This window comes from Oncorhynchus masou, chromosome 1 (assembly GCF_036934945.1).
Source record: "Oncorhynchus masou masou isolate Uvic2021 chromosome 1, UVic_Omas_1.1, whole genome shotgun sequence".
Taxonomy (NCBI): Eukaryota; Metazoa; Chordata; class Actinopteri; order Salmoniformes; family Salmonidae; genus Oncorhynchus; species Oncorhynchus masou.
In genome coordinates, this window is record NC_088212.1 from 19,735,440 (window position 1) to 19,879,618 (window position 144,179).

Here is a 144,179-nt window from a genome sequence, read left to right on the forward strand (position 1 = left end):
TTTTGCCATAAGTAGCCTTCTGTCTTATGTAACCATACCAAAAATACCAAAAATACTAATTTGAGTGTCCTGGAATTACCTAGTCTATGAGACCAGGCTGATACTTGAGTAAATGAGGGATACAAAGTGTGTTACCTGTATGTAACCATTCTGCCGGGCATCTACTGTGTGTAAGGCAAGCCCGTCCCCGCCACGCCCCCGTGGAGATGCGTCCTCCTACGACCGTGGAGTTCAGATGTACTAGATCCCCATGTAATAGTGACTGCTTCAATGATAATCATTGCTCGTTAATTTTACGCCTGCAAAGTTTGGTTAATGATGGCTGGATGTTGTATGTCGGCCGAGGAGAAGGATAATCACAGAATCAATCAGGAGATTGACAGGCAGCTGAGACAGGACAAGAAAGACTCGGGCAGTGAACTCAAACTGCTGCTATTAGGTGAGAGCTGTCACATCTGTCAAGAAGTGCACACTGCTTAGTGCATAGCCTAGGGTCCTAGGCTACTTAGGTAAAGCCTGGACCACACGTGTAAAATCAGGTGAAGAAGGGAGCAGCAGGCTATCAGAGACGTAGACGTACCAATTTAAAGTTAGAATAATAGTAATATATTTAGTAAAATGTCAATACTGTGCAGACATGGGAGCGCATTAGTTTTAATATTATTTTACTTTCATTTGGTGTGTCGTCATAGCGGTCTCTGATTATGCTCAGATTAGCTCAGGTGCAACAAATTTGCGCCTTTTTTTCAATGTTGAATTGAAAGAAATTAATGGCCTCACTTTCAATGTCGACAAAAACTAACTAATACTAACTATCTGGGAAGCTTTTAATTACGAGATTCTGGTGGCTTGCGTTGGGCCTTGGCGACAACGAAGTGTTTGTAGTCGCAGGTAACTGGTGTACCAGAGTTATGCTCTCATGCAAAGCCATGCAAATACAGCCGCGAATCTCATATCAGTTTTGCCTGATCAACTCTCCTCGAAAGTGTGCTCTAAACTCAAACACAAAAGGCTAGCATGAAAAAAGAAAGCTTGCAATGCACATGCCCATGATAACTCGTATTAAAATGTCAAACACTGGATATTTTATGTTTCTACCCCCATAACGGGATTCCTACGTCTTCACCAGGTAAACACAAAACACGTTATAATGCCATATATTATCGTTAAGAATACATCCGAATTGATCATGTTTATAACGTGAATATCTTTGTTTGCCATATAGTCAACGAGCATAGTTATGCTTTAAGTGAATACCTTGTTCTGTGCTCTCCTGTCCTGTGTGTGCGTGAGAGGCAGCGAAGTGTGTGAGCCACTACAGTTGAAGTCGGAAATTTGCATACACCTTAGCCAAATATATTTAGTCAGTTAACAATTCCTGACATTTAGTCCTAGTAAAAATTCCCTGTCATAAGTGAGTTAGGATCACCACTTTATTTTAAGAATGTGAAATGTCAGAATAATAGAGAATTATTTATTTCAGCTTCTGCCCACACATTGTCTATAGGATTGAGGTCAGGGCTTTGTGGTGGTCACTCAAATACCTTGACTTTGTTGTCCTTAAGCCATTTGGCCACAACTTTGGAAGCCTGCTTGGGGTCATTGTTCATTTGGAAGACCCATTTGCGACCAAGCTTTAACTTCCTGACAGATGTCTTGAGATGTAGCTTCAATATTTCCACATAATTTTCTTTCCTCATGAGCCATCTATTTTGTGAAGTGCACCAGTCCCTCCTGCAGCAAAGCACCGCTACAACGTGATGCTGCCACCCCCGTACTTCACGGTTGGGATCGTGTTCTTCAGCTTGCAAGCCTCCCCCTTTTTCTCCAAACATAACAATGGTCATTATGGCCAAACAGTCCTATTTTGTTTCATCAGACCAGAGGACATTTCTCCAAAAAGTATGATCTTTATCCCCATGTACAGTTGCAAACCGTAGTCTGGCTTTTTTTATAGCGGTTCTGGAGCAGTGGCTTCTTCCTTGCTGAGCGGCCTTTCAGGTTGTCTATATAGGACTCTGTGGATATAGATACTTTTGTACCCGTTTCCTCCAGCATCTTCACAAGGTCCTTTGCTGTTGTTCTGGGATTGAGTTGCACTTTCCGCACCAAAGTACATTCATCTCTAGGAGACAGAATGCATCTCCTTCCTGAGCGGTATGACGGCTGTGTGGTCTCATGGTGTTTATACTTGCGTAATATTGTTTGTACGGATAAACGTGGTACCTTAAGGCATTTGTAAATTGCTCCCAAGGATGAACCAGACTTGTAGAGGTCTACAATTTCTTTTCTGAGGTCTTGGTAGATTTCTTTTAATTTTCCCATGATGTCAAGAGACACTGAGTTTGAAGGTAGGCCTTGAAATACATCCACAGGTACAAATCTAATTGACTGATGATGTCAATTAGCCTATCAGAAGCTTCTAAAGCCATGACATCATTTTCTGGAATTTTCCAAGCTGTTTAAAGGCACAGTCAACTTCGTGTATGTAAACTTCTGACCCACTGGAATTGTGATACAGTGAATTATAAGTGAAATAATCTGTCTGTAAACAATTGTTGGAAAAATGACTTGTGTCATGAACAAAGTAGATGTCCTAACCGACTTGCCAAAACCATAGTTTGTTAACAAAACATTTGTGGAGTGGTTGAAAAACGAGTTTTAATGACTCCAACCTAAGTGTATGTAAATTTCCGATTTGAACTGTACATGTCCCTAAAGGTATCATTAGACCCGTGACTGGCCACAGTAAAACTCGTGGGAGACATTCAGCACATGATGAAAAGGGTTTCTGGTCCAGATCTACATATGATCACCATGTGTATTGTAACACTTTCATATTGCACAGTCAAGGGGCTTTTCTACAGTAACAGAATTAAGCTTTGACTCAGTTCTTTCACTTTGAAATGTATGCCAAACAAAAAACATTGATTTCAAAGTGTAACAAACCATTCAACTCTATGCACAAGGACAATGTTTTACAATTTCCACTGAAAAATGTACAAAAACTAATTTATTGGAAGAACTGCGCAGATGCAAACTTTCGTAACGAAATCACGGTAAAATCTCCCTCATGTTTTTATACGACCACCTTTTCCAATACCTGCTCCGAATTAAGGGTAAAAGATGTCTGCAGAAAGAATGGGGTGTCAGCTATGACATGTCACCTTGTACAGTGAAGTAGAGTATAGTTCAGCACAATACACTACATTCTATTCACTGTACTACTGTATCATATTGGACTGTACTCTTCTGTGCTCTCCTTACGGTACAATACTGTGGTGTACTTGTACTTTACTGTGTCCTACTCACTGTACTATCTAAACTTGATTGGTTCAGATTTAGTCCTGTCCAGTCTGTCACCATTTTTCAACCCTTGTATCGGTCAGCCTGTTGTGTGTGTTCCCAAACAAGAACCAGTTGTGCTCTGTGGCGACAACAGACACACCGGTCTGATGTTGGTGGGATTTTGAGGATGATGGAGGCAACAGAGGAAAGAGCCTCAGATCCATAAAGTCCCTTCCACCAGAAGGCTGATGAGATACGATGGCACGACTGCCATATTGCATCTCCATCCCAAAGCCCTTGCTTGGAAGTGTACTTCGCCAGACTGTCAAGAACCTTGCCTTCATCCAGGCCAAGGTGGCGAGACACGGTAGTGATGACACCACATGCCTTGTTGATCTCTGCACCAGACAGGGTGCTCTTGCCAGCATACTCTGGGTCCAACATGTATGCTGCGGCGTGTAAGGGCTTCAAGCAGAAGTCTTCACGCTTTTTGATGTATTTCAGAACTGCAGTTTCTTCTGCTTGGAGCAGCAGTGAAGTGGTCAGGGCAGTACGGATTTGTCTTACATTTGCAAGCAGAGTCTGAACATCAGACAGGATGGTATTGTCTCCCTCAATCAGTGCAACGGCTACTGCTATAGGTTTCAGGCTGCTTACCACTTTCTCCCAAAATATATCATCCAGGAGGATCCTCTTGATGGGGCTGTCCATATCGGCAGACTGTGATAAGGCCATTTCTTGGAGACTCCTTCCCCTCTAGGAGACTATCAAACATGATGACAACACCACCCCAACAGGTGTTGCTGGGAAGCTTCAATGTGGTGCTCTTATTCTTCTCACTTTGCTTGGTGAGGTAGATTGCTGCTATAACTTGATGACCCTTCACATACTTAACTATTTCCTTGGCTCTCTTGTGGAGTGTGTCCTTGAGGAGCAGATTCAATGCATGTACAGCACAGCCAATGATGTGAAGGTAGGACTCCTCCACTTTAGACCAAGCAGCCTTCATGTTCGCAGCATTGTCTGTCACCAGTGCAAATACCTTCTGTGGTCCAAGGTCATTGATGACTGCTTTCAGCTCATCTGCAATGTAGAGACCGGTGTGTCTGTTGTCCCTTGTGTCTGCTCTTGTAGAATACTGTTTGAGGGGTGGAGATGATGTAGTTAATTATTCCTTGCCCACTAACATTCGACCACCCATCAGAGATGTTTGCAATACAGTCTGCTTTCTCTATGATTTGCTTGACCTTCACCTGAACTCTGCATCCAGCAAATGAGTAGATAAAGCACGTCTGGTTGGAGGGGTGTATGCTGGGTGAAGAACATTAAGAAATCTCATCCAATACACATTGCCTGTGAGCATCAGAGGTGAACCAGTTGCATACACAGCTCGAGCAAGACATTCATCAGCATTTCTCTGACTACGTTCCTCCATTGAGTCAAACAAACTTTGGATTCCAGGAGGACAATGAGCTCTTGCTATCAATAAGGTGTCTGATTCATCATTTTCACCTTGAATAGAACTAGAGGGACTTTTGTCAGACGTTGCTTGTTGTGCTGAGGGAACTTTATGCACTTGGCCAGATGATTTTGCATCTTTGTTGCATTCTTCACATATGATTTGGCACAGTACTTGCAAATGTACACAACTTTTCCTTCTAGATTTGCTGCAGTGAAATGTCTCCACACATCAGATAGTGCCCGTGGCATTATCCTGTAAAGGTTAGAAAAAAATGTGTAAAAAAACAACATACAATTGCATATACAGATAAATAGTTAAGCAGCTAGATTAACTCCTTTGTAAGATACATTTTTAAAATGCAATGAATGGAAACAGGTGAATTAACACTCCTAAGTTAGCAGACTCAAGCAAGCTAAAACCCAAATGGTAGCAAAAACTAACTAGCAGAAATTGTTAACAAGTTAGAAATGATTTAAACACACTTTGCTGTAGGCTACTATTTACTAGTTAACAAGAAAATGATGTATGTCATATAAAATATATTCACCCCACCCAGTATTGTCATCAAAACATATCAGAAAGCATGTAGTCCTTGGCTCAGACAGTGTAGTAGTGTGGACTCAATAGCAACTCATTAGTGTGCAAGATCTTGAAAATCAGCTGTACATGTGATGGAAGAACACACTGGGTTGCAATTCCATTGAATTGTGACATATTTTGGTTAAACTATCCCCAAGACCTAGCATCGCCTTATGTGTATCCCACAAAAAAGGTTCACTGTTATAAGCTAACTTTTTTTGAGGAATTTAAGCACAATTCCTAAAACCTTGGAAAATGTCCGGAAATTTACCGTAACGTTTCCGACCCTTTGCAACCCTAGGTGTCCACATACTTTTGTATATATAGTATATCTTAAAGATGTGTGGGTTTCTGATAATGGAAATACAAGACACAGGTTAATATTTCTTAAACTTACAGAAGGTAAAGATTTTCTCCAAAACAAAATATATGTGTTGATATTAGTTGGCAGGGGTCTTTACGTGTATTTCTGGTATGATGTTTTCTAAGAGCCCTTTTCTATCTGTTTCATCTAGAAATCAAAACCTTTACTTTTTGGGGAAATTGTTGGAAAATGTGTCTGCCTTCACGTCCCAAAAATATAGTTGTAGCTGTCATTTGACACCAAATGTAATATTCTCCTATGAACTTGTTGGTGCTCGATGGAAATTCCCCAAGGTAAGTGACCACTGTTTTACGCCAACATCAGCTACAGCCTCCTCATGCTTCAGTGAGAGACTATACAGACTCTGTGGCAGGGCTTTGTGTAGGCTACTGTCCTCACACCTCCAAAGAGGAAGTGTAGGTGTGTGTGTCTGTTCCTGTGGTCAATGTGGCAGGCTGGGTGGTTATGGTAATGTCTAATGCCTACAGCAAAATACTCCTCTGAGTGGGAGAGAGGCCAGCTGGGCAGACAGTCAGAGAGACAGACAGACAGACAGAGAAACTGACTGGTGGTGGTAACCACATGGGTAATGGTATGGTAAATCAAATCAAATTGTATTGGTCACATACACATGTTTAGCAGATGTTATTGCGGGTGTAGTGAAATGCTTGTGTTTCTAGCTCCTACAGTGCAGTAATATCTAACAATTTCACATACCCCAACCAGAAGCCATGGATTACAGGCAACATTTCTACGTCACATAATGGCGCCGGAGAAGAAGGCAGATGTTTTATGTGTCCCCAACCAATTGTGTCTTTTTGTTTGTTTATTTGTGTGTGTTTTTTTTACATATTATGTTTACTTATTTTGTACATAATGTTGCCGCTACCCTTTCTTCTGACCGAAAATAACTTCTGGACATCAGGACTGCGATTACTCACCACGGACGGCCAGAATCTTTTTTTCCCTTTAACGAGTCTGACGAGCCCGACGCGAACAATATACTGCTTTCTCGGGAACAGGCCCAGATCCCCATGATTTGCGTGAAGAGGAGATGGATAAAAAGGGGCCAAAGTGCGGGCTGAGAATTTGTAGGTGATCTAATAAACCCCCACTTCCTTCCATTTTGCGAGCAAACGTGCAATCTTTAGAGAATAAAATAGATGACCTACGAGCAAGAATAAACTACCAACAGGACATTCAAAACTGTAATATCTTATTCTTCACCAAATCGTGGCTGAACAGCTGGCTGGTTATACACTGTACCGGCAGGATAGAACAGCAGCGTCTGGTAAGACAAAGGATGGGCGGGCTATGTATTTTTGTGAAAAACAGCTGGAGCATGACATCTAAGGAAGTCTCGAGCTATTGCTCGCCTGAGGTAGAGTATCTCATGATAAGCTGTAGACCACATTATCTACCTATAGAGTTTTCATCTGTATTTCTTTTTCGTAGCTGTTTACATACCACCACAGTCAGAGGCTGGCACTAAGACAGCATTGATAGTATAGCTGTATTCCGCCATAAGCAAACAAGAAAATGCTCACCCAGAGGCGGCTATCCAAGTAGCCAGGGAGTGTTCAGTGAAACTTAAATCCGTTTTACCAAATTTATATCAGCATGTTAAATGTGCAACCAGAGGAAAAAAATACTCTGGACCACCTTTACTCCACACACAGAGATGCATACAAAGCTCTCCCTCATCCTCCATTTGGCAAATCTGACCATAATTCTATGCTCCTGATTCCTGCTTACAAGCATAAATTAAAGCAGGAAACACAAGTAACGAGATCAATAAAATAGTGCTCAGATGAAGCAGATACTAAGGACTGTTTTTCTATCAGACTGGAGTATGTTCTGGGATTCTTCCGATGGCATTGAGGAGTACACCACATCAGTCATTGGCTTCATGAATAAGTGCATCGATGACGTGGTCCCCACAGCAAAGTCTCAATACAGGACTAAGATTGAATCATACTACACCGGCTCTGGCGCTCGTTGGATGTGGCAGGTCTTGCGAACCATTACAGACTACAAAGGGAAGCACAACCGAGAGATGACCATTGACACGAGCCTACCAGACGAGCTAAACTACTAAACTGCTCGTTTTGAGGCAAAAGGCCCATGAAACCTGCATGAGAGCATCAGCTGTTCCTGAAGACTGTGTGATCACGCTCTCCGCAGCCGATGTGAGTAAGGCCTTTAAACAGGTCCATTCACAAGGCCGCATCGCCAGACGGATTACTGACATTTTCAACCTCTCCCTGTCCAAGTCTGTAATACCAACATGTTTTAATGCCTGTGCCCAAGATCAGGCTTTGATAATGGAGTTGGAGCTGTGAGTGACTACGCAGTCATGGGTGAACAGGGAGTACAGGAGGGGGCTGAGCATGCATCCTTGTGGGGCCCCAGTGTTGAGGATCAGCGAAGTGGATGTGCTTTCCTACCTACACCACCTGGGGGCGGCCCGTCAGGAAGTCCAGGACCCAGTTGCACAGGGCAGTGTTCCGACCCAGGGCCTCGAGCTTGATGATGAGCTTGGAGGGTACTATGGTGTTGAATGCTGAGCTATAGTCAATGAACAGCATTCTTACACAGTTATTCCTCTTGTGAAGCCCATTTTTAAGGCATTTGTGATCATCATATGCATATCTGTATTCCCAGTCGTGAAATCTACAGATTAGGGCCTAATTAATTAATTTAAATTGACTGATTTCCTTATATGAACTGCAACTCAGTAAAATATTTGAAATGGTTGCATGTTGTGTTTATACTTTTTGGTCAGTGTGTGTGTGTGTGTGTGTGTGTGTGTGTGTGTGTGTGTGTGTGTGTATATATAAATAGGTAATTCATATTATCTTTCAGGTGTGAAGGTCCTAATGAATGGATTTAAGTTTGTATATTACAAAACATGTATAGAACTCATTGTATTTATTTGGAAAACTACATGCACATTCTAATCTCAATTGCAAATGGATGGATCAACCCATCTTCAGTAAAGCGTTTAAAACACAATATAAATGTTCTATTTATTTATATCTCTATGGCTTATTAGGTCATGAGGGTAAGTGCAAACTCCAGGTCCCTCTCTGACTGCTTTGGTCAGTTATACATGGTAACTCTCTCTTTGATTGGTCAACTTAATATTCACAAGTGCCTATGGCCTCTGATTGGTCATTGTCAGGCACAAGTCCTTGCCCATTATGTCTTCTGGGTGGATCTGTGTGGGGTGGTGGCTATTTGAGTACACACTTTCATGTTGTTTTCATTAGAATATTGACTGGCTAGTTTTTGAAAGTAAAATTCATTCAATATGTTTTATAGCCTATGTACATATGTCTGCAAATACAGTTTCCTTAGCAACAACTCATTTATTTGGTTTTAGTCTCTTGGAAAACCCCTAGAACTCAACACATACAGACACACTGTCCAATTAACTTGAAGAAGCATTTTTTTGAAGTCCACTTCCATTGTCTTCCAAGGGTAGCTGAAAATGAATGGCTGGAAGGAGGGTGTGTGTTTCAGTGAGGTGCATTGGGGTTTAAGTCTTCATAGCAGACTAAAGACAGAGGAGACCCAGCAACAGAGAAACTGTGTTCTGTACCTGTTGGGGTCTGGTGTTTGTTGGCAACAATTATCCATGCTGACATGTTTAAATCCTGAATGGCTCCAGGAATTGTGAATAAATGGTGGCCAGGAATGAGCCTGTCTGTCTTCCTCTCAGAAACAACGCAAAAAAGATTGCTGACCAACCTGGTCTCGGAGCATTTCGTATCATGTACGTAAATCCGAGACAGTCCATTTAGTTTGGTATGTTACTATATTACGTGTAGTATATGAGACCAGACTGAGCTGTCCCCCTCTTTAAACAGCACACTTCTTAGGAACAGCCTCACTCTTCATCTATTTTTCACCTCGCCTACCCCGGTGATATCCTCTGAACTAACAATCTGGTGGGTCATTTGATTTTTTGATTTATTTAACCTTTATTTAACTAGGCAAGTCAGTTAATAAATTCTTATTTACAATGACGGCCTACCCCGGCCAAACCCTCCCCTAACGACTCTGGGCCAATAGTGCGCCGCCCTATGCTGCCCTACCAAGCAAAAAGGCAGTAACTGCTCATAGCCTGGAACTGAGAAAAATGGCTTTTATTTACCTTGGTTTCACAGTAACTTTATGCAGTTACTGCTAACATGACCCCCATTTTCTCCAAAACACAATAAGAGGCAGGATACTTGTCCACATAATTAGCATGTATTTAATGTATAAAAAAATGCCATTAACTAATTTTCAACCAAATTAGCAGTTACTGCCTTTTTGCTTGGTAGGGCAGTATGGGACTCCCGATCATGGCCGGTTGTGATACAGCCCGGGACTGACAGCTCTAGCACTGAGATGCAGTGCCTTAGACCGCTGCGCCCCCGCAGGTGGGTCGTTCCACCTCAAAAAGCACAAGAAACAGGATTGACACACACCATCTCAAATTGTGTTGAAATCGTTTCTCTAGTTATAAACAAATTAGATTATCATTCCTGAAACATTATTTTGTTGAAATGTAATTTGATCTCTGAGAAATTTGGCAAATTAATTGCACCCAAATTGGCCATTTTAATTAATAGGATTCATATAATCTTCAATAAATATAGTACCCAACATCTGATTTAGACCATAATTCTTCCTAACAATGAGTAAGACGAGGAATCTAATAAAATGATCAAAAGCCACCTATGTACCCCCCACCCACCCCACTAGATGCTGCTGATGGTCTCTTGTGTTTATTAAAGGAATCACAATATTTCATTTGCAGCTTTGGGTAGAAAACCAATAGATTTTGCTCATGATAAAATAAATAGTGTGGTCACACAATTCAAGCCAGTACTCCATGAAAGCAATTCAGTTTGTCCACTTAGGCTTAATATGTGTCCAGGAAAAAGCTCCCGCTCAGCCCAGTCCAAGTTCTTCTCTGTCCTGGCACCCCAATGGTGTTACCAGCTTCCCCCTGAAGCTAGGACAGCAGAGTCCCTGCCCATCTTCCTAAAATATCTGAAACCCGGAGCCTCCCGGGTGGCGCAGTGGTTAAGGGTGCTGTACCGCAGCGCCAGCTGTGCTGCCAGCGACTCTGGGTTTGCACCCAGGCCCTGTCGTGACCGGCCGTGACGGGAAGTCCGTGGGGCAGCGCACAATTGGCCTAGCGTTGTCCGGGTTAGGGAGGGCTTTACCGGTAGGGATATCCTTGTCTCATCGCGCACCAGCGACTCCTGTGGCGGGCGCGCTAACTAAGGTTGCCAGGTGCACGGTGTTTCCTCCGACACATTTGGTGCGGCTGGCTTCCGGGTTGGATGCGTGCTGTGTTAAGAAGCAGCGCGGCTTGGTTGGGTTGTGTATCGGAGAACGCATGACTTTCAACCTTCGTCTCTCCCGAACCCGTACGGGAGTTGTAGCGATGAGACAAGATAGTAGCTACTAAACAATTGGATACCACGAAAATGTTTAAAAATTCTGAAACCCTTCATACAGTATCTTAAATAATACCCCACCCTCCATAAAAACCTTTTTGTGATCTAACTCACACTTTCTTTCCACGTTTGCTGATTGCTACTATTTTGAGTAAAAATGTACTTACTGTGATATGTGGTTGTCCCACTTAGCTGTAAATCGCTCTGGATAAGAACGTCTGCTAAATGACAAATGAAAAATATAAAAAATCCCAAACAAACACTGTACAGTGTTTTGTAATAGTATTGGGTTGGGTTTTAATGGTAAATGTCTCTAATCATGTTATTGAAAAACATGATCATCAAATACTTTATTATGGTTGTCACACCATTTTAGGCATAGCCTTATTTCTCCCAATTTTTGGGCTTGTAGGAAAATGAGAATTGCACCATAGAGCTGCCAGTTGTTGGACTATTCAAAGAGTTGGGTTGACATATTAGGTTTCTAAGAGAAGGACAAATGTAATTGCTTTCATGGAGGACTGGCTTGACAACACAATTTATTTTCATCATGAGCAAAAGCTATTGGTTTTGTACCCAAAGCTGCAAAGAAAATGTTGTGATCAATTTAATAAATGCAAGCGACCAGAAAAATGTATGAAAGGGTGTGGCAGTAGCAGGAACAGTGGCATCTAGTGGACAAAACCTAGTATTTCCACACTAATTTATGCTAAATAATGCTAACCACTTCAATTGCAAATTTTTCTAAACAGGGGAAAAAAACATGACCAAATTCACAGATAATACATTCCAAAGGATGAAGAAGCAAAACTCCAAACCGCAACTCCATACTACTTGTCAGACATAGAGAACTGATACTGGTTGTTGGGTGGGATGTGGGGGGTCCGTGGGTGGCTTTTAACTAATTTATTGGATTCCTCATGTCTTACTCAATGGAACGAAGACGTTTGGACCAAATCAGATGTTGGGTCCTATATTTGCTTATATTTGGCTCCCGAGTGGCGCAGTGGTCTAAGGCACTGCATCTCAGTGCTAGGGGTGTCACTACAGACCCCCTGGTTTGAATCCAGGCTGTATCACAACCAGCAGTGATTGGGAGTCCCATAGGACGGAGCACAATTGGCCCAGTGTCGTTCGGGTTTTGCCGGTGTCGGCAGTCATTGTAAATAAGAATTTGTTCTTAACTGACTTGTCTAGTTAAATAAAAATATATATATTCTGGTAGTCACTCCATTTCAGTAAAAAAAAAAAAAAATTGTGCCCATAACAGACAGGTTCTGTTATGGTGGTAGAGGTACATCTAGGTTCTGTTGAGGAACCTTGTCAAGGATCTCTCCAGGATCATTATCTAGAGCTCACATCACAATAGTTATTGTATCCATAGAGATGTTGTTCTTGGTCACTGACCAGGCCAAGAAATCTAAGGAGCTGGCAGGAGCAGCCGGGAAAGGAGATTGAGAATCGGTGTGTCTCTAAATGTGAATAGGGCTGTAATAGGTGATTATGGATTTTGGTTTGTTTGTCCAGATGCTATCCTTGTCTGATATAGTGCCTCACCCCTCTCCCCTTTGACCAGGTGCTGGAGAGAGTGGGAAGAGCACCTTCATTAAACAGATGAGAATCATCCATGGCGCCGGCTACTCAGAGGAGGACAAGCGAGGCTTCACTAAGCTGGTGTACCATAACATCTTTACTGCCATGCAGTCCATGATTCACGCCATGGAGACCCTCAACATCCCCTTCTTGGAGGCCCAGAATAAGGCAAGAATCCCAGCCACATCACACCTCAGGTCTGCTTCCGCACCGGCTGATCACAGAGCCAAGGACTTTTCCAAAAATAAACTCAATTTTAGTTTTAATTTGTGAAGAGTTTTAAAGCATTTTGCCTTGCGTGCCCTAATGAACACCCCAACCATCTTGTTGTTTGCTCCTTCCCTCCCAGGGCTATGCCAGCATGTTGAGTGAGGTGGAGGTGGACATGGTGAATGATCTGGAGAGAGGCCATGTGGACGCCATTAGGAGCCTGTGGCGGGACGGTGGAGTGCAGGAGTGTTATGCCCGTCGCAGGGAGTACCAGCTATCTGACGCCGCAAAATAGTGAGTAGACATAAGTCATAGGGCAGGAGTTGCTCTTAACCTCATAATGATCAGGAAAAAAACACAGGCCCTGGTTATGGGCTATAACTAGGGCCTGGAGTTTTCCTGGTCAGGTAACAAAGACCACATCTCTATTGACAAAAGTAATTACACTATAACGTAAGACTGCAAAGCCATTCAAAGAACCTTAATTAAAGATTACATCTGTGCTGCTGCAATTGTTTCCCCCTGCATGTCCTGGTAGAGAACTAAATCAATCTTCACACTGGAATGTACATTTGCTGCCAGCATGCTGTTATTAAATGGACAATGTTAAGACTCTAGCTGAGTCTTTCAGAGGACACTCTTTTGGGGGCATATACTGTACCAGTCTGAAGTTTTTAATTCATTGTTTGTAGTATTGTTGTTCTTTTTTTTTCTTTGGGTGATCACACAATTCCCATAAACATATTCTCTTTATGCTGTGTTGTTCAGTTATCTGAGTGACCTGGACCGGATCGCAAAGGCCTCCTACCTTCCCACTGAGCAGGACATCCTGAGGGTCCGAGTGCCGACTACGGGAATCATCGAGTACCACTTTGACATGGAAGAAGTAATCTTCAGGTGAGGGGAAACTTTGGTTCTGTTAATGATGCTCCTTCTCCAATCTCAACTGAGAACATGTTTTGAGGAAACATTACCAACAAGCAACGCTCCTAACATTGGCGTGATGTGACAGGATGGTGGATGTGGGGGGTCAGCGATCAGAGAGGAGGAAGTGGATCCACTGCTTTGAGAACATCACGTCCATCATCTTCTTGGCCGCGCTCAGTGAATACGACCAGGTGCTGGCTGAATGTGACCAGGTGAGCTCCCCGTCAGTCAGAGCACAGTGTTCAGGCACTGGACATATTTTACTGACACACCTGTGGGCCGCATCCATGAGCAAACATGCTGTTGTGTAAAATTGGTAAGTAAAAGTCAATTGTATCTCACACATTATGTGAGATTATAAACTGGGTGGTTTGAGTCTTGAGTTCTGATTGGCTGAAAAGCCATGGTATATCAGACCGAATACCACAGGAATGACAAAACATGTAGTTATACTGCTCTAATTACATTGGTAAACAGTTTAAAATAGCAATAAGGCTCCTCGGGGGTTTGTGATATACACCACGGCTGAGGGTATATTGGCCATATACCACGCCTCCTCCTTACTATACATGCATTGTCTGTCCCCTAGAACTGTATGGAGGAAAGCAAAGCACTCTTTAAGACCATTATCACATACCCCTGGTTCCAGCAATGTTCTGTCATCCTATTCCTTAACAAGACCGACATCCTAGAGGAGAAGATCACGCGCTCCCACCTTGTCAACTACTTCCCAGAATACACTGGTAAGCTCTAGTAGTGTTTGTGTGACCGCTATTCTTATCAGTATAGTAAGAGAACCCATTAGTTAACACATACGACCAACCAGGTATCAAACCCAGATGGCCACATGACTCAATGCCATGTTAGCCCACTGAGCTAAAGCCTAGGCATTCGTTGTGGGAGATAACACAGGTTCAGGTCTCAAGCAAGGCTACTCATCACAAGAGGGCAGTTCACCGAAAAACCTCCTCTACGCATGCACATGCCATAACTAAAGCTGTTGTTTCCAGGGCCGCAGAATGACCCTAAAGCAGCCAGGGAGTTCATCCTGAAGATGTACCAGGCGCAGAACCTAGACAGACAGACTGTTTACTCCCACTTCACCTGTGCCACTGATACAGAGAACATCCGCTTTGTCTTTGCTGCTATCAGAGAGACCATCATCAAAAATCACCTCAAGGACTTCGCCATTATTTAGAGGAGAGCCAAGGCTCCTGTGAGGTTAAGAGACATCTAGCCTGGTCCCAGATCTGTAGCATGTGCTCTAGACAACTCCTCTAATTGTCATTGACATGAGTTGGTTAAAGCACATACAGATCTAGGATCAGGCTAAGAGACTTGAGAGTATATGTATATGTATAAGGTTGGAAAGTTAGATTGATGCGGTAGAAGAAAATGCTTTGACTGCAAGATTTGTAGCATGGTTGGAACCGGTTCAGGGAACAGAACCCGAAAACCGGACAATAACATTTTAAGGAACAGAAACAGAACTGGGAATGAAAGTGATCAATACTGTTCCGGAACAGAACCGTTATTTGAAAAGCATGGGAATCAGTTAATAACGTTATTTTACGTTCCAGGCATTTTTGTTCTAGTCTCACAAAACATAACAATGCACCTATGCAAAGCCCTCACTCAGTCACTCAGAAACGTTTTCCAGTGTTTGCCTGCAAGCTGAGAATCTTTGCCAGTGTGGGTGCGTGCTTAGGCTACCTGCCCCTCCCCCATCAGAAGCATAGGATTCTGTACTGATGCCACAAACATGATTCAGAAGATGGGGAGAGAAATTTTTAATTAGCTAGAGAAGAATGGATTAACTTTTTATATGCTAGTTAAGGATGCTATGTGCATTGTTGTAACGTTTCACATAGGATTTATTAACTATAAAAAGTGTTTCATTCTGCACACTCAAGCTTGTTAGCTAGCTCAAAAGACATTCAAAGTTCCTCCATAGAAGCCGCTCCTCCTAGGTATAATTCTGTGGACCTAATTCAGATAATGCATGTCATAACAAGATGCCCAGTGCTTCAAACCTCCTCCTCAACACTCTCTCTTCCCAGAGACCCGCAGTTGCATCTTGGTCCATAGGCTACACTTATCTGTCAATCACGCATGTAAACAACTAGCTTGTCTGCTCTATCTGCACTGTTTGTTGAAATAATTTAATGAGACTTGTACATACAAACCTGTTGATTTCACAGATTTAAAAAAGGAACAGAAAGGAATGATATAAACCGTACTTTTTTGGGATTCGAACTGGTTCAGAACTTTATTTTGCTGTTTGGAACATTAGAATGGAACAAAAAAAAAAGTGTTGTTCCTGTCCAGAATGAAACGATTGGAAAATAATTTTGGTTCCAACATGATTTCTGTCCAGAGTGCTTTTGTTAGGTTGAGCATCTATACCATTTGGTAATAGTATCTGAATAAAAACCATCAGATCACTAAAGAGAGAATCTCCTGTACATATATTTTTGAAAGAAAGAAAAGTCTACTGACTGACGAGGATGCCAAAGTATTTTTTTAACGTAAAATATATTTTTCTTGTATCGTCTTTGTCATTCTTTTAAATGGATGACTTGAATTGATTTATCTTGTGTGGTTAGTATAGAGGAAGGAGTTAAGTATAGCACCTTTTGATTTACAAAAAAAAAAATAACTGTAAAACTATGATCTATCTACAGGTTTGGGGAGTAACTGATTACAATTGGACAGGTAACTACAAAAACTAACTAATCAGTTACGTTAGTTAACAGCTAAAATAATGTAATCAGATTAGATACTTTTGAAAAACTAAAAGACTACTTCTTGGATCACCTAAAAATTTAAGAGGTGCAAGATTAAGTTTGTTCCACCTGAGCGAGCCTGACCACAAGTAAGAGAACACTATGACACACCAAATGCATTTGATGGATACTTTTTGTCTTCTTCTAAGGCCTTTTAAGGGGACAATAATTAAAAAGTATCTGAAAGTAATCAGATTATGTTACTGAGTTTGGGTAGTCCATAATTTAAAAAACGGATTACAATTTTGGACAGGTAACTAATAACTGTAATGGATAAAATTTAAAAAGCAACCTACCTAACCCTATCTAACACTCCTCAGGGAGCACTAGTGTGATGAGAGTGCAAGTGGAATTGTGAATTCATTATTTGGCCAAGTCTTTTACTTGTTTAAATGTGAGAAAAGCAACACTTGGCTGAAAAAATGCAATTTGTTTTGGTTTTCATACAGATACTCTATTTATATATTATTTCAATACATCACCATATATCTAAACAGTGAAGCAAGAGTGCATGTTTTAGCCAAGTAATCTGTCCAAAGTGCCTTGCGAGAAGAATAACATAGGGACATTTACCTGAGACTTTAATTCATTTAGGAGCAAATCCTTCCACTTAAATAAAAATTTCAGCAGTGAGGATTCACCCCTAAGTGTATATTTATTCTAACAATAATAGATTTTTGGTCATGAAAGAATTCTGTTCATAAATTGTTGTGACTATTTTCTTATTCATTATGTGCATCTGTTATTTTCTACATTGTTTCTTTCAAAAATAAATTCAAGATACATTTGTTACGTTTCAATAAATTGTTACAGTAGTTAAATGTAGACTTTTATTGATTAATGTACTGCATTGTTGAGGGAGCTAGCACAAACATTTCATACCTGCCTTAAACTGTGCCAAATAAAATTTTATTTGATGTAAAATCTTTATTGGTGCATGTCAGTAAACAAAATGTCAGGCAGAACTGGGGGATAGACATATACAGTGCCGATAGATCTACACCACCTTGAACATTTTTGCACATTTTGTTGAGTTGAAGTGTGACAGATATAGATTTAATTGTAAAAAAAAAGTAATTGATCTACACACAATACCCCATAATGAAAAACCCCCACAAAAAACATGTTTTTATAAATGTTTGCAAATGTATTAAAAAGAAAAAACAGATACCGTATTTACATAACTATTCAGACCCTTTGCTATGAGACTCAAAATTGAGCTCCGGTGCATCCTGTTTCCATTGATCATCCTTGGGATGTTTCTACAACAAGCAAAGCTGTCATCAAGGCAAGGATTGGCTACTTTGAAGAATATGAAATATAAAATATATTTTGATTTGTTTAACAATTTAGTGTTTACTACATGATTCCGTATGTATTATTTCATAGTTTTGATGTCTTCACTATTATTCTACAATGTAGAAAATAGTAAAAAAAAGTTGTCCAAACTTTTGACTGGTGCTGTATATATATTTTAAAATCTCTCTGTCGTTAATGGCATTGCATACCTGCTGCATAAAAACATGAAAATTGCCAATGAGGAGACACAAGCCCACCCATAGATTTTAAAGGACCTGGCTGCGAATCCAGAGTTTCTGCCCCCACCCCTCTGGAAACCTATTTCTCAAAAGCTGCAGATCACATTCTGTGCATGTGTTATTTTACGCACACATGTTTTCTACGTAGCTGCTGCTCACACTCCACCTCCCTCACTTTACACACCGTCTTCTGAACCATGATGGAGCTGGATATTCCTGAACAGCTGAAACTAAAACCCTTCAGCGATTTGAACAAACATTCAAGGCCATTATGAAGGCTACAACCTTCTCCATCTGTTGTAATGGATAATGCAGTCACACAAGCAGGACGCAGTCCCTACACATTGAATTGGGGCAAAAACGGTCTATGTTTTGGTGATGTGGTTGCTGCCATATCGTTGCCACTAGCGCCAGCACCTTCCAAACTCGGTCCTCAGGACTACACAGCTGATTGAAAGCTTGATGATTAGTTGATTATTTGAATCAGCTGTGTAGTGTTAGGTCAAAAACCAAAACGTGCACAGAGTTTGGAAAACCCTGCACAGCAAACCCAGTTGCTGAAAAATTACTACTACTTTGACTGCCTGTCTGAGTCCTGCTTAGCCAATGTTTGCAATTCTGATTTTAAAAAATAACATTAAATCACCAATAAGACTGCGTGTCTTGCTTGTGCTTGATATGGCGCCGATAGACATGGCAGCTCGACAACCGTGCCATCTCCTCATTGGTTATACCCACGTGGGTGATTGAAAGACGAAATGTTTTTCCGGTTGTCATGGTAATACTATGAAAGTGTAGATGCCAATCACCATATAAGTTCAAAGATGAAAAAGCCTGGAAGGAGGAGAGATGACTAGAAACGATTCGGTTGGCCGTTTTACGTGTGAATTAATTGTCGGAGTAGAGGACCTTGTGCATTTCAGGTAAAATAACAACTCAATGTTTACATCCCAGGACAAATTAGCTAGCAACACAAAGCTAGCTAAATAGGACAAATTAGCTAGCAAGTGCAAGCTAACTAGCTAAATTGCCATACATGTTTAATGCTTTTCGACCTGTCCCCAAATTAATATAATTGGTTCAGAGTTTGTTTTGATATTTTAACCGGTGTCATGATTGCGTTTGGTGTAGGGGGACAAAATAAAATTATGCACGATAGCGCACGCACGCAGCCGGTTTGGGCTCTGTAAGGCCCTGCATCGCAGTGCTAGAGGCGTCACTACAGATTTGGGTTTGATCCCGGGCTGTGTCGCAGCCAACCGTGAGAACCATGAGGCGGCACACAATTGTCCAGGGAAGGGTCTGGCTGGCTGGGATGTCCTTGTCCCATCGCGCTCTAGAAACTCCTGTGGCGGGCCGGGTGCATGCACGCTGACATGGTTGCCACTTGGCGGTGTTTACGCCGACACATTGGTGCGGCTGGCTTCCGCGTTAAGCGAGCAGTGTGGCTTGGCAGGGTCGTGTTTCGGAGGACACATGGCTCTCGACCTTCCAACATGCACAGAAAAATTTACCAGCACTTGCACTTGACGACGCCCCCCCCCCCTCCCAGCTCTGACTCTACTGATAGCTACATTATTGAGGACAAATGTACTTTCTATGCCTGCGATGTGGTTGTCCCAGCTAGCTATCTTGAATGCACTAACTGTAAGTCGCTCTGGATAAGAGTGCCTGCTAAATGACTAACATGTTTCCAGTATATCCAACACTGCTGCCACTCCATTACGCACCCTCCCCTCAATTGCCTCAATTCGTTAGTGCATAGACTCTACAAGGTGTTAAAAGCATTCTGCAGGGATGCTGGCTCATGTTGAAACCAATGCTTGCCAAAGTTGTCTCAAATTGGCTGGATGTCATTTGGGTGGTGTACCACTCTTGATACACACAGGAAACTGTTGAGTGTAAAACACACAACAGCATTGCAGTTCTTGTCGTAAACGGGTGCGCTTGGCACCTACTACCATACCCTGCTCAAAGGCACTTAAATCTTTTGTCACGCCATTTCACCCTCTGAATGGCACACATACACAATCCATGTCTCAAGGCTTAAAAATCCTTCTTTAATCTGTCTCCTCCCCTTCATCTACACTGATTGAAGTGGATTTAACAAGTTACATCAATAAGGGATCATAAATTTCACCTGGATTCACCTGGTCAATCTATGTCATGGAAAGAGCAGGTGTTCTTAATGTTTTGTACACTCAGTATACACACCCACACACTCCACTGAAATTAATGTAGAGCAGATTAACATATAAAAAAATGCATGCAGAATTGTGTAGAAAAACAACAGTTAGTGATTTAGGAAGAGGTGGAATGGAATAGGGTGAGTCTTGGAACAGAATCATTAGCATCTTGGACTGGACTCCGCTAACAAGCTGATTTTACAAAAAGTTTAAATGCTTTTCCCCCTCCTATATCAACAGTAAAATAATTGTTTAACATAGACATATCAAGGCAGTTAAAAACAGTGCTCTGAGTCCCACAATGATTTGGCCACAATATCTTTACAAGCACGTCATTCAGTAACTGTCAAACAAATTGTAATGTGATGACAGAGCTCCGTTAGGAAAGTCCCTCAGGCACCTACTTCTTCAAAGAATATATAAAAAACAAACATGTATATTTAGGAAAGGGAGACATTTCTGGCACATAATTGTGTACAATCATAGCAGTGACATTGACACACATACAAACACATTGTTTTACAGACACACAGACTGCAACCTGACATGACTTGCCTTCTGATAGAGAAATGCACACAGAATGACCCTAAAGCAGCCAGGGAGTTCATCCTGAAGATGTACCAGGATCAGAACTTAGACAGACAGACTGTTTACTCCCACTTCACCTGTGCCAACGACACAGAGAACATCAGCGAGTAGTTTACTGCCTTCGAATACTCCCACCGCAGCCTCTTCTACAACCGCTGGCAGACCAAACTGGCTTCAGGAAGTGCAAAGAGATTTCTGCCACATGGCTGTCTACAACCGGAGCAGTGATAGTGTTAGCTAGTGCAGCCTGTATGTCTGCAAGATGTCCAGACAGTCCGTGTGTGTGTCTGTGTATGAGTGTCTGCGTGAATGAAAGAGCAAGTCTAACCTGGGGGTGAGTAGGTAGTATACTGACAGAGGCACACCCTACCCTTGCGCACACACACACACACACACTATCAGTCAACTTTGTACTTTAGCCATGTCTCAGTGCTGGTTGGTGGCCCTATTGGAGTGACCAGTCAGTACTTGTGTAGACTCTCCCTGGCGTCCTCCAGCTTGGTAAGAACCCACTGTAGATAAACAAAACCACACATTTCAATAATAAACCATAGAATTACAGTTTGGTGTCTTTTGCTGACAAATATTGTTTGGTGTGTGCAACGACAGCAAAAAATGGCAGCAGTTTATGTTATGCTAACCCACCTCGGCTATTTCTGGACTTTTGAAGTTTATAATCTTCCCAAACTCTTTGGCATGAAACACAGACTTTACTCTCTCCTGAAACACATACAGGAAAGTTTATTTTTATTTTTTAGATAACACATGATTTCTGAGAAATAGGGGGCCGTACTATGATATAATGTAGAGGAACAAACTGTTTGGATGCAAATGAGTGAAGGGGTATTCCATACGCAGGCGTTTCCAACTAGAGGGAGATACTCCTTTGCAAATGGGGAGCGGTTTATTCAGATGGTTATAATAAGCAGTTTGGTTAAGATGAGTTTCATTCACATAGTATCGGGTATTATTTTGTGTGTGTATCACTACAATGGGCAGATGAGGATACCTTTGCCTCTATCCGAAGCCTCCTCCCCTCCACGATCATGGGCTTCTTGGTGAACTCGTCAAACAGATACTGCCACTCACAGGTAAGCTGCCCAAATGTGCCTTTGGTCACGAAAAAGATTCCACTAGCAAGACAAGAGATAGATAGAGCCTCAGAACATTCACAGACAGCCATTACAGTCTACATTTAATACTACAAACTTCAGCCAGCCTCTTACCTTTTGGTGATCATCAAGAAATCTGACTCGTTTACTTTGGCGTGAGCAAAGTATCTGTACTTGGCGAACTGTCCATTCTCAATTTTCTAAAAGAGAGGAATTTGATTATCAGGTTATTTCGACACAATTCTAGAAAATAGGCACATGTCTTTATCAAATTGGACATTTAAACATATGATATGCTAAACTAAATGCTAAGTCTACTGCTGATATGATAAGATACATTTGGTACCCTTTTCACACTTCGATTAAAATGGCTTTGGGATGTTCACCATTCACATGGGCTCTGGCAGGAGATCTGATGAGTACTGTTACTGATCTACATACAGTGCCTTGCGAAAGTATTCGGCCCCCTTGAACTTTGCGACCTTTTGCCACATTTCAGGCTTCAAACAAAGATATAAAAAACTGTATTTTTTTGTGAAGAATCAACAACAAGTGGGACACAATCATGAAGTGGAACGACATTTATTGGATATTTCAAACTTTTTTAACAAATCAAAAACTGAAAAATTGGGCGTGCAAAATTATTCAGCCCCCTTAACTTAATACTTTGTAGCGCCACCTTTTGCTTCGATTACAGCTGTAAGTCGCTTGGGGTATGTCTCTATCAGTTTTCACATTGAGAGACTGAAATTGTTTCCCATTCCTCCTTGCAAAACAGCTCGAGCTCAGTGAGGTTGGATGGAGAGCATTTGTGAACAGCAGTTTTCAGTTCTTTCCACAGATTCTCGATTGGATTCAGATCTGGACTTTGACTTGGCCATTCTAACACCTGGATATGTTTATTTTTTAACCATTCCATTGTAGATTTTGCTTTATGTTTTGGATCATTGTCTTGTTGGAAGACAAATCTCCGTCCCAGTCTCAGGTCTTTTGCAGACTCCATCAGGTTTTCTTCCAGAATGGTCCTGTATTTGGCTCCATCCATCTTCCCATCAATTTTAACCATCTTCCCTGTCCCTGCTGAAGAAAAGCAGGCCCAAACCATGATGCTGCCACCACCATGTTTGACAGTGGGGATGATGTGTTCAGGGTGATGAGCTGTGTTGCTTTTACGCCAAACAACGTTTTGCATTGTTGCCAAAAAGTTCTATTTTGGTTTCATCTGACCAGAGCACCTTCTTCCACATGTTTGGTGTGTCTCCCAGGTGGCTTGTAGCAAACTTTAAATGACACTTTTTATGGATATCTTTAAGAAATGGCTTTCTTCTTGCCACTCTTCCATAAAGGCCAGATTTGTGCAATATACAACTGATTGTTGTCCTATGGACAGAGTCTCCCACCTCAGCTGTAGATCTCGGCAGTTCATCCAGAGTGATCATGGGCCTCTTGGCTGCATCTCTGATCAGTCTTCTCCTTGTATGAGCTGAATGTTTAGAGGGACGGCCAGGTCTTGGTAGATTTGCACTGATACTCCTTCCATTTCAATATTATCGCTTGCACAGTGCTCCTTGGGATGTTTAAAGCTTGGGAAATCTTTTTGTATCCAAATCCGGCTTTAAACTTCTTCACAACAGTATCTCGGACCTGCCTGGTGTGTTCCTTGTTCTTCATGATACTCTCTGCGCTTTTAACGGACCTCTGAGACTATCACAGTGCAGGTGCATTTATACAGAGACTTGATTACACACAGGTGGATTGTATTTATCATCATTAGTCATTTAGGTCAACATTGGATCATTCAGAGATCCTCACTGAACTTCTGGAGAGAGTTTGCTGCACTGAAAGTAAAGGGGCTGAATAATTTTGCACGCCCAATTTTTCAGTTTTTGATTTGTTATAAAAGTTTGAAATATCCAATAAATGTCATTCCACTTCATGATTGTGTCCCACTTGTTGTTGATTCTTCACAAAAAAATACAGTTTTATATCGTTATGTTTGAAGCCTGAAATGTGGCAAAAGGTCGCAAAGTTCAAGGGGGCCGAATACTTTCGCAAGGCACTGTACTTCCCCTACGGATCTGACAATGGCTTGCATGCAGGACACATCCTAGGCTCTGTTTGAATACTTGATGGATGCATCCTTCCTTTCTCCATTCCTTGAAGAAATCCCTGATCTGACATGGCTGGATTGGAGAAAATTGTGCTACAACAGTTGCTTACACACATAAATGTGTGTTAGATCAGTGATAACTTCAAGGGAAGAAGGAAGGAAGACGGGTGTATTTTTGAAGTATTCAAACAGGGCCATCATCTTTCCACTTGCCATGTGGACCATCTGTCATGTGACCATCTAAATACTCCCCTGTGGTACACTGATACTTCTTTATTGAGTCTAACGCATACCTGTTATAAACCGTTTAAACCTTTCATAGTTGCATGCTAATGAATGTTGATGAAGTGATAAGAAAAGGTTTGGATGAGAAGACGAGGAAATAGATGTTTTAAAAGGCACTTTATTCAGTAGGAAGAGCAGCAGTGATGGATATGAGTGAAAGACAGAGTGCATAACAATGACTCTGAAAGAGGGAGGGCCAAAATGCCATGACGGACGACTGCTGACTGACCATTACATCACTCCAGACCAATACAATATACAGTGGGCTCAAATTACTGCCACCCCTGACTGGGAATGCATAAACAATATAATTATAGAGAAACTCAAAATACCAACATATAACAAATACTGTACTTTATTAATGTTTCATTGGAAGACACCCAAATAATTTATTGATTTAATTAAAAACCAATGTCCTCCAAATCCAGGTTTCACAATTAATGGCATCCTTAAAGATGATTGGAAATAATATCTACCAAAATTAAACCAGGAATTACATTCCACTTAAGTTTATCTAAGTCTTAAGAAACTATATTGAGCCATTACATCACCTCCTGTTTCACTAGGGTATAAAAATGAGGTAACACGCATGCAATATCCCTTTGACATCCAACACCATGAAGAAAACAAAAGAACTGGCAGTTTAAAAGAGACAGATGGTTGTAAACCTTCATTAATCTGGTAATGGCTACAAGAAGATTCACAAAGGATTGAATATACTACTACTGAGCACTGTCAGGGCAATTATAATAAAATTCAAAAGATATGGAACAGTTGAAACCTCACAGGTAGAGGACGCAAATGCGTTTTGCCCCCCAGGATTGGGAGGAGGACGGTGAGAGAAGCAACAAAATCCCCAAGAATCACTGTGAAAGAATTGCAGGCCTTGGTAGTGTCTTGGGGTCACCAGGTTTCAAAAAGCACCATCACACGCCACCTCCACAGGCTCTTTGGAAGGTTTGCCAGAAGAAAGCCCTTTCTGACCCAAGACACAGACGCTTGGAGTTTGCCAAACGCCATTTAAATTATGACTGGAAGAAGGTGCTCTGGTCAGATGAGACCAAAGTTTAACGTTTTGGTCAGATACAGCATCAGCATATTTGGTGTCAAAACAGAGATGCATACAAGGAGAGGCACCTCATACACATGGTGAAATATGGTGGTGGGTCAGTCATGTTTTGGGTCTGTTTTAATTCCAGAGGTCCAGGGGCACTAGTTAAGCTTGATGGCATAATGAATTCCACCAAGTATCAGGCAATTTTGAGGGCAGTTGATAAACGCAAACCCAAGAATGTGAAGGATCTTGAAAGGATCTGCATAGAGGAATGGTCCAAAATCCCTCCAAATGTGTTCCTTAACCTTGTCAAACATTACAGAAAAAGACTCCATGCTGTTATCCTTACCAGAGGTAGTTGCACTAAGTACTAAATTAGGAGTGCCAATAATTATGGAACCTTGATTTTGGTTAAATTTATTGTGGTTGGTTCCATTGAAACAGTATTTCTCACATTGGTATTTTTGAGTTTCTCTATAATTATATGGTTTTAAGTATTGTTTGTGCATTGCCAGTCAGGGGTGCCAGTAATTTTAGTACCCACTGTATTTCATATTAACTTAAAATGAATATCATCTACTTTTCCCCAAATCCTGGCTCTACGACAGCATAACATTCATATATTTTTTTAATCAATTAAATTATTATGATTAAAGATTTCTGACTCCGCCCCCTTAGATGATAGGGCAGAAGGTTGGATGACAGATGAAGGGTAAAATAAATAAAATGATGCTTTTACATGACAAAATGCAAGGGGGTCCTGCCCTTACAATGCTGGGCACAGAGTTAACAAAAAATAAAGAACAGACGAGAATGACAAACAGCCTGGCAGCTGGTTATTCAGGAGGCCTAGTGTTAAAATGTCCTGCTGGAGCAGGCTACACCCCAGTGACCGACACAAACATACAGTACACATTAAAAGCTATGGAAGACCAAAGCGTTAACTAGGACTTAGCAATTACACTCTAGCGGTCATCATCATCATCATCACTGCCAGTCCTACTCCAATCAGTGAAGGCCACCCTTTTCTGTAGACATGACAAGAGAGCAGACCAAGCCAATGTCAGGGCAGACAGACAAGCCCATCGCTAATAATATCCAGCTCTACAAAAACATCTTGCTTCCATTGATGCAAATTATCACATAATTTCACCACTCAAAACATCAGTACAGCGCAGCTTCAAGAACAACTATGAAAGAACAAAGCATTACCTGTCACACCCTGATCTGTTTCACCTGTCTTTGTACTTGTCTCCACCCCCGCCAGGTGTCGTCCATCTTCTTCATTATCCCCAGTGTATTTATACCTGTGTTCTCTGTTTGTCTGTTGCCAGTTCGTCTTGTCAGATCTTACCAGCGTGTTTTCCTGTCTTCCTGCTTTCTCAAGTTCTGTTTCCTAGTCTCCCCGGTTCTGACCTTTCTGCCTGTCCTGACCCCAAGCCTGCCTGCTATTCTGTACCTTATTGACTCTGCCCTGTATTACAGACCTCTGCCTGCCTTTGACCTGTCTTTGCCTGCCCACTTGTTGGGTCCATATACATCAAAACAACACAACATTATTACAAAACAACACAACATTATTATCTCAATGCCTTAGCTCACGACATCTACAGTTCATGACGGTCCCATTCCATTCCAGCCCTGCAGGCGAAATTGAATTGATTGAATTGAAATCGACCCAAACTCTGGCCATCTACATTGCTGACATATGCCAGATGTTACAAAGCCAGGATAGGCATTTAACATACCAGGTAACCAAAATCACAAGTTATACCAATCTGATGCCTGTCGATGACGTGGAATGAAACAATTGGTTGATGCAATGCAACACCTGCGTATCTAGTCAGGCAGGAGGAACTCGACCTCTGCCATGCTTTGTTCTTACTGCAGGCCTTAATACTGAAATCAGTTTTGGAATACTAACTGTCCAAACAGCAAGTTACTTTTGAACAAATCAGACTGGCAGGAGTGGTGTAGGCTGACTGGCGGTGGTGGTGACTGGCGGTGTTGGTGTAGGCTGACTGGCGGTGTTGGTGTAGGCTGACTGGCGGTGTTGGTGTAGGCTGACTGGCGGTGGTGGTGTAGGCTGACTGGCGGTGTTGGTGTAGGCTGACTGGCGGTGGTGGTGTAGGCTGACTGGCGGTGGTGGTGTAGGCTGACTGGCGGTGGTGGTGGTGTAGGCTGACTGGCGGTGTTGGTGTAGGCTGACTGGCGGTGTTGGTGTAGGCTGACTGGCGGTGTTGGTGTAGGCTGACTGGCGGTGGTGGTGTAGGCTGACTGGCGGTGGTGGTGTAGGCTGACTGGCGGTGGTGGTGTAGGCTGACTGGCGGTGGTGGTGTAGGCTGACTGGCGGTGGTGGTGTGGCGGTGTTGGTGTAGGCTGACTGGCGGTGGTGGTGTAGGCTGACTGGCGGTGGTGGTGTAGGCTGACTGGCGCTGACTGGTGGTGGTGTAGGCTGACTGGCGGTGGTGGTGTAGGCTGTGGCAGGCTGACTGGCGGTGGTGGTGTAGGCTGACTGGCGGTGGTGGTGTAGGCTGACTGGCGGTGGTGGTGTAGGCTGACTGGCGGTGGTGGTGTAGGCTGACTGCAGGCTGACTGGCGGTGGTGGCTGACTGGCGGTGGTGGTGACTGGCGGTGGTGGTGTAGGCTGAGGCTGACTGGCGGTGGTGGTGGTGTAGGCTGACTGGCGGTGGTGGTGCAGGCTGACTGGCGGTGGTGGTGCAGGCTGACTGGCGGTGGTGGTGCAGGCTGACTGGCGGTGGTGGTGCAGGCTGACTGGCGGTGGTGGTGCCGGTGGTGGTGCAGGCTGACTGGCGGTGGTGGTGCAGGCTGACTGGCCTGGCGGTGGTGGTGCAGGCTGACTGGCGGTGGTGGTGCAGGCTGACTGGTGGTGGTGGTGCAGGCTGACTGGTGGTGGTGCTTGTGCTTCCTCTCACTCACACAAGTTTTTGTGTAGCAAGTTAATGTGCCAACATCGCCTGTCTTGGAAGTTTCCCAATTGCTTTGAATTTTCTAAAATTCAACCGTCAACAAGATAGCTAGCTATTTAGCTTGTTAGCGCACTCACTCATTTGTTTGTAAACAATTAACAAGCTAGTTAGCTACACCATGTTTTTGTCAAACTGTCAACAGAGTATCTAGCAAGCAACAAGATATGCCAAATAACAGTCAAAAAAACACTTGAGGGCAAAGAAATCTGAATGTTCAGTTCAGACAAGTCACATGGCCAGGAATCAGATTTGTATCAGATTTCAAACCACCTATGAATGTGGTTTGAATGTGATTGGAAAACATCTGATTCCATGTGCTTTTTGTTTGTTCAGACTGCAGGAAAAGATCGGATTAGAATAGGATATGCCAAAAAATAAGATTTGAGTCACTTCAAACTGCCAGTGAGAACAAGGCCTAACATCATTAAGGCTGGTTTTACACAGGTAGCCCATTCAGATCTTTTGCCAATTATTTCCATATCTGATATTTTCCCTAATATGTAAACTGCAACAAAAACACATGGAATATGATCTTCTGACTTCCGATTTATATCACTTCTTTATGTGGATCTCAATGCTGATATAATTCTGATGCTCCATATGTGACTCTCAAATCAGATATTTTTTTGCTCTGAGATGGGTTTTTTTTTGCACATGACCTACCAAAATTGAAAGGAACAGTGAAATGAAATGAGCATTGCATCTGTGCGCTGCTTCAGAGGCTACATCAGTGTGAATGCGCAAATCAGATATGGGTCACAACTTGCGTGTTGACAGATGGAAAAAAAGATTGGATATAAAAAATAAAAAAATGAATTGGGTTCTTCGGGTGTAAACACAGCCTATGTCGAACTCCACACACAGAGCTACAACAGCCATGCTCTATAGGAGAACTATAGACCAGGTGGGTTAACGCACATAAATCTGAGACTTAGGATGAAAGAGACAATGAAGATGAAAATCTATCTGGACTTTGAGATGCAATAAGGGGCTGAGAAGTGGAGTGAGAGAGGGAGAGAAAGGGGATGTTTTTATGCGAGGCCACACATTAACATGAACCCTGACACCTGACCTTGTGGCATTGTGTTCATTAGGACACGAATGGAAAAACAATTTGGAACATGAAGGAAGATTAGCGTCTCTTATTGGAGTTCACATAATGCCTCACAATTTTAGTTAGTGTTTTTCTATTTGGTGGCTAATATCAGAGAAGTCCTCTGTTTACAGAGGATATAAGGGTTAGTTTATGTTTTAAAGATAATTCCTGTTACCTGTAGCATCTGGCTGCCAACGCCTTCTCTCTCCTTATATGGTCGGATGACCCCGTCCTCGTGAATGAAGCGAGGCGGACGCAGACTCTCCACATCCTGGGACGTCTCAGCTGCCCTCTTGATGCCCTGGAAAGTGCTGCTGGCCATGTCGATGATACCTCCTGTGGGTCTGGCCACAGCCCCCACCAGCCCCTTCCCGACACCCTTAAAGAAGCCTGCCGCACCCTCCTTCTGAGCACCTCTAATGGGCATGGTGACGATCCCTGTGATCCCACTGACGAAGCCCTGAGATGGAGAATGGGAGTGTTACAGACAGGGAGAACAGGTCTAAGAGACTGTTTCTACTGCTCAGCTATACTGGTAAGACTCAGACAGCTGGATTGTGTTCTGTAGGCACCCGATGGGTGAAGACTGTTGAAATGGAGACTATCTGAACTTGGTCATTAGGAAACACCTAGGTTGTGTTTACACAGGCATACATTTTCTGATATTTTGCCCAATTATTGGCAACAGCTTTGGGGACATATCCGCAAAGCATATCAAGTTAGAAAATTGTTTGTAAGTTCTGAGAATGGGGCCATTTTAGTCCTACTCTTATAGTTAAAAATAAAAACTATTCATAAACCTTCTTTAAAAATATTTATACAATAATATGTCTCTTAGGCTGTGTTTACAAAGGCAGCACAATTCTAATATTTTGCCAAATTATTGGAAAAAGAGCTGATCTGATTGGTCAAAATAACATTTAGTGGAAAAAGATCAGAATTAGGCTACCTGTGTAAACGCAACCTTATCTTCAACTTCCCCTACAACGTAGTAGGTTATGTTGTACTACTGCACACATCCCGGTTCTGTTGTGCTGATGTTTCTGGGTTTGATTATCGAACACCAGTTAGGCCGTACTGGTGTTAGTGTTCTATAGTGGGTCAGACTCACAGAGACCAGTCCTTTGCCTCCACGAGTCAGGCCCTCTCTCAGGCCACTGGGCTGCTTGTTCATAGCCTCTCGTCTCTTCTGCTGGTATTCCTCATCCATCGTCATGGCAGCCACACCCTTCGCCATGGCGCCTGTTATCCTGGAGGCAGCGCCAGCAATGCCCCCTGGAGAAGGGAAGAGAAGAGAGGAGTTAGAAGACAAGGGAGAGAGAAGACAGGGGAGAGAGAAGACAGGGGAGAGAGAAGACAGGGGAGAGAGAAGACAGGGGGAGAGAAAGAGATACCAATTTGTAAGTCGCTCTGGATAAGAGCGTCTGCTAAATGACTTAAATGTAAATGTAAATGGAGAGAGAAGACAGGGGGAGAGAGAAGACAGGGGGGAGAGAAAGAGATACCCATAAGAGAAGGACAAAGAAGAGAGAGAGAGCACGAGAGAGAAATGTCAGGGGGTAAATATAGTTAAGTAAGTCTGAAGTGGAAGGATGGCAATGAGTGAATTAAGGAGAATCAAGGTGAGCAGAAAAGAGATGAATAAGAACAGCACTTACCCACTGCTCCTCCAACCAGTGCCTTCACCCCCAGTGCCATACCCTCCACAAACTCCTCTGGTCCCTGGATAGCTCCCTTGAGAACCCCAAAACAGAGTTACTCGGGTACATACCATCTATACAGATAACTACTGCACTTTGTCAAGTATTACACATTTATAGTGTTTGGCACTATAAGTTATTTAGTTTATGCGTAGTTTGACCTGACGTGGTTCATACTGGTTGCACTGGGGTCTTACCTGATAGGGCTCATAGAAGAAAGCCTCCACTCCCTCAGACAGACCTCGGATCAGCCCAAAGGGGTTTCCCAGCACATCCAAGCCCAATACCAGCACATACATTTGCTTTATCGCCTGAGACATGGATGGGTACATGGCTCAGTTGTCTTGTGTATCATAGTAATTACATTACTTGTTGGGGGGGGATCCTAACTAGAGGAACTAAAAGTTTTCACATAAACCATTAGTTGAAGTGAATGAGTGACTTGTTAGGATTTGGCCATTAGTTCCCAATTGGAGTAGAGTGTGTGTGAGATGTTACCTGCTTCGAATAGTGTCTGATGACCTCCCATTGTAGTTGCTGGCGAGTGCGAAACTGGAATGTCAGCTCGAAATAGGCCAATCTAGGGAAGTTACAGAAAATGACAGTGGGTCAGACGCTAGTGTAAATGTTTACAAAAAGGGGACATGGTAAAATAAAGCTTTGCCAAAAGCAAATAAATGGCATGAAGTGCTTTTGTAGAGTCTCTGTTTGGTGTGTGTGTGTGTGTGTGTATATATATATATATATATATATATATATATATATACAGTGGGGCAAAAAAGTATTTAGTCAGCCACCGATTGTGCAAGTTCTCCCACTTAAAAAGATGAGAGGCCTGTAATTTTTATAATAGGTACACTTCAACTATGACAGACAAAATGAGAAAAAAAATCCAGATGCCATCTATGTTGTGAAGTGCATCAGTCCCTCCTGCAGCAAAGCACCCCCGCAACATGATGCTGCCACCCCGTGCTTCACGGTTGGGATGGTGTTCTTCGGCTTGCAAGCCTCCACCTTTTTCCTCCAAACATAATGATGGTCATTATGGCCAAACGGTTCTATTTTTGTTTCATCAGACCAGAGGACATTTCTCCAAAAAGTACGATCATTGTCCCCGTATGCAGTTGCAAACTGTAGTCTGGCTTTTTTATGGCGGTTCTGGAGCAGTGGCTTTTTCCTTGCTGAGCGGCCTTTCAGGTTATGTCAATATAGGACTCATTTTACTGTGGATATAGATACTTTTGTACCGGTTTCCTCCAGTATCTTCTCAAGGTCTTTTGCTGTTGTTCTGGGATTGATTTGCACTTTTCGCACCAAAGTACGTTCATATCTAGGAGACAAAACGCGTTTCCTTCCTGAGCGGTATGATGGCTGCATGGTCCCATGGTGTTTATACTTGCGTACTATTGTTTGTAAAGATGAACGTGGTACCTTCAGGCGTTTGGAAATTGCTCCCAAGGATGAACCAGACTTGTGGAGGTCTACAATTTTATTTCTGAGGTCGTGGCTGATTTCTTTTGATTTTCCCATGGTGTCAAGCAAAGAGGCACTGAGTTTGAAGGTAGACCTTGAAATACATCCACAGGTACACCTCCAATTGAATCAAATGATGTCAATTTGCCAATCAGAAGCTTCTAAAGCCATGACATCATTTTCTGGAATTTTCCAAGCTGTTTTAAGACACAGTGAATTTAGTGTATGCAAATTTCTTACCCACTGGAATTGTGATATAGTGAATTATAAGTGAAATAATCTGTCTGTAAGCAATTGTTGGAAAAATTACTTGTGTCATGCACAAAGTAGATGTCCTAACCGACTTGCCAAAACTATAGTTTGTTAACAAGAAATTTGTTGAGTGGTTGAAAAACAAGTTTTAATTACTCCAACCTAAGGCTAGTTAAGTGTGCCACTTAGGTTGGAGTCATGAAAACGTGTTTTTCAACCACTCAACAAATTTCTTGTAAACTTCCGACTTCAACTGATATATATATATTAGTACCAGTTAAAAGTTTGGACACACCTACTCATTCAAGTTTTTCTTTATTTCTACTACTTTCTACATTGTAGAATAATAGATGAAGACATCAAAACTATGAATAACACATATGGAATCATGTAGTAACCAAAAAAGTGTTAAACAAATCAAAATATATTTGAGATTTTTCAAAGTAGCCCCCCTTGCCTTGATGACAGCTTTGCACACTCTTGGCATTTCATCAACCAGCTTCACCTGGAATGCTTTTCCAACAGTCTTGAAGCAGTTCGCACACAGCAGAATGCATTGGTAGCTATGCTGGTTAAGTGTGCCTTGAATTCTAAATAAATCACAGACAGTGTCAACAGCAAAGCATCCCCACACCATCACACCTCCTCCGTGCTTCACAGTGGGAACCACACATGCAGAGATCATCTGTTCACCTACTCTGTGTCTCACAAAGACAAGGCAGTTGGAACCAAAAATCTCACATTTTGTCTCATCAGACCAAAGGACAGATTTCCACCGGTCTAATGCCCATTGCATGTGTTTCTTGGCCCAAGCAAGTCTCTTCTTCTTATTGGTGTCCTTTAGTAGTGGTTTCTTTGCAGCAATTTGACCATGAAGGACTGATTCACACCGTCGCCTCTGAACAGTTGATGTTGAGATGTGTCTTCTACTTGAACTCTGTGAAGCATTTATTTGGGCTGTAATTTCTGAGGCTGGTACAGTAACTCAAATGAACTTATCATCTGCAGCAGAGGTAACTCTGGGTCTTCCATTCCTGTGGCGGTCCTCATGAGAGCCAGTTTCATCATAGCGCTGGATGGTTTTTGCAACTGCACTTGAAGAAACTTTCAAAGTTATTGAAATGTCTTAAAAGTAATGATGGACTGTGTTTTGTTTTGCTTATTTGAGCTGTTATATGGACTTGGTATTTTACCAAATAGGACTATCTTCTGTATACCACCCCTACCATGTCACAACACAACTGATTGGCTCAAATGCATTAAGAAGGAAAGAAATTCCACAAATTAACTTATAACAAGGCACACCTGTTAATTGAAATGCATTCCAGGTGACTACCTCATGAAGCTGGTTGAGAGAATGCCAAGTGTGCAAAGCTGTCATCAAGGCAAGGGTGGCTACTTTGAAGAATCTCAAATATATTTTGATTTGTTTAACACTTTTTTCGTTACTACATGATTCCATGTGTTATTTCGTAGTTTTGATGTCTTCACTATTATTCTACAATGTAGAAAATAGTACAAATATAGAAAAACCCTGGAATGAGTAGGTGTGTCCAAACTTTTGACTGGTACTGTATATGTATATGTATATGTATATGTGTGTGTGTGTGTGTGTGTGTGTGTGTGTGTGTGTGTGCGCGCGCGCCATTGTATGTGTCCATACTTGAAGACGATGTCCTGCACGTCAGTGAGGGTTGCTCCGATGCTTTTCAGCAGCAGATTGAGGGATTGGACAGGGATGACCTCAGTCTCCCTCTTCTCCTTATTACCATCCTCTCCTCCAGAACTCAAAGACAAACTCAGGTGCAACTATCAAACAAACACAAAACACACCTTGCTATAGCTACATCTTCCCATGATAGAGTCCCTTGCTATGGTGCATAACTGGCCAATAACAATTCATAACTAGATGGCCTACTGGTCAAGCCATGCTGTCTGGAAAATCTCCTGGCTCTAACGTAATATAGCATACAGGTAGTAAATGCACTGTAATGACACTGAAGCTCACCTTGATGGGAGAGATGTGGAAGTACTCATAGAGACTGATAGGGGACGTGTCAGCGGCTGAGATGTTGTTCAGCTCAGTCTTCAGATACTTAATGTCCTTCTCAAACAACTCCACCTGAACACCACCGAGGGAGAGGAGAGAGATATTGACGAGGAGCGGAAGTGAACCCAGGAACTCAAAAAGAACTTATTGCTTTTGTAAACAAAAGCTGTTTCGTCAAAATTCTAAAAACTTAGTCTAGTTGTTTTCATAGTATTTACAGGTAGGATGGGTCTTACGTCCAGGGACAAATCTATTTTAGAATATTAAAGTTGATAGATTTCCCAAAGAAGCATCGCAGTGGGCTGCATTGCCTGCATGGATAGTAATGTTAGCAGCAGGATGTGGGTACAAGGGTAAATTGTTTATCAAGTTAACTATATATTCTAGGTAATGTCAGCTAGGTACATATAAATAGGATAGGCAGACATCCAATATGTGTTATTTTAATGAAACAAACGTTAGCTTGATCTGCTAAAAACAATTTAAGCTACCATGAACTATGACAAATTATAGAAAAATGAAACAAATGTTATATTACTTGAGAATAATGACGCAAGTCCTAGTCTACTTTCTATGTTTTCTAACCTCCGATACAGAGACCTGCAAACTCTGCAGATGAAGGTCACAAAGAGAGTCTCAAGTCCTGGAGAGACTGAAGGGTATATCTCCAACGGGTTATATACATTGTAGTTTCTCTTGCTCCTAGAGATCTAGCTACTGGGTGTGCAGGTGTAGGTGTAACAATCCCTGTATATGGCTGACCTAAGATGCCCCTCTACAACAGCACTTCATACCCACAAAGCAGCATCCATTATCCTACCAAACCCATGATCTTGGTTAGGCGAGGATAACAGTACTTTAGGTCTCAGGGTGGGTGACAGCACCAGATGATGGCGTGGAGGTAGTGGTGTGGATCAGAAAACCAGTCAGTATCTGGTGAACCCCATTTGCCTGATGCAGCACGACATCTACTTTGCATAGAGTTGATCAGGCTGTTGATTTTGGCCTGTGGAATGTTGTCACACTCCTCTTAAATGGCTGTGCAAAGTTGCTGGATAATGGCGGGAACTGAAACAAGCTGCTGTACACATCAATCCAGAGCCTCCCAAACATGCTCAATGGGTGACATGTCTGGTGAGTATGCAGGCCATGGAAGAACTTGGACATTTTCAGCTTCCATGAATTGTGTACAGATTCTTGCGACATGGGGCAGTGCATTAGCACGATTAAACATTAGGTGATGTCGGCGGATGAATGGCACGACAATGTGCCTCAGGATCTCATCACAGTATCTCTGTGAATTCAAATTGCCATTGATAAAATGTACTTGTGTTTGTTGTCTGTAGCTGATGCCTGCCCATACCATAACCCCACCGCCACCATGGGGCACTCTGTTCATAACGTTGGCATCAGCAAATCGTTCGCCCACATGCCGCCATACATGCTGTCTGCCATCTGCCCAGTACAGTTGAAACAGGGATTCATCTGTGAAGAGCACACTTCTCCAGCGTGCCAGTGCCCATTGAAGGTGAGCATTTGCCCATTGAAGTCAGTTACAACGCTGAACTGCAGTCAGGTAAAGACCCTGGTGAGGACAACGAGCACGCAGATGAGCTTCCGCTAGACGGTTTGTGCAAAAATTCTTTGGTTGTGCAAACCCACAGTTTCATCAGCTGTCCGGGTGGCTGGTCTCAGACGATCCCGCAGGTGAAGAACCCAGATGTGGAGGTCCTGGGCTGGTGTAGTTACACGTTGGTCTGCATTTGTGAGGCTGGTTGGCCATACTGCCAAATTCTCTAAAAAGGACGTTGGAGGCAACTTAGGGTAGAGAAATTAACATTAAGTTCTCTGGCAACAGCTCTGGTGGACATCCCTACAGTTAGCATGCGAAATGCACGCTCCCTCAAATGCTGCTCCTTTACATTTTCAACCATCTCGGTAACGCGCCTTTCAACAGTTCTGGCAGACACAGGCATGGCTTTTATCTTTGAGATGATTGTGTCTTTGTTAGGCAATCCATCAAATAAAGCCTGCAAACTACTGAGGAAAATCTCCTTGATATATTCCCCATTAGTAAATGTTTTTCCATGTTTAGCAATGTACATCGCAACTTTGTAGCTCCCCTCTGTAGCTTGATTATTGACTGCATGTAGATTTGTAAACATAACTGCTTGCTTATCATACCTGGACACAGCCCTTTTGATTCCTTCAGCCTTTTCCGCCTCATCCTTCAAGTTTTTCTCCCATCTCGATTCTAAATGATGGCGTACACTTGATGTCCGACAAACAACAGTTTTACAACAGAGAGCTCAAAGAGCCCGGCCCTTCCATATTCCTTTGTCCAAGAGGGAATAAATGGGTGGACATCTGCCAAACTTTTCTTTGCTGATATAATTTTGCGCCCTGAACTTCTTTAAATAACAAGCTAGCTCTCATCTTCAGTGCGGCCTTGGTTTTGAATTTGTCAGGAGAGGCGAGGCAGGTCCTCTTGCACTGAACTAATAATATGAAACTCCTGCAAAATAATGAAAGCCCACTGGCTAATCAGGATTGACATACCTTGGGAACTACAACATTGCAGTGAATATCAATGCAATTCTGAAACCAGTGCATGCAATTTCAATCATTTTCTCCAGTTTATATAAAAATTTACTGACCAAAATAAGTGAGATAATAAATGTCAAGGCTTGGCTTAGCACACCAAGAATAAAAAAGACAAAAAATAAGAAAAAAATATATATACATTTTTTAAATTAGTATTTTTTTGGGTGGCTGGCTTGCCAAGCCTTAGCGTGCCAAGGCAAATACCCTCGCATGCCAAGGCTGGCATGCATGCCTTCGGTTGCCGACCCCTGATCTGTAGGCTCTTTGCACATGCTAGATCATTGGTTCCAAACTTCAGTCCTCGAGTATGTAGTGGGGATAATGTGTGGAGGTCAACTGAGGGGAAGGTCTTACCATCTGCTCTGATGTCATTACGCTGGCATTCTCCGGGGTGAACAGATCCAAGATGGCGTAGAGGAAACCCAGGTCCAACTTCAAGTCCATCTCCTGGATCAGCACCATGAAATACCTGATGAAGTCAGGGGGTGGAAGATATAGAGACAGGCGATGAGAAAGTTGTCAGAAATTAAGGTAAGGGAACAGAGAGAGAGAAGACACAGAAAGAACAGAAGAGAGTTAACAGAAGATAGAGAAGACACAGAGAGAGAGATGGAACAGAAAAGAGATGGAACAGAAGGAGAGAGATGGAAGATAGGTGGGAGAAAATGAACTATAGTGATGGACTCACTTGATGCGGGAGATATCTGAGTGTCCGGCTGCCCTGGTAACAATGCTGATGTCTGTCAGAGGTTTGGGTTCTAAAGGACAGTGTGGAGCAGAAACACCCATAGATATGTGTTTATCCAGAGTACTCCACTCTTAACAATGTGTATGGTTGCGTTCAAAATGGCCCCCTTTAGAGACCCACTTAGGGCCATGTAAGTGTGACTGCACAATACCAATGGACTTGGACAGTTTGGTACTGACCTGAGTCCATGGTGACAGACTTTGGTAGTTTTATTGGGTAGAAGACATAGGGAAAGATTGCTCCAGGCAGCTGATTCTGGATCTGTGGAAAAATAAAGGACTCAAACAATGGAACCAAAAAAAAGAAGGACAGCATGAAAGGAATGGCATTTAATTTAACTGAATTGTTGGCCAAATTACTAAATGGTCAATGTAAAAATCTATGGTATGATAGTCAGGTCGGGTGGGGACCCACCATACAGTTGGATAGAGTGCTCACTTTCCAACTCTCTGGAACCCACCTGTATGCGGTTGATCTGGACACGGTAGGCACTCTGGCGGGCCGATACGCTGTACTCCACCTTCACCCCCGGAAGGAAGTTCCTCCTGATTGGAGCATCACATGGCTTCATCATCCTCATGTCTTGCCTATTTGGCGTCAGAGACACCTGATAAAGGAGTTAGCCCACACACACACACACACACAGGTTATACTGGGGCTGTGCACAAATTGAGAACCACATTTACCTTTACAAATTGTATCATTTTCAAGGGGCAGAATATCAAGTGGATGGTACATGGTATTAGACACATGGATACTGTATAGTGGCATATCCATTTGCTGTCTGACCTGGAAGTTGCTCTCCAGGTCTAAGATGGAGTTGTCCACTGATCCACTCTCGGTGTACTCTCTGAAGTGGGTCTCCAGCAGCGCTGCATATTTAAAACTCAGGGGTTTCCAGCGAGACTTCTTCTTTGGCTTGAACTCCCACATCACGTCTGAACTACACACACAGGAAAGCACACTGAACATGCTGCTGTTCTGAAACTGGAACCACCTTTCCACTCACAGTACAATCAACTGTAGTACTATCATACCATAGTGAGTGAGTGTATATACTATGTGAGTGTGTGTATACCTGGTAATGCCAATGAAGGACACCTCCTGGTGGTTGCTGTTGTTGACCAGGGAGACACCCACGTCTTGCAGGGAGAGGATGATTTCCTGTTCAGCCAGCTCGGCCTTCTCACTCTCACACAGCAGCTTGTAGATCCGCCTGTCCTCGGTGAACAGCGCCACCCGCTGGAGGCCCTCGTAGAATGAGATGAGGTACAGCTTACCCTCCTCATTCACGTCCAACCGCAGGTCCTACACACGGATCAAGTGCACATCAGATGCAAAGAAAGCCTCAACAACTTTTTACACTATGCTTATACTACTGTACGTATTTTGTCTGTCTTGTAGAATTTTAAACTGGTTATCATCATGTTGCTTCCCTTGTAAAACTGCTCAAGCCATCAGACCAGTATAAAGGGGATAAAAATGCAGTAACACTTTCAAAGTTTCTGGTGGACTTCCCTAAATCCTTTACTAAGCCTTTTGAGGATCAGAGCCTGAATAATGATCCGATTAAAGTTGTGTGATTACTACACCTTATTAAGCAGCTCTGTTAAACACTAAGCTGTTTCATATCAGTTCATTTTTAGTGTGATATGTAATATGTATACGTATAGCCTACATATTAGTCTGAGGAGATAAAATGGTTGAGCCTCACGCCTGTGTGTCATATTGGTCTGATGTGCTGAATACAAAATGTGTATCACACGAATATGAAACACTGGTATAAATAAGAATGAACCATATTATCAATCAAACCGTGTGAGAATGTAACATATCAACACCGCTAGCGCAAATGGTGAATGGTGGTTAGGGTTGGGCAATCAACTTTTGTTCAATCATGATTCTGTACATATAAAATTGCCCGATAGACAATCGCCCCTTTAGAGGCCAGACATTGTTGTATTTAAAAAAATGGTATAATTAAAAAACAAACAGAACAAATCTGAATAGACCACTAGTGCAAGCTCGCATGCTACGGGAGGGACGAGAGGAATCGGTATTCATGACAACATATTTAGGGGTGCTGAATGGGCCAAATCCGATGTAACGAGAACAACTAATAATCCTACTTATCACTTATTATTATTATTATTACAAATATAAGATTATCACTTATCACAATGGTGCTTGTTTAGTATAGTTAGATCAAAGCTGAATCAATATCTCACAAGATCACAATGATTCATTAGTATTTTATAATACACCAAAAACACCTCCTTAGCAATTTATCTGAAGCTGAATAGTTTAAAAAATCCTCACCACAGCAAGCCACTAGGCCGGATATACAGTCTATTCGGAGTGTATTCAGACGCCTTAACTTTTTCCACATTTTGTTATGTTACAGCCTTATTCTAAAACGGAATGCATTTCAATTAACAGATGTGCCTTGTTAAAAGTATATTTGTGGAATATCTTTCCTTCTTAATGTGTTTGAGCCAATCAGTTGTGTTGTGACAAGGTAGGGGATAGATGGCCCTATTTGGTAAAAGACCAAGTACATCAACTGTTCAGAGGAGACTGCGTGAAATGTTTTATTTATTTTATTTCACCTTTATTTAACCAGGTAGGCTAGTTGAGAACAAGTTCTCATTTACAACTGCGACCTGACCAAGATAAAGCGTAGCAATTCGACACATACAACAACACAGAGTTACACATGGAATAAACAAAACAAAGTCAATAATACAGTAGAACAAAATAAAACAAAAAGTCTATATACAGTGAGTGCAAATGAGGTAAGTTAAGGAAATAAATAGGTCATGGTGGCGAAGTAATTACAATATAGCAATTAAACACTGGAATGGTAGATCGGCAGAAGATGAATGTGCAGGTAGAGATACTGGGGTGCAAAGGAGCAAAATAAATAAATAAATACCAGTATGGGGATGAGGTAGGTAGATAGATGGGCTGTTAACAGATAGGCTAAGTACAGGTGCAGTGATCTGTAAACTGCTCTGACAGCTGGTGCTTAAAGCTAGTGAGGGAGATGTGAGTCTCCAGCTTCAGAGATTTTTGCTCCAGTCATGGGCAGCAGAGAACTGGAAGGAAAGACGACCAAAGGAGGAATTGGCTTTGGGGGTGACCAGTGAGATATACCTGCTGGAGCGCGTGCTACGACTGGGTGCTGCTATGGTGACCAGTGAGCTGAGATAAGGCGGGGCTTTACCTAGCAGAGACTTGTAGATAACCTGTAGCCAGTGGGTTTGGCGACGAGTATGAAGTGAGGGCCATCTAACGAGAGTGTACAGGTCGCAATGGTGGGTAGTGTATGGTGCTTTGGTGACAAAACGGATAGCACTGTGATAGACTGCATCCAGTTTGTTGAGTAGAGTGTTGGAGGCTATTTTATAGATGACATCACCAAAGTCGAGGATCAGTAGAATGGTCAGTATTACGAGGGTATGTTTGGCAGCATGAGTGAAGGATGTTTTGTTGCGATATAGGAAGCCGATTCTAGATTTAATTTTGGATTGGAGATTCTTAATGTGAGTCTGGAAGGAGAGTTTACAGTCTAACCAGACACCCAGGTATAGTTGTCCACGTATTCTAAGTCAGAGCCGTCCAGAGTAGTGATGCTGGACGGGCGAGCAGATGCGGGCAGCGATTGATTGAAAAGCATGCATTTAGTTTTACTTGCGTTTAAGAGCAGTTGGAGGCCACGGAAGGAGAGTTGTATGGCATTGAAGCTCGTCTGGAGGTTAGTTAACACAGTGTCCAAGGAGGTGCCAGAAGTATACAGAATGGTGTCGTCTGAGTAGAGGTGGATCAGAGACTCACCAGCAACAAGAGCAAAATCATTGATGTATACAGAAAAGAGAGTCGGCCCGAGAATTGAACCCTGTGGCACACCCATAGAGACTGTCAGAGGTCCAGACAACAGGCCCTCCGATTTGACACACTGAACTCTATCAGAGAAGTAGTTGGTAAACCAGGCGAGGAAATCATTTGAGAAACCAAGGCTGTCGAGTCTGCCAATAAGAATGTTGTGATTGACAGAGTCGAAAGCCTTGGCCAGGTCGATGAATACGGCTGCACAGTAATGTCTCTTATCGATGGCGGTTATGATGTCGTTTAGAACCTTGAGCGTGGCTGAGGTGCACCCCATGACCAGCTCTGAAACCAGATTGCATAGCGGAGATGGGATGGCGTACCGCTGCAGAATGCTGTGGTAGCCATGCTGGTTAAGTGTGCCTTGAATACTAAATCAATCATAGACCGTGTCACCAGCAAAGCAGCCACACACCATCAGACCTCCTCCTTCATGCTTCATGGTGGGAACCACAAACGCAGAGATCATTCGTTCACCTTCTCTGCGTCTTACAGAGACATGGCGGTTGGAACCAAAAATCTCACATTTGGACTCATCAGACCAATGGACAGATTTCCACCGGCAAGTCTCTTCTTATTGGTGTCCTTTCGTCGTGGTTTCTTTGTAGCAAATCAACCATGCAGGCCTGATTTGACGCTTGTTTGCTAACCCGGCCTGCTAACTGCTAGCTTGCCCTGGTCTACTAGCTGCTAGCTTGTTTAGCTCCGGTCTACTAACTGTTAGCTTGTTAGCCTGCTAACTGTCTGAATCGCCGTGTCCCCAGCCAGCCCAACCACTCACTGGACCCATATGTTCACTTGGCTACGCATGCCTCTCTCTAATATCAATATGCCTTGTCCATTACTGTCCTGGTTAGTGATTACTGTCTTATTTCACTGTAGAGCCTCTAGCCCTGCTCAATATGCCTTAACCAACCGTATTGTTCCACCTCCTACATGTGCGATGACATCACCTGCTTTAAACATCTCAAGAGACTATATCTCTCTCTTCATTACTCAATGCCTAGGTTTACCTCCAATGTACTCACATCCTACCTTACCTTTGTCTGTACACTATGCCTTAAATCTATGCTATCGTGCCCAGAAACCTGCTCCTTTTACTCTCTGTTCTGAACGTGCTAGACGGCCAGTTCGTATAGGCTTTAGCCGTACCCTTATTCTACTTCTCCTCTGGTGATGTGGAGGTTAATCCAGGTCCTGCAGTGCCAAGCTCCACTCCCACCCCCCAGGTGGTCTCATTTGTTGACTTCTGTAAATGTAAAAGCCTTGGTTTCATGCATGTTAACATTAGAAGCCTACTCCCTAAGTTTGTTTTACTCACTGCTTTTGCACACTCTGCCAACCCAGATGTCTTAGCCGTGTCTGAATCCTGGCTTAGGAAAACCACCAAAAACCCTGAAATCTCCATTGCTAACTATAACATTTTCCGCCATGATAGAACTGCCAAAGGGGGCGGTGTTGCAATCTACTGTAAAGATAGAAAGTAATACAGAACTCTGCAGGCTAAGTCTGTACCCAAACAATTTGAGCTTCTACTTCTAAAAATTCACCTTTCCAGAAACAAGTCTCTCACTGTTGCCGCTTGCTATAGACCTCCCTCTGCCCCCAGCTGTGCCCTCGATACTATATGTGAACTGATTGCCCCCCCATCTATCTTCTGAGCTCGTGCTACTAGGTGACCTAAACTGGGACATGAATCATTTTGCACGCCCAATTTTTCAGTTTTTGATTTTTTTTAAAAGTTTGAAATATCCAATAAATGTCGTTCCACTTCATGATTGTGTTCCACATGTTGTTGATTCTTCACAAAAAAATACAGTTTTATATCTTTATGTTTGAAGCCTGAAATGTGGCAAAAGGTCGCAAAGTTCAAGGGGGCCGAATACTTTCGCAAGGCACTGTATATATATATATATTGGTTTTGAGACAATATGTGTGGGCAGACTATGCAATTGGAGGAACCATTTTATGCATATTCCATAATGATATTCAGTACAAACTTTGAGAAATTATGTTATGAGCTCGTTAACCTTAAAACAATTGTACTACACCACGCATTAAATTGTATGTCTAGACTTGACAGAAATAGTAGCAAAAGGTTGGGATTACATAGTGACAAAAGTTTGACTTCAGAATGTATTACTCAGCAGTGATGCTGTCGGTCTGAACGGAGCGCAAGACCTAAGCTACTATGCGTTGTAGGTAGGTTGCACATTGCTCGAATAATATGGAAATAGGCGTAGACCAACCATCAATTATTTTATTTTGCTCAGCTCTAAAGTTTTCTCTTGACTTCTCATTCGTTTCCATCTTGGTATTGTTTGACTTCTCATTCGTTTCCATTTGGGTATTGTTTGACTTCTCATTCGTTTCCATTTTGGTATGCTTTGACTTCTCATTCGTTTCCATTTGGGTATTGTTTGACTTCTCAGTCGTTTCCATTTTGGTATTGTTCACTCAATTTCACTTACTGTGGCCTGAAATATTTGTCATTCAAAATAAAACTGATTGAGAATAGCCAAGCTATAGACTACGACTTTCATTCCCATTTGAAAGCTGCAACTTCAGGACAAACACGTTATTATAATATTTGGGAACTACACTTCATAACTTGTCATTTATGATATTTCAGTTAGTTGGATTAGTCTAGGCTTTTGGCCATTTGGTTCACAATGGCAATGAGGCATTTTATTTCTGTCATGCATGCTTCATTTCATTCTTATACTAGCCTACAAGCTTTGCTCAAATTTAAGGTTCGTTCAAAACAACTCATTTTATGTTTTCTTATCTTGCTATTGTTTGTTCTATCAATCTCATTATTACCTTACCATGTATTTAGCTTATGCAAATACAATTAAAAACTTTCTGAGCCTACTAGAACTGTTCAATTCATTCATTGTTTAGTCATGAAATAGCGCAGTGGGAGAAATCCAGGATGCATAAAACTGAGAAGCTTAATAGGTCAAGTCATATCCAGAGAGAGAGAAAAAAATAGCTTGCGGGATTGTGTACCCACATGTGTATACCACCCCAACACCGTATTGCAAGCAAAACCTTTTAGCAGCTCCCCTCTTGACAGAGAGTATATTTCATGCAATTCTACACATTTTGATAATGGGGCGTAGAGAACATGTTGCAGTTTTAAAGCAATGTTGCAATTCTACACATTTTGCTTTGGGGTGGAGAGAAGATTTTGCAATTTTATAACACATTTCATGCAATTGTACTCATTTTGCTATGGGGTGGAGAGAAGTTTTTAATATGATATCTGAGTGAGACTGACTAACAAAATCAATGGGGGCTCCCCGGACAGTAATTTGAGTGACCATCAATGACTGACTCACTGTAAGAGAAAATCTGCTGATGCACAACCAAATTTCAAAATTGCACCTTGTGTATTCTAATATTCTATGTTGAGTCGAGGGCTTTCAAAAGTGGCCGCCAGTTGCCCATCCTCTGTCACATCATGATGTCATCACCATCGACGATGGCTGCTAATCATCCCCGATAGACGGTGCTATGGTAATATACCCAACCCTAGTAGAAGTGAATAGAAAGCTGTGTTATGGTACCTCTTCACTCTTCAGCTCGCCACTGTAGCTACCACACTGCCAGGCCAGGGAGCGTGACCCGGTGGGCTCAGCCCAGGTATAGTACACCGCCTTCCCCGGGCTCAGCTTGTCCTTCTCCTTCTGACTGCTACTTGTGCACACACACACACACACACACACACACACACACACACACACACACACACACACACACACACACACACACACACACACGTAACGGGAAAGAGTTAGAAAGCACACACACAAGACCACGCAAACCCCACCACTAGGAAGATGGCTGACAGGCAGAAAAAAACATGGGTGATGGAAATGGGTTGGGGAAAATGGAAGGCACTAGTAAGCAGAGGTCAGATCCCATTGCCATAGTCCCATCCAAGCAGCAGCAGAGTCCCACTATGAAGCAAATTAACCTGGAATATAGAGGGGAGGTCAAAGGGCAAACAGTCATAACATTGTGAAGCCGGAGTTCCTCCTTGATCACTCCACACTCTGTAGTTTGGTCACTAACAATCAGTTGACTCGTGGTTGTTGAACCATACAGTGATATTAATATGTAATACAATATTTTTAAGCATTTATATAATGCACATAATCTATTTTCTTGTGGAGTGGCATGTTAGCACCAAAACCGAACAAAGGCTCTTTCCTTTCACCAGCGGTTACCTGGGGGTCCAGCTCTGACCACACTCTGACCACTCCTGAACCATGAACACACAGACTGCAAACACCACCGTATATGTGTACGTTCGCTCTATCGCCCATGCCTTCTGCATTAGTAATTGTATGCTAGGGAGAGAATTTAAAGTTCTCCAATATGTCCACTCCATCTGAAGCAAGTCACTCATTCGGTCTGTTCCTACCCCATATCCCTCTCCCTCCCTCCCTCCAGGGTCTGAGTGGGTGAGAGCCAGAGTACCCGTGGGGCTGGGTCCTGCTACCTGTGCTGGGTCTCCTCTAGTGAGAAGGAGAGTTCGAGCAGCTCGTCTGCCAAGCATTTTGACGAGTCTCTCCGCAATCTGCCCGTCCAAACAAAAACCAAACAAATCCATAAATTCACACAAACTCTGTCAACAAGAAAGAGCACACATTCACATTTCAGACAATGTGTCACTAGCAAAGAATTCTGACTTAAAGCAAAATAAGTGTCAATCACAAGTCACTAACCAAAGGAAATTCATCCATGCAAACAGGGCAAATACAGACAAAACACAAAATTGAAGAAAACAAAAACCCTGTATTAAAACAAATAAAAAGTAAGTGCAAACAACAAAGAAAACCAAGGGACAACAAGTAAAAACAAAAGATAGGGTTGTATCCTGCACGCAGCACAGCCTGGGAAGTTTGCTGAAACTGAGGCTGTAAACATGCAGGTTTAAATCAGAAACCAATGAGGACAGCCTCAACACTTATTTTGTACTGTTAACTTATGTCCCCATAAATAAATCGCCACTATCTCAAGGACACTGCTAAAAGGAAAGTTGAGACATCCCACTTCAAGATAGACTAAGATTTATGAGGAATATAGGTTGTTTCAGTGCATTGCACCAGTTGTAAGTATAAAATGTCACACATTTTAACATATTTCTGCTTATTGCCCTGTTTACCTACCTTCCTCCCTCCCTTCCCATCCTTACCCTCCTCCCCCATCCACCCCCTCTCTCCTCCCTCCCCATCCTTCCCCTCTCTCCTCCTCCCCCATCCACCCCCTCCTCCCCTCTCTCCTCCCTCCCCATCCTTCCCCTCTCTCCTCCTCCCCCATCCACCCCCTCCTCCACATCCACTCCCTCCTCCATCCTTCCCCTCCCCCATCCTTCCCCTCGTCCCCGCTCTCTTCCTCCCCCATCCTTCCCCTCCTCCCCCATCCTTCCCCTCCTCCCCGCTCTCCTCCTACCCCATCCTTCCCCTCCTCCCCGCTCTCCTCCTACCCCATCCTTCCCCTCCTCCCTGCTCTCCTCCTCCCCCATCCTTCCCTTCCTTCCCCTCCTCCCCTCTCTCCCCATCCTTCCCCTCCTCCTCCCCCATTCACCCCCTCCTCCCTCCCCATCCTTCCTTCCCCTCCTCCCCTCTCCTCCTCCCCCATCCACCCCCTCCTCCCCTCTCTCCTCCTCCCCCATCCTTCCCCTCCTCCCCCTCTCTCCTCCTCCCCCATCCTTCCCCTCTCTCCTCCTCCCCCATCCTTCCTCCCCTCCTCTCCCATCCACCCCCTCTCTCCTCCCCCATCCACCCCCTCCCTCCAGTCTTTCCTTTACCTCTGGTAGAACTCCAGCGTCTGCTCCAGGGTGTGGTTGATGATGAGGAAGGGGGCGGCTCCATCGTGGTAGTCCGAAAAACGGATAATGATCGAGTGGTCTGATAGGTTCACGTCCACAATGACTCCGCCCAGCTGGAAAATACAGGAGGAAAGCCAAATTAAAAGTGGTAGTACTAGTACATTAAGGAACCCAACTTGGAAAATGTATTTCTCGCCACATCATCAGCTTATACAGTAGTTACCCACAAACACTCCAGTACAGTCCTTAAGTTTATGTGTGTGTGTAGTGCAATTTCAGGCTCACAGTGTTGTCCAGGTGCAGCAACAGGCAGTTTTCTGGTTTGGTGAAGTCCATGGTTTGAGGGGTTGACTGACAGCCTTCTACCTTGATTTTGAGCTTCTTGGAGTCCTTCTCGGGCCAGAATGGGATGGCTGCCTGAGTAGCACAGAGAGAACGAGAGAAGCAAGTGAGAGAGAGAAGAGAGTGAGAGAAGAGAGTGAGAGAGACAAAAACAGAGAGGTCAGTTTCACTACATGGATATGCTATGCAGGGTAGGGCTCCATTATTCCATTCAAAAATTCTGTCAGGAAAATAACTGATATTCAAGCCCTGATTTGAACATATTTTTACTATTAGCACTTTTCATTGCACTTCCTGAATGGATTGAATTGCATTGCATTGGGGGTTGTAGGTAGCTCTAGTTGTGGTACCTGGTGTGGGTTGGCCTTGGTCCAGTGGTCCTGGCCCTCCTCTCCCACCCAGATCACATGCTTGGTCCTGTTCACCAACAGGTAGTATGGCACAAAGCTCACGATACGGGTCAGGCTGAAACTGCTGGGGTCGATCTTCACCCCGATCTTCAATCAAACCATAGAAAGCCACAATCAACCTGAATCAATCCACTCATCATCTGTGGATTGTTCAATGTTCAGCAAATCACACTCCATGACCATTCTGAAAGTTGTTGAAAGCGTGAACATCAACCAACACTATAATTCTGCTGGTGTCACTTCAAATAAACTCCCAGCAGGTTCTCTGCTAGTAGTCTTGATTCACCACCACTCACCAGGTAATCTTTGAGCCTCCCTTTGCACTTCACTTCACCATAGCTACCCACGGTATCCAGGGAGAAATCATCAGACAGCTCGCTGTCCGAGATCATCAGCCGCACCTGCCACGGGGAGAGAGAAAGGTTCGGCGAGACAAGCAGTAAGGATTAGGTCTTTAAGATTAGGCATTATCATTTAAAAGCCCAGTCCTTGTTTAAATAAAAAAATAGCAGGCCCGCCATTTGGTGTGCACTTTGACCAAAGTCAATCCCCACCCACTACCTTGTTGTTGTGCAGAAAGTTGCGTGGCTTGAAGGAGAAGAGCAGGGGCATGTCATAGTCCATGGCGTGTTTGCGGTGGATGTCGTCGGCCTTGTATTGTAGCAGGCGACCCGTCTTGTTCACCATCCAGTAGGGAGAATGGATGGCCACCTCAGTCAGGCCCGCATCGTACTTCACATGCACCGCAATGTCCAGCTCTGCCCGCTTCCTTTCTCCACCCTCCCCTAACCTAACCTCCTCATCTTCATCGTGCAGGGAGCAGAACACGATGAAGGTGATCTCGTCCTGGTCGCCATGGAGACCATAGTGGGCCTTCCAATCCTGCCCCAGGTAGTTGAGGAGGCGGAGTTCCAGGCTTGACAGGTCCATGACGGCGGTGTGAAGCTCTGCTGAGTGGCCGTCCATCAATGTGATGGGGGTGGGCTCTTCACTATCCTGTCAGCCAATCAACACACACAATATCAATCAGTGACCAATAATAGTCATGTGAGGGTGAAGGTCTGAGGATATATGACATACATATATATCCAGTGGTAGAAAAAGTACCCAGTATTCATACTTGAGTAAAAGTAAAGATACCTTAAAAGAAAATGACTCAAGTAAAAGTCACCCAGTAAAATACTACTTGAGTCAAAGTATTTGGTTTCAAATATACTTACAGTGCCTTGCGAAAGTATTCGGCCCCCTTGAACTTTGCGACCTTTTGTCACATTTCAGGCTTCAAACATAACGATATAAAACTGTATTTTTTTGTGATGAATCAACAACAAGTGGGACACAATCATGAAGTGTCATCAACATTCATTAGCATGCAACTATGAAAGGTTTAAACGGTTTATAACAGGTATGCGTTAGACTCAATAAAGAAGTATCAGTGTACCACAGGGGAGTATTTAGATGGTCACATGACAGATGGTCCACATGGCAAGTGGAAAGATGATGGCCCTGTTTGAATACTTCAAAAATACACCCGTCTTCCTTCCTTCTTCCCTTGAAGTTATCACTGATCTAACACACATTTATGTGTGTAAGCAACTGTTGTAGCACAACTTTCTCCAATCCAGCCATGTCAGATCAGGGATTTCTTCAAGGAATGGAGAAAGGAAGGATGCATCCATCAAGTATTCAAACAGAGCCTAGGATGTGTCCTGCATGCAAGCCATTGTCAGATCCGTAGGGGAAGTACAGTGCCTTGCGAAAGTATTCGGCCCCCTTGAACTTTGCGACCTTTTGCCACATTTCAGGCTTCAAACATAACGATATAAAACTGTATTTTTTTGTGAAGAATCAACAACAAGTGGGACACAATCATGAAGTGGAATGACATTTATTGGATATTTCAAACTTTTATAACAAATCAAAAACTGAAAAATTGGGCGTGCAAAATTATTCAGCCCCTTTACTTTCAGTGCAGCAAACTCTCTCCAGAAGTTCAGTGAGGATCTCTGAATGATCCAATGTTGACCTAAATGACTAATGATGATAAATACAATCCACCTGTGTGTAATCAAGTCTCCGTATAAATGCACCTGCACTGTGATAGTCTCAGAGGTCCGTTAAAAGCGCAGAGAGCATCATGAAGAACAAGGAACACACCAGGCAGGTCCGAGATACTGTTGTGAAGAAGTTTAAAGCCGGATTTGGATACAAAAAGATTTCCCAAGCTTTAAACATCCCAAGGAGCACTGTGCAAGCGATAATATTGAAATGGAAGGAGTATCAGACCACTGCAAATCTACCAAGACCTGGCCGTCCCTCTAAACTTTCAGCTCATACAAGGAGAAGACTGATCAGAGATGCAGCCAAGAGGCCCATGATCACTCTGGATGAACTGCAGAGATCTACAGCTGAGGTGGGAGACTCTGTCCATAGGACAACAATCAGTTGTATACTGCACAAATCTGGCCTTTATGGAAGTGGCAAGTAGAAAGCCATTTCTTAAAGATATCCATAAAAAGTGTAGTTTAAAGTTTGCCACAAGCCACCTGGGAGACACACCAAACATGTGGAAGAAGGTGCTCTGGTCAGATGAAACCAAAATAGAACTTTTGGCAACAATGCAAAACGTTATGTTTGGCGTAAAAGCAACACAGCTCATCACCCTGAACACACCATACCCACTGTCAAACATGGTGGTGGCAGCATCATGGTTTGGGCCTGCATTTCTTCAGCAGGGACAGGGAAGATGGTTAAAATTGATGGGAAGATGGATGGAGCCAAATACAGGACCATTCTGGAAGAAAACCTGATGGAGTCTGCAAAAGACCTGAGACTGGGACGGAGATTTGTCTTCCAACAAGACAATGATCCAAAACATAAAGCAAAATCGACAATGGAATGGTTCAAAAATAAACATATCCAGGTGTTAGAATGGCCAAGTCAAAGTCCAGACCTGAATCCAATCGAGAATCTGTGGAAAGAACTGAAAACTGCTGTTCACAAATGCTCTCCATCCAACCTCACTGAGCTCGAGCTGTTTTGCAAGGAGGAATGGGAAAAAATGTCAGTCTCTCGATGTGCAAAACTGATAGAGACATACTCCAAGCGACTTACAGCTGTAATCACAGCAAAAGGTGGCGCTACAAAGTATTAACTTAAGGGGGCTGAATACTTTTGCACGCCCAATTTTTCAGTTTTTGATTTGTTAAAAAAGTTTGAAATATCCAATAAATGTCATTCCACTTCATGATTGTGTCCCACTTGTTGTTGATTCTTCACAAAAAAATACAGTTTTATATCTTTATGTTTGAAGCCTGAAATGTGGCAAAAGGTCGCAAAGTTCAAGGGGGCCGAATACTTTCGCAAGGCACTGTAAGTATCAAAAGTAAACGTAATTGCTAAAATATAAGTAAAAGTAGAAATGATTTCAAATTCCTTATATAAAGCAAAGCAGGCGGTAGGGCTGGGCAATATGGCCAAAATATTATATCACGGTATTTAAAAAAAAATTGAATAATAAAAGTTGAAGATTTGCTTTATGAGTAGTGAGTGATCCTAGGGTGGCGACATACATTCTAAGTGATATCAACGAGTCTGTCTCCATTCTGATTGTTATATACTGTTCAATTCAACTTCAACCAAAACAAATTTCTGCTTTTTTATAATTTCTGCATTTCCTGCATTCAAATGCAGTGGTGGAAAAATACCCAATTGTCATACTTGAGTAAAAGTAAGGATAAGTTCATAGAAAATTACTCAAGTGAAAGTCACCCAGTAAAATACTACTTGAGTAAAAGTATAAAAGTATTTCATTTTAAATTAAGTATCAAAAGTAAATGTTATTGCTAAAATATACTTAAGTATCAAAAGTAAAAGTATAAATCATTTCAAATTCCTTATATTAAGCAAACCAGATGGCACCATTTTCTTCATTTTTTTTTAAATTTCCGGATAGCCAGGGACACACTCCAACACTAAGAAAATAGAACTGTTTGGCCATAATGACCATCGTTATGTTTGGAGGAAAAATGGGGATGCTTGCAAGCCGAAGAACACCATCCCAACCGTGAAGCACGGTGGTGGCAGCAACATGTTGTGGGGGTGCTTTCCTGCAGGAGGGACTGATGCACTTCACAAAATAGATGGCTTCATGTGGATGGAAAATTACGTGGATATATTGAAGCAACATCTCAAGACACCAGTCAGGAAGTTAAAGCTTGGTCGCAAATGGGTCTTCCAAATGGACAATGGCCCCACGCATACTTCCAAATTGTGGCAAAATGGCTTAAGGACAACAAAGTCAAGGTATTGGAGTGGCCATCACAAAGCCCTGACCTCAATCCTATAGGAAATTTGTGGGCAGAACTGAAAAAGCTTGTGCGAGCAAGAAGGCCTACAAACCTGACTCAGTTACACCAGCTCTGTCAGGAGGAATGGGACAAAATTCACCCAATTTATTGTGGGAAGCTTGTGGAAGGCTACCCGAAACGTTTGACCCAAGTTAAATAATTTAATGGCAATGTTACCAAATACTTATTGAGTGTATGTGAACTTCTGACCCACTGGGAATGTGATGAAAGACATAAAAGCTGAAATAAATCCCTCTATCAACTATTATTCTGACATTTCACATTCTTAAAATAAAGTGATGACCCTAACGGACCTAAGACAGGGCATTTTTATGTCAGGAATTGTTAAAAACAGAGTTTAAATGTATTTGGCTAAGGTGTATGTAAACTTCCGACTTCAACTGTATAGCTATGTGCAGTATGAATGTGATAGAGGAGCAGTTGTAACATACTGTAGGTCCATTTCTCTGCTGGTGGGTAGGGACTCAGGAGTAATGTGGGTAGTAGCCACTGATCTGTCTATGTGTGTATGTTTTGGTTTTCTTCACAACAATAGTGAAAGAAGTCCAATTTGGACAAGTGGGGAGATTTAGCCGGTCCGCACAAGGAAAAGGCTATTTTAGGCTTATCAATTGTTTTCAATGACGATGATTGTTCATTGATTGTTTGGTCCCCACAAGGATAAAAAAAACAAGTGTGTGTGTGTGTGTGTGTACCTGTAGGCGATAGGTGATGGGGTAGGGTAGAAGGTTCCGGAGCAGGACGGAGGGCCACAGGTGCAGGATGTAGGGCTCATCAAAGTGCTCCCCGGCCACTCCCGTGTGTTGTGATGTCACTGTGTCTTTCAGAGGTACGATGTTGACCATTAGCACGCTGGCGCTGTTGCCATGTCGATGACAGGTCTGCTGCACACGTGTGCCAGGCTGCTGGCTCACTGACTCATAGCTGAAGCCCTCGGAAGAATCATATTGATTGTCTCCTTCGGTTACCGGCTGCAGGCTCAACTTTGACCTAAGGGGGGTGGACACACAGCAGTCAGTGTGTGTGTGGTGTGTGTGTGTTGAGGACAACTTCCTGGGCTTCAGGAGGAAGGCCAATGGAAAATTGGACACTCGTGCTGCAGGGTTTGGAGTCTGGTCAGACCTCAATGACGTGTGCAACCGGAATAGAGTGGAGCTCTGATGAACATGGACTGATAGGCAAACTGAGCAGTGACGCCCTCTGATGCAGTTGTGGCAGATTGCAGTGTTTTTGTGGAGGCTTCTGTCCCCCATGATGGAACATCTCATCCTACTTCCAGGACAACAATCCTTGGTATCAGACGGATGCAGCTACTGCAACACTGGACTGGCCTGAGGCAGCAGGGGAAACTCACTGCCCTGGACTGTGCTGACCACTGTCGCCCATTGGAGGCAGGTAGCCTAGTGGTTAGAGCGTTGGACTAGTAACCAAAAGGTTGCAAGATCGAATCCTCCGAGCTGACAAGCTGTCGTTCTGCCCTGAACAAGGCAGTTAACCCACTGTTCCAAGGCCATCATTGAAAACAAGAATTTGTTCTTAACTGACTTGCCTAGTTAAATAAAGGTAAAATAAAATACAATTCCATGTACCAGAATGCTGCCATTGGCAAGGACATTCTCACCTTTACTGTTAAGGCGAGGCTGCAAGTTCTACCAACAAAATATAAACTAGTACTCTGGTACCCTGCAAGCCATAACCCATTTTGTATTATACATGTGTCAAATGTAATGGAGTCCATGTTGTGAATGCTTGCTGTTCATACAAGGATTTGTACTATTGCTAGTCATGACCTCTTTGTCGACCTGATAGCCAGCGAGGTGAGACCGGTAGTCTCACCAACAGCACACATCCAGGAAGCTGGTTTGATCTAAATTATGAATGTGTTTTCCTGTGTACCAAATACGCCAGATGTTGTTGTTGTTGTTGTGGGGGGGTACTCATTTGACGGCTACATGGGGCAGGCCTTTGCCGATAAGCTGCTGAAATACCAGCCCCTCGTGGCAAGCTTGGACAGCCTCATGCATACAGGGACCTATGAAATGTTTGGATCCTTTTTTACTGTAAATTTGATTGGTGGACTCAAAGTATTTAAATGTATGTGTGCTACCTGTAGGAGTCGAGAGGCACGCAGAACTCCTCTGTAGGTAATGACATCCCCAGACACATGGAGCCCTCCATCACTCTGAACGGGATGGAAAAGTGGTTTATGATCTGTAAGGGAGACATGAGAAAGAGACACGTTGTTCAGATATAAATTATATTCCCTGGGGTCACGTTTAGTACATTCTGGGGTTCGAGTTAAGTACAGTGGAGAGAGAAGGAAGAGGGGTAGGGAAGCAATCCCCCCCCCCCCCGGTGACTATAACTTGCCTGGAAGGGAGAGCGGATCTTGATGTGCTTGCTTCCCTGCACAGAGTAGATCTGACAGACCAGGAAGCGGGTGACCCCAGAGACTTTGTGCATGACACTGTACATACCACGCCCCACTTTGATCAACGGAATCATGCTGGCTGAAGTGTGGCCCGACGGAGCTGAGGACAAGAACATCATAAGCCATCAGATCAACGACTAAATTGACCCTAGACCCAGCGAACTACTTGTGTTAGCTCCGCAAACAAATGCCAGAGCATTAGGTCAGAACGCTAACACTGTCTTTGACCCAGGGTTTAAATATCAAGGATCGTATTCATAAAGCAACTCAGAGTAGGAGCGCTGATCTAGGATCAGGTCCCGTGTCCATATAATCTTATTCATTATGATATAAAAAGCAAGACTGATCCCGAGATCAGAAGGTTCTACTCTGAATATGGGTGCTGGTCTGCACTGGTGTAACTGTTGTAACTGTGTTGCTTACTGGGCTGTATGTAGTAGTCCTTGGCCACCAGCGAGGTCATGGCAGAGAACTGGTCTGAGTGGGTGGTGGTGCGACGGTAGTCCATGTTGACACTCTCTCCGTTCTGCAGCTCTACACGGTTCTCTGTGGCCACACGGCCCAGGGGGCAGAACATCTCACTGTACACCACTGACACAGTCAGTCCCAGACGGTTCTTCACCACGAACGGCGCCTCGTCCTCCTGGAAACTCTCTGATGTCTGCTTGGCCGCCTCCGCAAAGGCCTGCCATGCATTCACAAGCACGTTGGGATGTACAAGAAATAAGGACTACACCAAGCTATCCCAACACATTAAAAACAACCCATTTAGACATAAAAAGTTATTCTTTAAAATGTTTTATTGTGATTATTATTGACAGTATAGATTATGTGATTCCATAATTTATTTATTAAATTGTTCACAAAAAAAGTTATATTTTCAGCTAGTCAATTGAATAGCACATACAAGTGCTGGTGTGTGACGTCATTGACTTACCGTGCCCAGGTTACTGAGCATGCCCAGTCCACACTTGGAGAGGGTGATGTTGAGCTGGTCCTTGCTGCTGATGCTGATGATAGTCTTGTAGTCTGGGATGCTGTAATCTACTTCATCTGATATACCTGAGTACTTTACTGGCTTCTTCTTCATCTGCAGTTGGGGGAAATCATGGCCGTTAAGTGTGTGGTGGACAGTGTGTTTACACTATCTGGATGAGCGATGTGTGTGGAACATGGGACAGTGTTTGTGAGTTTGTGTGTGTGTGGTGTGAATGAGAAATTATTTAAAGGTTGACATTGGGCAGAAAATATATTTTTTTTAGTTTTCTGCTGTATAACTGATCAATGCACTATCATACCATATCTCTACAGCTTCCATCCAAAAATAAATCCTATGAAATGACGTCAACACATACTGGAAGAGTTACTGGCTAGCTTTTTTGTCACCTAAAACCCTCACAAACTTCTACAGATGCACAATTGAGAGCATCCTGTCAGGCTGTATCACCACCTGGTACGGCAACTGCACCGCCCACAACCGCAAGGCTCTCCAGAGGATGGTGCGGTCTGCACAACGCATCACCGGGGGCAAACGAACTGCCCTCCAGGACACCTACAGCACCCGATGTTACAGGAAGGCCAAAAAGATCATCAAGAACAACAACCACCCGAGCCACTGCCTGTTCACCCCTGCTACCATCCAGAAGAAGAGGTCAGTACTGATGCATCAAAGCTGGGACCGAGAGACTGAAAAACAGCTTCTATCTCAAAGCCATCAGACTGTTAAACAGCCATCACTAACACAGAGAGGCTGCTGCCTACATACAGACTTAAAATCATTGGCTACTTTAATAAATGGATCACTAGCCACTTTAATAATGCCACTTTAATAATGTGTACATGTCTTGCATTACTCATCTCATATGTATATACTGTATTTTATACCATCTATTGCATCTTCCCTATGCCTCTCCGACATTGCTCATCCATATATTTATATTCTTATTCCATACCTTACTTAGATTTGTGTGTATTAGGTAGTTGTTGTGGAATTGTTAGATTACTTGTTAGATATTGCTGCACTGTCGGAACTAGAAGCACAAGCATTCCGCTGCACTCACAATAACATCTGCTAACCATGTGTATGTGAGCAATAAAATTTGATTTGCTACAGTGGCTAGCTTAGCTAACGAACTAGCAACGTTTGTTGCGGCATGCATGACCAGAATGACACATCGATGAACCACCAAAGGCACACCCCATTTCTGTTAGAAAATTGAGTAAGAGGCGGAGTTGGACCGTTTTTCGTGCCCCAAAGTCGACCTTTAAGGGTCACCTTTAATCCCAGAGTCCAGGATCTGAAGCCGTCTCTGATCTCGTCCTCTAGGGGCTCCAGCAGAGGCTCCCACACCCCCATCACCTCGTTGAAGTAGTGAACCTAAACACACAACACTATGTTACAGTACACCAAATGCAGTCTGACTAAACCCACAGTTGAAGTTGGAAGTTTACATACACTTAGGTGTCATTAAAACTTGTTTTTCAACCACTCCACAAATTTCTTGTAAACAAACTATAGTTTTGGCAAGTCGGTTAGGACATCTACTTTGTGAATGACACAAGTAATTTGTACAACAATTGTTTACAGACAGATTATTACACTTATTCACTGTATCACAATTCCAGTGGGTCAGACGTTTACATACACTAAGTTCACTGTGCCTTAAAACAGCTTGGAAAATTGCAGAAAATGATGTCATGGCTTTAGAAGCATCTGATAGGCTAATTGACATAATTTGAGTCAATTGGAGGTGTACCTGTGGATGTATTTCAAGGCCTACCTTCAAACTCAGTGCCTCTTTTCTTGACATCATGGGAAAATCAAAAGAAATCAGCCAAGACCTCCGAAAACAAATTCTGGGTCACCCTTGGGAGCAATTTCGAAAAACCTGAAGGTACCACATTCATCTGTACAAACAGTAGTACGCAAGTATAAACACCATGGGACCACGCAGCCATCATACAGCTCAGGAAGGAGACGCATTCTGTCTCCTAGAGATGAAAGTACTTTGGTGCGAAAAGTGCAAATCAATCCCAGAACAGAAGCAAAGGACCTTGTGAAGATGCTGGAGGAAACAGGCACAAAAGTATCTATATCCACAGTAAAAACGAGTCCTATATTGACATAACCTGAAAGGTTGCTCAGCAAGGAAGAACTACGGTTTGCAACTGCACATGGGGACAAAGATCATACTTTTTGGAGAAATGTCCTATGGTCTGATGAAACAAAAATAGAACTATTTGGCCATGAAGACCATCGTTATGTTTGGAGGAAAAAGGGGGAGGCTTGCAAGCCCGAAGAACACCATCCCAACTGTGAAGCACGGGGGTGGCAGCATCATGTTGTGGGGTTGCTTTGCTGCAGGAGGGACTGGTGCACGTCACAAAATAGATGGCATCATGAGGGAGGAAAATTATGTGGATATATTGAAGCAACATCTCAAGACATCAGTCAGGTCGCAAATGGGAATGTTTACAAGGATTAAATGTCAGGAATTATGAAAAACTTCCAACTTCAACTGTATATTTTAGTTGAATTGAGGTTGTGTAGAAGTTGTGAAAATGTTGTTTAGATGTGTAATGGTTGTGTAAATGTTTTGTAGATGTTGTTTAGAGGTAGTGTAGAGGTCGCATGCAGAGATGTGCGGTGCCTGACCTCCAGGTTGAGCTGGCTGTGCAGGTTGATGAGGGTGCTCCAGTTCTTGACGTCCCCGTGGAAGGAGGACTTGGCCAGCAGCATGGGGACGGTACGGTGGCCCACCCCTGCCTCCAGGGTCAGGCAGATGGAGGAAATGGCCACCTGCAGGGACTCACCCTGGGGAATCAGCCGGACCAGGGACTGGGCATCCTCGTCTTTACCCTCCTCCTCCAGGAACCACAGCTTGAGATCCCGCCAGGACCGGCGCTCCCACAGGTCTGGGGGCACGGGGCTCTCCAGCTCCGACTGGGGCATGTCTGCACCGGCCGGGCTCAGCACCGACTGGATGGTGATCACTGTGTTGATGATGATGGGTGACACCTGTGGGAAGGGAGCACAGAGGAGAATGGAATGTAAGACACATTACTCTGGTTTTGGCAGCTGTGCCAGAAATAAAAAAATAAGAAAAAGTGACAAGGTATTTTATTAGTGAGATGCTTCTTCCCGTTCCATTTTTTGGCTGTGGCCTACCTTGAGTGTCAGTGCCTTGATGGAGACCTCCATGGCCTGCGGGGAGGTGGAGGACTGTGTGCTCTTGAAGAACACCTGGCAGGGTTGCAGCACAGTGGTCTCCTTGTTCCTCCTCTTCTCCCTCAGGAAGGGGCAGGCCACTACCTTCAGGTCCTTGACCACTGCCGTCATCAGCTGACCATCCGGGTTGCTCTTCATCACCAGCTCGCACTCCATGGTCATGACCAGGGCTGGGGCGTCGGCACACGTCAGGTCAGCCACAAAGACAATCTCTGGGTTCTTCACCAGAACATTCATCTCCGACTTGACTGCCACTGGAGCTGGAGTACAGACAGAGAGGAAAGCAGGGGTGTGTTCATTAGGCATCAAATGGAAGAAAACTGTCAGAAACGGAGTGAAACTATCAGACATTTCACTTTGCACTAATTGGACGTCGTACAAACATGACATTTGTGGTGAATATTGTGTAGTGTGAAATGTGAACATGTCGTACCAGGTTCCTTGAAAGCGGTGGTGGCTGTAACTGTGGGTTTAGTGCTGCTGTTCTTGGGGGCGGCTGAGGAGAAACCTTGTTGGCTGGCCTTGAGGAAGATGTCGGCCACGGTGAGCAGGAACTCCATGCTGGCACAGAGGTAGACATCCTGCACCACCGTCTCCAGAGAGGTGCCTTCACGCCCCTGATTGTAGTTCAACTCCACCATCACGTTCTTCTCAGCGCTCGGGCGAATCGCCATCATCCTGACAGACAGAGGCCAGAGGGACAGGTGTACATGATGATTCCTACAGAAAGAGCAATAATAACAATCCCTACAGCAAGGGTCCTAATAACACACCCTATCATAAGTGCACTAAATACCTTGTAATCTGTTTCTCATATGGTGTTACATAGAAGAGTGAGTAACTTTTTATTCTACTCTACAGATTCAAAGATTCCATTCTCTCAAAACAATTGACATACCAGATGGAAATACTCATGGGTTTTGATGAACTGGGAGTGCGAGATTAAATTAAAGCTGCTTTGACTATCATGGGGTTGCTAACCAAAGCCATTCATCTTAGCTGTGTGACAGTCCTGTGTGACAGACAGATGGTGAAGCAGTGATGAACATTATGCCACGCTGGAGAACACACACTGAGCCTCGTACATCAACGCCAGCACTGAGCCACGCGCTCATATGTTCACAGTACACACACCACTCTGCGGTATCTCTCCCATTGTCTGTGAATGTGTACGTAGGCTCAGTACCAAGGTAACTGTGTGTGCGTTTTACCTGGCAGTGATATTCTTGACTCTGCATCTCTTGTCGTCTAGCAGGCAGTCTGTGAGTTTGACGGAGGCCTTCATGGATCCGTCTGAGAACATGTGGACAGATGTAGAGATAGTTCCCAAGGTGAACTCAGCCAGCATCAGCTGATCATCCCTGGAGTCCAACACCTGCACCTGAATACAGACATATAGGCAGAGACGCACGCCCACAGAGACAGGCACAGACACATAGGCAGAGACGCACGCCCACAGAGACAGGCACAGACACATAGGCAGAGACGCACGCCCACAGAGACAGGCACAGACACATAGGCAGAGACGCACGCCCACAGAGACAGGCACAGACACATAGGCAGAGACGCACGCCCACAGAGACAGGCACAGACACATAGGCAGAGACGCACGCCCACAGAGACAGGCACAGACACATAGGCAGAGACGCACGCCCACAGAGACAGGCACAGACACATAGGCAGAGACGCACGCCCACAGAGACAGGCACAGACACATAGGCAGAGACGCACGCCCACAGAGACAGGCACAGACACATAGGCAGAGACGCACGCCCACAGAGACAGGCACAGACACATAGGCAGAGACGCACGCCCACAGAGACAGGCACAGACACATAGGCAGAGACGCACGCCCACAGAGACAGGCACAGACACATAGGCAGAGACGCACGCCCACAGAGACAGGCACAGACACATAGGCAGAGACGCACGCCCACAGAGACAGGCACAGACACATAGGCAGAGACGCACGCCCACAGAGACAGGCACAGACACATAGGCAGAGACGCACGCCCACAGAGACAGGCACAGACACATAGGCAGAGACGCACGCCCACAGAGACAGGCACAGACACATAGGCAGAGACGTACGCCCACAGAGACGCACGCCCACAGAGACAGGCACAGACACATAGGCAGAGACGTACGCCCACAGAGACGCACGCCCACAGAGACAGGCACAGACACATAGGCAGAGACGCACGCCCACAGAGACAGGCACAGACACATAGGCAGAGACGCACGCCCACAGAGACAGGCACATACACACACTTTCTGGTAAGAATATCTAAGCGGATGGAGTTTTCTGCGGTCAATTAGTGTTTGTGAAGGTGTGCAGTGATGCAGTAGTCACCTCAGTCCCATTGGGGCTGTACAGGACCAGAGTCATGGAGTCAAACTTGAAGTCTACTTTGAGTATGTTCTTCAGCTTAGTGCTCTTCTGGGTCTCGACCACTGCAGCAGTTACCACTATGTTGCCTACAGACAGGGTTCAACATGATTATCAATATCACAATCATCCAAATATTAAGACTCACACACACATTCAACCCAACTGTTCTCACCGCTGGTGGAGATAGTACCAGTACCTCCTGTGCCCTCCGAGCCTTTGCTAGTGGCAGTGTCGGAGTGATCCACTGTAGACGGAGGAGGACGAGGGGAAGCAGCGTCTGACGTCTCTGACATGTTCTCACCCAGAGTCCTCAACACCACCGTCATGTCATCCTGACTCAGGATCAGCTAGTAAGACAAAAACACACACACACATCCACCCCGTTACACAAATGTATCAACAACCATCATTTCATAATAACATTTCTTGTTCATTGAGAGTTGGCTTTAACTAACACAGACACACACACTGACACATACACACATACAGACACACACTCACATTCATAGGTTTGAGGTGGGCAGTGATCTTTATGTCAGGGATGCTGTGGTACCAGGAGGCTGACAGGTTCCTCTGGATGGACAGGTCCAGGTTGACCGGCTTCAGAACCTGGATCTCCCCCTGAAATCTCCCCTTCTCAAAGGTGGTTCTGCACAATCAAACACAACAAACAAACAAACGGCAGGTTCTGATTTTCTGCACATCCAGGGATGGACCAGATATACAAAAGTAACTGAAACACACAGAAATCTGTCTATTGTAAAGAAACACCTCACATCCCTGTGAACAAATGAAGTCATCCGTTCACTTTAAACAACTGCGAATCCATGAGGTTTAATTCTGATTCCGTATACAGAATTGGCTGACTACTGGGGTGCTTTACTAGCAACCCTGTTCTGTCTCACCTGTACATCTTCAGGTCACTGAGGACCACGGTCATCGTGTCGATGATGGGAGGGATCTTGACATGCGTCTGGGAGTCGACCAAGGCGAAGCAGTTCTTGACCGTGACCATACCGAGGTCAGCCACAGTGACGTTGGTGGAGGAGGACGACTGCGGCAGGAAGACAAGAGGAGCTTTGAAGTCTACATCCAGAGAGATGCGCACACTGCGCTCAGCCAGCTCCATCACACCTGTGGCTGCCTTTTCCGCTGCCTGCACCGTCACCTCAGCCAGGGCCTCCTTGGCCGCCTGGAAATTGTTGATGAAAGCCTGGGGGAGAGGGAGGTGAATGAGGAGGAAGAGAAGGGGTGGGACAAAGAGCAGTCGCGTTACAGAGTTCTCATCGATGGTCATATGACGTAGGACAATCCAGAACCGAAAAAGTGATTAGGCTTGGTAAGTTCTGGGGCATTTTGGTACCGGTACTATAAGTAAGGCCATGGTTTTCGACACCCTGGAAAAGTGTTGTTGGCAGCTGAATTTTTGAAACACATAAAAGGATAGGTGATAGTTAAGTGGAGTTAAGAGAGATGGTGTCTCTTACCAGGATGGAGGAGACAAACTTGTTGAGAAAGATGACCTGGATGCAGCCCACCGTCAGGGTGATGCTGGTGTCCACTTTACCCATGTCTAGATAGGCATCGCCCTCAGTGGCGTCCGTGTGGTTCACCATGCGGAAAGCAAACACCTCCTTATCAGCTATGGACACACACTAGGATGCAGAGGCCGTACAAATATAGCAGCAGAAAGCATAAACAACAATCATAATTTCTCGTGAATGTGGCCCCTTGACTGGGAAAATAACATCGCTAAAGTAAAACAAATGGCAAAGATTAGGTGATGTTTGTTCAAATGGCAAAGATGAGGTGATGTTTGTTCAAATGGCAAAGATTAGTTGATGTTTGTTCAAATGGCAAAGATTAGATTTGGCGTTATTTCATTTGATCCTTTTTGGATACTGGAGGCCATGAGTGAGCCTTGTGAGTATGGTAGTCAATGACTGCTGGGTCGTGTTCATTAGGGAACGCAAAGGAAAACATTGAGCAAAAGTTACCTGCTTGTACAGTGCCTCCTTATCACAGTCCAGGATGACTATGTTCTTCAGGTTGGCCAGAACCTCCACCGCCTTTCTCCTCATCAGCACCTCCGACACCAGGCCTGGAACATAGATCAAAGAGGCAGAACACTGAGGAGCAGGTCTAGGTCTAGAACAAGTCTAAAACAAGGCAACAGTAAACATGTCGTCCCCCACAAATAACGAATGATGCAAGCTTGTTCAAAGCTTGGAACTTCAGTTGATTACTATAGCGCCCCTTTTGGCCAATCAGTGTAATTTTGTAAATGCCATATCTCTGTGGTATGGCACATCATTCACCAAAGTTTTGTCAAAATCGGGCCAGCGGTGTCTGAGATATCACGTGATTAACTAACATACGTACTCGCGGACGGCGACAGGTCCATAGTCCCCCCCCCGATTTCATGGTGGGGCACCACAAAGGTGTGTTCATATCAGTTCCAGAGCCAATAGGAAAAGATCATCAGTGGACTGAGTATTTCTTCATGTTTACCACAAAGTAGCACTAGCATCATTATAATGTGTGTGCGTGCGTGTCCTGTCCACACAACTAATCACACAAACACATAATTGTATGCAATATCATAATTCATGCACGCAGCTGTTGTGGATGTGTGTCGCGGAAGGAGACTTGCGTCGGGGACGGCGACGTGTGTCGCGGACGTGTGTTGCGGACGATGACTTGTGTTGCGGACGCGTGTTGAGGACGGTGACTTGTGTTGCGGACGCGTGTTGAGGACGGTGACTTGTGTTGCGGACGGTGACTTGTGTAGCGGACGGTGACTTGTGTAGCGGACGGTGACTTGTGTAGCGGACGGTGACTTGTGTAGCGGACGGTGACTTGTGTAGCGGACGGTGACTTGTGTTGCGGACGGTGACTTGTGTTGCGGACGGTGACTTGTGTTGCGGACGGTGACTTGTGTTGCGGACGGTGACTTGTGTTGCGGACGGTGACTTGTGTTGCGGACGGTGACTTGTGTTGTAGACATGTGTTGCAGACGGTGACTTGTGTAGCGGACGGTGACTTGTGTAGCGGACGGTGACTTGTGTAGCGGACGGTGACTTGTGTTGCAGACATGTGTTGCAGACGGTGACTTGTGTAGCGGACGGTGACTTGTGTTGCGGACGGTGACTTGTGTTGCGGACGTCTGTTGTGGATGATGACTTGTGTAGCGGACGGTAACTTGTGTTGCGGACGGTGACTTGTGTTGCAGACGTGTGTTGCGGACGATGACTTGTGTTGAGGACGTGTGTTGAGGACGGTGACTTGTGTTGCAGACGGTGACTTGTGTTGCGGACGTGTGTTGCGGACGATGACTTGTGTTGCGGACGTGTGTTGCGGACTTGTGTTGCGGATGGTGACTTGTGTTGCGGACGTGTGTTGCGGACGATGACTTGTGTTGCGGACGATGACTTGTGTTGCGGAAGTGTGTTGCGGACGGTGACTTGTGTTGCGGACGGTGACTTGTGTTGCGGACGGTGACTTGTGTTGCGGACGGTGACTTGTGTTGCGGACGGTGACTTGTGTTGCGGACGGTGACTTGTGTTGCGGACGGTGACTTGTGTTGCGGACATGTGTTGCAGACGGTGACTTGTGTAGCGGACGGTGACTTGTGTTGCGGACGGTGATATGTGTTGCGGAGGGTGACTTGTGTTGCAGACGTGTGTTGCGGACGTGTGTTGCGGACGGTGACTTGTGTTGCAGACGTGTGTTGCGGACGTGTGTTGCGGACGGTGACTTGTGTTGCAGACGTGTGTTGCGGACGATGACTTGTGTAGCGGACTTGTGTTGCGCACGTGTGTTGCGGATGGTGACTTGCGTTGCGGACGCGTGTTGCGGACGGTGACTTGTGTTGCGGACGATGACTTGTGTTGCGGACGGTGACTTGTGTTGCGGACGATGACTTGTGTTGCGGACGGTGACTTGTGTTGCGGACGTGTGTTGCGGACGTGTGTTGCGGACGATGACTTGTGTTGCGGACGTGTGTTGCGGACGATGACTTGTGTTGCGGACGTGTGTTGCGGACGATGACTTGTGTTGCGGACGTGTGTTGCGGACGATGACTTGTGTTGCGGACGTGTGTTGCGGACGGTGACTTGTGTTGCGGACGGTGACTTGTGTTGCGGACGGTGACTTGTGTTGCGGACGGTGACTTGTGTTGCGGACGGTGACTTGTGTTGTAGACATGTGTTGCAGACAGTGACTTGTGTAGCAGACGGTGACTTGTGTTGTGGACGTGTGTTGTGGACGATGACTTGTGTTGCGGACGTGTGTTGCGGACGGTGACTTGTGTTGCAGACGTGTGTTGCGGACGATGACTTTTGTAGCGGACTTGTGTTGCGCACGTGTGTTGCGGACGGTGACTTGCGTTGCGGACGCGTGTTGCGGACGGTGACTTGTGTTGGGGACGGTGACTTGTGTTGCAGACGTGTGTTGCGGACGATGACTTGTGTTGCGGACAATGACTTGTGTTGCGGACGTGTGTTGCGGACGTGTGTTGCGGACGATGACTTGTGTTGCGGACGTGTGTTGCGGACGTGTGTTGAGGACGATGACTTGTGTTGCGGACGTGTGTTGCGGACGATGACTTGTGTTGCGGACGTGTGTTGCGGACGATGACTTGTGTTGCGGACGTGTGTTGCGGACGATGACTTGTGTTGCGGACGTGTGTTGCGGATGTGTGTTGCGGACGGTGACTTGTGTTGCGGACGTGTGTTGCGGACGGTGACTTGTGTTGCGGGCGGTGACTTGTGTTGCGGGCGGTGACTTGTGTTGAGGACGGTGACTTGTGTTGCGGGCGGTGACTTGTGTTGCGGGCGGTGACTTGTGTTGCGGGCGGTGACTTGTGTTGCGGGCGGTGACTTGTGTTGCGGGCGGTGACTTGTGTAGCGGGCGGTGACTTGTGTAGCGGGCGGTGACTTGTGTTGCGGGCGGTGACTTGTGTTGCGGACGTGTGTTGCGGACGGTGACTTGTGTTGCGGATGTGTGTTGCGGATGTGTGTTGCGGACGGTGACTTGTGTTGCGGACGGTGACTTGTGTTGCGGATGGTGACTTGTGTTGCGGACGTGTGTTGTGGACGTGTGTTGCGGACGGTGACTTGTGTTGCAGACTTGTGTTGCGGACGGTGACGTGTGTTGCGGACGGTGACGTGTGTTGCGGGCGGTGACGTGTGTTGCGGGCGGTGACGTGTGTTGCGGGCGGTGACGTGTGTTGCGGGCGGTGACGTGTGTTGCGGGCGGTGACTTGTGTTGCGGGCGGTGACGTGTGTTGCGGACGGTGACGTGTGTTGCGGACGGTGACGTGTGTTGCGGGCGGTGACGTGTGTTGCGGGCGGTGACGTGTGTTGCGGGCGGTGACTTGTGTTGCGGGCGGTGACTTGTGTTGCGGACGGTGACTTGTGTTGCGGACGGTGACTTGCGTTGCAGACATGTGTTGCAGACGGTGACTTGTGTAGCGGACGGTGACTTGTGTTACCCTCAATGCAGATCTCTGCTATCATGTGGCTATGGCCTCGGATGAAAACCTTCAGACAGTTGAGATCGGCTCTGATGTGCAAATTCACCATGTCCTCAAACTTTGACTTCTTAGAAGCTGAGGAGAGTGGGGTAGAGAGACATTGATGAAAGAGTAGTTCCTTTGTCCAAACGTAAAAGACGCTTTGATGAGAAGATGATTTTGTTTGCATCACAATACATCAAACGTCAAGTGGTCCATACAATGGCAGAGAATTTACATTTGGTTTAGCTAGCTACGTATTAGAAGGAGAATACATGGAGGACATGGGTCTACTCAATATCTCTACATGCAACAAATATACAGGAGGTATATTACCTAACCAAATTCTCTTCCACTTTCGACTAACTTTGATTCATGAAATAAATTCTAATACATTTCAACAGTGGAAAAGTCTTAGTTCCAGTAACCGGAATGGATTCCATGAAACTGATAATTACATGTTCTTTTTGCCAAGGCCGATTCCTCCTTCTCTCCCTCCTCCCCCTCTCCCTTGTCCTCCTCTGCGATTGTGGGAAGCTCCTCCTTGCTAGGCAACGCCTCCTTGGTCGGGGGGAGGAGGCTGTTCAGGAAGTTCATGGCGTTGAGCAAAGCCTCCGTGTGCAGGTGTACATCCAGAGATGAGAAGTTCACCTGAGACAGAGATTTCACGCACACACCACCGTCACAATGAACACACTAACACAACTGAGCAGAGTACTGAGCTCAAATCAACATCATGTTGAAGTTCCAAATGTGGGTTAACACAGTTGTATTGTAAGATCTTACCTTTACTGATTGTTCAGTGTTCTTGTACTGAGACTTGAATTCTGGCCCGTTCTTATCAGCCTGAAAGAGACATTGAAGATTTTAGACCTGCTCTACTGTTAATCTACATTGGATGAATAATGCATTTAAACAGTGTTGACTGTGTCTCTCTGTGTGTGTGTGTGTGTGTGTGTACACCTTAGTGTACTCCAATGTGAGGAGGTCCTCCTTTGTGTTGTCTAGAGTGGTGATCAGGTGCACTTTCTTCTCCTCTGAATCTGGACAAGTATATCAAACCAGAAAATCATATCACACCAAAACCACACAGAGAAGTCTGCAGACATGCCACACAACCGCCAACGAGGAAGCAGCATATCACATTATTTCATAATGATCTAGACAATCATTTCTTCGCATTCCAAACGCAGCAAGGTGCACAGAGCTGTCTTGCTAATGTTCCAAAAATGCAATCGAGGGAAAAACACCATTCAAAAAACACACCAGATGCAAGCGATTTCATGTGACATATGTTAAAAGCGTGGAAAGAGGGGTGATGTAAAGATGCAACAACTCGAATAGGTTGCTATCAAACATGACTAGATTACTACCTTTGAATGTGGTGGACAACGGAATAAAGTTAATTTGAAAAAACAAATAGGACAGGAGAGAAATGCTTGTTTCAATGGCATAAACATGCACATTCAAGTGTGGCTACCTTTTCTGGCGTCTCCCCTAATGTCAGAGCTGGTGTGGAGAAGGCTGTAGCGAAGGCGCATAAGACCCAGATTTGTACATTTACGTATTTATGTAAATCTATGCTAATTATATTAAAACTATTATTTGAATATTGAAATGTTTAAGATACATTTTCGATAGTGAATTTCTGGATCAGTTAGTTGACAGGCCTACCTTTAAGAGACAACGATTCCCACCCACCCCCTCACCTACCCATATACTCTGAGCACTCTAGGCAGATCTCGCGTAGAAAGGTGTTAGATGTCATGTCGAAGGTGCGAATCTTTAGCTCGGTGCCGAGACGCTCAACGTCCAGGTGTAACACTGTGACCTCCTGGCCTCTAGACAGACGACACAGCTGAACAGACAGCTAGACAGCAGAATGAGGGAGTTCAAGTACACACATATACACACACAGCTTTATTAGCAATTAGAGTGAAAACATCTAAATGAAGTGTTTAAGGACTCTCTCTCACACAGATGTATATTATGTTAAGCATACCTTGTTGATCTCAAACGTCATGAGGAACTCTGTCATGTTCTTCTTGGGGTCTTTCTTGACCAGACCTCTCCTCTTGACCGAGTCGGAGCGTTGCAGGGGGCTGGGCATGTTGTCGGGGAAGAACGGACTGTCGCCTATAGGAGAGCTGGGAGCATCGTAGAACAGGTCCTCCTCTGAGCCTGCACACACACACACTTAAATGATAATGCCACACTAACGTCTGTCATGATCACAGTTGTGTGTATGCGTAAAGAACAAAGTTCCAATTGTAATGGGCTGTATGTGTGCGTGCATGTCTCTCACCTGATTCCCATATGAGGGAGTTGCGCAGTTCAGCCATGGTTGGTTGCCTGGGGGTTAGCTGAGGGGTGTGCGACTGCTTTGGAGCCTGCGGAAGAAAAACAAGCAGAAATTAGACACGAACACACAACCCAATAGAAATCTATTTACAAACAAAACGACAACCAACATTACAGTCAACCCACAGACAGGCAGAGAGGGAGAGTCAACCCACAGAGGCAGAGAGAGAGAGAGAGAGAGTCAACCCACAGACAGGAAGAGAGAGAGAGAGAGAGAGAGAGAGAGAGAGAGAGAGAGAGAGAGAGAGAGTCAACCCACAGACAGGCAGAGAGAGAGAGTCAACCCACAGACAGGCAGAGAGAGAAAGAGAGAGTCAACCCACAGACAGGCAGAGGGAGAGAGAGAGTCAACCCACAGACAGGCAGAGAGAGAGAGAGAGAGAGTCAACCTACAGACAGGCAGAGAGAAAGAGAGTGTCAACCCACAGACAGGCAGAGAGAGAGAGAGAGAGAGAGTCAACGAGAGAGTCAACCCACAGACAGGCAGAGAGAGAGAGAGAGTCAACCCACAGACAGGCAGAGAGAGAGAGAGAGAGCGAGAGAGTCAACCCACAGACAGGCAGAGAGAGAGAGAGCGAGAGCGAGAGAGTCAACCCACAGACAGGCAGAGAGAGAGAGAGAGAGAGAGTCAACCCACAGACAGGCAGAGAGAGAGAGAGAGAGAGAGAGAGAGTCAACCTACAGACAGGCAGAGAGAGAGAGAGAGAAAGAGAGAGAGAGAACCCACAGACAGGCAGAGAGAGAGAGAGAGAGAGTGAAAGAGAGTCAACCTACAGACAGGCACAGAGAGAGAGAGAGAGAGAGAGTCAACCCACAGACAGGCAGAGAGAAAGAGAGAGTCAGCCCACAGACAGGCAGAGAGAAAGAGAGAGTCAAACCCACAGACAGGAGAGAGAGAGAGAGAGAGTCAACCCACAGACAGGCAGAGAGAGAGAGAGAGTCAACCTACAGACAGGCAGAGAGAGAGAGAGAGAGAGAGAGAGAGAGAGAGAGTCAACCCACAGACAGGCAGAGAGAGAGAGAGAGTGAAAGAGAGTCAACCTACAGACAGGCAGAGAGAGAGAGAGAGAGAGAGAGAGAGAGAGAGAGAGAGAGAGAGTCAACCCACAGACAGGCAGAGAGAAAGAGAGAGTCAGCCCACAGACAGGCAGAGAGAAAGAGAGAGTCAACCCACAGACAGGCAGAGAGAGTGAGTCAACCCACAGACCAACAGAGAGAGAGTCAACCCACAGACCGACAGAGTCAACCCACAGACCGACAGTCAACCATCAGACAGACAGAGAAAGTCCCAGTAGTTAGTACCTTAGGTGTAGAGTGTGTGTTGGTGCTACGCGGGGCTGGCCTGCTCTCCGGCAGCGGGATGCTGTTAATCAGCTCCAGCACGGCCCGCACCTTATCATCAGAGATCCTCAGAGACAAGAGAGGCATCTCCCCGAAGATCTTAAACCTGACACACACGCGCACACACACACACTTTATTCATATCATTCATCTGACCAGCTTTTTGACAAACACGATTATACATAGTGGTAGTCCAAAAAAGGCATCGCACCCACCCCTCTCTCTCTACCCCAGAAACAACCCACCCCTCTCTCTCCACCCCAGAACCAACCCACCCCTCTCTCTCCACCCCAGAACCCGCCCACCCTCCCACCCCTCTCTCTCCACCCCAGTACCCGCCCACCCTCCCACCCCTCTCTCCATCCCAGAACCCACCCACCCCCTCTCTCTCCATCCCAGAACCTACCCACCCCCTCTCTCCACCCCAGAACCCGCCCACCCTCCCACCCCTCTCTCCATCCCAGAACCTACCCACCCCTCTCTCTCCATCCCAGAACCTACCCACCCCCTCTCTCCACCCCAGAACCCACCCACCCCTCTCTCTCCATCCCAGAACCTACCCACCCCCTCTCTCCACCCCAGAACCTACCCACCCCCTCTCTCCACCCCAGAACCAACCCACCCCTCTCTCTCCACCCCAGAACCCGCCCACCCTCCCACCCCTCTCTCTCCACCCCAGAACCCGCCCACCCTCCCACCCCTCTCTCTCCACCCCAGAACCCGCCCACCCCTCTCTCTACCCCAGAACCCACCCCTCTCCCCTCCCTCTTACTTGGGCATGCGTGAGTCTGTGACCACCATGGCTCTGCTGAACACCACCTTGACATCAACAGGCTCCAGGATGTGGAGGGCCGATTGCTTCAGCTTACGGGCTTTCCTCCAGTCCCCGTCTAATACACAACACAACAACCACTGTTAAGCCTAATTTAACTATATTCTACCTAAGTATGCAACGCAAGAACGCAATAAGCTACAGAAAATTACTTCCCTGCATAGTTGTGTCACATGATACATTTTGGGCAGATAATTGTATGCGTGTGTGTGTACCTGGTTTGCTGTAGAGGAACTGTAGGCTGCTGAGCTTGATGTTGAAGCTGTCGTAGGCTTGGGACATGATGTCCTGTATAGTCCTGCTCCCTACAGAGAGCTGGGGTAGCCTCTTTCTGCTCAGACTAGACACCTGATAACACAATGGCATAGAACTGGGATTTTCAAACTTTTCTTCCCAGGCAATAAAGCCCTTTTCATCTGCTACCTCAGAGTCGGATGAACAGCTAGTATGCCAAATGTTCCTGTAGACTTCCAGTTATTGTGCTAACGCCAGTTAGCATTGGCTCGTGAAACTCCCTCTAACTTCCTTCATACTGGACATAGAGACATTCAAATGGTTTCCATGACGGTATTCTGTTGCAGCTAGCGATATGGCCGTGCTGCTGCTCCAGTTTCAACTGACCTGAGCCCTAGGACCATGCCCCAGGACTACTTGACATGATGACTCCTTGCTGTCCCCAGTCCACCTGGCCGTGCTGCTGCTCCAGTTTCAACTGTTCTTCCTTATTATTATTCGACCATGCTGGTCATTTATGAACATTTGAACATCTTGGCCATGTTCTGTTATAATCTCTACCCGGCACAGCCAGAAGAGGACTGGCCACCCCACATAGCCTGGTTCCTCTCTAGGTTTCTTCCTAGGTTTTGGCTTTTCTAGGGAGTTTTTCCTAGCCACCGTGCTTCTACACCTGCATTGCTTGCTGTTTGGGGTTTTAGGCTGGGTTTCTGTACAGCACTTTGAGATATCAGCTGATGTACGAAGGGCTATATAAATAAATTTGATTTGATTTGATTTGATATTCATAAACTAATCATTTTTCACGTACAAAAATACCAAAATAGTTTTTCAAAACAAAGCTAAAATGTATGGACCCCAGTTTGAAAATCCCTATCATAGCACACCTGGATGAGGTCCTGTTTATTATGCAGGGTTTGGCTGCCGGGGCTAGTAAACTAAATAGTCAGGCAAGTTGAGTCTGCTCAGTGGTTGCCTTATTGGGCAAGGGAAATTTAGCAACATGACAGGATCAATCACAGTTCGCAAATTTTCCGTACATCGTCTCTCACTCACTCAAGTCAGATCGAACCGCTGTCTCTACACAAACATGTGTGCTGTGTCAATTGAAATGACCTACCTTGAAGTGACCCAGGTCCAATAGCATGAGGTTCTGAGTGGAGTCGTAGAAGCCGGTTTGGGGCACGATCACGTAGGAGGCCATGAGGTTGACGTTCAGATCCAGAACCTTCTGGGTCTCAATCACGTACATCAGCCCTGCAGACAACAATATATAATGGACGGCATACTTCAACACGTTCTTACATAATATAGGATATGAAAGGGGAGGGAGGGGTGTCTGTCAATAGGAAATAAGAAGTATGGATTGGAGATTGAGGTCAATGAGGCAGATATCCTGGCTGATTAATCATAAGTTTACCTCACCAACCTCCATGTCCATAGAAAATAAATGAATATATCTCCATATTTGGGCCTGCAGCATATGTAAACAAATCCATCAGTGCTGTGTTTCAGCCCAGGAAAGTCAGTGTGGCCTGTCAGTCAGAGCTAGAGGCGGGGCTCTGACCTGTGGAGGTGCGGTCTCGGAACTGTTCCAGCTTCATGAGAGTGGCGTTGGTCAGCTCGTCTAGCTGGAGGTCATCAGGCGGCAAGAAGAACGCAGACATGCTGTTCACCGTCACCTGCCGGAGGGAGACACAGGTACCCATGTTGTTACACATGCAAGCACACTAATTTTGTTCTAACAACTCCACGCCAGATTGAACCGAGGAACAACTGATATAGTAATGAAACAGGTACCCCCCCCCCCACACACACACACACACACACACACACACACACACACACACACACACACACACACACACACACTAACAGCGTCATAGATGATCTCCAGAGGCTGGGACTCGACGTGGAGCCGCTGGTCAGCACTCTCATCCAGAGGGTTGGTCTCAAACAGGATGTCAAGCAGGGGGGTCCCTGTTACCGTGGCAGCCTTCCTCGACGACAGCAGCGTGGGTGCCGGCCGATTATTTGCCAGTCCTTTCACCTCAAACAGACTAAGCTGTGCCGACAGCCTGAGGGCAACAACAACAACACCAGCAGCATCAGAACCAAGGGCAGAGAGTGGAGGGAGCAGTGGAAGAGAGAGAAGTCTGGAGAGCGAGAAAGGGGGAGAGAGAAAAAGGGGAGATAGATGAGGGAAAAGCAATGGGGGAGAAAGAGAGAGATACCGACAAACGGAGCATTGCAAAATAGTGTCGTCAGCTGTTCTCAAGTTTGCTCTTGGACAATGGCACGACAACAAAAACCTGGCAACAATATCCCATTGATAAAGCACTACAACAGGGAAGGAGGAGGAAAGTATTTAAACGCAGGGTCTGTTCACAAGTGTACAGAGTTACCGATTATAAATAGATTTTGTAGAACAGATATGATATTCTGTCATGTCAATTTTGACATCATGTCAGCTCTTCATTTCTGTGTGCAACGTTCTGAACGTTTCCCCTCACCGAACACACCCCAGAGTGTGTACTGGGCATACTTAATGGCTTGTGCTCCGGGCCTCTGGGTCAGCATGGTTTTCAGGTCTTCAACTGTGACCTTGAGGATTTCATTCTGATCCTTGTTGTCTTTCATTGAGAAAGACATCCTCTTCATGTGAAAATGTATCTTAATGTCCTCAAACTGAAAAAAACAAAATGAGAGAGGGACAAGAGATTGTGAATAGTGTCCTGGGTTATCTTTCTATTTCCAGGGATTGCTGTACTGCACTACGATGTGTAGGAAATATACAGTAGCCACTCACGTTCTTTGGCAGGTTATGATTGACAGCTACCTCACTGTAGCCAATGGCGGTGTAGAGTTTGGCCTTCTCGGCAGGAGTCATAAGCTCACCAAAAGCTGAGGAGAATAAAGATTTTTATATTGTCCATAAAATGTGTCTAGCTTCACAAAAACAAACATTAAAACATCATCCTCATCAGGAGCGCCTTATCATCAAGATAATTTCAAATCAACTTTACAAAAGGGAAGAAAATGCTAAATGCAATTCCAAGTGTGCAATTAAATCATAGACATGACTGGTCCAAAACCATTATTATCATCATCATGAGCACCTTGTTATCAACATGATTCAATACTTGATAATTCATAGGGTGGGACAGGACAGGGTTAAAGGGAAATGTCAAACATTTTTTACTTCATATTCATCATCTTCACCACCACCCCGACATCAACATGTGAAAATGACACATTTTTATGTTTTGAAGTAAAAAAGATAAGTGTTTCCAATGACATCATCAACCACTTAGTAGACACTTAATAGGCAATGCCTGCTCATAATTGGTTAAAATCACACAATGCGCCCCGATGATGTCATTTTGAAACCAGCTGAATGACACACAGTAAACCAGCTGAATGATTGGCACGTTGGCCTTATGAGAAAAGAGGCAAGGCGACCTGTAGAAGACGAAGCATTGGTGCCCTGGTAGCCTACTCGTCTGATCTCATTTATTGCTTATATGTCTGTCTAAATCCAAGGACACTCTCCTCTCACGGTGCCCATGCATCTCTTTGCAAAGTAACAACTTTGATTTGCTGCCAATTTCTCCCAATAAAATAAATGTTTGGTTGGTTCAGAACGCATGTGCCGATGCGGTCTTCTAAACTCCAACCGTGCTTCACCTGTGTCAGAGGATTCTGCGGAAAGGAGCGACAACCTCCTGGACAATGGACGGTTTTTATTTTACCTTCATTTAACCAGGTAGGCAAGTTGAGAACACGTTCTCATTTACAATTGCAACCTGGCCAAGATAAATTAAAGCAGTTCGACACATACAACAACACAGAGTTACACATGGAGTAAAACAAACATACAGCAATAATACAGTAGAAAAATAAGTCTATATACAATGTGAGCAAATAAGGTGAGATAAGGGTAGTAAAGGCAAAAAAAGAAAAAGACCATGGTGGCAAAGTAAATACAATATAGCAAGTAAAACACTGGAATGGTAGATTTGCAGTGGAAGAATGTGCAAAGTAGAAATAGAAATATTGGGGTGCAAAGGAGCTAAATAAATGAATTAAATACAGTAGGGGGAGAGTTAGTTGTTTGGGTTATATTATAGATGGGCTATGTGCAGGTGCAGTAATCTGTGAGCAGCTCTGACAGCTGGAGCTTAAAGCTAGTGAGGGAGATAAGTGTTTCCAGTTTCAGAGATTTTTCTAATTCGTTCCAGTCATTGGTAGCAGAGAACTGGAAGGAGAGGCGGCCAAAGGAAGAATTGGTTTTGGGGGTGACCAGAGAGATATACCTGCTGGAGCGCGTGCTACAGGTGGGTGCTGCTATGGTGACCAGCGAGCTGAGATAAGGGGGGACTTTACCTAGCAAGGTCTTGTAGATGGCCTGGAGCCAGTGGGTTTGGCCAGCCAACGAGAGCGTAGAGGTCACAGTGGTGGATTTGGTGACAAAACGGATGGCACTGTGATAGACTGCATCCAATTTATTGAGTAGGGTATTGGAGGCTATTTTGTAAATGACATCGCCAAAGTCAAAGATCGGTAGGATAGTCAGTTTTACGAGGGTATGTTTGGCAGCATGAGTGAAGGATGCTTTGTTGCGAAATATGAAGCCAATTCTAGATTTAACTTTCGATTAGAGATGTTTGATGTGAGTCTGGAAGGAGAGTTTACAGTCTAACCAGACACCTAGGTATTTGTAGTTGTCCACATATTCTAAGTCAGAACCGTCCAGAGTAGTGATGTTGGAAAGGCGGGCAGGTGCAGGCAGCGATCGGTTGAAGAGCATGCATTTAGTTTTATTTGTATTTAAGAGCAATTGGAGGCCACGGAAGGAGAGTTTGTATGGCATTGAAGCTCGCCTGGAGGGTTGTTAACACGGTGTCCAAAGAAGGGCCAGAAGTATACAGAATGGTGTCGTCTGCGTAGAGGTGGATCAGAGACTCACCAGCAGCAAGAGCGACATCATTGATGTATACAAAGAAGAGAGTCGTTCCAGGAATTGAACACTGTGGCACCCCCATAGAGACTGCCAGAGGCCCGGACAACAGGCCCTCCGATTTGACACACTGAACTCTATCAGAGAAGTAGTTGGTGAACCAGGCAATCATTTGAGAAATGAAGGCTAAAGGACAGGCCGAGGAACAACATGCACAGTGGATTGACAGGAATTCTCCACCTCAATATCAGTATGGGGTCTTTTCAAGTGCCTTGTCTCGCCATTGTCAATTTTTGTAGCTAGGTTTGTACTTGGTAGGCCTACAATGCCATTTAGCTAGCCACTGCCTACTTCAAGCTTGCAAGCCAAAAAGATTGCAGCTGTGGCAGGATGCTGGCACTAACAGACATTCTGCGTTTATTTATTAGTCAAAGTGAGACCCTGTATCAAATGTGAAATGTCTCAATTAATAAGAATGTATGTACAAAATGGAGCATGGTGATTGGGTATGTGGGCAGTCTCACCTCCGGTCTTGACCTCCTTGGACTTGGCGCCGTCATCTCCTGACCAGCCGGACCACATCCAGCCCAACCAGCCCTGAGATTCCTCCTCCACCTTCACCCCCGGACGAAAGATACGCAGACCCGCCTTGCTCGCCTGGAACAACCAACCATTGCTAGTCACAGTCTACACATAACGCCTCAGCCACAACCACTAGCTGGAACCACTGTTAGTTAGACTGTGACCACGTGTTGCACTGGTGGTTGCGCTATGGCAGTGTGACTAAGTAGGGTTATTTCAGTCATGCTTTACTGACATTTTGAACAAATGAGTTAGTTGACGGACAGACAGGCCAAACACATTACAGTAGATGCAGAGAAGAGGTAGTTAACTAGGAATAATTCAACAGATAGCTCAATCCGTACCTCCATCTCAGCTTGCTGCCTGGCCAGCGTGATGTTAAAAATATCCAGAGTCCGCTCAGTCTCCTGGGCACATGGAGGGAAAGATGAATCCATTAAAACAGTTCCCAGACCGTTATGGGAATCGATCAATTATTACTTCATCAATTACTTAACGTCCATCAATCAATGCAGCAGAGTAGAGAAAAGGACTGGGCTTGCAACTCTGAAAGCGAGGGAGGAGTAGGCCTTTCTCAATCTCCACCACACCTGGGTTCAAAGAGCATTTTGTTTTCTTTTAAATACTTTGAGTGCCTGATTGAGTCAGCCCGAAGTGCCAGATGGGCAAGGCTTGAACTTTGGGGAGTATTCCATTGGTCAAATTGCAGCCAGGCAAGCTCAATCAAGCACTGCTCAAGTTTTTGAAACAAAACAAATACTATTTGAATGCAGGTCTGGGTTCCGCTCTTTAGGGAACGCAACGGAAAATGTTTCAAAACCTTTTGCAATGGAACATTTTAATGTGTCCAGGTAGTCCCTTCCTATGTCAGTTTTCCTCCATTTGGTGCCTAATGAACATGACCCTGATCTCCACACACCTCCACTTCCCTGAGCAGCTTCTCAGTGGGCTTCTTGTTGGTGATCTTGGACTTGTAGAGCGCTCTGTAACACTTGACTGTCTGCCGGTGGCGGTGGATGCGCTGCCACGACCACATGTGCAGCCGTGGCTTCACGTCCACCTCCATGATGCCCATAATCACATACTGCCACCTAGATGAAAACACAAGCAGAGTGACAGTCACAATGAGCCTAGTCTGTGTACATCACTGTAACTCAATTGATTGGAAAAATGTGTCTACTAATCTTATACTGGGTGGCATGCAACATGACACAATTATCATTCACTGCCTAAACATTAACAATAACCACAATTGTCATCAATACATCAAGAGAAAATGGTTTAAGTATTTTTTTGTATAAGAAACAAAAGAGTGAGTGTTGACCATATGTAGGCGTTGGTGTGCACATGGAATTGCGGCCGGTATTTCCTGTACGGCAGGTTGCGTGACATCATATCCACCGAGCCCAGGAGCTCCAGAATGCTGATATACTGCAGAGAGAGAAAGGATCAGAGTTCAGGGGTTAACGAAGAAGACAGAGAGGGAAATAATAAACCCGATTTTATATTGGTAAAAATACTGTAACATTTCAAATAGACAGGATAGCAAAATTGTGGAAATTGCATGTATCAGTGTCCTTCACTGTGGTTAAATAATAGCCACCCTCCTTATTATGCACATAGTTGAAGTCACAATGCAGATTCTAATGAGTTTTACAGTATTTTGGGGGGCAAATGTGCTCTTTTGCTCGAAGAAAATTGTAGCTCTTTCTCGCCCTCTCTTTCATGGCCTCTCTCCCGTCTCACCTGTGGCCTGTTCAGCTCCACGGCCACCTCTCTCAGGTTGACTACCAAGTCTACCTTGGGTGAAGAGAAGTTTACGTCTGACCGGGGGTTCATGCTCAGCTTCGCATTGGCCGTTATCGGACGAAAAACTGCCAGCATTGAACAGGAAAATTAGGTTAATAAGGATATGATACCGAATTAAACAACAATTCAACAGTGGGTTTAAATAATGAGAAAAAGTATTCAATTACAATACACTCAAATGACTGATTTGATTCCCTGTATCAGGTGGATGGCAACATGAATACCAAGACTGATCCAGACTATGAATGATGTCACACCCCTGTATCGACTAGGCAACACTCACTGAAATCGTGTTTCATGGGGGTGGAACTATAGATATCCATGCTGTTCTGGAGGCATCGCTGTGGAAACGACAGACAGGAAGAGACACTTAATTAGACATCATAGATAGACATCACTCTCACTTAAGAGACTCACCGCTCAGCAACGGTGCTGAATGATGCCACGGTCACTCACCAGGGCCTCGTCTGGCATGTGATTGGAGTACAGCATTGAGTTCACGTTCCAGTAGGCAAAGAGATTGTCCAACTGGACAAGCTGAGGAGGAAAAAGCACAACAGAAAACAGCTTAGAATGCTGTTGACAGTATAATAGTGTCATAATGTATGTAAAACTCATCTACAGAATAACTATTGCTGTAAAGAATACTCTACCTTGAAAAACAGCTTGGCTTTCTCATTCAGAAGACAAGGTTTCCAGTTCTCATCTGCGGTCTGTGGGGTAACACAGTTTTGGGGTTGAGAGGTTACGTGATACTGTTTCAGCATCAGACCACAAATAGACCATAACTCTGACCACAACCATAACAAAACCAAAGCATGGATCGCTGTCATACCTTGTCCATAGACTGCTTACAGGGTAAGGAAACCAATATCACATTTTGTCATTTGGGTGAACTATCCCTTTAACCACGGCAACATCACATATCTCACATCCAGACGTTAACTAAATCGAACCGCTGCAATTTAGATTGTACATCATCCACAATGAATGACAGATTTCATGAGAAGGCGACACACACATTACCTGAAGGCTGAGGTTCTGTAGAGACATTCCAAATGATAATGGGCATTTGGGATTGGTGACCTGAGAAAGAGAGAAAGAGATGAGAGGAGAAAGAAACTTACAGTAATGCAACACAGTAGTAATATACATAGTTCTAGTACTGTAGAACTAGTGTAGTACAACTGTAGTACACTAGGCAGAATACTCACGTCATCCTCATAGCGGATGTGGATGTTGGAGATCTTCACCTGAAGGTTCTTGATCACCTGTGTCACCAGTTTCTCCACAAAGGTGTCTTGTTTCTCAAGTGCGGGGTTTTCTGTGACACCAATGAACATGATATAAGAACACATGCATTAAAGTCACAGTCCTGAGTCTGTGTTTTAACCCAAAGGCAGCCCCGCCAAGGGGTGCATCTGGGGAAATGTAAACACTGACTGGCAGTCTGAGATGCACATGACGGTTTTAAACATTTTGAAGCTATACATAACTTACAAAGACTCAAAATGTATAATATTGTAACTAACTGCCAAAAACAGACAGACACATGAACTCTGACCTTGTTCAGCTGCTTTCTGTTTGGTCTCTTCGATCCTCTGCAGCTCCCTCTGACGAGCCTCCTGAAGCTGTTTCTCCTCCTTCTCTGCATCATACTTTATACCTGAAACATGCAAAGACATAGGCTACCCATTAACAAAAGCAAAGAGACATGCACACACACACACACACTACAGCTAGGGTTAATGCATATCGGTGATACGGTCAGGTTCTCACTGGCTGTGGGCACGATGAGCAGGTAAACTCCATCCAGTGTAGCTTCCACAGACTGAGTGTACAGATTCTTCCATGGAATCTTCAGCTCCAAACGTCCTGACAGAACCACACACACAAACACACACACACAGCAGAGGGAGAGAACAAATAGAAAGAGGTTGAAGAGTGAGAAAGAGGGAGTAGGAGGGAGGCACTATTGTAAATGTCATAGGGTTACGGTAGGTGTTGGGTTGAGAGTCATCGTACAAATCTTACCTATATGTCCGGCTCTTACTTTAAAAGGAATGTCAAGTTGACTCTGAAACAAGAACAAAAATATTCAGCACAATATAATGTCAATGTACCTACATAATTAACAACTGATACGTTTAGCAGTAGGCCTAGCCATTCATGTAAAACCTACCAAGGCATTTTCCTTTATTTCAAGATTTCTGAGCACAGCATCACCTAGGGGGAAAAAAGCATATTGGTTTAAAAAGACTCAAGAAGCACTGATGCAACTGTGGTGGGGATCATACTGCCTTGAGTGCCCTGTTAGGGTGAATGAGGTCGAGGTGTCAAAGATCAGGGCTGCGTAACGATTCTCCTATGTGGAGGCCTGTGAAAAGAGTTGAAGGGGCAAGAGGCAACAGTGTTGAAAATATGGTGGTGGATGCATTGAAACCAGTTGAATATACAGCGCTAATAGATACATAGTACCATGAGGTTGGAAACATATAGGGCTGAGCCTAAGCTGACAAATAACTTCACAATACAAATATTGGCAAGCGGCACCTTGTGTTATCATGTGCTCTGTCTGTTGGCAAGGTGTCAGGCTTTGGACTTACAACTCCAAGTATCATATATTTCTGGTTGTGCAACTTTTAGGTGCAATGACTGCAACCAAATGCTTCCTGTAGTTGTTGATCAGTCTCTCACATCGCAGTGGAGGAATTTTGGCCCACTCATGCAGAAATGCAACATTTGTGGGAACTGCTCATTTCAAGTCCTGCCTCAATTGGGATTAGACCATTCCAAAATTGACTAGGCCATTCCAAAATTTCAAATGTTTTGCTTTTTAGCCATTTTCATGTAGACTTGATTGTGTGTTTTGGATCATTGTCTTGCTGCATGACCCAGCTGCACTTCAGCTTCAGCTCACAGACGGATGATCTGACAATCTCCTGTAGAATTCTCTGATATGCTTGACCGTTGGTATGAGGCTTTTACTGTGGAATGCTTTGTTTGGTTTTCGCCAGGCATAATGGGACCCATGATGTGATGTACAAAAAGTTGACTCAAGTTTGCCAAAAACATCTGGAAGCACCTGGATGATTATCAAGACTCTTGGAAGAATGTTCTATGGACAGATGACTCAAAAGTATAACTTTTTGGATGACATGCCTGGCGAAAACCAAAAGCTGCCTTCCACAGTAAGAACCTCATACCAATGCTAAAGCATGGTGATGGTTTGGGGATGCTTTGCTGCCGTAGGACCTGGACCACTTGCCTTAAAAGAAGGAACCATGAATTCTGCTCTGTATCAGAGAATTCTACAGGAGATTGTCAGGCCATCCATTGAAGCACAGCTGGGTCATGCAGCAAGACAATGATCCAAAACACACAATCAAGTCTACATAAAAATGGCTTAAAAGCAACAAATTTGACATTTTGGAATGGCCTAGTCAAAGTCCAGATCTAATCCCATTTGATATGTTGTGGCAGGACTTGAAATGCGCAGTTCATGCATGAAAACCCACAAATGTCACTGAGTTAAAGCAGTCCTGCGTGGAAGAGTGGGCCAAAATTCCTCCACAGCGACAATAGAGACTGACCAACAACTACAGGAAGTGTTTGGTTGGAGTCATTGCAGCTAAAGGTGGCACCGGTTATTGAGTGTAAGTGGGCAATACATTTTTTTACAGAGCATCATTGGGTGTTGCATAACTTTGTTTATGAAATAAATTAAATAAGTATGTAATTGTTGTGTTACTTGTTCACTCAGATAATATTAGGTTTTGGTTGAAGAGCTGATAAAAATCAATATAAAAAATATGCAAAATTGGCAACGTGTCAAATGTTTGCAGACAGGAGAAGTATGATATTGAATAATCTGTGAATGGAAAATGTTGCAACTGTGGTGGGGATCATACTGCCTTGAGTGCCCTGTTAGGGTGAATGAGGTCGAGGTGTCAAAGATCAGGGCTGCGTAACGATTCTCCTATGTGGAGGCCTGTGAAGAGAGTTGAAGGGGCAAGAGGCAACAGTGTTGAAAATATGGTGGTGGATGCATTGAAACCAGTTGCTTGTGTTTGAAGTCAATCAAGTAATCTGGATACACTCATTGTGAAGGTGGATTTTGTGGCATTTATAGCCACCGTGATTAATTGTACAGCACAATTGTCTAAGAAGTCCAAGAAGCTGAATATCATATCTGCAGCCGAGAAGTTTTGGGGGCTCCAAGATTTCACGGCAGAAGCAGTACAAGGACTATGGTCCTAGGAAATGTCCAGCCCTTACAGGAGGCTTCTGAGCCTGTATTGGGACCTGGTTAGAATGAGGTTTTTACAGAAAAGCAGGTAGAAAAAAAAAAAATTTTTTTTTATAGTTTGTCTATTTATTTTTACTCGAATGTTTTCCTTTTTGGGATCCTTATTATCCACCCGCACAGTAAGTGGCGGAATGCACTTCTAATTGTTGCGAACGCCGTTATACCATAGAAGAAGACAAATAATAAGAAACGGGCGTGAACACACTTGGACTCCAGCCAACAAAAAAAACGTTGGCTTTTTGGGGGTAGGGCTTGCGAGCAAACCTGTGAAGATGGCTACCTGGGCTAGTTGACTGACGTGGGCTAGCAAACGTAGCTACCTAGTTAGCAAATAAAACCCCATAATAGCTAGCCAGTTGCCAACAAAACCTTAACAAGCAAGCATAGTAGCAGTACTTTCCCTCAGCAACCAGCCATGTATTACTATGGGAAACACTCTTTTCACGGCACTTCGATACTAGTAACGTTACCGAAATGACTTTTTCCGTAGCACGTTAGGAAATGGACCAGGGCTATCCAAAATCACTTAGTATTTAAATGCCGTGAAAATAGTGTGCCCGTTGTCTTGCAAACCATAACACTTAATCGTCAAAGTAACGTTACCTCCCCAAATCCCGAGCTTGAGTTGTGAGGTGTCAAGGTTCACAACGTAGTCCCCCAGAAACCTGTTTAGGACATCTACCACCACGCTTTCGAAGACCATGTTGCTGTGTCGTTCACCTCTCGGTCACCATGTTAAGCTGTTTACTTTAAGTTTCTCTTGACTAGCTAGCTACCTGTCCCACCTAGTCCTGTTTCTCAAGCATTTGGTTGCGTCAGTAGAGTAGCGGTGGGGAGTCGATTCCAAAATAATCGATTCCTTGCCAGTCGACTCCCATTTCTAGTTGTCAAGCTTCGATTCCACTATGAATGGACTCCTAAAGTTCAGTATTTTTGCAACGGAGGAAACTATTTGACGTCGCCTACTTCGAGAACAAACTCTCGCATATTTCACAGCTACGGGGGTGCAATACACAGCGAAGAAAGAGAGGGAGAGACGGCAGAGGCACAGCCAGGCATAGTCATGTCGACCACCAGGCAGAAAGTCTGAACCGTGCATCGGCAATCAAAATATATAGCGTTGGCTATAGCAATGGTGTATATTAAAATGGAAGAGCAGGCGAGGGATAGAGAGGATGGGGTCAGGCAGACAGACTGTCGGAATAGGCGCATAAACTATATTTTGGTAATCTGTATCTCGCAGTGCCTTGTAAATTCACCTAAAGTATTTTAAAGTATATATTAAGCTACCAATGAGTATGATTAATTTCAATTCACTGGCACTATGACGAATAGTTTAAACATCGTCAAATTCATGTTTAATTAGGCCTAAATGTACAGTAAAACGTATTGTGTTTATAGATTATTTAACGAAACCCAGGTAGGCTGTTGATGTCCTGTGGGCGGCAGGTAGCCTAGAGCGTTGGGCCAGTAACCGAAAGGTTGTCGGATCGAATCCCCGAGCTGACAAGGTAAAAATATGTCGTTCTGCCCCTTAGCAAGGCAGTTAACCCACTCTTCCCCGAGCGCAGTAGACGTGGATCTCGATTATGGCAGACCCGCACCTCTCTGATTCAGAGGGGGTGGGTTAAATGCGGAAGACACATTTCAGTTGAATGCATTCAGTAACACAACTAGGTTTTCGCTCCAACCAGATTAATTTGTTCAACCAGCTAATTATGGAATCAGATGCCCTAGATTGAGGTTGGAGTGAACCTAAAGGGTGGTAGCGTTCCACGAACAGGGTTGGAGAGCTCTGTCAAAGCAGGACATCCCCGCTAAACTTTTTGGAAATGGTCAATTCACTTAAACGCATCTCAAGTGCAAATATGGTTCAGCAGCTCAAATCAGCAGGATGGAGGGCATTGTTATTAGGAAGTACGTCTACCATGGATCAGTAAAATAACGATTTTGATCACACTTTATCAATTTAAATATTACGGGGACGTCTATACATTTGGCAGCCAAACATAAAATGTTTTCACGCCTATAATAAACTCCAGGCTTCCATCATGTCAATTATATAAAATATTAATTATCTAGTAATACCCGTCCGAATAGGGCTATAACATGGCAAAGAATATGTGTATCAACACAGTACCAGCATCATCCCATGTGATCCGTCAAGGCTGCACACAGCATAAATATTACTGCAATATTCTAGTTCCTACACATTACCTTCTATATTCAAACAAAATAGGCTAAATTGATGACTAAATGGGCATGCTCATGTCCTCTAGAACGCACATGTAGTCTTCCAAGTAGGACTGTGACGAGGTGGCTTGTCCCCATCCGTTTCTGCGTGCTTTCGAGTCGAGCAAGAGTCGCCTCTTTCAACTCTAACCACAGGAGTCGACTACTTTCGACTCCAACAATAGGAGTCGCCATAGTCTATGGCATATAGAAAATAAAAGGCCAATAGTGTGCAACTGCAGCCCACAATTTGGGGCGTTCCTGTGTTTAGGCATTCCTGCATGTGCCCCACCTCGATTATCCCATTGGGCAATTGGTAAGTTGCACTGAGCCCGCCATGGCATTTCTCTTAACAAATATATATTTATATATATTCACTGTGACCTGTTGCTTACTGTCTGGCTGAGGGAGTGAGTGTTGGGGAGGGACGGATGGGTGTGTGTTGAGAGAGCACTACAGCTATTGGCTGAGTCATGTGAGCGAGAGAAGAGGGAGCAGCGCACGTCCTGACAACTTTTTACCAAGTTGTACATAGGCTATTTAGATTGTCGTTTGTATACTGTTTTTTTTCTGCAATAAATACAAATAATAATAAATACATTTAGATGGTCGTTATGGAGACACCTATTTCCAACCCATTTTCGTAAAACATGAATACATTAGGGCTGCATTCCAAACACATTATTTTACCCCCTCAACGGGTTAATATGAACCACAATTCAATGCAAACTATAGTCACATGTCAAACTCTGGTGGCCGCGAAGTGTCAAATTCAATAAACAAGGCTGCATTTTCGGCATGTTAGAAAAAAGTATGAAGTTAGCTTGCAAAAAAATGTGTGTGTGTGTGTGTGTATATATATATATATATTTTTTTGACATTTACATTTAAGTCATTTGGCAGACGCTCTTATATACACACATTGATTTTAACGTTGGCAAATTGGCTTAGTCTCGTAGTGAGGAGCCTATAAAACGTTGCTCGATTCATAAATATATTTTTTGCAATTCTGAAATGTATTGGAATAAATGACCAAACTATAAAACTAGCTAGCCAGCTATGGGTAACTGTAGCTAGCGACCTGACAGGAGTGCTAGCTAAATACTTTAGCATACTAGGTACATTAATAATTTAGGATGGTTGTTTTTAAGTTCAACTTCAAGATTTCAACCAAGGACGTTGCCTCTCCAATCATCACTCGGAGATTTAACGTACACTCGGATGTGACGACGTAAAACGTCATTCAAGGGCTGATAGTTTATGGCCGACGGCTGTCTACTTTTAGTTTGAAACGCAGCCTAGAACTGATGCACATCAAGAAATAATGGAGTCAAAGCAGTAGAAGTTCTAGCTTGTATGGCTCCCTTCAGTGCCCCGCCAACAAACAAAAAAACTATAAAGTTTATTCAGACATTTGGAACAACAAAAAATAAAAAAAATCATAACATTTAAAACTATGTAAATATAAAAAATATATACAAAAATAAGACTCATAAATATCAAAAAGAAGTAACAAAGACAAATAGAAACAAATTTGTGTTGATTTGGCTCTTGAGCGTCAATACATTACCCATCCCCCAATACTGTCAACCAAGAGTCAAGACTAAACCAATTCACCTTGGTGGTGTGCAGACTGGTTTTATATTATTCTTAACAATTTTGTTTATAATAGCATTTTTTTCCACCTTTATTTAACCAGGTAAGCTAGTTGAGAACAAGTTCTCATTTGCAACTGCGACCTGGCCAAGATAAAGCATAGCAGTTCGACACATACAACAACACAGAGTTACACATGGAATGAACAAAATATACAGTCAATAATACAGTAGAATATAAAGAAAACAAAGTCTATATACAGTGAGTGCAAATAAGGGAGTTAAGGCAATAAATAGGCCATGGTGGCGAAGTAATTACAATATGGCAATTAAACACTGGAATGGTAGATGTGCAAACGATGGATGTGCAAGTAGAGATACTGTTGTGCAAAAGGAGCTAAGTAAATACAGTATGGGAATAAGGTAGATAGATGGGCTGTATACAGATGGGCTATGAACAGGTGCAGTGATCTGTGAGCTGCTCTGACAGCTGGTGAGGGAGATGGGAATCTCCAGCTTCAGTGATTTTTGCAGTTCGTTCCAGTCAGTGGCAGCAGAGAAATGGAAGGAAAGGCGACCAAAGGAGGAATTGGCTTTGGGGGTGACCAGTGAGATATACCTGCTGGAGCGTGTGCTACGAGTGGGTGCTGCTATGGTGACCAGGGAGCTGAGATAGGGCGGGGCTTTACCTAGCAGAGACTTGTAGATAACCTGTAGCCAGGTTACCTCGGGTGATTTCTGATATATGGCCAATATACCATGGCTAAGGGCTGTGTCCAGGCACTCTGTGTTTCATTGTGCATAAGAACAGACCTTAGCCGTGGTATATTAGCCATATACCACACCTCCTTGGGCCTTATTGCTCAATTATAAACCAGGTTCGAGTCCTGAATGCTGATTGGCTGAAAGCCATGGTTTATCACACCATATACCATGGGTATGACATTACATTTTTTTACTGTTCTAATTACGTTGGTAACCAGTTTATAAAAGCAATAAGGCACTCTGGGTGTTTTTGATATATGGCCAATATACCAATAAACAGCCAATATAATGGCTGTATCCAGGCACTCCGTGTTGCGTCATGCTTAAGAGCAGCCCTTAGCCGCGGTATATTGGCCATATACCATACCAAGTTGTGCCTTATTGCTTAATCATAGCAGTCAAACGAGATCCATTTGATGGAAAATAAAGGTCAAATTATCTTTTCTCTTGCGACATATTCAAATTCCTTTATTATATCATGTCATAGCTCGTAATAATTATTATTTTGAGGAAAACCGAATTTTGCTTATAACGTCGTAACAAGTTACTACGATATTCCTTTTTAATTGGCTCGATAAAATTATGGAAAAAATAGTTTATTGTATAACTATGGAAACTCCTCATGCTGTGACATTTGTATCAATTTGGCATAGGTTTCAGTTCTTTTGGGCGGGTTTTGAGTGGAAATTTTAGCAAATCCTGGCAACCCTGCCCTCCTGCATGACATCTTTGATTTGATTTTGATTTGATTTGATCTTCATGCTTGTGTGACACTTTTGAATGGGTCACAAGGGTTTTATCTGATTGAAAGTTTTTTTTTTCTCTCAAAGTTGCCGGGGATGTCAAGTGTCCTACTTATATCAGTACACTTGTAACAACCTAAGGCGTTACGAAACTTCTATTCGATATATACTAAATGAGCCACATATAGCAAATACACCAAAATAGGCATACAAAACTCCTCACTTGGTGAGTGGAAAAAACACCACCTGCTGCAGAAGACAGATTTTTGACCCAGTTATCCCTCTTGCTTAGCCTCTTCTTTTCTGGTTTATCTGAATGAGTGTTTGTATATTCAAGTTTCTTTGTTACTGTTAACATGGTTCAAACAAGCACATTTAAACCTTTAACCCTTAATAAGCATTGCTTGTTATTTCTATATTTTACCATTTTCGCTATTTATGTGCCTCGGGGTCCTCCCGAGTGGCGTAGTGGTCTATGGCACTGCATCGCAATTGATAGCTGTGCCACTAGAGATCCTGGTTAGAGTCGGCCGTGACCGGGAGACCCATGGCGCGACGCACAATTGGTAAAGCATAATCCGGGTTAGGGGAGGGTTTGGCCAGCAGGGATGTCCTTGTTCCATTGCGCTTTAGCGACTCCTGTGGCAGGCCGGGCGTATGCACGCTGACACGGTCGCCAGGTGTAGGGTGTTTCCTCTGACACATTGGTGTGGCTGGCTTCCGGGTTAAGTGGGTATTGTGTCAAGAAAGCAGTGTAGCTTGATTGGTCGTGTTTCGGAGGACGCATGGCTCTCGATCTTCGCCTCTCCCGAGTCCATATGGGAGTTTCAGAGATGAGACAAGACTGTAACTACCAATTGGATACCATGAAATTGGGGAGAAAAAAGGGTAAAGGTAAAATAAATGTCCCTCGAACCCGAGGGGCGCAACTTTGACTGGGAATGGGGAGGGGGGGCATGACCCCCCCACATTCCAAAACGTAATTTGTGTCCCACCCAGTTTTATAATCGCACTGTGATACAAAGGCAGCATCAATGTGCTTTAAGACCATGCAGACGCCTCTGTGCTGTTGGGTAGGCTGTTTGGCTGTTTCAGTCGACTGGATTTAGGACCACAAGGACACCACAGAGCAGGTGGACAGGCTGTGTGAAGGCAAAGCTATTATTATAGGACCCGCATGGTGCTGCTGTCTGCAGATGCGGTCGCTGTGTGTTGCGCTTTTTCTCCGGGTTGTAAAAGAAAGAAGAGCAGAAACTGGCTACTCTTTATTTGACGGATGTAGCTGGCAAGGAAACAGCTGTTTGACTTAACAGAAAAAAAAGTATTTATTCCCAGTGCTAAGCTAGTAGTGTAACTGACATGTAACATTAGCTAATGTTTCTTCCCCCTCTCGAATTGTGTTCTGTCTGAAGAGAATGAACTAGCTAGCTAGTAGCTACCACAGCCAGTTCAGCTCTAGCCTCTAGCTATCTGTCAAGTAGCAGCATCAACAGCTGTTGTGTGTATGGAATGTTTTGTAGCCTTTTTGTCCCATTTCACAGAAGTAAATTAACTTGACTAGTTTTGGCAAGTTGATGTACCATTAGAGCTAGCCAAAAGTTGGCTAACATTAGCTAACAAGCTAGCTCACTAACTTTAGCTATTATTTTTGCCTCAATCACACTACATCTGAATCAAATGATTTTGATGATGATGAATGGATACAGATATGTTTGAATGCCCAGTCATGTTCATATAATCTCAGACATAAATTACTGTAGTTTAATACCTTCCATAGGACATACTATATGCCAGTGAAACTGAATATCATGCACTCAGAAATGTAATTCCTCTACTGGAGGTGTAAAACACAAAAGGGGACATATTTGCATATGGTATGATCTTGCTTGTGAAGGCTGGCTGGATTCTGCCAAAGAGTATGTTCTTTTGTCTCAGCATTGTCAGATACAGATTCTCCCTTCTCCCTGTTTTTGTTTGCTTGGAAATGTTGATACTGGAGACTTATCAGAGGAAACTGTGTAACCTAGCATTTATAGTTGTCAGGATTTGGCCAGGGTTGTTCCGGTTGTTGGTCACTAGATGCCCCCATTGTGCTTTTTGTCCTTATGTTTTTCCCTTGATCCCCATTATTATTTGCACCTGTGCCTCGTTTTCCCTGATTGTATTTAAACCCTTAGTTTCCCTCAGTTCTGTGCTCTGTGTTTGTATGTTAGCACCCAGCCCTAGTGTTCTGTGTGCTCTTGTCGATTCCGGGTGACGCTCTTGTGGAATTCTGTTTTTTGTTTTTGTTTAATTTTTGTGAGTTTCTTTTGAGGCCTTTTTGTGCTTTACCTACCACCTTTTGGATTTGCCATTTTTTGTATTGTAGGTTTTTTACTTTATTAAATACACCGTCTTAAGTACTGCTGTGTCTGCCTCATCTTCTGGGTTCTGCTGACTATTCGTGGCTCAGTTGGTTAAGTGACTGTTTCTCACTCCGGAGACCCAGGTTCGAAACCGGGTCCTGACAGAAACACAGAGCCAAAAATGAACCCAGAGACAGCCAGTTCCCAGGACCTTTTTGCCACGCTGTCCCACCACCAGGAGACTGTCCAATGCCACGAAGCCGCCCTGGTTAAGCAAGAGGCCTTAATGGCTAGACATTCTCATCTTCTGTCGGAGATGCTGACTTCCATTAAGCAAATATCTGATCGACTTACCCCGGCAACAGTTCCCGTCCCAGTACCTCAGATTCACGTACCCATGGCAGTTAACCCCCTGGCTGAACCTCGTCTTCCACCTCCCCAACGGTTCTCAGGTGATCCAAGTGCTTGTAAAGGGTTTCTCACTCAATGTTCTCTCTCCTTTGAGCTGCAACCCTCGTCGTTTCCCACCGACCGGTCTAAGATCGCATATATCATCACCCTGCTGTCGGAAAAAGCCCTGGCCTGGGCTACTGCTGTGTGGGATGCCCATAGTTCCTGCTGTGCCAGCTACTCTGCCTTTGCTGAGGAATTCAAACAAGTGTTTCAAGGCCCAAGCAGTGGTTCTGACTCAGCCAAACAGCTCCTGACTCTCCATCAAGGTTGGCGCAGCGTGACGGACTATGCCATCCAGTTCCGCACGGTGGCAGCAGCGAGTGGCTGGAACAACGAGGCGCTCACGGTGTGCTTTCTGAAAGGCCTTTCCGACACTATCCAAGATGAACTGGCCACTCGGGAACCACCGGACAATCTCGAGTCCCTGATCAAGTTGGCCTCACGCATTGACCAGCGTCTGAGAGAGAGAGAACTCAACCGTAGACCTCTAGCCCCTATCAGTCCCAGCTCCGAGTCCCCACCTTTATCATCGCTGGCTCCACCGGAACCCATGCAGATTGGACGCATCTACCAGGCTGAGAGAGACCGCCGGATGAGGGAGCGACGCTGTCTATATTGCGGCAAACCGGGCCATTTCCGTTCCACGTGCCCCGGGCTCCAGGGAAACGCTCTGTCCCGTACAGACCGGGGGGAACTGTAACGGGAAACATAACCTCCTCCCATCCGTCCAACTCCCGTCTGCTCATTCCAGTCACCCTCTCCTGGGACAACCACAAGCTTCACCTTCGAGCCTTGGTGGACTCTGGAGCCGCAGGTAACTTCATGGATGGTGTCTGGGCGAAGGAGAATGGCGTTCCCTCTGAACCTCTAAGTGACCCCATGAGGGTTACTACATTGGATGGAAGCCCTTTGGGATCTGGACTTGTCACTACCTCCTTGCGACTTTCAGTTTCACAACACCAGGAATTGATGAACTTTCATTTGATCTCCTGTTCCGAGTTCCCTCTCGTCCTTGGATACCCCTGGCTTCACAGCCATAACCCTCACATCGACTGGTCTGTGGGCACTATCAAGCAGTGGGGTCCTACGTGCCAAGCTACTTGTATTTTCCAGAATTCCCGAGTTCTACTCCCGAGTCTTTAGAATCCATCGACCTGACCCGAGTTCCCGAGTGTTACCATGACCTCAAACTGGTGTTTAGCAAACAGAGGGCCACCATGCTACCACCCCATAGACCTTATGATTGCCCCATCGACCTGTTTCCGGGCACTTGCCCCCCAGGGGTCGGATCTTTTCCCTATCTCCACCCGAACGAGCTGCTATGGATACCTACATCAAGGACGCTCTGGAAGCAGGCCTCATGCGTCCATCCACCTCCCCGGCGGGAGCAGGGTTTTTCTTTGTGGCCAAGAAAGACGGTGGATTACGTCCTTGCATCGACTACCGGGGACTCAATGCCATAACCGTCCGTAACCGTTACCCGCTACCCCTTATGGCCACAGCCTTCGAGCTGCTCCAGGAAGCAGTTGTTTTCACTAAGCTTGACCTGCGGAACGCATACCATCTTGTGCGGATCAGACCTGGTGACGAGTGGAAGACCGCTTTCAACACGCCTACTGGTCACTATGAATACTTGGTGATGCCCTTCGGCCTGACCAATGCCCCAGCGGTGTTCCAAGCGCTCATAAACGATGTGCTTAGGGATATGCTTAACATATTTGTGTTCGTTTACTTGGATGACATCCTCATCTTTTCGAGCTCCCTTCAAGAACACACTAAGCATGTCAGACAAGTACTCAAACGCCTCCTAGACAGCCATCTGTACGTTAAGCCGGAAAAATGTGAATTCCATTCATCCCGAGTACAATTCCTGGGATTTGTAGTGGAACCCGGTCGAGTCCAAATGGACCCCAGGAAGGTAGGGGCGGTAGCGGATTGGCCCACCCCCAAATCCGTTAAGGAAGTTCAGCGTTTCCTGGGCTTCACAAACTTTTACCGCAAGTTCATCAAGAACTTCAGCTTGGTGGCAGCTCCTCTCTCAGCTTTAACCAAAGGTGGCAATGCAAGGTTTTTGTGGGGAAGAGAAGCTGAGACGGCCTTCCAAGGACTCAAGCAGCGCGTCCTCTCTGCTCCCATCCTGATACTACCGACTACGGATGAACCATTTGTGGTGGAGGTAGACGCATCAGAGGTTGGTGTTGGAGCTGTCCTGTCTCAGAGGGGTGAAGACAAGAAGCTTCATCCGTGCGCTTTCTTCTCACACCGGCTTACCCCGACTGAGAGGAACTACGATGTGGGGGATCGTGAACTCCTAGCGGTTAAGATGGCATTGAAGGAATGGAGACACTGGCTCGAGGGGGCTTCTCACCCGTTTCAAGTGCTTACGGACCACAAAAATCTGGAGTATATCCAGCAGGCGAAGCGGTTGAACTCTAGACAAGCTAGATGGTCTCTTTTCTTCAATCGATTCCAGTTTATCCTCACCTATCGGCCCGGGTCGAAGAATCTCAAACCGGATGCCCTGTCCCGAGTCTACGCTCCTGCCATTCGAGATGACACGGACATGCCTGTCCTTCCTGCTGCTAAGATTGTGGCTCCGATCTCGTGGCAAGTTGAGGATACCGTGAGACGTGCTCAAGCTAGCGAACCGGACCCGAAAGGAGGCCCTGCCAATCGGTTGTTTGTCCCCAAGGCAGTGAGGACTCAGGTCCTTCTGTGGGGGCACTCCTCTCGCCTCACCTGTCATCCGGGCGTAGGTCGCACCTTGGAGTTCATCCAGCGTAAGTTCTGGTGGCCTACCATAAGAGAAGACGTTGCCACTTTCGTCAATGCCTGCCCCGTGTGCTGCCAGGGCAAATCTTCTCACCTCCGCCCTCAAGGACTCCTTCACCCTTTACCTGTTCCCCACAGACCCTGGTCCCATATCTCATTGGACTTTATTACTGGACTTCCTCCATCCCATGGCAATACTACTATCCTAGTCATAATCGACAGGTTTTCAAAGGCGGCCAGGTTCGTCCCTCTGACTAAGTTACCTTCTGCCAAGGAAACGGCTGAGTTGGTAATTAATCATGTGTTCCGAGTCTTCGGCATTCCTCAAGATGTGGTTTCTGACAGAGGTCCCCAGTTCGCCTCAAGGTTTTGGAAGGCCTTCTGCCAACTCATGGGGGCTTCTGCCAGTCTATCTTCAGGGTACCATCCGGAGTCCAACGGCCAAACAGAGAGGATGAATCAAGAGCTGGAAACCACCCTCCGATGTATGACTCGTGACAACCCGTCCACATGGTCATCCTTTATTGTTTGGGCCGAATACGCGCACAACACCTTGCGCTCCTCCTCCACTGGTATGTCCCCGCACGAGTGTCAGTTTGGCTATGCTCCTCCATTGTTCCCGGACCAGGAGGCAGAAGTCAGAGTGCCTTCAGCATTGAAGTTCGTCAGACACTGTCGGCTTATGTGGAGGAAGACCCGTCTTAATCTTATGCGTTCCTCACAGAGGTACCAACAACAAGCCAACAGACGTCGCCGTCCCGGGCCTACCCTGCGCCCCGGCCAGAGAGTCTGGCTCTCCACAAGAGACTTACCACTACGGGTGGAGTCTCGCAAGCTGTCCCAAAAATACATCGGTCCCTTTAAGGTTGCCAGGAGAGTTAACCCAGTTTCTTATCGCCTACACTTACCCAGATCCCTTAAGATTAATCCCACATTTCACATTTCCTTGTTAAAACCTGTTGTTTTTTCTCCCCTTGTCCCGGCAGACAGACCTCCCCCTCCGCCTCGTGTCATTGGAGGCCAGCCGGCTTATACTGTCCATCGGATACTGGATTCCCGCCGGGTGCAGCGGTCCTGGCAGTATCTGGTGGACTGGGAAGGCTACGGTCCTGAGGAGCGCTCCTGGGTTCCTGCCAAAGACATACTGGACCCTGACCTCATTCGTCAGTTCAGGGCCCTCCACCCTGAGAGAGCTGGTAGGAACGTCAGGAGCCGTTCCTAGGGGGGGGATTCTGTCAGGATTTGGCCAGGGTTGTTCCGGTTGTTGGTCACTAGATGCCCCCATTGTGCTTTTTGACCTTATGTTTTTCCCTTGATCCCCATTATTATTTGCACCTGTGCCTCGTTTTCCCCTGATTGTATTTAAACCCTTAGTTTCCCTCAGTTCTGTGCTCTGTGTTTGTATGTTAGCACCCAGCCCTAGTGTTCTGTGTGCTCTTGTCGATTCCGGGTGACGCTCTTGTGGAATTCTGTTTTTTGTTTTTGTTTAATTTTTGTGAGTTTCTTTTGAGGCCTTTTTGTGCTTTACCTACCACCTTTTGGATTTGCCATTTTTTGTATTGTAGGTTTTTTACTTTATTAAATACACCGTCTTAAGTACTGCTGTGTCTGCCTCATCTTCTGGTTTCTGCTGACTATTCGTGGCTCAGTTGGTTAAGTGACTGTTTCTCACTCCGGAGACCCAGGTTCAAAACCGGGTCCTGACAATAGTGGCTAAGAAATGTGTTGCTATTAATTGGAAGGTTGGTTATCCTCCCACAATGCTACAATGGATGGCAGAAATGTCAAATTATGCATCACTAGATTTGATTTATTGTAAGATTAAGGGTATACTGTGCAACCTTCACAAGGTCTGGATGCCTTATATGGAATACTGTATTACAAAAGGGCTCTGTATTGAAAACATTTGATTTCTTTTAGTTGAGCAGTCCCGAATAGATCATTTTTTTCATGGCACACGAGACACCTTTCAGATTTGTGCCTGTCTCAGTGGACTAATCCGTTGAGGAGGCACGGGTATGCAACGGCAGGCACATCCCTCTCTAAAATGCACTCTCTCCCGCCATTTCATGGGTATTCATTGTTTCATAACTTAATTGTTTGTATTGTTTGCTGTGTATATCAATTCCCCATGAATATATCACCAGAAGCAGCCTACATTTACCATTAATTCCCATAATTTCTAATCTGCAATGTTTGTTTGATTATGGTAATTCCTGTTAATGCATTGAATACATTGTTATTACCGTCATTTACTGTTCTCCTTGTCAGAGTGGATATGTGTTTTGCAGAACTCACAACCTATGCTACACTTGTGAGAAACAAGTTTTTGTTTATTTCATTCCATTTATGAGTTTTGTCAATTTATTAATGATCTTTTGTTTGAAACGCTCCTAGTAAATGTTATATAAGGACGTGCACCTGATTACGCATATAGAAGTAGGACTCCGCACAAATGTAGGGCTATAAATGTGCCAATTTGAAGAGGAACCGTCAGCATAATTTAAGATAAAGAAATGTACCTTGAGGTTCCTGTAGGATCCTTTAGGATAATATAAGGTTAAGGATCTTAAGGTTCATTTAAGAACCTATACTTTGACACTCGTTTATTTTTTATAACTTTTATAGACTTAAAAGGTGCTTTAAAGAACCCTTTTCAAAAGAGGGATTCATTTTGGAACTATCAGTGCGCTCATGAATAAAGGGCTCTTGTGAGTATAATTCAGAGAACATTGGTCAAAAGACGCACTAAAGTGCAAGCGGAAAGTGCACGGATGGTTGGAGATGCAACAGATAAGAGATGACTTGCAACGGATCCTATGTGAAAGGTGAGTGAACCTTAGCTATTCGCTAGCTAAGATTATAATTCATGAAACTTCTTTCTAAAAATAAAAAATAAACAATACATCATGTAATGTACTCTTCGTTTTTTCATCAGCTAGCCAAGCTAAATAGACTTTAATGTTAACTGGTAATTGTTGTATAAGTGTTGATCAGTGGCAACTCGTCATTCAGGGCAGGTGGGACAGAGTCCCTGTTTTGCATGTTATTTTGTCATTAATTTGTGTCACATATCAGCTTGCAAACAATGTAAAAAAATAAATTTAAAAAAGTGAGTTAAAAATAAAACCGCCTTTATTACTCTGCCGTACTCTTGTTGAGTAAGGCAGCTCCAAAATGCAGGTTTTAGTCTAGCTCAGTGCTTTCTGTTGTGGATGGGCAGCCAGCAAAAATACAGAGAGTAGGCGTTGGTAATCTTCTCTAGTTGTGCCGTGATTGGTTCAGTGTTCTGTCAGTCATGGGGACACTATCTCACTGCAGAATCTACAGGGAGAGCTCGGCAGTTCAAGCTCCCTTGGTTTCTACCATAGATTTACATTAGAAGTGCCCGTCCAAGAAGACTCAAGGTCATTGGCCTCTGACAAAATTACATCAAATCACGTTATCTACCATAGCTTTGATTGGACTGATCATGTCAACATCATACGTTCAAATGTTTAGCTAACAGGCTAGACAATCACATTGTGAATCACAGCGACAATCTATGGGCAAATCCTTGTCTTATGAAGATATAAACAAATTGCAAATTTAACAATGAGTGGTTTGGATGGAATCAGTGGCTAACTGCGAGCGTCGCAAAGCTATCACTATTTTGCTTCCCCTGCCTGCTATTCGGTGGAGAGGGTGTGTGGTCCAAGACTAGGTTTAAGGTTTTAAAACATCTGTCTGAAAGGGTCTCTTTTTCTAGCTTAAAGTAATAAACATTCACATGCAACACCATGGGCCAGAAAATGTTGAATACATTGGCCATGCTGTCAATCCAGCATGACTTTTGCTGTGTTCAAAGCAACTGGCCCCTTATACCACCAATGCTCCTTATAGGACACATCACTGCACTCTGTCCTCCTCTGTAAACTGATCATCTCTGTATACTGTCGCAAGACCCACTGGTTGATGCTTATTTATAAAATTATCTTAGGCCGCACTCCCACCTATCTGAGATACCTACTGCAGCCCTCATCCTCCACATACAACACCCGTTCTTCCTATCACATTCTGTTAAAGGTCCCCAAACCACACACATCGCTGGGTCGCTCCTCTTTTCAGTTCGCTGCAGCTAGCGACTGGAACAAGCTGCAAAAAAACACTCAAACTGGACCGTTTTATCTCTGTCTATTCATTCAAAGACTCAATCATGGATACTTACTGACAGTTGTGGCTGCTTCACATGATGTATTGTTGTCTCTACCTCCTTGCCCTTTGTGCTGTTGTATATCGCCAATAATGTTTGTACCATGTTTTATGCTGCTACCAGGTTGTGCTTCTGCCATGTTGTGTTGCTACAATGCTCTGTTTTCATGTGTTGCTGCCATGCTATGTTGTTGTCTTAAGTCTCTCTTTATGTAGTGTTGTGTTGTCTATCTTGTCATGATGTGTGTTTTCTCCTCTATTTCAATTTAGTTTTTTATTTTGAATCCCAGCCCCCGTCCCTGCATGAGGCCTTCTTTTACCTTTTGGTAGACCGTCATTGTAAATAAGAATTTGTTCTTAACTGACTTGCCTAGTTAAAAAAAGGTTAAATAAAATTAAATGATATGCTCATCATTCTCTTATGCCATAGTCTATCATATAAGTTTCTTAGCATACCACCCTGCATACCACTGCTGGCTTGCTTCTGAAGCTAAGCAGCGTGGGTCCTGGTCATTCCCTGGATGGGAGACCAGATGCTGCTCGAAGTGGTGTTGGAGGGCCAGTAGGAGGCACTCTTGCCTTTGGTCTACAAAAATATCCCAATGCCCCAGGACAGTGATTGGGGACACTGCCCCAGGACAGTGATTGGGGACACTGCCCTGTGTAGGGTGCCGTCTTTCGGATGGGGTGTCCTGACTCTCTGCAGTCATTAAAGATCCCATGGCACTTATCGTAAGAGTAGGGGTGTTAACCCCGGTGTCCTGGCTAAATTCCCAATCTGGCCATCAAACCATCACGGTCACCAAATAATTCCCACTTTACAATTGGCTCATTCATCCCCCTCCTCTCCCCTGTAACTATTCCCCAGGTCGTTGCTGCAAATGAGAATGTGTTCTCAGTCAACTTACCTGGTAAAATGACGGATAAGTCATTGTTTTAGGCAAAGTTGGAATTATTTAATTATTTTGCTTACTTTGTATATTATTATTAGCTCATGTGCTTTACTTCATGATAAGGGAATACTATATAATGTTGTTGGGTCTGTAAACATGTTTGCCAGTGAGTCTCTTCCGTTGCAAACATAAAGTTGTAAAGTGTTGTTGTAAAGTGTTGGTCCCGTGTTTTATGAGCTGAAATAAATATCACAAGATTTTTCCATTTGCTCAAAAAGCTTATTTTTCTTTATTTTCATCTGTGTTAGTGACCATTTCTCCTTTTCCAAGATAATCCATCCACACCTGACAGGTGTGGCATATCAAGAAGCTGATTAAACAGTATGATCATTACACAGGTGCACCTTGTGCTGGGGACAATAAAAGGACACAGATGTCTCAAGTTTTGAGGGAGCATGCATTTGGCATGCTGACTGCAGGAATGTCCACCAGAGCTGTTGCCAGATAATTTAATGTTAATTTCTTTACCATAAGCTGCCTCCAACGTCATATGAAATAATTTGTCAGTACATCCATCCAGTCTCACAACCACAAACCACGTGTAACCATGCCAGCCCAGGACCTCCACGCTTCTTCACCTGCAGGATCATCTGAAGGGGGTGGGGGAGGGTTCTGAGTATTGCTTTCTGTAATAAAGCCTTTTTGTGGGGAAAAACTCATTCTGATTGGCTGGGCCTGGCTCACCAGTGGGAGGGCCTGACTGCCAAGTGGCCCACCCATGGCTGCACCCCTGCCTAGTCATGTGAAATCCTTAAATTGACGCCTAATTAATTAATCAAAATTCCGTATAGGAATTGTAACGCAGTAAAATATTTGAAATTGTTGCATGTTGTGTTTAGATTTTTGTTCAGTATACAAGTACCATTTGCAGGCTGTCGAAGAAAATCCAGACAATGCATCGATGTATGGCATCAAAAAAGCCTGTTACTTCTCTCAGCTGAATCATGTTCCATCTCCAATTACCTATCTGTTTCCACCAGACGTTATGTATGCCACCAGACTGCAGGTAGCCTAGTGGTTAGAGCGTTGGAGAAGTGACCAAAAAGTTGCCAGATCGAATCCCTGACCTGACAAGGTAAAAATCTGTCTTTCTGCCCTTGAGCAAGGCAGTTAACCCACTGCTCCTAGGCTGTCATTGAAAATAAGATTTTGTTCTTAACTGACGTGCCTAATTAAATTAAGGTAAAATAAAATGACCTTCATGAGGGCATCATACCCACAGTGCTCAGAATAGTGCTGCAACAACTGGTTCAAGAGAGGCAAATTACTTTGGCCCAGATCAACTATGAGATTGAGAACTTGTCTTATGGCAAACAAGATGTGTCTTCTAAACCTGTCCCACTATCCGAGAGAACCCTAAGGAAGAATGGCCATCTATCCGGAAGTGCATCAGAAAAATGTACACTTCCGTTTACTCCCTCAAATGATTGGTAGTCAAATACAAAATGTCAGTGCTTAGGATCTCTGCCTCTTGCTTCGAGAGATATCCAACATAATCTTGGCCCAAGTTTTAAGAAGATCCTGGATCCCATATACGCCAGAAAAAAATCCCTGAATTTCAAGCTTTCTTACAGGAGCTGTTTCCAGGGAAGACCATCCCAAAGATGCACTACCTCGTCCACTACCCTAGCCTGCTACTTGCCTATGGACCTTTGATCCACAATGCAATTTGAAGCAAAACACCAATATTTCAAGAGGCTCTCAGCAGGGAAACTTCAAAAATATAACGAAGACCCAGCCTAAAAGACATCAGCTCGGACCATGCTGGGAGCAAACCAACAAAAGCCTTGACAACAAAACAACACACTGTAAGGACACGAGACGTCCCACTGCATGCTCTTCCAAACTCTGACCATGCAGTATTAAGTGCCAGATTAGATTCGGAGAAGCCATCAGAGCAAAATATGTCACCAAGACAAATGCCATTGCAGCGAACAACGTGTAATACAACGTTGAGACTATCTGGCCATTGACACTGTCTATTCAGAAGAGATCCCTGTGTTCATGGAAGTCTGTGAAATTTACAGTTTGCTTGGTGCTTGTGTGGTAAAGTACTACTACCAGCCAGTTTCAACAGCCATCACCACACATACATGGTTCAACACAGTCAGCAGGAGATGGCTTTAAGGCCTGGTGGGAGATCGATTTCCATGGGTTAGATGGATACAGAGGGGCCGAGAGGGAGGAGTGTTTGATTCCACTCTGCCACTGGATTTTAGTTAGTTAAAATTCATTGATTTATTCACAAATCAAATCACATTTTATTGATAACGTACACATGGTTAGCAGATGTTAATGTGAGTGTAGCGCAATGCTTATGATTCTAGTTCCGACAATGCAGTAATATCTAACAAGTAATCTAACATATTTACAACGACTACCTTATACACACAAATGTAAAGGGATGAATAAGAATATGTACATATGCAGTGGGGCAAAAAAGTATTTAGTCAGCCACCAATTGTGCAAGTTCTCCCACTTAAAAAGATGAGAGAGGCCTGTAATTTTTTATCATAGGTACACTTCAACTATGACAGATAAAATTAGGGGGAAAAATCCAGAAAATCACATTGTAGGATTTTTTTAATGAATTTATTTGCAAATAATGGTGGAAAATAAGTATTTGGTCGATAACAAAAATTTATCTCAATACTTTCTTATATACCCTTTGTTGGCAATGACAGAGGTCAAATGTTTTCTGTAAATCTTCACAAGATTTTCACACACTGTTGCTGGTATTTTGGCCCATTCCTCCATGCAGATATCCTCTAGAGCAGTGATGTTTTGGGGCTGTTGCTGGGCAACACGGACTTTCAACTTCCTCCAAAGATTTTCTATGGGGTTGAGATCTGGAGACTGGCTAGGCCACTCCAGGACCTTGAAATGCTTCTTACGAAGCCACTCCTTTGTTGCCCGGGCGGTGTGTTTGGGATCATTGTCATGCTGAAAGACCCGGCCACGTTTCATCTTCAATGCCCTTGCTGATGGAAGGAGGTTTTCACTCAAAATCTCACGATACATGGCCCAAAGCATGCCCCAAAGCATGATGTTTCCACCTCCATGCTTCACAGTAGGTATGGTGTTCTTGGGATGCAAGTCGGCATTCTTTGTCCTCCAAACACGACCAAAAAGTTAGATTTTGGTTTCATCTGACCATATGACATTCTCCCAATCTTCTTCTGGATCATCCAAATGCTCTCTAGCAAACTTCAGACGGGCCTGGACATGTACTGGGTTAAGCAGGGGGACACGTCTGGCACTGCAGGATTTGAGTCCCTGGCGGCGTAGTGTGTTACTGATGGTGGGCTTTGTTACTTTGGTCCCAGCTCTCTGCAGGTCATTCACTAGGTCCCCCTGTGTGGTTCTGGGATTTTTGCTCACCGTTCTTGTGATCATTTTGACCCCACGGGGTGAAATCTTGCGTGGAGCCCCAGATCGAGGGAGATTATCAGTGGTCTTGTATGTCTTCCATTTCCTAATAATTGCTCCCACAGTTGATTTCTTCAAACCAAGCTGCTTACCTATTGCATATTCAGTCTTTCCAGCCTGGTGCAGGTCTACAATTTTGTTTCTGGTGTCCTTTGACAGCTCTTTGGTCTTGGCCATAGTGGAGTTTGGAGTGTGACTGTTGTGGACAGGTGTCTTTTATACTGATAACAAGTTCAAACATGTGCCATTAATACAGGTAACGAGTGGAGGACAGAGGAGCCTCTTAAAGAAGAGGTTACAGGTCTGTGAGAGCCAGATATCTTGCTTGTTTGTACGTGACCAAATGCTTATTTTCCACCATAATTTGCAAATGAATTCATTAAAAATCCTACAATGTAATTTTCTGGATTTTTTTTCTCATTTTGTCTGTCATAGTTGAAGTGTACCTATGATGAAAATTACAGGCCTCTCATCTTTTTAAGTGGGAGAACTTGCATAATTGGTGGCTGACTAAATACTTTTTTGTCCCACTGTAAATATATGGATGAGCAATGGCCGTGCGACATAGGCAAGATGCAGTAGATGGTATAGAATATAGTATATGCATATGAGATGAGTAATGTCGGATATGTAAACATTATTAAAGTGGCGTTATTTAAAGTGACTAGTGATACCTTTTATTAAATCAATTTCTTAAAGTGGCCAGAGATTTGAGTCTGTATGTTGGCAGCAGCCTCTCTATGTTAGTGATGGCTGTTTAACACTGATGGCCTGTCACGCCTGCTCCCGCTCTTCCCCCCCCCTGGGGTTCGAGGGCGCCAGACTGCCCTGCATTACGCACACCTGCCTTCCTTCGTCACACGCTTCCGCGATTTTGCACTAACCTGGACTCACTCAATCACCTGTTTATTACCTCCCCTATATTTGTCAGTTCTCTGCTCTGTTCCCCCCTGCTGCATTGTTTGTCATATGTCCATGTTATCTGTGTGCTGACGCTGTTCCTGTCTTGTTCTATGTCTGTTCCCGAATAAATGTCTGACTCCCCGTACCTGCTTCTCCTGTCCGGCGTCGGTCCTTACAGAATGCAGCAGCCATCACATGAAGCATCGGGGAGTACTGGCATTCCGGTTGGTGGTGACGTTGGTCTTGGGTCGCCACCAATAGAACCAGGGCTGTCTAGCCAGACCGTCGGGCTTCCACGCCCTAGCTGGCTCGAGAGGTTTCCTTGGCTCAGAAGGCGCCCATCCCACGTTGGGCCTCAGCCGGATCGTCAGGTCTTGTTCTCCCAGCCGGCCCATGAGTTTTCTTGTTTTGTTGGTGACGTCGGGCTTGGATACTGCTGCCAATCGAACCGGGGGTGCCTAAGCCAGCTTGTCGGGATTCCACGTCCTAGCTAGCTAGAGAGGTTTCCTTGCCTCGGTTGGCTCAGCTGGTTCCCATCCCAGATCATGCTCCGCCGGATCATCAGGCTTTCACGCCGCAGCGGGATCGACAGGCATTCATGCCTCAGCCAGCACACCAGGCTCCCACGCCCCTGCCGCTTCGTGGGGAGTTTACCCCCAGCCAGCTTTCCCAGTGCCCATGTCACGATCATCTTCTTTGTTTTGTTGAAGTTGAGTGAGAGGTTATTTTCCTGACACCAAACTCCGAGGGCCCTCACCTCCTCCCTGTAGGCCGCCTCGTCATTGTTGGTAATCAAGCCTACCACTGTAGTGTCGTCTGTATACTTGATTATTGAGTTGGAGGCATGCATGGCCACGCAGTCATGGGTGAACGGGGAGTATAGGAGAGGGCCAAGAACGCACTCTTGTGGGACCCCAGTGTTGAGGGTCAGTGGAGATGTTGTTTCCTACCTTCACCACCTGGGGGCGGTTGCATAGGGTGGGGTGCAGGGTATTATGGTGTTAATTGCTGAGCTGTAGTCAATGAACAGCATTCTCACAGAGGTATTCCTCTTGTCCAGATGGGATAGAGTAGTGTGCAGTGTGATGGCGATTGCGTCATCACACTGCAAAATTGGAAAATTGGAGTGGGTCTAGGGTATCAGGTAGAGTGGACGTGATATGATCCTTGACTAGTCTCACAAAGCACTTCATGATGAAGAAGTGAGTGCTAAGGGGCGATAGTCATTTAGTTCAGTTACCTTAGGTTTCTTGGAAACAGGAACAATGGTGGCCATCTTGAAGCATGTTGGGACAGCAGACTGGGATAGGGATTGATTGAATATGTCCGTAAACACACCAGCCAGCTGGTCTGCGCATGCTCTGAGGACACGTCTAGGGATGCCATCCGGGCCGGCAGCCTTGCGAGGGTTAACACATTTAAATGTTTTACTCACGTTGGTCACAGAGAAGGAGAGCCCACAGGCACTGGTAGCGGGCCATGTCTGTGGCACTGTATTGTCCTCAAAGCGAGCTAAGAAGTTGTTTAATTTGTCTGGGAGTAACGGGGTTGTTTTTCATTTTGTAATCCATAATCGACTGCCACATATGTCTCGTGTTTGAGCTGTTGAATTATGACTCTACTTTGTTTCTATACTGACGCTTCGCTTGTTTGATTGCCTTGCGGAGGGAATAACTACATTGTTTGTATTCGGTCGTGTTTCCAGTCGCCTTGCCATGATTAAAAGCATTGGTTCGTGCTTTAAGTTTTGCACAAATGCTGCCATCAATCCATGGTTTCTGGTTACGGAAGGTTTTAATAGTCACATTGGGTACAACATCTCCGATGCACTTGCTAATAAACTCGCTCATTGAGTCAGCGTATACGTACGTCAATGTTATTGTCTGAGGCTATCCGGAACATATCCCAGTCCATGTGATCGAAGCAATCTTGAAGCGTGGAATCCGATTGGTCAGACCAGCGTTGGATAGAGATTGGACATTGGCGAGTAATATGCTCTGAAGCTGTGGATGGTGTGCTCGACTTCTAAGTCTGACCAGTAGGCCGCTCCGTCTGCCTCTCCTGCGGCGACCGCGTTGTTTTGGGTCGGCCTCTGGGATTAGATCCCATGTCCAGGGTGGAGGTCCGAACCAAGGATCCACTTCAGGAAAGTCGTATTCCTGGTCGTAATGTTGGTAAGTTGACGTTGCTTTTATATCCAATAGTTCTTCCCGGCTGTAGGTAATAACACTTGAGATTTCTGGGCTAACAATGTAAGAAATAATACATTTAAAAAAACAAATTACTGCATAGTTTCCTAAGGACCTGAAGCGAGGCAACCATCTCTGTCGGCGCCATCTTATAAAGTACAACACACTTTTGTTTTCACATTTTCATATTCTTTTCCTATTCTGATATGCACTGACCAGAACACTGACATGTTCTTTTTCTTTTGTATATCTTTCTCCAATAGAACACTAAATTGATGGAGAGACTGATGTCATTGCACCAAACGTAACAAAATGTGAAAAAGGGAGACAGCCTTATTTTGCTGTCAATAAATGGCACAGTTCCAGTATTATTATATGTTTATTTATTTATAAACGGTTAGGTTCACAAAGTAGAAGATAACATCCCAGCCCTCTGTCTGCCTGGTCAATGACTATCTCTCAGACTGTCAAGCCCTTCCAGCAAGTTTGAAAAGTTTTAAATGCACACACAGTGTACACATTGTAAGAATGTGGAAAGTGATGCCTTTGAGCGATTCGGAGCCTAATGGTGCAGTGAACTACAGAACAACAGTCAAACAAACTATGCTCCATAAAACATTCTATGATCTGTCACGATTTGCTTTGCACACTTTTGCAGACAACATTTGCTTGGCAAATCCAAATACGATGTCTCTAAAGATTCACATAGCTCTCACTATTCACATAAGTGAAGCATACCGGAACAACAAGACAGAAGGCATAATAATAATAATAATAATAATCAAATGTCATTTGAAGAGCGCATTTCCCACAATTAATAATATTTATGCATGGCTAGGGACCTGGATAGGACTTACTGTCCTGGTAGCTAAAGCAAATTCTGCTAGAGCAGAGGGGTTGGAGATTATTAGGCTATGTACACTATATAACCACAACAAGTACTAGGTGTTTTCCCTGGTCAGGTGACATGGTCAGGAAAAAGTCCTGGCCATGGGCATAACAATAACACATAGAGAGGTTGGCTGAAGCAGAAGATATTTCCTCCCTGGTCACAGGGGCAGTAGCTGGGCCAAGGGTTCAGTTATGATGATCCCGAGCACCGTGCCCCGTCTGAGCCCGGAGGCCTTGTCTAACACCTTCAGTTGGAGCCGCAAGCCACCCAGGCTGTCCAGGCTCAGCTCAGTGAAGAAAAAGTCCTCATTGAACACGGGGCTCCTGCAGTTCCTGATTGTGGCGCTGTCCTGTCTCTGGAGCTTCCCCGGGCTTAAGCTCAGGCTGAGGCAGCAGTGGAGGGCTCTGGGGTCCCCTTCATCCCTCAGACCCTCCACGGACACCACCCTCACTCGCACTACCATGGACAGAAGAGAGGGCGACAATGTGTGCTCGGCCGAGAGGCGGACTCTGCCGCGGCCCTCCGGCAGTGGGAGGACATGTTCTCTCTGCATCCGCTCCTGGCAGTGGAGCACGTCCAGCGGGAACAGGACAGGGGGCGCCAGGGAGTTGACAACGAAGGGAGGACTGAAGCAGGGCTCGATAAGGCAGGTGGAGGTAATGGGTGAGATTGCCCCCCTCCGTCCTCTGGGGTTAACCGCAGAGCATGAGGGGGATCCTTCCAGTCCCAAAGTACCACTGAAGGCAGACTGCAGACCTGGGTGACCCTCGGTTAACCCGATGATAGAGAGTGAGAGGCCAGAGCAAGAGCGGCTGAGCAGGGGAGAGCCCAGAGGGGAAGAGTCATTTGAGGAGGGTGTATCGCTTTCTGTGCTGCCTGACTCCGACAGGCTCTTACAGGAGAGCCCTAGTTCAAGCCCCAATTGGATGGGGGGTGCTTTACACTGGTTTCGCTCTATCGCCACCCTTGTGGTGGGCCTGGGTAGGGTCCTGTCCAGTGTGTAGCCAGTGCTCTTGGAGTGAAACAGCGACTCTTTCCTCCGTGTGTTTGGACTCTCATACATCCCTGCCAAACCGTAGCCCTCTGCGGAGAATGGCAGTGGCTTCTTACCCCTCCAGGCCACCCCACTGACTTTTGTCAACTTCATTTCCTCAATCTGTTTAACTTGCGGAGTCACAGAGAAATCAACAGCACCACAGTCTCGACTGGTGAGCCTCTGACTCACAGTGTGGGGTTCAGCTGCCGCTAGGCTCCTGCACAGCCGAGGGGGCAAGCAGAACTCCGGGATTTTGTCCGGAGTCAGAATGTTACTGTGCAACTTGTTGGAGAGACTGGCCTTGGCTGAGAGATCCTCCTCCTCACTCTTTCCCACGTAGCGTCCAAGCTCTAGGGGAATGTTCTCCATGCTCTCTCGGATCTTTCCCAGGAACCACATTCTGCTGGCTAGCAGGTGTTCACTCTTGACCAAGCTGTCCCGGTTAGTTATCCCTGTTAAAACAAAATGGGTATCGGAATACTATTCTCATGAACATTCTCAAATCTAAAGTCATGATGTAGTGTATCGACTCAAGCTAAAATCATGTATAGCACGGTATGTGTAGTGTAGCCTATCTATAATAACAGAAGTTTCATTGCAAGAATACACTTCTGACATCAAGAGAGTTTACAGTACAATGAATGTTTTCTCACCTGTGTAGTCCAAAGATTTGTAAATTACTGGTATGCACGTTTTCAACAAACAACTGATCTACACCTGGAAGAAACAGCCACAACTGAAGCCAACAGTTCCCTTCCTGGAAGTTAGTGGCCACACAGTGCTAACTGTTTTTTAATTGAATGAGGTTTTGGGTAGGAATCCGATAGAAGCATTCTTGGAGGGAGTGTTCCGTGCAGTGTTCCATGAATGGGAGTGTGTGTATGAGTGATAGAGAGGCAGAGGAGAGGTGTTTTTAAAGGCAAATGTCACTCTCTGCGTCACTACTCTGCTGCACCCGCAGCCAGGAAACGATTTGCACACACACATAGACACACACACACAGTTGTATTGACAGTATTCAAGCAATCAAGAAAACAACAGAAAAGACCTCCAAAAGGTCAAATAGACTACTGTGGTGGTGAGATAAAGAGGGGACTGCAGGATGTGACCATAGCTACAGGATTGATTTGACCAAGGCAATGGAATGTGTAATGTGTGCCATATTACATAGTTTCAAACCTCTCTAAAAGTAACATCACTGTCACTGTACTCTTCTCTCTAACTGACGTCTACATCAAAGACCTTCAAAGACAGCAGCTAACCTGGCCTACACCCACACCACCTCAAAGAATGACCTTAACACTCAGTACACCCCGTACCTCCCTCCGACTTCTGCCACCCCTCTGCTGACCCTCCGCCCCTCTGCCCCCACTGTAGCTTCTGTACATACTGTCCTGTAGTGGGAGAAAGGCAGCCCTGGCCCATTGTAATATCAGGCTGTTCAAATAGTGACACCTAGTGATATATAGGTTAGTAGCTCTCATGTCCTTTTATGTCAGGCAGGCTTGATACTGCGGCTGCATATGAAGAGTCCTAGTGGGCTTGACTCCTTGTATACTGTGGCTGCATATGAATAGTCCTAGTGGGCTTGTCTCCTTGTATACTGCAGCTGCATATGAATAGTCCTAGTGGGCTTGTCTCCTTGTATACTGCAGCTGCATATGAATAGTCCTAGTGGGCTTTACTCCTTGTATACTGTGGCTACATATGAATAGTCCTAGTGGGCTTGTCTCCTTGTATACTGCATCTGCATATGAATAGTCCTAGTGGGCTTGTCTCCTTGTATACTGCAGCTACATGTGAATAGTCCTAGTGGGCTTGTCTCCTTGTATACTGCAGCTACATATGAATAGTCCTAGTGGGCTTGTCACCTTGTATACTGTGGCTACATATGAATAGTCCTAGTGGGCTTGTCTCCTTGTATACTGCATCTGCATATGAATAGTCCTAGTGGGCTTGTCTCCTTGTATACTGCAGCTACATATGAATAGTCCTAGTGGGCTTGTCCCCTTGTATACTGTGGCTACATATGAATAGTCCTAGTGGGCTTGTCTCCTTGTATACTGCAGCTGCATATGAATAGTCCTACTGGGCTTGTCTCCTTGTATACTGCAGCTACATATGAATAGTCCTAGTGGGCTTGTCACCTTGTATACTGCGGCTACATATGAATAGTCCTAGTGGGCTTGTCTCCTTGTATACTGCAGCTGCATATGAATAGTCCTAGTGGGCGTGTCACCTTGTATACTGCAGCTGCATATGAATAGTCCTAGTGGGCTTGTCTCCTTGTATACTGCAGCTGCATATGAATAGTCCTAGTGGGCTTGTCTCCTTGTATACTGTGGCTACATATGAATAGTCCTAGTGGGCTTGTCACCTTGTATACTGTGGCTACATATGAATAGTCCTAGTGGGCTTGTCTCCTTGTATACTGCAGCTGCATATGAATAGTCTTAGTGGGCTTGTCTCCTTGTATACTGCAGCTACATATGAATAGTCCTAGTGGGCTTGTCTCCTTGTATACTGTGGCTACATATGAATAGTCCTAGTGGGCTTGTCTCCTTGTATACTGCGGCTACATATGAATAGTCCTAGTGGGCTTGTCTCCTTGTATACTGCAGCTGCATATGAATAGTCCTAGTGGGCGTTACTCCTTGTATACTGCAGCTGCATATGAATAGTCCTAGTGGGCTTGTCGCCTTGCATACTGTGGCTACATATGAATAGTCCTAGTGGGCTTTACTCCTTGTATACTGCAGCTACATATGAATAGTCCTAGTGGGCTTTACTCCTTGTATACTGCAGCTACATATGAATAGTCCTAGTGGGCTTGTCACTCCTTGTATACTGCAGCTGCATATGAATAGTCCTAGTGGGCTTGTCTCCTTGTATACTGCAGCTACATATGAATAGTCCTAGTGGGCTTGTCACCTTGTATACTGTGGCTACATATGAATAGTCCAAGTGGGCTTGTCTCCTTGTATACTGCATCTGCATATGAATAGTCCTAGTGGGCTTGTCTCCTTGTATACTGCAGCTACATATAAATAGTCCTAGTGGGCTTGTCACCTTGTATACTGTGGCTACATATGAATAGTCCTAGTGGGCTTGTCTCCTTGTATACTGCAGCTGCATATGAATAGTCCTAGTGGGCTTGTCACCTTGTATACTGTGGCTACATATGAATAGTCCGAGTGGGCTTGTCTCCTTGTATACTGCAGCTACATATGAATAGTCCTAGTGGGCTTGTCACCTTGTATACTGCGGCTACATATGAATAGTCCTAGTGGGCTTGTCTCCTTGTATACATACTGCAGCTGCATATGAATAGTCCTAGTGGGCTTGTCTCCTTGTATACTGCAGCTGCATATGAATAGTCCTAGTGGGCTTGTCACCTTGTATACTGCAGCTGCATATGAATAGTCCTAGTGGGCTTGTCTCCTTGTATACTGTGGCTACATATGAATAGTCCTAGTGGGCTTGTCACCTTGTATACTGTGGCTACATATGAATAGTCCTAGTGGGCTTGTCTCCTTGTATACTGCGGCTGCATATGAATAGTCCTAGTGGGCTTGTCTCCTTGTATACTGCAGCTGCATATCAATAGTCCTAGTGGGCTTGTCGCCTTGTATACTGTGGCTACATATGAATAGTCCTAGTGGGCTTTACTCCTTGTATACTGTGGCTACATATGAATAGTCCTAGTGGGCTTGTCACCTTGTATACTGCAGCTGCATATGAATAGTCCTCGTGGGCTTGTCACCTTGTATACTGTGGCTACATATGAATAGTCCTAGTGGGCTTGTCACCTTGTATGCTGCAGCTGCATATGAATAGTCCTAGTGGGCTTGTCACCTTGTATACTGCAGCTGCATATGAATAGTCCTAGTGGGCTTGTCTCCTTGTATACTGCAGCTACATATGAATAGTCCTAGTGGGCTTTACTCCTTGTATACATACTGTGGCTACATATGAATAGTCCTAGTGGGCTTGTCTCCTTGTATACTGCATCTGCATATGAATAGTCCTAGTGGGCTTGTCTCCTTGTATACTGCAGCTACATATGAATAGTCCTAGTGGGCTTGTCCCCTTGTATACTGTGGCTACATATGAATAGTCCTAGTGGGCTTGTCTCCTTGTATACTGCAGCTGCATATGAATAGTCCTACTGGGCTTGTCTCCTTGTATACTGCAGCTACATATGAATAGTCCTAGTGGGCTTGTCACCTTGTATACTGCGGCTACATATGAATAGTCCTAGTGGGCTTGTCTCCTTGTATACTGCAGCTGCATATGAATAGTCCTAGTGGGCGTGTCACCTTGTATACTGCAGCTGCATATGAATAGTCCTAGTGGGCTTGTCTCCTTGTATACTGCAGCTGCATATGAATAGTCCTAGTGGGCTTGTCTCCTTGTATACTGTGGCTACATATGAATAGTCCTAGTGGGCTTGTCACCTTGTATACTGTGGCTACATATGAATAGTCCTAGTGGGCTTGTCTCCTTGTATACTGCGGCTGCATATGAATAGTCCTAGTGGGCTTGTCTCCTTGTATACTGCAGCTGCATATCAATAGTCCTAGTGGGCTTGTCGCCTTGTATACTGTGGCTACATATGAATAGTCCTAGTGGGCTTTACTCCTTGTATACTGTGGCTACATATGAATAGTCCTAGTGGGCTTGTCACCTTGTATACTGCAGCTGCATATGAATAGTCCTCGTGGGCTTGTCACCTTGTATACTGTGGCTACATATGAATAGTCCTAGTGGGCTTGTCACCTTGTATGCTGCAGCTGCATATGAATAGTCCTAGTGGGCTTGTCACCTTGTATACTGCAGCTGCATATGAATAGTCCTAGTGGGCTTGTCTCCTTGTATACTGCAGCTACATATGAATAGTCCTAGTGGGCTTTACTCCTTGTATACATACTGTGGCTACATATGAATAGTCCTAGTGGGCTTGTCTCCTTGTATACTGCATCTGCATATGAATAGTCCTAGTGGGCTTGTCTCCTTGTATACTGCAGCTACATATGAATAGTCCTAGTGGGCTTGTCCCCTTGTATACTGTGGCTACATATGAATAGTCCTAGTGGGCTTGTCTCCTTGTATACTGCAGCTGCATATGAATAGTCCTACTGGGCTTGTCTCCTTGTATACTGCAGCTACATATGAATAGTCCTAGTGGGCTTGTCACCTTGTATACTGCGGCTACATATGAATAGTCCTAGTGGGCTTGTCTCCTTGTATACTGCAGCTGCATATGAATAGTCCTAGTGGGCGTGTCACCTTGTATACTGCAGCTGCATATGAATAGTCCTAGTGGGCTTGTCTCCTTGTATACTGCAGCTGCATATGAATAGTCCTAGTGGGCTTGTCTCCTTGTATACTGTGGCTACATATGAATAGTCCTAGTGGGCTTGTCACCTTGTATACTGTGGCTACATATGAATAGTCCTAGTGGGCTTGTCTCCTTGTATACTGCAGCTGCATATGAATAGTCTTAGTGGGCTTGTCTCCTTGTATACTGCAGCTGCATATGAATAGTCCTAGTGGGCTTGTCACCTTGTATACTGCAGCTACATATGAATAGTCCTAGTGGGCTTGTCTCCTTGTATACTGTGGCTACATATGAATAGTCCTAGTGGGCTTGTCTCCTTGTATACTGCGGCTACATATGAATAGTCCTAGTGGGCTTGTCTCCTTGTATACTGCAGCTGCATATGAATAGTCCTAGTGGGCGTTACTCCTTGTATACTGCAGCTGCATATGAATAGTCCTAGTGGGCTTGTCGCCTTGCATACTGCGGCTACATATGAATAGTCCTAGTGGGCTTGTCTCCTTGTATACTGCAGCTACATATGAATAGTCCTAGTGGGCTTTACTCCTTGTATACTGCAGCTACATATGAATAGTCCTAGTGGGCTTGTCACTCCTTGTATACTGCAGCTGCATATGAATAGTCCTAGTGGGCTTGTCTCCTTGTATACCGCAGCTACATATGAATAGTCCTAGTGGGCTTGTCACCTTGTATACTGTGGCTACATATGAATAGTCCTAGTGGGCTTGTCTCCTTGTATACTGCATCTGCATATGAATAGTCCTAGTGGGCTTGTCTCCTTGTATACTGCAGCTACATATAAATAGTCCTAGTGGGCTTGTCACCTTGTATACTGTGGCTACATATGAATAGTCCTAGTGGGCTTGTCTCCTTGTATACTGCAGCTGCATATGAATAGTCCTAGTGGGCTTGTCACCTTGTATACTGTGGCTACATATGAATAGTCCTAGTGGGCTTGTCTCCTTGTATACTGCAGCTACATATGAATAGTCCTAGTGGGCTTGTCACCTTGTATACTGCGGCTACATATGAATAGTCCTAGTGGGCTTGTCTCCTTGTATACATACTGCAGCTGCATATGAATAGTCCTAGTGGGCTTGTCTCCTTGTATACTGCAGCTGCATATGAATAGTCCTAGTGGGCTTGTCACCTTGTATACTGCAGCTGCATATGAATAGTCCTAGTGGGCTTGTCTCCTTGTATACTGTGGCTACATATGAATAGTCCTAGTGGGCTTGTCACCTTGTATACTGTGGCTACATATGAATAGTCCTAGTGGGCTTGTCTCCTTGTATACTGCGGCTGCATATGAATAGTCCTAGTGGGCTTGTCTCCTTGTATACTGCAGCTGCATATCAATAGTCCTAGTGGGCTTGTCGCCTTGTATACTGTGGCTACATATGAATAGTCCTAGTGGGCTTTACTCCTTGTATACTGTGGCTACATATGAATAGTCCTAGTGGGCTTGTCACCTTGTATACTGCAGCTGCATATGAATAGTCCTCGTGGGCTTGTCACCTTGTATACTGTGGCTACATATGAATAGTCCTAGTGGGCTTGTCACCTTGTATGCTGCAGCTGCATATGAATAGTCCTAGTGGGCTTGTCACCTTGTATACTGCAGCTGCATATGAATAGTCCTAGTGGGCTTGTCTCCTTGTATACTGCAGCTACATATGAATAGTCCTAGTGGGCTTTACTCCTTGTATACATACTGTGGCTGCATATGAATAGTCCTAGTGGGCTTGTCTCCTTGTATACTGTGGCTACATATGAATAGTCCTAGTGGGCTTGTCTCCTTGTATACTGTGGCTGCATATGAATAGTCCTAGTGGGCTTGTCTCCTTGTATACTGTGGCTACATATGAATATTCCTAGTGGGCTTGTCACCTTGTATACTGTGGCTACATATGAATAGTCCTAGTGGGCTTGTCGCCTTGTATACTGCGGCTGCATATGAATAGTCCTAGTGGGCTTTACTCCTTGTATACATACTGCAGCTGCATATGAATAGTCCTAGTGGGCTTGTCACCTTGTATACTGCAGCTGCATATGAATAGTCCTAGTGGGCTTGTCTCCTTGTATACTGTGGCTACATATGAATAGTCCTAGTGGGCTTGTCACCTTGTATACTGTGGCTACATATGAATAGTCCTAGTGGGCTTGTCTCCTTGTATACTGCGGCTGCATATGAATAGTCCTAGTGGGCTTGTTTCCTTGTATACTGCAGCTGCATATGAATAGTCCTAGTGGGCTTTACTCCTTGTATACTGCAGCTGCATATGAATAGTCCTAGTGGGCTTGTCTCCTTGTATACTGCGGCTGCATATGAATAGTCCTATTGGGCTTGTCTCCTTGTATACTGCGGCTGCATATGAATAGTCCTAGTGGGCTCGTCACCTTGTATGCTGTGGCTACATATGAATAGTCCTAGTGGGCTTGTCACCTTGTATACTGCGGCTACATATGAATAGTCCTAGTGGGCTTGTCTCCTTGTATACTGTGGCTGCATATGAATAGTCCTAGTGGGCTTGTCTCCTTGTATACTGCGGCTGCATATGAATAGTCCTAGTGGGCTTGTCTCCTTGTATACTGCGGCTGCATATGAATAGTCCTAGTGGGCTTGTCTCCTTGTATACTGCAGCTGCATATCAATAGTCCTAGTGGGCTTGTCGCCTTGTATACTGTGGCTACATATGAATAGTCCTAGTGGGCTTTACTCCTTGTATACTGTGGCTACATATGAATAGTCCTAGTGGGCTTGTCACCTTGTATACTGCAGCTGCATATGAATAGTCCTCGTGGGCTTGTCACCTTGTATACTGTGGCTACATATGAATAGTCCTAGTGGGCTTGTCACCTTGTATGCTGCAGCTGCATATGAATAGTCCTAGTGGGCTTGTCACCTTGTATACTGCAGCTGCATATGAATAGTCCTAGTGGGCTTGTCTCCTTGTATACTGCAGCTACATATGAATAGTCCTAGTGGGCTTTACTCCTTGTATACATACTGTGGCTGCATATGAATAGTCCTAGTGGGCTTGTCTCCTTGTATACTGTGGCTACATATGAATAGTCCTAGTGGGCTTGTCTCCTTGTATACTGTGGCTGCATATGAATAGTCCTAGTGGGCTTGTCTCCTTGTATACTGTGGCTACATATGAATATTCCTAGTGGGCTTGTCACCTTGTATACTGTGGCTACATATGAATAGTCCTAGTGGGCTTGTCGCCTTGTATACTGCGGCTGCATATGAATAGTCCTAGTGGGCTTTACTCCTTGTATACATACTGCAGCTGCATATGAATAGTCCTAGTGGGCTTGTCACCTTGTATACTGTGGCTACATATGAATTGTCCTAGTGGGCTTTACTCCTTGTATACTGCAGCTGCATATGAATAGTCCTAGTGGGCTTGTCTCCTTGTATACTGTGGCTACATATGAATAGTCCTAGTGGGCTTGTCTCCTTGTATACTGCGGCTGCATATGAATAGTCCTAGTGGGCTTGTCAACTTGTATACTGTGGCTACATATGAATAGTCCTAGTGGGCTTGTCACCTTGTATACTGTGGCTACATATGAATAGTCCTAGTGGGCTTGTCTCCTTGTATACTGCGGCTGCATATGAATAGTCCTAGTGGGCTTGTCTCCTTGTATACATACTGCAGCTACATATGAATAGTCCTAGTGGGCTTGTCTCCTTGTATACTGCAGCTGCATATGAATAGTCCTAGTGGGCTTGTCTCCTTGTATACTGTGGCTACATATGAATAGTCCTAGTGGGCTTGTCTCCTTGTATACTGTGGCTACATATGAATAGTCCTAATGGGCTTGTCTCCTTGTATACTGTGGCTACATATGAATAGTCCTAGTGGGCTTGTCTCCTTGTATACTGCGGCTACATATGAATAGTCCTAGTGGGCTTTACTCCTTGTATACTGTGGCTACAAGTGAATAGTCCTAGTGGGCTTGTCACCTTGTATACTGTGGCTACATATGAATAGTCCTAATGGGCTTGTCTCCTTGTATACTGTGGCTACATATGAATAGTCCTAGTGGGCTTGTCACTCCTTGTATACTGCAGCTGCATATGAATAGTCCTAGTGGGCTTGTCTCCTTGTATACTGCAGCTACATATGAATAGTCCTAGTGGGCTTGTCACCTTGTATACTGTGGCTACATATGAATAGTCCTAGTGGGCTTGTCTCCTTGTATACTGTGGCTACATATGAATAGTCCTAGTGGGCTTGTCTCCTTGTATACTGCAGCTGCATATGAATAGTCCTAGTGGGCTTGTCACCTTGTATACTGTGGCTACATATGAATAGTCCTAGTGGGCTTGTCTCCTTGTATACTGCAGCTACATATGAATAGTCCTAATGGGCTTGTCACCTTGTATACTGCGGCTACATATGAATAGTCCTAGTGGGCTTGTCTCCTTGTATACTGCAGCTGCATATGAATAGTCCTAGTGGGCTTGTCACCTTGTATACTGCAGCTGCATATGAATAGTCCTAGTGGGCTTGTATCCTTGTATACTGCAGCTGCATATTAATAGTCCTAGTGGGCTTGTCTCCTTGTATACTGTAGCTGCATATGAATAGTCCTAGTGGGCTTGTCACCTTGTATACTGTGGCTACATATGAATAGTCCTAGTGGGCTTGTCTCCTTGTATACTGCGGCTGCATATGAATAGTCCTAGTGGGCTTGTCTCCTTGTATACTGCAGCTGCATATGAATAGTCCTAGTGGGCTTGTCACCTTGTATACTGCCGCTGCATATGAATAGTCCTAGTGGGCTTTACTCCTTGTATACTGCAGCTGCATATCAATAGTCCTAGTGGGCTTGTCGCCTTGTATACTGTGGCTACATATGAATAGTCCTAGTGGGCTTGTCTCCTTGTATACTGCAGCTGCATATGAATAGTCCTACTGGGCTTGTCTCCTTGTATACTGCAGCTACATATGAATAGTCCTAGTGGGCTTGTCACCTTGTATACTGCGGCTACATATGAATAGTCCTAGTGGGCTTGTCTCCTTGTATACTGCAGCTGCATATGAATAGTCCTAGTGGGCGTGTCACCTTGTATACTGCAGCTGCATATGAATAGTCCTAGTGGGCTTGTCTCCTTGTATACTGCAGCTGCATATGAATAGTCCTAGTGGGCTTGTCTCCTTGTATACTGTGGCTACATATGAATAGTCCTAGTGGGCTTGTCTCCTTGTATACTGCGGCTACATATGAATAGTCCTAGTTGGCTTGTCTCCTTGTATACTGCAGCTGCATATGAATAGTCCTAGTGGGCGTTACTCCTTGTATACTGCAGCTGCATATGAATAGTCCTAGTGGGCTTGTCGCCTTGCATACTGTGGCTACATATGAATAGTCCTAGTGGGCTTTACTCCTTGTATACTGTGGCTACATATGAATAGTCCTAGTGGGCTTGTCACCTTGTATACTGCAGCTGCATATGAATAGTCCTCGTGGGCTTGTCACCTTGTATACTGTGGCTACATATGAATAGTCCTAGTGGGCTTGTCACCTTGTATGCTGCAGCTGCATATGAATAGTCCTAGTGGGCTTGTCACCTTGTATACTGCAGCTGCATATGAATAGTCCTAGTGGGCTTGTCTCCTTGTATACTGCAGCTACATATGAATAGTCCTAGTGGGCTTTACTCCTTGTATACATACTGTGACTGCATATGAATAGTCCTAGTGGGCTTGTCACCTTGTATACTGTGGCTACATATGAATAGTCCTAGTGGGCTTGTCTCCTTGTATACTGTGGCTACACATGAATAGTCCTAGTGGGCTTGTCACCTTGTATGCTGCAGCTGCATATGAATAGTCCTAGTGGGCTTGTCACCTTGTATACTGCAGCTGCATATGAATAGTCCTAGTGGGCTTGTCTCCTTGTATACTGCAGCTACATATGAATAGTCCTAGTGGGCTTTACTCCTTGTATACATACTGTGGCTGCATATGAATAGTCCTAGTGGGCTTGTCTCCTTGTATACTGCAGCTGCATATGAATAGTCCTAGTGGGCTTGTCACCTTGTATACTGTGGCTACATATGAATAGTCCTAGTGGGCTTTACTCCTTGTATACTGCAGCTGCATATGAATAGTCCTAGTGGGCTTGTCTCCTTGTATACTGTGGCTACATATGAATAGTCCTAGTGGGCTTGTCTCCTTGTATACTGTGGCTGCATATGAATAGTCCTAGTGGGCTTGTATCCTTGTATACTGCAGCTACATGTGAATAGTCCTAGTGGGCTTTACTCCTTGTATACATACTGTGACTGCATATGAATAGTCCTAGTGGGCTTGTCTCCTTGTATACTGTGGCTACACATGAATAGTCCTAGTGGGCTTGTCTCCTTGTATACTGTGGCTGCATATGAATAGTCCTAGTGGGCTTGTATCCTTGTATACTGCAGCTGCATATTAATAGTCCTAGTGGGCTTGTCTCCTTGTATACTGTAGCTGCATATTATTAGTCCTAGTGGGCTTGTCACCTTGTATACTGTGGCTACATATGAATAGTCCTAGTGGGCTTGTCTCCTTGTATACTGCGGCTGCATATGAATAGTCCTAGTGGGCTTGTCTCCTTGTATACTGCCGCTGCATATGAATAGTCCTAGTGGGCTTTACTCCTTGTATACTGCAGCTGCATATCAATAGTCCTAGTGGGCTTGTCGCCTTGTATACTGTGGCTACATATGAATAGTCCTAGTGGGCTTTACTCCTTGTATACTGTGGCTACATATGAATAGTCCTAGTGGGCTTGTCACCTTGTATACTGCAGCTGCATATGAATAGTCCTCGTGGGCTTGTCACCTTGTTTACTGTGGCTACATATGAATAGTCCTAGTGGGCTTGTCACCTTGTATGCTGCAGCTGCATATGAATAGTCCTAGTGGGCTTGTCACCTTGTATACTGCAGCTGCATATGAATAGTCCTAGTGGGCTTGTCTCCTTGTATACTGCAGCTACATATGAATAGTCCTAGTGGGCTTTACTCCTTGTATACATACTGTGGCTGCATATGAATAGTCCTAGTGGGCTTGTCTCCTTGTATACTGCGGCTGCATATGAATAGTCCTAGTGGGCTTGTCTCCTTGTATACTGCAGCTGCATATGAATAGTCCTAGTGGGCTTTACTCCTTGTATACTGCAGCTGCATATGAATAGTCCTAGTGGGCTTGTCTCCTTGTATACTGCGGCTGCATATGAATAGTCCTAGTGGGCTTGTCTCCTTGTATACTGCGGCTGCATATGAATAGTCCTAGTGGGCTTGTCACCTTGTATACTGTGGCTACATATGAATAGTCCTAGTGGGCTTGTCACCTTGTATACTGTGGCTACATATGAATAGTCCTAGTGGGCTTGTCTCCTTGTATACTGTGGCTGCATATGAATAGTCCTAGTGGGCTTGTCTCCTTGTATACTGCGGCTGCATATGAATAGTCCTAGTGGGCTTGTCTCCTTGTATACTGCGGCTGCATATGAATAGTCCTAGTGGGCTTGTCTCCTTGTATACTGCAGCTGCATATCAATAGTCCTAGTGGGCTTGTCGCCTTGTATACTGTGGCTACATATGAATAGTCCTAGTGGGCTTTACTCCTTGTATACTGTGGCTACATATGAATAGTCCTAGTGGGCTTGTCACCTTGTATACTGCAGCTGCATATGAATAGTCCTCGTGGGCTTGTCACCTTGTATACTGTGGCTACATATGAATAGTCCTAGTGGGCTTGTCACCTTGTATGCTGCAGCTGCATATGAATAGTCCTAGTGGGCTTGTCACCTTGTATACTGCAGCTGCATATGAATAGTCCTAGTGGGCTTGTCTCCTTGTATACTGCAGCTACATATGAATGGTCCTAGTGGGCTTTACTCCTTGTATACATACTGTGACTGCATATGAATAGTCCTAGTGGGCTTGTCTCCTTGTATACTGTGGCTACATATGAATAGTCCTAGTGGGCTTGTCTCCTTGTATACTGTGGCTGCATATGAATAGTCCTAGTGGGCTTGTATCCTTGTATACTGCAGCTGCATATTAATAGTCCTAGTGGGCTTGTCTCCTTGTATACTGTAGCTGCATATTAATAGTCCTAGTGGGCTTGTCACCTTGTATACTGTGGCTACATATGAATAGTCCTAGTGGGCTTGTCTCCTTGTATACTGCGGCTGCATATGAATAGTCCTAGTGGGCTTGTCTCCTTGTATACTGCCGCTGCATATGAATAGTCCTAGTGGGCTTTACTCCTTGTATACTGCAGCTGCATATCAATAGTCCTAGTGGGCTTGTCGCCTTGTATACTGTGGCTACATATGAATAGTCCTAGTGGGCTTTACTCCTTGTATACTGTGGCTACATATGAATAGTCCTAGTGGGCTTGTCTCCTTGTATACTGCGGCTGCATATGAATAGTCCTAGTGGGCTTGTCTCCTTGTATACTGCAGCTGCATATGAATAGTCCTAGTGGGCTTTACTCCTTGTATACTGCAGCTGCATATGAATAGTCCTAGTGGGCTTGTCTCCTTGTATACTGCGGCTGCATATGAATAGTCCTAGTGGGCTTGTCTCCTTGTATACTGCGGCTGCATATGAATAGTCCTAGTGGGCTTGTCACCTTGTATACTGTGGCTACATATGAATAGTCCTAGTGGGCTTGTCAACATGTATACTGTGGCTACATATGAATAGTCCTAGTGGGCTTGTCTCCTTGTATACTGTGGCTGCATATGAATAGTCCTAGTGGGCTTGTCTCCTTGTATACTGCGGCTGCATATGAATAGTCCTAGTGGGCTTGTCTCCTTGTATACTGCGGCTGCATATGAATAGTCCTAGTGGGCTTGTCTCCTTGTATACTGCAGCTGCATATCAATAGTCCTAGTGGGCTTGTCGCCTTGTATACTGTGGCTACATATGAATAGTCCTACTGGGCTTTACTCCTTGTATACTGTGGCTACATATGAATAGTCCTAGTGGGCTTGTCACCTTGTATACTGCAGCTGCATATGAATAGTCCTCGTGGGCTTGTCACCTTGTATACTGTGGCTACATATGAATAGTCCTAGTGGGCTTGTCACCTTGTATGCTGCAGCTGCATATGAATAGTCCTAGTGGGCTTGTCACCTTGTATACTGCAGCTGCATATGAATAGTCCTAGTGGGCTTGTCTCCTTGTATACTGCAGCTACATATGAATAGTCCTAGTGGGCTTTACTCCTTGTATACATACTGTGGCTGCATATGAATAGTCCTAGTGGGCTTGTCTCCTTGTATACTGCAGCTGCATATGAATAGTCCTAGTGGGCTTGTCACCTTGTATACTGTGGCTACATATGAATAGTCCTAGTGGGCTTTACTCCTTGTATACTGCAGCTGCATATGAATAGTCCTAGTGGGCTTGTCTCCTTGTATACTGTGGCTACATATGAATAGTCCTAGTGGGCTTGTCTCCTTGTATACTGTGGCTGCATATGAATAGTCCTAGTGGGCTTGTATCCTTGTATACAGCAGCTGCATATTAATAGTCCTAGTGGGCTTGTCTCCTTGTATACTGTAGCTGCATATTAATAGTCCTAGTGGGCTTGTCACCTTGTATACTGTGGCTACATATGAATAGTCCTAGTTTGCTTGTCTCCTTGTATACTGCGGCTGCATATGAATAGTCCTAGTGGGCTTGTCTCCTTGTATACTGCCGCTGCATATGAATAGTCCTAGTGGGCTTTACTCCTTGTATACTGTGGCTACATATGAATAGTCCTAGTGGGCTTGTCACCTTGTATACTGCAGCTGCATATGAATAGTCCTCGTGGGCTTGTCACCTTGTTTACTGTGGCTACATATGAATAGTCCTAGTGGGCTTGTCACCTTGTATGCTGCAGCTGCATATGAATAGTCCTAGTGGGCTTGTCACCTTGTATACTGCAGCTGCATATGAATAGTCCTAGTGGGCTTGTCTCCTTGTATACTGCAGCTACATATGAATAGTCCTAGTGGGCTTTACTCCTTGTATACATACTGTGGCTGCATATGAATAGTCCTAGTGGGCTTGTCTCCTTGTATACTGCGGCTGCATATGAATAGTCCTAGTGTGCTTGTCTCCTTGTATACTGCAGCTGCATATGAATAGTCCTAGTGGGCTTTACTCCTTGTATACTGCAGCTATGAATAGTCCTAGTGGGCTTGTCTCCTTGTATACTGCGGCTGCATATGAATAGTCCTAGTGGGCTTGTCTCCTTGTATACTGCGGCTGCATATGAATAGTCCTAGTGGGCTTGTCACCTTGTATACTGTGGCTACATATGAATAGTCCTAGTGGGCTTGTCACCTTGTATACTGTGGCTACATATGAATAGTCCTAGTGGGCTTGTCTCCTTGTATACTGCGGCTGCATATGAATAGTCCTAGTGGGCTTGTCACCTTGTATACTGTGGCTACATATGAATAGTCCTAGTGGGCTTGTCACCTTGTATACTGTGGCTACATATGAATAGTCCTAGTGGGCTTGTCTCCTTGTATACTGTGGCTGCATATGAATAGTCCTAGTGGGCTTGTCTCCTTGTATACTGCGGCTGCATATGAATAGTCCTAGTGGGCTTGTCTCCTTGTATACTGCGGCTGCATATGAATAGTCCTAGTGGGCTTGTCTCCTTGTATACTGCAGCTGCATATCAATAGTCCTAGTGGGCTTGTCGCCTTGTATACTGTGGCTACATATGAATAGTCCTAGTGGGCTTTACTCCTTGTATACTGTGGCTACATATGAATAGTCCTAGTGGGCTTGTCACCTTGTATACTGCAGCTGCATATGAATAGTCCTAGTGGGCTTGTCACCTTGTATACTGCAGCTGCATATGAATAGTCCTAGTGGGCTTGTCTCCTTGTATACTGCAGCTACATATGAATAGTCCTAGTGGGCTTTACTCCTTGTATACATACTGTGGCTGCATATGAATAGTCCTAGTGGGCTTGTCTCCTTGTATACTGCAGCTGCATATGAATAGTCCTAGTGGGCTTGTCACCTTGTATACTGTGGCTACATATGAATAGTCCTAGTGGGCTTTACTCCTTGTATACTGCAGCTGCATATGAATAGTCCTAGTGGGCTTGTCTCCTTGTATACTGTGGCTACATATGAATAGTCCTAGTGGGCTTGTCTCCTTGTATACTGCGGCTGCATATGAATAGTCCTAGTGGGCTTGTCTCCTTGTATACTGCAGCTGCATATGAATAGTCCTAGTGGGCTTGTCTCCTTGTATACTGTGGCTACATATGAATAGTCCTAGTGGGCTTGTCTCCTTGTATACTGCGGCTGCATATGAATAGTCCTAGTGGGCTTGTCAACTTGTATACTGTGGCTACATATGAATAGTCCTAGTGGGCTTGTCACCTTGTATACTGTGGCTACATATGAATGGTCCTAGTGGGCTTGTCTCCTTGTATACTGCGGCTGCATATGAATAGTCCTAGTGGGCTTGTCTCCTTGTATACTGCGGCTGCATATGAATAGTCCTAGTGGGCTTGTCTCCTTGTATACTGCAGCTGCATATCAATAGTCCTAGTGGGCTTGTCGCCTTGTATACTGTGGCTACATATGAATAGTCCTAGTGGGCTTTACTCCTTGTATACTGTGGCTACATATGAATAGTCCTAGTGGGCTTGTCACCTTGTATACTGCAGCTGCATATGAATAGTCCTCGTGGGCTTGTCACCTTGTATACTGTGGCTACATATGAATAGTCCTAGTGGGCTTGTCACCTTGTATGCTGCAGCTGCATATGAATAGTCCTAGTGGGCTTTACTCCTTGTATACTGCAGCTGCATATGAATAGTCCTAGTGGGCTTGTCTCCTTGTATACTGTGGCTACATATGAATAGTCCTAGTGGGCTTTACTCCTTGTATACTGTGGCTACATATGAATAGTCCTAGTGGGCTTGTCACCTTGTATACTGCAGCTGCATATGAATAGTCCTCGTGGGCTTGTCACCTTGTATACTGTGGCTACATATGAATAGTCCTAGTGGGCTTGTCACCTTGTATGCTGCAGCTACATATGAATAGTCCTAGTGGGCTTTACTCCTTGTATACATACTGTGGCTGCATATGAATAGTCCTAGTGGGCTTGTCTCCTTGTATACTGCAGCTGCATATGAATAGTCCTAGTGGGCTTGTCACCTTGTATACTGTGGCTACATATGAATAGTCCTAGTGGGCTTTACTCCTTGTATACTGCAGCTGCATATGAATAGTCCTAGTGGGCTTGTCTCCTTGTATACTGTGGCTACATATGAATAGTCCTAGTGGGCTTGTCTCCTTGTATACTGCGGCTGCATATGAATAGTCCTAGTGGGCTTGTCTCCTTGTATACTGCAGCTGCATATGAATAGTCCTAGTGGGCTTGTCTCCTTGTATACTGTGGCTACATATGAATAGTCCTAGTGGGCTTGTCTCCTTGTATACTGCGGCTGCATATGAATAGTCCTAGTGGGCTTGTCAACTTGTATACTGTGGCTACATATGAATAGTCCTAGTGGGCTTGTCACCTTGTATACTGTGGCTACATATGAATGGTCCTAGTGGGCTTGTCTCCTTGTATACTGCGGCTGCATATGAATAGTCCTAGTGGGCTTGTCTCCTTGTATACTGCGGCTGCATATGAATAGTCCTAGTGGGCTTGTCTCCTTGTATACTGCAGCTGCATATCAATAGTCCTAGTGGGCTTGTCTCCTTGTATACTGTGGCTACATATGAATAGTCCTAGTGGGCTTTACTCCTTGTATACTGTGGCTACATATGAATAGTCCTAGTGGGCTTGTCACCTTGTATACTGCAGCTGCATATGAATAGTCCTAGTGGGCTTGTCACCTTGTATACTGTGGCTACATATGAATAGTCCTAGTGGGCTTGTCACCTTGTATGCTGCAGCTGCATATGAATAGTCCTAGTGGGCTTGTCACCTTGTATACTGCAGCTGCATATGAATAGTCCTAGTGGGCTTGTCTCCTTGTATACTGCAGCTACATATGAATAGTCCTAGTGGGCTTTACTCCTTGTATACATACTGTGGCTGCATATTAGTCTAGTGGGCTTGTCTCCTTGTATACTGCAGCTGCATATGAATAGTCCTAGTGGGCTTGTCACCTTGTATACTGTGGCTACATATGAATAGTCCTAGTGGGCTTTACTCCTTGTATACTGCAGCTGCATATGAATAGTCCTAGTGGGCTTGTCTCCTTGTATACTGTGGCTACATATGAATAGTCCTAGTGGGCTTGTCTCCTTGTATACTGCGGCTGCATATGAATAGTCCTAGTGGGCTTGTCTCCTTGTATACTGCAGCTGCATATGAATAGTCCTAGTGGGCTTGTCTCCTTGTATACTGTGGCTACATATGAATAGTCCTAGTGGGCTTGTCTCCTTGTATACTGCGGCTGCATATGAATAGTCCTAGTGGGCTTGTCAACTTGTATACTGTGGCTACATATGAATAGTCCTAGTGGGCTTGTCACCTTGTATACTGTGGCTACATATGAATGGTCCTAGTGGGCTTGTCTCCTTGTATACTGCAGCTGCATATGAATAGTCCTAGTGGGCTTGTCTCCTTGTATACTGCAGCTACATATGAATAGTCCTAGTGGGCTTGTCACCTTGTATACTGTGGCTACATATGAATAGTCCTAGTGGGCTTGTCTCCTTGTATACTGTGGCTACATATGAATAGTCCTAGTGGGCTTGTCTCCTTGTATACTGCAGCTGCATATGAATAGTCCTAGTGGGCTTGTCACCTTGTATACTGTGGCTACATATGAATAGTCCTCGTGGGCTTGTCTCCTTGTATACTGCAGCTACATATGAATAGTCCTAGTGGGCTTGTCACCTTGTATACTGCGGCTACATATGAATAGTCCTAGTGGGCTTGTCTCCTTGTATACTGCAGCTGCATATGAATAGTCCTAGTGGGCTTGTCACCTTGTATACTGCAGCTGCATATGAATAGTCCTAGTGGGCTTGTATCCTTGTATACTGCAGCTGCATATGAATAGTCCTAGTGGGCTTGTCTCCTTGTATACTGCAGCTGCATATGAATAGTCCTAGTGGGCTTGTCACCTTGTATACTGTGGCTACATATGAATAGTCCTAGTGGGCTTGTCTCCTTGTATACTGCGGCTGCATATGAATAGTCCTAGTGGGCTTTACTCCTTGTATACTGCAGCTGCATATCAATAGTCCTAGTGGGCTTGTCGCCTTGTATACTGTGGCTACATATGAATAGTCCTAGTGGGCTTTACTCCTTGTATACTGTGGCTACATATGAATAGTCCTAGTGGGCTTGTCACCTTGTATACTGCAGCTGCATATGAATAGTCCTCGTGGGCTTGTCACCTTGTATACTGTGGCTACATATGAATAGTCCTAGTGGGCTTGTCACCTTGTATGCTGCAGCTGCATATGAATAGTCCTAGTGGGCTTGTCACCTTGTATACTGCAGCTGCATATGAATAGTCCTAGTGGGCTTGTCTCCTTGTATACTGCAGCTACATATGAATAGTCCTAGTGGGCTTTACTCCTTGTATACATACTGTGGCTGCATATGAATAGTCCTAGTGGGCTTGTCTCCTTGTATACTGTGGCTACATATGAATAGTCCTAGTGGGCTTGTCTCCTTGTATACTGTGGCTGCATATGAATAGTCCTAGTGGGCTTGTCTCCTTGTATACTGTGGCTACATATGAATAGTCCTAGTGGGCTTGTCACCTTGTATACTGCAGCTACATATGAATAGTCCTAGTGGGCTTGTCACCTTGTATACTGTGGCTACATATGAATAGTCCTAGTGGGCTTTACTCCTTGTATACTGCAGCTGCATATGAATAGTCCTAGTGGGCTTGTCGCCTTGTATACTGCGGCTGCATATGAATAGTCCTAGTGGGCTTGTCAACTTGTATGCTGTGGCTACATATGAATAGTCCTAGTGGGCTTGTCACCTTGTATACTGTGGCTACATATGAATAGTCCTAGTGGGCTTGTCTCCTTGTATACTGCAGCTGCATATGAATTGTCCTAGTGGGCTTGTCTCCTTGTATACATACTGCAGCTACATATGAATAGTCCTAGTGGGCTTGTCTCCTTGTATACTGCAGCTGCATATGAATAGTCCTAGTGGGCTTGTCTCCTTGTATACTGTGGCTACATATGAATAGTCCTAGTGGGCTTGTCTCCTTGTATACTGTGGCTACATATGAATAGTCCTAATGGGCTTGTCTCCTTGTATACTGTGGCTACATATGAATTGTCCTAGTGGGCTTGTCTCCTTGTATACTGCGGCTACATATGAATAGTCCTAGTGGGCTTTACTCCTTGTATACTGTGGCTACATATGAATAGTCCTAGTGGGTTTACTCCTTGTATACTGCAGCTACATATGAATAGTCCTAGTGGGCTTGTCTTCTTGTTTCTTCCTTTCATCTTCACATGAAATGATGGGACGACTGAAACAGAGTATGTCATGGGATAGGATCTAAAGAGGTGAGATGGATATATTAAAAGGGATAGATCAAGATGTATCTACTTCCCCAGAGTCAGATGACCTCGTGGATACCATTTTTATGTCTGTGTTCAGTTTGAAGGAAGCGGCCAACTAGGGTTAGTACAAATGGTAACTACCGTTAGCGCAATATAGACTTCCAGTCATTGCACTAGCTCTAGTCAGCACTGGCTCGTGAATCTACCTATCTATAACTTCCTTCATACTGGACCCAGAGTACTGGTCCCAGACATAAAAATGGTATCCAGTTCATCTGACTCTGGGGAAGTAGATAAAGGGTTTCATTGCCAAAATCCCAAACTATCCCTTTAGACAATATGGTATTTTGCTTATAGCCTTCCTTTCCAGTCTTTTAAGATATAGTGGGATCCCACTGTCTAATGAGGAGTGTTTGAGCACACAGAATAAACCAGAGAATAAATATGTGCTGCAAATATAGGTTTTATTTACAGTGCAGCCTGATGACAGCAGTACAAAAGTGATAGCCCTCTGGTAGGTAGGGTTTTAGAGGTTGCTTTGGGATTGGAACTACAGCTCAGCGTTCAACACCATAGTGCCCTCAAAGCTCATTATGAAGCCAAGACCCTGGGACTAAACACCACCCTCTGCAACTGGATCCTGGTAAGGGTAGGTAACAACATATCTGCCACGCTGAAACTCAACACAGAGGCCCCTCAGGGGTGCATGCTCAGTCCCCTCCTGTAATCCCTGTTCACTCATGACTGCATGGCCAGGCACGACTCCAACACCATCATTAAGTTTGCCGATGACACAACAGTGATCATTGACAACGATGAGACAGCCTATAGGGAGGAGGTCAGAGACCTGGCCGTGTGGTGCCAGGACAACAACCTCTCCCTCAATGTGATCAAGACAAAGGGGATGATTGTGGACTACAGGAAAAGGAGGCCCGAGCACGCCCCCATTCTCATCGACGGGGCTGTAGTGGAGCAGATTAAGAGTTTCAAGTTCCTTAGTATCCACATCACAACAAACTAACATGGTCCAAGCACACCAAGACAGTCGTGAAGAGGGCAAAACAAAACCTATTCCCCTTCAAGAGACTGACAAGATTTGGCATGGGTCCTCACATCCTCAAAAGGTTCTACAGCTGGACCATTGAGAGCATCCTCACTGGTTATATCACTGCATGGTATGGTAACTGCTCGGCCTCCGACCACAAGGCACTACAGAGGGTAGTACGTCACTGGGGCCAAGCTTCCTGCCATCCAGGACCTCCATCCCAGGCGGTGTCAGAGGAAGGCCTTAAATATTTTCAAAGACTCCAGCCACCCTAGTCATAGACTGTTCTCTCTGCTACCACACGACAAGCGGTACCGGAGCGCCAAGTCTAGGTCCAAGAGGCTTCTAAACACCTTCTACTCTTTTTCTTTTGCAAAGGTAGCAACAGCCAAAATAGTCAGTATGCTGGCAGAGCTTAAATGCTCCAAAGCCACAGGCCTGTATAATATTCCTGCAAGGTTTCTTATAGATTCTGCTGAGCAAATTGGCCCTTGTATTACGCATATTGTTAATCTCTCTCTTGAACAAGGTACCTTTCCCAGGGACATGAAAAAAGCTCAAATAATACCTCTGTATAAGAAAGGGATAAAGTCTGACCCTGGGAATTATAATCCTGTATTTATCCTCTGTGTAATATCAAAGATCCTGGAGAGAATTGTACATGAGCAAATTTATGAATATGTTAACAAACAGGGTCTAATGTATGATTTTCAGTTGGGTTTTAGACAAACATACTCCACTGATTCATGTCTACTTTACTTGGCTGACTTCATCATGGAAGAGATTGATGAGGGAAATCTGTGTGGAATGGTACTGCTTGACCTACAGAAGGCCTTTGATACAGTTAAACACGATCTCCTAATCTCCAAACTGGAGGCACTGGGGTTAAGCTTTATCCCTCTAGGCTAGGTAAAGTCCTATATATCAGGAAGTGAGAAAGTAGTAGAGGTTAATGGTTCACTGCCTCGGGCAAAACCAACGAGTTGTGGCGTTCCGCAGGGGAGTGTGCTTGGGCCTCTGCTGTTTTTATTTTATATTAATGATATGAAAGATGCTTGTTCTTACCGTCTTTTTCTTTATGCGTATGACCCTACACTTCTGGTGTCTCACAAAAGTTAAACTTTGTTGGAGAGTATACTTAGCACAAAACTAACATTAGCAAATGGCTTGGAGATAATAAGCTATCTCTGCACTTAGGGAAAACTGAAGCAATTATTTTTGGATCCAGACCTAAATTGAGTAGGTCGTCTGAAATCAGTGTGGAATTAGGGGGCGAGATGCTGACTACTAAAACCTCTGTTAGCTACTTGGGATGTATCCTTGATGGAAGCTTGGGAGGTGTGAGCATGGCCAATAAAATGGAAGGGAAAGTTAATGCCAGGACTAAGTTTCTGGCTAGAAAGTCCAAGCTGTTTGAAAAGGACTCCATGAAAGTGCTAGCTACTGCCCTCATTCAATGCCATTTTGACTATGCTAGTTCTTCCAGGTTTGGGAGCTTATCTAATCTTATGAAGGGGAAGCTCCAGATAGCCCAGAATAAGCTGATCAGGGTAGTATTGAAGGTGAGTCCATGTACTCATATAGGCAGGAGCTGCTTTAAGGAACTAAACTGGCTGCCTGTTGAGGCTAGGGTGTCCCAGATTAGACTGGGTTTGGTTTACAGGAGTATTTATGGTCCTGCGCCCAGATATGTAACTGATTACTTTTCTCGTGTTGGGGATGCACACAATCACAGCACCAGATCAGGTGTTGCTGATGTGTGCTTATACAGGTTCAGGAGTAATGCTGGGAAAGGTACTTTCTTGTATACTGGAGCCTCAGAATGGAATGAGATGCCTCTGCCTATAAAAACAATGTCCTCTCTGGGCAGCTTTAAAAAATAAAGTAAAATATGTTTATTGTCTTCTGTGACCATATGACTATGATTGGAATGATGATATAGATGTTCTTCTCTGTTTCTGTTTTATTATTTCACTGCCATACTGTGTTGGATCTTGTCTAGCCATCTTGTCTCAAGAGGACCACAATGGAAATAAGTCCCAGACTTTATTGTGTGTTATTCTCAATGATTTTATTAATGTGCAAGTATGGCTTTTTCAAGTTTTATGTGTGCTTGTTTTTTTAAAATGGTCAAATTAATAATGAAGTGAAACTAAGCCATAAGACTCCTGAACATCTAATCAAATGGCTATTTGCATTGCCCCCCCCCCCCTTTTACACGTGCTGCTAATCTGTTAATTATCTATGTATAGTCACTTTAATAACTCTACCTACATCTACATATTACCTCAATTACCTTGACTAACCGGTGCCCCGGTACCCCCCTGTGACTTTTATTTATTTTCTTCTTTTTCTTTTTTTTCTTAAAAATGTATTGTTGGTTAAGGGCTTGTAGGTAAGCATTTCACTGTAAGGCCTACACCTGTTCTACATTTAGGGTGGCAGGTAGAGCCCAGTGGTTAGAACATTAAGAGAGTAAGGTTGCTGGATCAAATCCCTACGCTGACATGGTAAAAATCTGTTGTTCTGTTGTTCTGCCCTTGAACAAGGTAGTTAACTCACTGTTCCCTGGTATGTTGTCATTGTAAATAAGAATTTGTTCTTAACTGACTTGTCTAGTTAAATAAAGGTTAATTTAAAAAAATGCATCATTTGATTTGAAAGGTTTTGTCCATGAAAACATGAATCCTAATGGCCACTAGAGGGTGCAAGCAGATTGAATTTAACCTTGGATGCCAATATGGCTCAATCCAGGGTAATTTTACTTCGATTTTTCTTCAAACATGTTTGTATAGGGGTTTATTTGGGGGTTTTTAACATTTATTTTTTCAATGGATAAATATCAAGATACGAGACACTGTGGATATCTTCTTTAAGTATTTTTCAATGGATGGTTTTTGATTCTTTCCATGGGTCTATTATAGCACGGCAACAATTTGTCATGTTTATTATGTTGTAAAAATTAACAGTCAGACAATGAATAACAAAGTGACACAATTACAGAGTTTAAAATAGACACACACATATATATATAACTAGGCAAGTCAGTTAAGAACACATTCTTATTTACAATGACTGCCTACACCAGCCAACACTGTGCCAGTTGTGCACCAGCCTATAGGATTCCAAATCACGGCCAGTTGTGATACAGCCTGGAATCGAACCAGGGTATCTGTTGTGACGCTTCTAGCACTGAGATGCAGTGCCTTAGACCGCTGCTCCACTCGGGAGCTCGGAGAGAGAACATGCCTTAACACACACGCGCGCACACACGCAGGCACGCACCCGCATGCACACACACACACACTACGCGCCAGGGTCTTTGTCTGTGCGATTAGTTCCCCTTCTTTGCCTAATTAAAGACAACATTAATTAAGTGATTGGGAGGAACAACATGCCCGTGTCCCCTCGCGCTCCGAGTGAGATGATGAATATGCAGAGGGAGTCGGGGCCCCCACGATCTCAGGGGTCAGGTGACTTTTTGTGGGAGTTAAGATATATTTTATTGTGCCAATAAAAACCCAAGTGCTTCCTCTAATGGAGAGATAAATGATCAGGGAGTCAGTGGAGGACCTTTCCTTTCATCACTGCCACATCCTCAATTAACACTAAGGAGAGAGAGAGAGAGAACAGTGTGTAGTAGCTAGAACCTGTGTCCATATTCATAAAGCTTCTAACAGTAGGAGGGTTGATCTAAGACCAGGTCCCTGCTGTCGATTGATTATATTCTTGAAGACAAAACTGATCCTAGAACAGCACTCCTACTCCGAGACACTTTATGATTACGGGCCCTGTGTTATAGGAAGTGTACTCGCAGTGTAATGTGAAAGCAAGCACACTAATGTCTATGTCAATGTCAAACTGTTGGTTGCAGTAGACAGATTGTCCTCCTTGTGATTAAGAAATCTACACCTACCTGTAATGTGAGTACCTGTATCTTCTAACATACATTCACTCATACTTTACATACGAACATACACACGCACGCACACACACACACACCCTCAGGGCTCATGTGATTGATGTGAGCTTCGGAATTATATCTGCTCAAGTTATGCCATACTTATCCATTGTGGTTTATCTAAGAGTTCAAACCCAGGTCTCACGGCCCTTTACTGCCCTACAGTACTAACACATGCAGATTCTTCCTTCTTTCTCTTTCCCTTTGTGCGTCTCTCTCCCATACCCATAACTACACACAAAGACATGTTCCTATGCACATCACACATTCATATCGCACAGGCACACATAACATACTATATAAACAGAGGCATCATGCCCATAGGGGGCACAGGAGCACGTGCCCCCTTTTAGATTTGTCATGTTAATATACAGTGCCCTCCGTAATTATTGGAACAGTAAAGTATTTTATCTTCTTTGGAAATTAACCAATGACTATGATGTTAAAGTATAGACTGTCAGCTTTAATTTGAGGGTATTTTCATTCATATCAGGTGAACTGTTCAGACATTACAACACTTTTTGTACATAGTCCCCCTGCTTTAGGGGAGGAAAGGGACAAATTCATTGGGACAAATTCACTTATATATGTATTAAAGTAGTCAAAAATGACGAATTTGTTCCCATATTCATAGCATTTTGGAATCACTTTTATTGTAAATACGAATACGTATCGAATATGTTTCTCAACACTTCTAAACATACAGCAAATGCATCCAACAAATGTGTTGAGTCACAAGCTTGATGTAGTCATTGTAGTCATTGTGTGCGATGAATGTGGGACCAACTACTTCACTTTTAAGTACTTTAATACACATATAAGCAGGGATGGAAAAAGTACCCAATTTTCATACTCAGTAAATCTGAAAGTCACCCAGTAAAATACTATTTGAGTAAAACTCTAAATGTATTTGTTTTTAAATATGCTTAAGTATCAAAAGTAAATGTAATAGCTAAAATATACTTAAGGATCAAAAGTAAACGTTTAAATCATTTCAAAATCCTTATATAAAGTAAACCAGCAGGAATCATTTACTTGTTTTTTTATTCTTCTGGATAGCCAGAGGCACGTGCCAACACTCAGACATCATTTACAAATGACTGTGGCATGTGGAAAGTCACTGAGCTCTTAAGTAAGCCATTCTACTTCCAATGTTTGTCTATGAATATTGCATGGCTGTGTGCTCAATTTTATACTCCTGTCAGCAAAGGTGTGGCTGAAATAGCCAAATCCACTAATTTGAAGGGGTGTCCACAAGGAGGGAGCAATTTTACAAAGGGTCACGGCTAGCATGGAAGCCTGAGAGGCAGCACACCCCAAACATTGGGGCAGGGGCACACGGGGAGATTGGCGGAGTCAGGGTTTAGACCTGAGCCAACTCCCCGTGCGTGTGACTGGTCGGGCACCGTGTTATGCGGTGAACCATGTCTCCAGTCCGCAGTCACAGCCCGGTGCGCTATATTCTAGCTCCTCGCATTGTCCGGGCTACAGTGGGCATCCAGCCAGGACGGATGGTGCCCGGCTCAGTGCTCCTGGCCTCCAGTGTGTCTCTTCGACCCAGGGTATCCTGCGCCGGCTCTGCGCACTATGTCACCGGTGCGTCTGCACAGCCCAGTGTGTCCTGTGCTAGCGCCCCGCATTTTCCGGGCGAAAGTAACCATCCAGCCAGGATGGGTTGTGCCAGCTCTGCGCTTGAGATCTCCAGTGCGCCTCCACGGCCCAGTGTATCCAGTGCCTGCTCCACGCACCAGGCTTCCAGTGCATCTCCCCAGTCCGGTGAGACCTGTTCCAGTTCCACGTACCAGGCCTCCAGTATGTCTCCCCAACCTGGTAAACCCTGTGGCAGCTCCACACACCAGGCCTCCAGTATGTCTCCCCAACCTGGTAAACCCTGTGGCAGCTCCACGCACCAGGCTTCCAGTATGTCTCCTCAGTCCAGTGAGACCTGTTCCGGCTCCACATAAGAAGCCTCCAGTGATGATCCATGGTCCGAAGCCTCCAGTGATGATCCATGGTCCGAAGCCTCCAGTGATAATCCATGGCACGAAGCCTCCAGTGATGATCCATGGTCCGAAGCCTCCAGTGATAATCCATGGCACGAAGCCTCCAGTGATGATCCATGGTCCGAAGCCTCCAGTGATGATCCATGGCACGAAACCTGAAGTGATGATCCATGGACTGGAGACTGTAGTGATGATCCATGGCACGAAGCCTCCAGTGATAATCCATGGCACGAAGCCTCCAGTGATGATCCATGGTCCGAAGCCTCCAGTGATAATCCATGGCACGAAGCCTCCAGTGATGATCCATGGTCCGAAGCCTCCAGTGATAATCCATGGCACGAAGCCTCCAGTGATGATCCATGGTCCGAAGCCTCCAGTGATGATCCATGGCACGAAACCTGTAGTGATGATCCATGGCCTGGAGCCTGTAGTGATGATCCATGGCACGAAGCCTCCAGTGATAATCCATGGCACGAAGCCTCCAGTGATGATCCATGGCACGGAGCCTGTAGTGATGATCCATGGCACGAAGCCTCCAGTGATAATCCATGGCACGAAGCCTCCAGTGATGATCCATGGTCCGAAGCCTCCAGTGATGATCCATGGCACGAAACCTGTAGTGATGATCCATGGCCTGGAGCCTGTAGTGATGATCCATGGCACGAAGCCTCCAGTGATAATCCATGGCACGAAGCCTCCAGTGATGATCCATGGTCCGAAGCCTCCAGTGATGATCCATGGCACGAAACCTGTAGTGATGATCCATGGCCTGGAGCCTGTAGTGATGATCCATGGCACGAAGCCTCCAGTGATAATCCATGGCACGAAGCCTCCAGTGATGATCCATGGTCCGAAGCCTCCAGTGATAATCCATGGCACGAAGCCTCCAGTGATGATCCATGGTCCGAAGCCTCCAGTGATAATCCATGGCACGAAGCCTCCAGTGATGATCCATGGTCCGAAGCCTCCAGTGATGATCCATGGCACGAAACCTGTAGTGATGATCCATGGCCTGGAGCCTGTAGTGATGATCCATGGCACGAAGCCTCCAGTGATAATCCATGGCACGAAGCCTCCAGTGATGATCCATGGTCCGAAGCCTCCAGTGATAATCCATGGCACGAAGCCTCCAGTGATGATCCATGGTCCGAAGCCTCCAGTGATAATCCATGGCACGAAGCCTCCAGTGATGATCCATGGTCCGAAGCCTCCAGTGATGATCCATGGCACGAAACCTGTAGTGATGATCCATGGCCTGGAGCCTGTAGTGATGATCCATGGCACGAAGCCTCCAGTGATAATCCATGGCACGAAGCCTCCAGTGATGATCCATGGCACGGAGCCTGTAGTGATGATCCATGGCACGAAGCCTCCAGTGATAATCCATGGCACGAAGCCTCCAGTGATGATCCATGGTCCGAAGCCTCCAGTGATGATCCATGGCACGAAACCTGTAGTGATGATCCATGGCCTGGAGCCTGTAGTGATGATCCATGGCACGAAGCCTCCAGTGATAATCCATGGCACGAAGCCTCCAGTGATGATCCATGGTCCGAAGCCTCCAGTGATGATCCATGGCACGAAACCTGTAGTGATGATCCATGGCCTGGAGCCTGTAGTGATGATCCATGGCACGAAGCCTCCAGTGATAATCCATGGCACGAAGCCTCCAGTGATGATCCATGGTCCGAAGCCTCCAGTGATAATCCATGGCACGAAGCCTCCAGTGATGATCCATGGTCCGAAGCCTCCAGTGATAATCCATGGCACGAAGCCTCCAGTGATGATCCATGGTCCGAAGCCTCCAGTGATGATCCATGGCACGAAACCTGTAGTGATGATCCATGGCCTGGAGCCTGTAGTGATGATCCATGGCACGAAGCCTCCAGTGATAATCCATGGCACGAAGCCTCCAGTGATGATCCATGGCACGGAACCTGTAGTGATGATCCATGGCACGAAGCCTCCAGTGATAATCCATGGCACGAAGCCTCCAGTGATAATCCATGGCACGAAGCCTCCAGTGATGATCCATGGCACGAAGCCTCAAGTGACGATCCATGGTTCCGGAGCCTCCAGTGACGATCCATGGCAAGGAGCCTGCAGAGACGGTCCCCAGTCCGGAGCCTGCAGAGACGGTCCCCAGTCCGGAGCCTGCAGAGACGGTCCCCAGTCCGGAGCCTGCAGAGAAGGTCCCGGGTCCGGAGCCTCCAGAGACGGTCCCCAGTCCGGAGCCTCCAGCGACGGTTCCCAGTCCGGAGCCTCCAGCGACGGTCCCCAGTCCGGAGCCTCCAGAGACTGTCCCCAGTCCGGAGCCTCCAGAGACGGTCCCCAGTCCGGAGCCTCCAGAGACGGTCCCCAGTCCGGAGCCTCCAGCGACGGTTCCCAGTCCGGAGCCTCCAGCGACGCTCCCCAGTCCGGAGCCTCCAGCGACTGTTCCCAGTCCGGAGCCTCCAGCGACTGTTCCCAGTCTGGAGCCTCCGGTGATGATCTCCGGCCCGGTACCTCCAGTGAAGGTCCATGCAATAGGACCGCCACCAAAGCGTAGGGATCTGCGGGCGGAGGGGGTCTACATCCCGCACCGGAGCCACCTGGACCCTCCCCTTTAGAGTCAGGTTTTGCAGCCGGAGTCCGCACCTTTGGGGGGTTACTGTCACGCCCTGGCCATAGAGAGGCTTTTATTCTCTATCTTAGTTAGGCCAAGGTGTGACTAGGGTGGGCAATCCAATTTCTTTATTTCTATGTTGGTGTGGTTCCCAATCAGAGGCAGCTGTCTATCGTTGTCTCTGATTGGGGATCATATATGGGGAGGCAGGGTAGCCTAGTGGTTAGAGCGTTGGACTAGTAACCGAAAGGTTGCAAGTTCAAATCCCCGAGCTGACAAGGTACAAATCTATCGTTCTGCCCCTGAACAGGCAGTTAACACATAGTTCCTAGGCCGTCATTGAAAATAACTTAACTGACTTGCCTAGTTAAATAAAGGTAAAATATATCAGTTGTCCTGTTTTGTGGGTAGTTATTTTCTGTTTAGTGTCTGCACCTGACAGGACTGTTTCGGTTTTCACTCTTTGTTATTTTGTTTGAGTGTTTTGAGTAATAAATTTATCACGAACCAGATTGTTCTCTGTTTCCCTCTTTCCTCCTTCCCCGCAGGCCAGGTAACTCCATATCTGTGGCCTTAGGCAGGGAGAGTCCTGTTGTCTCTACTCTCTTACTGGACAAAGAGGGCTGTGATTCAGTCCGATGGTCAGACATCCAACTATAGATCCTTAATATCCCCTGAGGTGGGTAATGACATGGGGATGGGAAGGTAAATAGCTGGAACAGTGTAGAGCCCAATCAGGTCATGGTCATATTCATTAGGGCACACCGTAGCAAAATGTTTTGTAAAGGATAACAAAAATGAGCACAGAATGTCCCTCACGTTTTCAGGCTGTTTTTTTCTTCTTTTTTCTGTTTTGTCTAATGTATACAACCCATGTGTGAAAGTCTAGTAGGCAGCAGCAGATTTAAATGTAACTGTTCAAATTATAATCGTTCATACAGAGAAAATACAAATATTGACTTTGTCCTTTCAGTATTTTTTGAGTACTTTACCCTCCGTTTCAATTGTTGAGGCCATAAATAAGAATATGAGCGCTTATCCCCTCCCACCTTAACCTCCTCAAAAGGTTGGAAAGTTTCTGGGACCTCTTCTCCGACTGGACTGTGTCTCCATGTGAGAAAATGAGAGATGAAAGAGGAGAAAAGATTTAAAGAGGAGAAAGTTTGGGACAGAAGCCAAAAAGACTGCCCCCTAACCTCTTTTTGCAATCCATAATAAAGAGTAATAATGTCTAATCAGGTAAAATAATGTGAACCATTAAAGCAGACAGCAGAATGGAGATTGGATGAGCTGCGTCAGAGGACCTTGTTCAACGGAGATTGCTTACTTCAGCCAGGAGGGCAACTAGACCCTCTGAGCACTGAATCACCCTCAATCATAGAGAGTGAGAGAGAACATAAGAGAGAAAGGGATTGAGAGCAAGAGGAAAGAGGGGTGGATGTAACGGAGAGGTTAATGAAAGGGTTGGAGAAAGAGAAGAGGCGGGGCAAAGAGTGAGAGACAATGAATAGAGAGAGTTATTGTAATCTGTGGTCCTCTCTAGGTGACCTGCCATTTATAGCGCTAGCGCTGGCAGCTTCTCTCTGTCGCCTGGGCCGATGGTTAATGCTGCTTAGGTGAGCTGTTCATTGGTCAGGCTTGGCTGGCTTCACGGGCAGCAGACACGTGCCAACTATCCCCAGCGTCAAGAGGCTGGTGTGGTACAGACGGTGAGGCGGCCATTACCGAGTGGCAGCAGCTGTGGTCCATACTCCCAGCACCCGCTAGCAGTGAATCACATACGTTAGCACGATGAAGCTAACTCTTTCAGGCAGTCTGTAAGGCTGGCTTTGAAGACAGCTGTGTACAGATGTAGGCTATTGGAGTGCATAGTACTACTACTACCTGGTCAACAAAAGAGTAGCCTCCTTGTGTGTGGTTGTACTTCTACAGCCTCTGGCAAGAGATGTGTGGACCTTTATGGCACAGGTGGTAGTGTGCTAGCCCTCAGGCTTACAGGAGTTTGTCAGGAGTGACATGTATAGTAAGTAGCACGTCAGCATACTGTAGGTGACATATAATTACAATGGTTAAATGTCAGCATTTTGATATATTCTAATGTTGTGGATCGAGTGTGTAAAGTTTCTCAGTTGCACAGTGGAGTTGCTCTTTCAAGGTCCTGAGATGTATCTCCGAGCTCACACTTCTTCTGGCACTGAAGATTCTAGTTGAAAAAGAAACCTCTTCAGAATATTATAATTTCATTAGTACTGCTACATAGTGAAGCCCTTGTGCCCTTGTGTGGGGTCTCGTTCTCTACTGTCTCCCGTCTTCTAAATCCACGAGTTTGTGCAGAAAGGGGGAAAAAATGCACTGCTGCAGTCCAAGGGTCTTTGTGCATGTTTGAGAATAACTACATTGCCGTTGGCAAAGGGAGACTAACTGATGATCTACAAATCACCTCACCATTAGTGATGACGGCTCATTGTGTTTTTTCAGTAGTCTGCAATCCCCAACTGCAATGTAGTCAATCTCAAACACACCCCTTTTCTCTATAGCTTAGCCTGTGTGGATGAGTAGACCTGTTCGTTTATGTCCGCACTGATGGTTTAACTTGACTATAGATAACTGCAGCAGTGGCACAGAGAAATCTCATTGTTCACCCTAAATTCTACTGGATTAAATAATGAATCTATCAATGCAATTATATGTTTTTACCAATTGACTCAATTTCTTTCATGCAATGTTACCCATTATACTAAAATTTACGATCCGTTTCAGAGAATATCATATCTCTGCTCTGCTCTGCTTGTGTGTGTGTGTGTGCGTGTGTGTGTGCGTGTGTGTGTGCGTGCGCGCGTGCGTGGATGAATGAGAGCATTAATGAATTAAGCTGCTCATTATGATGGCCTGTTCTTGTTGGTCATTAAAAAAACGCATGTAGAATTTGTCACCCTGGCCCGATGGAGTCTGGGTAATTATGGTTAATGTCTCATCTCCTATTCAAGACTGGAGCATTATTCTTGGGAGGGTCGCGCAGCAACGACCCCCTGACCTCATATTTTATTCATCTTAACAGTCATATTATTCATGATTAACAGATTTTCACAGAACAAAAGTTAGATTCATATTCATGTCATACAATTTAGTTCATGCTAACAGTTTTTATAAGATATCATAAAGTTTTTGCCTTTTGCAAACAAATGGTCATAATCTCACTTTTCAGCCCTATTCAGATTCATACCTCTGTGTCTTTTGTCTCTTCATTTGATATGACTTGAGAGAGAAAGAGAGATTAATTATAAAAAATATAATTTGAAAGAAAAGAGTGTGTGTGCATGCGTGTGTGTTTGTGTGACAGAGACCTCGTTAATAATGACACAGACCAATTTCAATCCTAGCTCCCACGTCTTTCCTCCACTTGTGCATCTCAATTATTTGTTCAGAGGCTGGTGTGACAATGGCTTGGGTTATGGTTGCCTTTGGCATGCTAAACAGGAAGACAGCCTGAAAGTAAGTCACTGTCAGTGGGCAGTACCAAGCCCTTTGTGTTCTGGAGGGGACCTGCTCCCTGGACTTCAAAGGTGGGATTATGTTGAAAAGAGAAAAACAAAAGAAAACTTCATCTAATGCCCGCTTTTGAAGTTATGGAGATATATAATACCCCCCACCCCCCATCCATCTTTTGTGGCACACACACTCATAGGCACACATGCACACAGTGCTACCTCTTGAGTTCTTGCAAAAACTGAATTTGATTGACAGATTTAATAACCTATTCATTTGATAATTAACGTTTAGAGCTTCCAATTATAGGCCTATATGCTACATGTTACAACAATATTCGAGAAATTATATTTGATGTCAGCATAGCCTAACAGGATGTTTCAATATAATTAAATATATGGGACGTTGGCTTGTATACAAAAACTGTGAAATCACTCGTTAATAAACGTTTTCATTTGGGTTAGGTTCCGCGCGAGTCAGAACGTTTTTTTGGCGCTTTATTGGCCTCGCCCATGTGTGTGATAATGTGTAGATGTTTCAAACCTAACAATAACCATAAAAGGCATAAACTACTATTCAGCTCCGTGACGAGCTCTGTGAATATCACGATACCCCTCAAAGCAAACATTTGCCTTCATGTTTGTATTACAACATTCAGTTCAACACAGAGTGTGAATGAGTTTGAATAAGCTTGAATGTAACCGCATAAATTGAAACCTGAAATATCGTGTGTAGGCCTATAGGCCTAATAAGGTGCAAAATAGTTGAACTTGCTCTCATGACTTTCGCACGAGGTGTCACGCACTAAATAAAAACTAGCAAACAACATCAGAAAAAAACGTATCGATAATTCAAAGAAATCATTCCAATTAAAACGTAACACAATAACTCATGACAGATGATGTATTTCGTTTAAAGTTCTTTATAAATCTCTTAAGATAAATAATGTTATTTTACAGCTATAACATTTATCTTACGTGCTAATAACAACAGTCCATATACATTGTGTTATTATTAAACTACACATTTCATTATTCAATTAAATCTAATGAACAAAAACTTTAAAACAATTTATATTATCCACTCAAACATGTAAAAACTGAGGCAGCAAGTTTTGATCTACCTCTATATTTTTATTGAATTAATTGTGATTATTAAATCAAAACTCTCTTTGGGTCAATTCCTGATTGTATTTCAGTGCCACTTTTAATGTGGCAAATGCCTTCACAATGTGCTAATGGATTAAGAACAATTTATGCTGAAATGCGTGGTAGCCAACTCATCACTAGAATGATAGGCCTACAGTCTGAATTCCTTCACAGGTCACCATACCTGCTCAACTTTTAGGCAACTATAGGCTAAATGATTAACATTTTAGATACTGCTCTTGCCCC

General features: G+C 44.6%; 3 protein-coding genes across 7 annotated transcripts; 1 reads left to right on the plus strand and 2 right to left on the minus strand.

Annotated features, from left to right (window-relative positions):
• Nucleotides 1-243: 243 nt before the first annotated feature.
• LOC135528388 (guanine nucleotide-binding protein subunit alpha-14-like) lies at nucleotides 244-17,489 on the plus strand. The gene is made up of 7 exons (XM_064957476.1): nucleotides 244-439; nucleotides 12,729-12,913; nucleotides 13,095-13,249; nucleotides 13,724-13,852; nucleotides 13,968-14,094; nucleotides 14,472-14,625; nucleotides 14,893-17,489. Exons 1-7 carry the CDS (start codon nucleotides 316-318, stop codon nucleotides 15,078-15,080), a joined length of 1,062 nt encoding a protein of 353 aa, XP_064813548.1. The 5' UTR covers nucleotides 244-315; the 3' UTR covers nucleotides 15,081-17,489.
• On the minus strand, nucleotides 17,485-85,152 carry LOC135528136 (intermembrane lipid transfer protein VPS13A-like). 5 transcript variants are annotated; one of them, XM_064957115.1, is made up of 70 exons: nucleotides 84,904-85,152; nucleotides 82,174-82,217; nucleotides 82,026-82,068; nucleotides 81,771-81,866; nucleotides 81,556-81,657; nucleotides 81,206-81,315; nucleotides 81,018-81,077; nucleotides 80,645-80,704; nucleotides 80,448-80,528; nucleotides 80,275-80,332; nucleotides 79,929-80,056; nucleotides 79,507-79,613; nucleotides 79,102-79,273; nucleotides 78,527-78,589; nucleotides 78,125-78,257; nucleotides 75,450-75,544; nucleotides 75,186-75,328; nucleotides 74,517-74,718; nucleotides 74,208-74,322; nucleotides 73,761-73,897; nucleotides 72,622-72,754; nucleotides 72,347-72,464; nucleotides 71,536-71,680; nucleotides 70,178-70,262; nucleotides 69,875-70,053; nucleotides 69,586-69,742; nucleotides 68,836-68,915; nucleotides 68,659-68,718; nucleotides 68,331-68,523; nucleotides 67,852-67,968; nucleotides 64,355-64,458; nucleotides 63,845-64,012; nucleotides 63,263-63,570; nucleotides 62,859-63,006; nucleotides 62,554-62,704; nucleotides 62,319-62,443; nucleotides 61,177-61,346; nucleotides 60,399-60,643; nucleotides 59,906-60,225; nucleotides 59,393-59,755; nucleotides 58,013-58,114; nucleotides 56,675-56,827; nucleotides 56,161-56,422; nucleotides 55,677-55,837; nucleotides 55,414-55,517; nucleotides 54,002-54,296; nucleotides 49,498-49,932; nucleotides 49,233-49,337; nucleotides 48,877-49,023; nucleotides 48,470-48,601; nucleotides 48,164-48,297; nucleotides 46,853-46,930; nucleotides 45,915-46,041; nucleotides 39,533-39,762; nucleotides 39,244-39,397; nucleotides 38,915-39,061; nucleotides 38,634-38,715; nucleotides 38,395-38,464; nucleotides 38,061-38,175; nucleotides 35,061-35,174; nucleotides 34,716-34,861; nucleotides 31,826-31,907; nucleotides 31,525-31,638; nucleotides 31,286-31,361; nucleotides 30,739-30,902; nucleotides 29,803-30,087; nucleotides 22,207-22,292; nucleotides 21,990-22,113; nucleotides 21,626-21,700; nucleotides 17,485-21,492 (listed from the first exon to the last, which is right to left on the minus strand). In XM_064957115.1, exons 1-70 carry the CDS (start codon nucleotides 85,001-85,003, stop codon nucleotides 21,442-21,444), a joined length of 9,768 nt encoding a protein of 3,255 aa, XP_064813187.1. In that variant the 5' UTR covers nucleotides 85,004-85,152; the 3' UTR covers nucleotides 17,485-21,441. The 5 variants fall into 5 exon arrangements, with proteins under 5 accessions (XP_064813187.1, XP_064813105.1, XP_064813426.1 ...); XM_064957033.1 differs by having other exon boundaries at nucleotides 62,530-62,704; XM_064957354.1 differs by lacking the exon at nucleotides 46,853-46,930.
• Nucleotides 85,153-107,919: 22,767 nt separating this feature from the next.
• LOC135526618 (C2 calcium-dependent domain-containing protein 4C) lies at nucleotides 107,920-109,197 on the minus strand. Its single transcript, XM_064958255.1, has one exon. The coding sequence runs from the start codon at nucleotides 109,195-109,197 to the stop codon at nucleotides 107,920-107,922; it is 1,278 nt and encodes a 425-aa protein (XP_064814327.1).
• Nucleotides 109,198-144,179: the final 34,982 nt, after the last annotated feature.

Bases quoted from the DNA above. Each gene is read 5' to 3' on its own strand.
- LOC135528388 (XM_064957476.1), top strand. From the start codon at position 316: ATGATGGCTGGATGTTGTATGTCGGCCGAGGAGAAGGATAATCACAGA. The intron at 12,914-13,094 runs GCAAGAATCCCA...CTTCCCTCCCAG, and splicing joins TCTTGGAGGCCCAGAATAAG to GGCTATGCCAGCATGTTGAG. The intron at 14,095-14,471 runs GTGAGCTCCCCG...TCTGTCCCCTAG, and splicing joins TGCTGGCTGAATGTGACCAG to AACTGTATGGAGGAAAGCAA.
- LOC135528136 (XM_064957033.1), bottom strand. From the start codon at position 85,003: ATGGTCTTCGAAAGCGTGGTGGTAGATGTCCTAAACAGGTTTCTGGGG. The intron at 81,867-82,025 runs GTAAGATTTGTA...TGGTTCTGTCAG, and splicing joins AGTAAGAGCCGGACATATAG to GACGTTTGGAGCTGAAGATT. The intron at 49,933-54,001 runs GTACACACACAC...ATTGGCTGACAG, and splicing joins CCATCACCTATCGCCTACAG to GATAGTGAAGAGCCCACCCC.
- LOC135526618 (XM_064958255.1), bottom strand. From the start codon at position 109,197: ATGTGGTTCCTGGGAAAGATCCGAGAGAGCATGGAGAACATTCCCCTA.